The following is a 144,179-nucleotide window of genomic DNA, read 5'->3' as shown; positions in this document are numbered from 1 at the left end:
TCAATTAAAAAGTGGGCAAAAGAGTTGAATAGAAACTTCACCAAAGAAGATACATGAATAACTTAAAATATATTTAAAATATCACCAACATCACTAGTCACTAGGAAGGTGCCAATTAAAACCAAAATGAGATACATAACACCCCTCCCCCCACCCGTGACTATAATTAAAAAAACAGTAATGGCAAGAATGTGGAGAAACTGGAATTACTGGTGGAGATGTAAAATGGTGTGGCCACTTTGGAAAATAGGTGGCTTTTTAAAAAAGTTAAACATATGATACAACCCAGCAATTCCACTCTTAGGAATCTACCCAAGAGAAATAAAACACATGTCCATAAAAGACTTGTGTGCCAATTTCAAAGCAGTATTATTTATAATAGCCCCAAACTGCAAACAATCCAAATGCTTACCAAGTGTTGAATAGATAAATCAATAAGAAAGACACAAACTACTGATTAATCCTACGACATGGATGAACCTCAAAAGCAGTATGCTAATTGAGAGAAACCAGACCCAAAAGACTGCATGTTGCATAATTCCAATCATATGAAGCGTCCAGGAAACGCAAATCTGTAGAGGCAGAAGACAGATCAGTGTTTGCTTGGAACTGGGGGTGAAAGCCGAGTTAACTGTAAATGGACAGGAGAAAACTTTTGGGGCTGATAGAAATGTTTAAAACTGGTTTGTGAAGATGGTTACCCAGCTCTATAAATTTATTAAAAATCACAAAGACACACTATACACAGACATTGGGTGAACTTTATGGTATGTAAATTCTACCTCAAAATTGTTTATGGATGCCATACTCTAGGAACTTCTAGTCTTGTATTGGAGTGGAGGGATCTACATAAATTTCAGTGAAACCAGATAGAAAGAGCTAACTGCTCTAATTAGTTTTAGTTAAATTAACTTGAGACTTTAAAGGAAGATAATATTGACCAGAACTGGAGACATGAGTGAATGCTTTGTGGAGTTGAAATTTGAATAGTTTCCTTGAGGTATAAGTGGGATTGGACCTACTGAGGTGAATGGAAGAGAATTCCAGACCAAAAAAAACCAAAAAAATAGTGAAGTGAGAACAGTATTATGAGGAATCAATCATTAGGGTGATTTATGTTTTGTGTAGCATATGGACAGAGTTATTATTTTGATCAAGAATAAGGAGTGAAAAGGGTATGCCATTATGTTCAATATTCTTGGTGTATGAGCATTGTAATGTAGATACTGGACTAAAATGAATGGGAAAAAGTTTTAGAAGAATAGTGGGTAAGCTTAACTGTAGATTATGGATGTAAAATATGGAGAATACTAAATACCACTTGAAAAATATTAATAATAAAAATGCAATCAATTAACATGTTTTAGAAATTCTTACAATGATCTTGTCTTCGAGTCTTTATATGGAAATGTGTGCTTTAGAACTTCAGTGGCTTTTCATTGTTTTAAATGAAGAATATAGAATTAAGAATCTATCATGATGGAGTTCCTTCTACAGCCAATAGAAGTCCTGAAAGTAATAAGGTATTACTAAAACTACAAATAGGAGCAATGCACTTGCAGTAGACCTGTGATGGTTAATTATCCTGACATTATTATGGCCATTATTATAATTGCATATCAATTGTCACTAATCAACAGTCAATCTAATGGAGCAGAAATATAAGTAGGAAGTTGTCAATCAAAGGCTTTCTCTTGGGACTTGGATTCTTGGGAGGATCTGGAGAAGGTGAGGCCATAGTCAGCATCAGAAATGACGGTGCTTCAGTGGGAGAGCTGGAGGCTGAGTACCCCTCAAAGCTCTTATAGAAGGGAAGGGTGTTAGCTTGACCATCTCAGGATTCCCTGAACTTTAACACAACCCTTGACTCTCTACTGCTAAGACCTTCAGATACAGATTTTATTTTCTTACAACTCAGTATCATTTTAGTAAATTTAAAAATTGTTTTCTCAGTCCTCTAACATCCTGTAAGATCTCACTATTATCACTACTGTGACCTCTACTTGATAAGTAAGATAAAGCATTGAGACCTCTTATCAAAGTGCCTGGCACACAATAAACACTCAATACAAATCAACTGTTTCTATAACTACTATTAGCCACCATTTGCTGAGTGTCTACTATGTGCCAGGCACTTCACCTCCATTTTGTAAATGAGGAAACGGGGTCAGAGAGTCTAAGTAATTTACCAAAGCTCACAAAGCTAGAGAGATTAATGGTTCAAACTTTCTAATACACTATTTCTACTTCTTGGTTTTGTTTTGTTTTGTTTTTGGCCTCACAGCATGTGGGATCCTAGTTCCCCGACCAGGGATCAAACCCTGGCCACCCTGCATCAGAAGCACAGTCTCAACACCTGGACCACCAGGGAAGTCCCCACTATTTCTACTTCTGAATATTAAATGTCTAGTACTGCTTGTCATTGGATGCATCATTGCCCACATAAAAGGTACTTTTGTTTTTATTCACATACATGTTTACGTAAAGTTTTCATTAATTATCTAAACTATAAAAAGTGAACATGACAACTTACTCTCCATTTCAGAATTATTTTGAATGATTGTGTGTCTTTCAATTTTCTACATTTTTCTATTTTAGGAAGTATTTTTTCCTATTGAGTGTTTTGGATAAATCTTCCTTAACCTTATTTTGACTCAACATGATTATTATCTAAAAATTAAATTGGGTTTACAGATATCCCATTGTTCTTATGTTTACAGAATAATAGTAGAATATTGTGTGAGAGTTCCTTTTTTTCAAATAATAAATCCTAAATAAGCAGCTTATTTTAATAATCATCCTTTAACAGCATTTTTCTTTTACATCTGTGACTGCCACTTCTGTTTCCATATCAACTAAAATTCTGATGCTTCTATTACTACAATGAATAATTTCACTCCAAACTGCCACGTCACATTTTCTATGTGCCGTATGAGACCTCATAGGAGCTTCCTAAACCACATCTCCTCAAATCTGGAGGAATATGTCATGAAGACTCTATATGTCTTTTATGAAAGAACAATTCAGATCATGAATTCTTAGCAAGGGAAGATCTGTGGATGTTCTTGGTAGGAAAAAATATTCAAAAAGGAACTTGCATCAAAATATGCGAAATGAGGCTGTGATGACAGTAGCAGTAGATGATGCAGGCATTCTGGCTATCTTTCCTGTCTGCAAGTGGTCCACGGTGATTTTAAGACCTTATTTGGGCTTATGGGAGCATATCCACACACACATACACGCAGCTGTATCTCCATCACTGTTTGCTAATAGTTAAAATCTCTTCACAGAAACGCCCTTCCATCCACAATTGGACATAACATGTTTAAAATGTAGGGCTGTTGAGGGAACACTCAGGAGAGAATGAATTTATTAAAGGTCAATGCATCCACCTGTCTCCCAGCATGTGGCAGTCCTGACTAGAGGGAACCAGAGCCAGAGGGATCTTGAGCGGAGGGAGAGAAACTGGGACAAAAGACACAGTAGAAAAATTTGCAGAATTATTGCTAAGGTGTTGCCCAGTTTACTACAATAGGACTAGGAAAAATAGAAGCTATGGGCAGAGCAGAGAGGTGGGAATTTTTGACATCAACTATAATCACAGATAACTCCACTTCACATAATTTAGATTTTTCTTTTTCTGTTTTAATTTAACACACCTGACTTCTAACAACAGCATCCCTTTCCCAGGGGATTTGTTATTCAAGAGCTAACTATATAAGTAAAGGCTGCCATTTATCTGAGAATGTTAAGTATATGTAAGTGAAAGAGGTTTTTTACGGTTCACTGTTTATTTTTCTTAAGTTATCAGAATGCCAGTCTTAAGTGAATGGCATATCATATAAATTTTCATGCTGCCAATTATGTTTTTAATTTATTTTGAAATAATTGCAGGCTTTATAGAAAAGTTGCAAAAACAGTACAGAGAATTTCTGCATATTCACAAAATATCCTAAATGTTAACATTTGTTTCTCTTTCTCTCTCCCTTTCTCTATATATGTATGTTATATTAATATTAATATATTAATTGATATATATTATATATATACACACACACACCATTTTTCTGAATCATATTGTTGTCAAACCCAAGTTTGTGTGCCTGACGCACAGTGAGGCCAGACAAACCGAAACGTCAGAGTTTGGAGCAGAGAAAAGTTTATTGCAAGGGCCACGCAAAGAGAATAGGTGGCTCATGTTCAAAAGACTGCAACTCCCTGATGGTTTTCAGGGAGGGAAATGTTTTTATAGGCAAAATTTCAGGGGGAGGTGGGGATGGTCTGTAGGACGTGTGACCTTCCTCTGATTGGCCAGTGGTGAGGTAACAGGATGGTGTTGTTACCCAAAAACTGGGGTTGCCTCTTGGTGGGTGTTGAGCTTCAGTATGCATTTCCTAAAAGAACAAAGAAATGTTTTTTAAGAAAAAAGTTATTAACCTTAAATTTTGTCCATAAAAAATTAATCAGTCAATCTAAGAAAGAAATGGAAAATTGTATTCATGCCAAATTGCGGATTGTAACCCAGGAATAGCTTCTCAGAAAGCTCCAAGAACTATTCTGCCTGTTAGAGATCAAAGCATAGTTACATAGGTTTTTGAGACAGAGAGCTGTACATTAAGTGACATAGACAGTTTGCACAATCCAGATCTGTAAATACAAAGTGATGGGCCATCATGACCCCTTACAAAGTCAAGAAGGAATGTTGTCTTTTAAGGAGTTGTCTTGGTGCTAGTAGAATGTTGCTCCTTATGGTTAAGCAGATATTACTCCCAATAGGGGAGGTTTGGTTGGCGCATAATGCAGATATATAATACACAGTAGAGGGGAGAGAGGAGGCCCAAGGGTAAAGAAAATTGTTTATGTTTAAGTTTTTTTGTCTTGCCATAAAATATGAATTTTATTTCACAATTTCCAGGGTAAATCTAGTACACTATTCTATCCATTTTAAGTTGCTGACATCCAAGTGCCATTGGGCTCAGCTGTGAGAAAATGTTGACATCTATTCAAGACCATACATCCAAATATTAAGTAGAGCACAAACTTGTTTTAAAAAAATAAAATGCAAATGACCCATTGAGCTGAACTGCTAACATGACTCTTAAATATTTCTCTCTTCATGTGCACCAAAGAACAAGCATCCCAACAAAATTAAATTCATTTGACTAAAAGCCCAGAACCTTAAAATTAATTGATTGAATAAAATAATGTAAGCTATAAAAGAAGAAGATATCAAGGAGGCAAGGTCAGGATGGGAGTATGGGTCTAATATGCTATGGTAGAAATTATTGTTACACAGAACTTTCAAGCTATTTGCAGAGGCTAAGAGAGGTTTTCGTTTCTAATGTTTTTTAGTTACAATGAGCAGGAAAGCATAGGAGACTTGGAAAGCACACAGAATGTGACTTTCAGCTGTAGCACTAGCTATGTGGTCTTGAGTAAGCCATTCAAACCTTCCAAAACTTAATTTTCTCAACTGTAAGATGAGAGAGTCACGTGAAATTATTTCCAAGGTCTCCTTCAGCTTAAGCATTTTAAGATTTCAAGATCTAGAAGAAAAAAATAAATGGCACATTAGAAAAAAAACGAAGACAATAAGATATTAAAATGTGACTAGAAGAGTTGCTGAGCCAAAGGAAAGATAAAGTTTTGAGATATAAAGAATCACCATAATTTTTCACATTTAAAAATTCACTTAAGTTGAGGTAAAACTTTGATGGTATAGAAGAATGGAGAGAATATACAGTTGTGTTATATTTTGGAATGAAGAAAATAGATTCAAGAAGTAGTCAATAAACTAAATATAGGGCTTGCCTGGTGGCACAGTAGTTGAGAATCTGCCTGCTAATGCAGGGGACACGGGTTCGAGCCCTGGTCTGGGAGGATCCCACATGCCGTGGAGCAGCTAGGCCCGTGAGCCACAACTACTGAGCCTGAGCGTCTGGAGCCTGTGTTCCGCAGCGGAAGAGGCCGCAATAGTGAGAGGCCCGCACAACGCAATGAAGAGTGGTCCCCACTTGCCACAACTGGAGAAAGCCCTCGCACAGAAATGAAGACCCAACAGAGCAAAAATTAATTAATTAATTAATAAACTCCTACCCCCAACATCTTCTTTAAAAAAATAAACTAAATATAGCTGACAGTTACTTAATAAATATGTCTTGTGCTGTGATGTCCATGAGAGGCAATTACAGCTTTATACAAAGAAAATTCCTAAATTATAAAATAATGCATGACTCAAAAACCAACTTAAGTTTAAAACTTTTTATCTACTGAGAGCCTGTAAGTCATAGGAAAAAAATTTAAAAATATAACTAAACAAAGTCAGCAACTCTGGAACAAACTCAAGCAAAGAATAAGTTGCTTATTTTAAATTTAATAGAAAAAATATCAATATTAATTCACTGCTTTTAAAAAATATATAGAAAACACTACTAATCATTATTGCATTTATAACTGGCTTGAATTCAGGCAAACCAGGCTTGGGTCCCAGGCCAACCCAGAGACTGTGTGATCTGGCCAACCTCTTAAATGGAGCAATAATTCCTTCCTCTGTGGCTTCTTGTCAGGATTGATTGATATATACATATAAAATGTATATCTTAGCGAATGACACGAAGTAAGGGTTCAAAAAGATGTTAACTGTCATATCCACCTTTCCATCATTCATATTCGATCTTCCGCTTTGAGAAGGAAAAACAAGAGCTTGAGTAGCAGGGATAAAAGAGGATGGGGGTACCAGAGGTCTAGAGGAAGAGCAGAAAAGGTCTGACTGATGCTTTGGGAGTGCTGCTTGCCCACCTTCCTGGACCAGTTAAGAGGCCCCATTTCTTCAGTGCGATTCTTTGGAAGACCAGCTCAGTTTCTGGTAACTCCCTTTTGGATCTGTGTTAATAGCTCTTCTGATCTTATTTTCAAAAATAAGAGTTAATTTTTAAAAGAAACATTTACTTTTCTGTAGACTTTAATTTTTAGAGACTGAGAAAGAGTCTTAGGTAGGAGTGATGACTAGCTATTAGCCTAAACAGTACTTTGTCATGAATAACATATTCATTTGCCTTTTCTTTTGTTGGGTGAACAAATCTCTTTAAAAGGAAAATTGAAACAAGGGTTTACTACTTACTTTTTCAGGAGTTTATCTTAGGTCCTATAAAATATTCTTTAGTCAGTATCAGAAAAAGAGTCACCCTCACTGATTAAGGCTATCACTTATTGAACCTGTGCCATGTACTTTATTAATCAAAGTACATTTATCCTCCTAATGAGTCTATGAAGTAGGATTATTATCGCGTTTTACAGAAGCAAAATAAGTAGTATTAAGTTCACAGAGACAAAAAATGAGAGACTTGGAACCCAAACCTAAATCACCATGAATTAATCCACAGAGCTTCTGCTGCCCTAGGTAAAAGGGAGACCTGAACTGCAGGAGAGAAATAATATCATGACAAACTTAAACCCAGGCAATATTTCATTAACAGATTTTTACCTTGAATTTTCTTGAGAGTTATTTTCAGTGAACATAATCAAGGGAGTAAAAATAACGAAGGAAAATTCTTATTTTTCCATTGCCAGGTTTTATTTGGTCTTGGGAAAAGGCAACATGTTTGATTTTCAAGGTCCTGCTGAGAAACAATATAAATATTTTAACTATATTTTTTTAATGGAATGAGGGAAACATAGGACATGAATTGCCCATTGAATATTCTTGGGCTGTTAATCACATGTGATTGATTTAAGGTGAGTTTTTAGAGTGTTTTTGAAAAAAACATTATTTATTTTTATTTTTGGTAAAATACTGTAACCAACTGTTTTCTGTAAAACAACAGTCTCTATAGCAGTATTTTTCCTTTTGCTGTAAAAAAAAAAAAAGAAAACTCACAAAATAAAATATGCACATCAATTAGACATAGCAAATTGTGTAGCCTCTTAGGAAGGCTTGAGTTAGATTGGACCTTCTTTTGATTAATGGGCATTCTTTAAACGAATTAGCCCAGATTCTGCCTAGGAGCATAGTATGGGCATCCCAGGGGGATACAGTTGAACAAGTCTGAACATGGAATATCTGTCTTCATCATCAAATACTGTTCAAAAGCAATTGGTTTTGAAGTACCCTTAAGACAGGGTCACAAACTCCAGTGCCTTGAGGAGGTAGGCAGGTGATATAAATGAGTCAAGTGGGCGGGGTGGAAGACAGCATCTGAAATATCGTGGTGACAAATGGCACCTGACACTTGGCTATGGTGTCAGGGAGATGATCTGTAGCCATGGGATTATGGCAGACTGGCCATCAAAAGGGACAGCTGCTTTTCAGTTTTGGCTGACTGAGGCCATTTGGGAGTCAAGGGCCAATGCTCTCAGATCATCTGATTTTTAAAGAGAAATTAGAATTTCAAATTTTGATGTATCATCTTCTAATCTGTAATGTTGAAAATTAATTTTAAAAATGCTATTTGGGCCAACTTAAAAAATACCTATGGACCACATCTGGCCAGTAGGCTACCAGTTTGCAAGTTTGGATTTAAGGAAATAAGACAAACAGTAATAGAAATGATACCTGAAAATGTTATCATGGTTCTGAATTCTTATACCCGTATACTAGACTTTATATACATTAAAAATACACTTAAGTTGTACCTTCTCAAAACAAACGGGAACGATGGTATAGACCTAGGGTTCTATGTGAAACCATAAAGTGTATTTCTCAATATGTGAACTATACACCACCTACTTTACAATTCACTAAAGAACTTATTTAAAATGTGCATGCTGGGGCTTCCCTGGTGGCGCAGTGGTTGAGAGTCCGCCTGCCGATGCAGGGGATACGGGTTCGTGCCCCGGTACGGGAGGATCCCGCATGCCGCGGAGCGGCTGGGCCCGTGAGCCATGGCCGCTGAGCCTGCGCGTCCGGAGCCTGTGCCCCGCAACGGGAGAGGCCACAACAGTGAGAGGCCCGCGTAACACACACACACAAAAAAAAAAAAAAAAAAAAAAAAAATGTGCATGCTGGATTTGCATTAATTAGGTCTCAGGTGGCTTCTAGCAGTGTGACTTTGTACAAACACCCCGATTCCCAGATGATTCTAATAGTTATTAGTGGAGTTCCTCCCTTTGAGAATTTGCAGGCTACGTGGTCATATTACTGCCAGCCTTAACTTCTGTATCTTCTCTATTCTCCCAGGCAGAGCCAGCTGTGACTTAAAGAGGGTTACGTTTTGGATCCTTTGGATCCCTGCTTGGTTGGGTGATCCAGAGCACATCTGTGCTTTCAGGTCATTCGATCCCCTACTTACAGGTTGATACTTCATAATGACACATGTCTACCCCATTAGCTTGCAGTTTATGCTTGCTCAGTATATGTCTTCATTTAGCTAATATCTTAGTGGGTTATTTCCTCGTGGCTCCCTACTAAATATCAGTGTAATGTACCTGATCGGTGCCCAGTAAGTAATTTTTGATTGTTATTATAATGCATTAATTAGAACATCACCAACAAGGCCTACCAGATCAACTGTCTGTGACTGAACTGAATAATCATTTACTTTAACCCACTAGGCATTTTAGTTAAGCCAATAATTTGACTAATTTTTAGCTCTCAGAAAATTATTTGATGACATTTGACCAAATGAGCCCATCGCCAAATGATTAATGTAACTTCTGACCTTGCCTGCTTTTACATTCAGAGGGCAAACATATTATTAAGGGTATATAACTCATTATGCACTCTTACACAGGAGAAAAATAGTATCATGAAAGCGGTATCATCACACCATTTTAGACACTGAAACATTAGCTGTAGAAAATGCTGATAGACTGACATGTTCAGTGAACTACACCGTGCCTCGGGAAAACCACAATTGAAATGTAAATTGTCATTTTGCTTCAGTGAAAAGTGAACCAGAATGCAAATTTCCTTTTTAAAAACATTGAGATCAGGAAAAGGCATTAGACCTGTGTTTTCTATCTTGTGCTCACACCCTGTAAATAACAGCATCTTGGATATGGGGCACAGTTAAGAGTTTATTCATCCCTTAGCCTTGACTATCAGTAGGGATGTTTCTTTATTCCAAGCATTGTTAGACAAAAGAAATGTTTGACCTCTGAGATAACCTTCTCCAGAAGTTAAACTGATAATTCCTTGCACAGCTTGTCTTTTTTCATCATTTCCATTCCAGTCTAGCGAATGCAACCAGTTTTGCAGTTCAGAATATTCAAATATGCTACTTGGGTTCTGGACACAGTGATGGGTCTTAAATTCTCCCTTGCAGAGGTGAAGTAACATTAAATTTGTCACTGCCTTGTCTAAGTCAGCAAGGTGGCACTGTATAATATCTTTAGAAATACTAAGTTAAGAAGTCCATGGGGAAGAAGGTGAAAAGAAGGTCAGCTACTGACATAAAATCAAGCTTTAGATGTGATCACCCTGCGTCAGAGGCTTTGTAGCCGGCGAGTCAGCATAATGTTATTGAATCCACGTCCTAGCTGAAGCCAGACACGGTGACAAAGGTGGCCCCACCTGCCCGCTGAGAGATGGGCCGTCAGCATCACCTCACAAACCAGGCACCCAGTGCAGTTCTTTTTATAAAGAAATAAAGCTATAAATGGCCTCTTTTTTTTTTTTTTTTTTTTTGCGGTACTGTTGTGGCCTCTCCTGTGGCGGAGCACAGGCTCCGGACGCGCAGGCTCAGCGGCCATGGCTCACGGGCCCAGCCGCTCTGCAGCATGTGGGATCTTCCTGGACCGGGGCACGAACCCGTGTCCCCTGCATCGGCAGGCGGGCTCTCAACCACTGCACCACGAGGGAAGCCCTTGCCTCTTTTATTTTCTACCCGCTTCACCCTAAAGGGTTGACCTTTATTTTAATGTCTGAAGAACCCATGAATGTATTATAACTTAGAGAAAGATAAGAATTAGCCTTTGGTAGCCAGAGTCCTGAAAATTATACTTGAAGAATTCCTGGAAAACTCAGTCTTCCATTTGGTGAGCAACTGGAATAAAAAAAACAAACGAACAAACTTTAGTTTTGCTAGAGACAAATATAGTGACAACTCTTCAAATAACCCTTTTCCTCCATAGAACACACCAAAAGTAGCTTAAACTAGAATTCATGAAGTGGAATAGAAATTGCAATTACTAATTTTTACTTTTGCCTCCTGTTATGTAGGTAGAATTCATGGTCTTTAGAATCAGTCGACCTTGATATGCTTCAATTAATACAATATAAAAATTCCCCGAAGATTTCTATATTACCCAGAGGATTTAAGCAGTAAAATATTCAATGAATTTTTAAAAATTAATTTTTATTGGAGTATAGTTGCTTTACACTGTTGTGTTAATTTCTACTGTACAGCAAAGTGAATCAGCTATATGTATACATCTATCCCCTCTTTTTTGGATTTCCTTCCCATTTAGGTCACCACAGAGCACTGAGTAGAGTTCCCTGAGCTATACAGTAGGTTCTCATTAGTTATCCATTTTATACATAGTATCAATAGTGTATAATATGTCAATCCCAATCTCCAAATTCATCCCACACTACCACCCCCTGTCCCCCTTGGTATCCACATGTTTGTTCTCTATGATTGTGTCTCTATTTCTGCTTTGCAAATAAGATCATCTGTCATTTTTCTAGATCCCACAAATACGTGTTAATATAAGATATTTGTTTTTCTCTTTCTGACTTACTTCACTCTGTATGACAGTCTCTCGGTCCATCCACGTCTCTACAAATGATCCAGTTGTGTTCCTTTTTATGGCTGAGTAATATTCCATTGTATATATGTATCACATCTTCTCTATCCTATTCAATGCATTTTTAAAGCTTGGGTGAAATGTATAGTAACTGTATTATCTGGTGTGCTGATCCCTATGTTATTTTATTTATTTATTTTTTTCCTCAAGCAACTGTAGTCATGGTTTAATTTTTTTTAACGTCTTTATTGGAATATGATTGCTTTACAATGATGTGTTAGTTACTGCTTTATAACAAAGTGAATCAGCATATCTCCTCCCTCTTGCTTCTCCCTCGCACCCTCCCTATCCCACCCATCTAGGTGGTCACAGAGCACCGAGATGATCTCCCTGTGCTATGCGGCTGCTATCTGTTTTACACTTGGCACTGTATATATGTCCATGCCACTCTCTCACTTAGTCGCAGCTTACCCTTCCCCCTCTCCATGTCCTCAAGTCCATTCTCTACATCTGCGTCTTTATACCTGTCCTGCCTCTAGGTTCTTCAGAAACATTTTTTTTTTAGATTCCATATATACGTCTTAGCATACGGTATTTGTTTTTCTCTTTCTGACTTCACTCTGTATGACAGTTTCTAGGTCCATCCACCTCACTACAGATAACTCATGATCCCTATTTTAGAAACGAATCCCCAAACTAGATGAGAAGAGGATTCCAAAACACAGGCTCTAGGGAATTGTTTATGATGAAATATTATTTTAGAACTTAGAAAAATAATTTCAACTATTCTTATTGCAGAAATTAGCTTATATAATTACTGATGGGAAATTTCATGATGACAATCAATGTCAGTTACCAACAGATTTAATGAATAAGGATTAAGAGAAGAAAACTTTAAAAGGTTACGTTTGGGCAAAGAAAAGAAAACAACTTCAAGCTAGTTATACCTAAAATTGACCAGGAAGCAAGAACTACAATCCTGCAGCCTGTGAAGGAAAACCACATTCACAGAAAGGCAGACAAAATGAAAAGGCAAAGGATTATGTACCACATGAAGGAAAAAATAAAACCCCAGAAAAACAACTAAATGACATGGAGGTAGGCAACCTTCCAGAAAAAGAATTCAGAGTAATGATAGTGAAGATGATCCAGGACCTCAGAAAAAGAATGGAGGCAAAGATTGAGAAGATGCAAGAAGTGTTTAACAAAGACCCAGAAGAATTAAAGAACAAACACCTAGAAGAATTAAAAAACAAACAAGCAGAGATGAACAATACAATAACTGAAATGAAAAATGCACTACAAGGAATCAAAAGCAGAGTAACTGAGGCAGAAGAACGGATAAGTGACCAGGAAGACAGAATGGTGGAATTCACTGCTATGGAACAGAGTAAAGAAAAAAGAATGAAAAGAAATGAAGACAGCCTGAAAGACCTCTGGGACAACATTAAATGCAACAACGTTCACATTATGAGGGTCCCAAGAGGAGAAGACAGAGAGAAAGGGCCCGAGAAAATATTTGAAGTGATTATAGTCCAAAACTTCCCTAACATGGGAAAGGAAATAGCCACCCAAGTCCAGGAAACTCAGAGAGTCCCAGCCAGGATAAACCCAAGGAGAAACATGCTGAGACACATAGTAATCAAATTGACAAAAATTAAAGACTAAGAAAAATTATTAGAAGTAACAAGGGACAAATGACAAATAACATACAAGGGAACTCCCATAGGGTTAACCACTGGTTTCTCAGCAGAAATTCTACATGCCAAAAAGGGAGAGGCATGATATATTTAATGCGATGAAAGGGAAGAACCTACAACCAAGATTTTCTACTCAGCAAGGATCTCATTCAGACTTAAAGGAGAAATCAAAAGCTTTGCAGACAAGCAAAAGCTAAGAGAATTCAGCATCACCAAATCAGCTCTACAACAAATGCTAAAGGAACTTCTCTAAGTGAGAAACACAAGAGAAGAAAAAGACCTACAAAAACAAACCCATAACAATTAAGAAAATGGTAATACGAACATACATATCAATAATTACCTTAAATGTGAGTGGATTAAATGCTCCAGCCAAAAGACACAGGCTTGTTGAATGGACACAAAAACAAGACCCACCTATATGCTGTTTACAAGAGACCCACTTCAGACCTAGGGACACATACAGACTGAAAGTGAGGGGATGGAAAAAGATAGTCCATGCAAATGGAAATCAAAAGAAAGCTGGAGTAGCAATACTCATATCAGATAAAATTGACTTTAAAATAAAGAATGTTACAAGAGACAAGGAAGGACACTACATAATGATCAAGGGATTAATCCAAGAAGAAGATACAACAATTACAAATATATATGCATCCAACATAGGAGCACCTCAATACGTAAGGCAAGTGCTAACAGCTATAAAAGAGAAAATCGACAGTAACACAATAATAGTGGGAGACTTTAACACCTCACTTACACCAATGGACAGATCATCCAGACAGAAAATTAATAAGGAAACACAAGCTTTAAATGACACAATAGACCAGATAGATTTAACTGACATTTATAGGACATTCCATCTGAAAACAGCAGATTACACTTTCTTCTCAAGTGCACACGAAACATTCTCCAGGATAGATCACATCTTGGGTCACAAATCAAGCCTCGGTAAATTTAAGAAATTTGAAATCATATCAAGAATCTTTTCCGACCACAAAGCTATGAGATTAGAAATAAATTACAGGGAAAAAAACGTAAAAAACACAAACACATGAAGGCTAAACCATATGTTACTAAATAACCAAGAGATCACTGAAGAAATCAAAGAGGAAATAAAAAAATACCTAGAGACAAATGACAACCCAAAACCCAATGATCCAAAACCTATGGGATGCAGCAAAAGCAGTTCTAAGAGGGAAGTTTATAGCAATAAAATCCTACCTCAAGGAACAAGAAAAATCTCAGATAAAAACTCTAACCTTACACCTAAAGGAACCAGAGAAAGAAGAACAAACAAAACCCAAAGTTAGTAGAAGTAAAGAAATCATAAAAATCACAGCATAAATAAATGAAATAGAAACAAAGAAAACAATAGCAAAGATCAATAAAACTAAAAGCTGGTTCTTTGAGAAGATAAACTAAATTGATAAACCTTTAGCCAGACTCATCACAAAAAAGACGGAGAGGACTTAAATCAATAAAATTAGAAATGAAAAAGGAGAAGTTACAACAGACACTGCAGAAATACAAAGCATCATAAGAGACCACTACAAGCAACTCTATGCCACTAAAATGGACAACCTGGGAGAAATGGACAGATTCTTAGAAAGGTATAACCTTCCAAGCCTGAACCAGGAAGAAAGAGAAAACATGAACAGACCAATCACAAGTAATGAAATTGAAACTGATTAAAAATCTTCCAACAAACAAAAGTCCAGGACCAGATGGCTTCACAGGTGAATTCTACCAAACATTTATAGAAGAGCTAACACCCATGCTTCTCAAACTCTTCAAAAAAAATTGCAGAGGAAGAAACACTCCAAACTCCTTCTACGAGGCCACCATCACCCTGATACCAAAACCAGACAAAGATACTACAAAAAAAGAAAATTACAGACCAATATTACTGATGAATATAGATGCAAAAATCCTCAACAATATACTAGCAAACGGAATCCAACAACACATTAAAAGGATTATACACCATGATCAAGTGGGATTTATCCCAGAGATGCAAGGATTCTTCAGTATACACAAATCAATCACTGTGATACACCATATTAACAAACTGAAGAATAAAAACCATATGATCATCTCAGTAGATGCAGAAAAAGATTTTGACAAAATTCAACACCCATTTATGATTAAAACTCTCCAGAAAGTAGACATAGTGGGAACCTACCTCAACATAATAAAGGCCGTGTATGACAAACCCATGGCAAACATCATTCTCAATGGTGAAGAACTGAAAGCATTTCCTCTAAGATCAGGAAAAAGACAAGGATGTCCACTCTCACCACTATTATTCAACATAGTTTTGGAAGTCCTAGCCACAGCAATCAGAGAAGGAAAAGAAATAAAAGGAATACAAACTGGAAAAGCAGAAGTAAAACTGTCACTATTTGCAGCTGACATAATACTATAAACAGAAAATCCTAAAGATGCAACCAGAAAACTACTAGAGCTAATCAATGAATTTGGTAAAGTTGCAGGATACAAAATTAATGCACAGAAATCTCTTGCATTCCTATACACTAACAACGAAAGATCAGAAAGAGAAATTAAGGAAACAATCCCATTCACCATTGCAACAAAAAGAATAAAATACCTAGGAATAAACCTACCTAAGGAGGTAAAAGACCTGTACTCAGAAAACTATAATAAGACACTAATGAAAGAAATCAAAGATGACACAAACAGATGGAGGGATACACCATGTTCTTGGATTGGAAGAATCAATATTGTGAAAATGACTATACTACCCAAAGCAATCTACAGATTCAATGCAATCCCTATCAAATTACCAGTGGCATTTTTTACAGAGCTAGAACAAAAAATCTTCAAATTTCTGTGGAGACACAAAAGACCCCGAATAGCCCAAGCAGTACTGAGGGAAGAAAATAGAGCTGGAGGAATCAGACTCCCTGACTTCAGACTATACTACAAAGCTACAGTAATCAAGACAATATGGTACTGGCAGAAAAACAGAAATATAGATCAATGGAATGAAAAGCCCAGAGATAAACCCACGCACCTATGGTCAACTAATCTATGACAGAGGAAGCAAGAATATACAATGGAGAAAAGACAGTCTCTTCAATAAGTGGTGCTGGGAAAACTGGACAACTACATGTAAAAGAATGAAATTAAAACACTCCCTAACACTATACACAAAAATAAGCTGAAAATAGATTAAAGACCTAAATGTAAGACAGGACACTATAAAACTCTTGGTGGGAAACATAGGAAGAACACTCTTTGACATAAATCACAGCAAGATCTTTTTTGGCCTACCTCCTAGAGTAATGCAAATAAGAACAAAAATAAACAGTTGGGACCTAATGAAACTTAAAATCTTTTGCACAGCAAAGGAAACCATAAACAAGATGAAAAGACAGCCTTCAGAATGGGAGAAAATATTTGCAAATGAATCAATGGACAAAGGATTAATATCCAAAATATATAAACAGCTCATTAAGCTCAATATTTAAAAAAAAAAAACAATCCAATCAAAAAAATGGGCAGAAGACCTAAAGAGACATTTCTCCAAAGAAGACATACAGATGGCCAAGAGGCACATGAAAAGCTGCTCTACATCACTAATTATTAGAGGAATACAAATCAAAACTACAATGAAGTATCACCTCACACCAGTTAGAATGGGCATCATCAGAAAATGTGCAAACAACAAATGCTGGAGATGGTGTGGAGAAAAGGAAACCCTCTTGCACTGTTGGTGGGAATGCAAATTGATACAGCCATTATGGAGGTTCCTTAAAAAACTAAAAATAGAATTACCATATGACCCAGCAATTCCACTACTGTGCATATACCCAGAGAAAACCATAATTCAAAAAGACACATGCACCCCAATGTTAATTGCAGCACTGTTTACAATAGCCAGGTCATGGAAGCAACCTAAGTGCCTATTGACAGATGAATGGATAAAGAAAATGTGGTACATATATACAATGGAGTATTACCCAGCCATAAAAAGGAACGAAATTGGGTCATTTGTAGAGACGTGGATGGACTTAGAGACTGTCATACAGAGTGAAGTAAGTCAGAAAGAGAAAAACAAATATCCTATATTAATGCATATATGTGGAATCTAGAAAAATGGTACAGATGAGCCGATTTGCAAGGCAGAAATAGAGACACAGATGTAGAGCAAAAATGTATGGACACCAAGGGGGGAAAGCTGGGGGTGAGGTGGGTGGTGTGATGAATTGGGAGATTGGGATTGATATACATACACTAATATGTATAAAATAACTAATAAGAACCTGCTGTATAAAAAAATAAATAAAATACAATTCAAAAAAATAAAACTAAAATTGATCATATGCGTGCCCTTCAAAAAAATGGTGTTGGGAGGGGCGAGGACCTCAGTGGGTCCAAAGCAGTCTTGAAAATTCTTGCTGAGTGGCCAGCGTGTAGGTGGATCTGTCTCCTGAGGCAGAGCAGTTTCTGTAACTAGTCATATAGGCAACCAAATAGGTCAAGGTGCACACGGTGTGACTGCCGGTAACTGCCACGTCCTGGGAGACGGCAAGGATGGAGGGTGGCTTGTTTTGCTGCTTCTGAGGCCTGTGGCTGTGAACTCCTCTCCACTCTCTGTGCAGATTCGTATTGGCCAACTGTGTCACCCTGGTGGATTTAGGGGGATTGGAAACTGGCACAAACATGCTGACTTCTGACTACTATTTCTGTGCATAATATACTCTTTCATTTCTTAGAAAAAAAAAAAAAAAAGGTGGTCAGATGTCCCACCATCCTCCCAATTGCTCAGGATTAAAATCCCAGTCATCTTTGACTTCTCTCTTACGATTGTCCCAGTCAGTCTGTTTTCAAAGCCCATTGTCCCCACCTCTGAATTTTCTCTTACACATGTTCCTTCCTCCTCATTTCCACCACCACAAACCTAACCCAGACCCTCATTATCTCATTTGGTCTTTTGAAACAGGCTTCTAACTAGCCTGCCCTGCCCAAGATTTCCATTTTATTCTATTTTTCAGATCTGCTCATGTCACTTCTCCTGTTTATCATACCAAGTGCTCATTATTATTATTTGCCAAATAATTCCAAGCTCTTTGAGCTGCATTCAAAGTCATCTGTGTGGGCCCTCAAGGTTAATGTAATAATATTCAATTCTACAATGGAGTATTGAGTGCCTGCTATGAATGATTCTCAAATGAAGAGGACTCCTCAAAGAGTCTGTAGTCTCCAGTTCTTATAATGGAACCATGATGGTTACCAGGTGCCTAATCCCTTACATGCATGATCTCATTTATAGACAGGCCGTGTGTTCCTTTTCTTCCAGTCCACACAGGATGCCTGCTTTTCTTCATGACTTTCCCACCATTGTTCAGAGAGTCCCATATCTGGAGTGCTTCTTTCAGCCATCTTTATTTAACACATATCTGTCTGGTGATATATTTAACACATATAACTGGTGAAACTTAAGAAAAAATAAAGTAAGTTAAGGCGAGAGTCAACCTGGCAAACTCTTGCCACTTCTTTAACAGTAAGATTTCTGTGACCTCATCACTACATCGTAGGCCCTATTCTGCATGGGGTGAGGGATTGAAGGTGAGAGAGATAAGGAGTGGTGGGACTGATGCCATTCAAGACACGTGATTAAAGACAACAACAATAATCGTGATGACTAATATTTATTGAGCACTGATAACACAAGAACTGTTTAAAATCTCACAATGATCCAATGAGACACTATCACTATTTCCATGTTATTAATACTTGAGACATGAGGTGGGTTAGACAAGTCATCAACATTTACAGTGATGGTAAGCGGCAGAGCCCACTGAACCAAGACCATTCAGTTCTAAGGCCTAAATTAGTCATCTTCTGTGCATTAATCCACAGAGTATCAGGGTGCTCTGGGGAAAAGATGGAGAAGGTGAATGCTGGGTAGATGCCCAGTGAATTTCCATGTCGATTACCTCTCTGCCTCCAACCTTCTCTCTTCTAAATCCATCCTCAAAAACTCCAAGACTGATGTATCCAACATGAAAGGCCAAATTTGTCATTATCCTGATTAAACAATTTAATGGCTCTCACTGCTGGAGAGAGAAACTTTTTTTTTTTTTTTTTTTTGCGGTATGCGGGCCTCTCACTGCTGCGGCCTCCCCCGTTGCGGAGCACAGGCTCCGGACGCACAGGCTCAGCGGCCATGGCCCACGGGCTCAGTCGCTCCGCGGCATGTGGGATCCTCCCGGACCAGGGCACGAACCCGTGTCTCCTGCATCGGCAGGCGGACTCTCAACCACTGCGCCACCAGGGAAGCCCAAGAGAAACTATTATTATTCATTGCTTGCTAATGAAATTGACAAGGTGGTGTGTACCTTAACTGTCAGTTTAAGAAAACCGCTGCACCAAATCTAAGCACCTGGTACGGAAGGACAAGTTTGTTTTGTTTTGTTAGCTATTATGAAGAGAGTCCTTATGGGATGTCATTGACTGTCTGCAAGGAAATTTCGTTTTTATCCACAGAAATCTGTCCTTGGTGGTATCACAGCAAAGTCAGGAGCAACTCGTGGAGTCAAAAGGGTGGAATGGTTAAAGACAGAAGCTTTGGAGTCAGAGCTGGGAATTATGACACTGACTCTTTGAGCCTTATTTGCAGCAGCCTCAAGTGCAATTTGAGGATAACATCTTTCTCATAGTGTTGCTGTGAGGACTGAACGAGAAAATACTGGGTTAGGCAAAAAGGTTCTTCGTGAAAAGGAAAAATGTCTTATTTTTACTTAAAACCGAATGAACTTTTTGGCCAACCCAATATATAAAAGGGTTTAAAACAATGGCTACATAGAAATTCCTAAGCAAGTGATAACTATTACACATCATTAAAGGTTTCATTTTTCTGTACTTGGTATATATAATTATAGTAGTTCAACTCAAGTAGTAGTACAGGAATGTAGTTGAAAAAACAAACAAGCACTATAAGAGAATATGGGAAAAAAGAATCCCTTTCCCAGAGAAAACCATTGCTAAGATTTCTTATTTGCCCTTCTAGATTTTTTTCTATGTATTTAGAAATATACTTGTGCTTTTTAAAAAAAACATAAATGATAGCACTTTTAATACAGTTTTGGACTTTGCCTTCTTTTTTCCTGTAAGGATTGTTCCACAGTGACGCAAATAAGTTTACTAAATTATTTTTAATGACCATGCAGTATTTCAACAAGTAAATATGGAATAACTTGTTTAATAAGTTCTCTATTGATGGACATGTATGTTGCTTTCAGTCATTTTCTATTACAAAATAAATTTCAATGAATCCTTGTATGATGATCTCCATAAAATTCATTTCTATAAGTGGAATTGCTGGGTCAAATGGCATATGCATTTGAAATTTTTATAGCTCTTGTTCAACTGCCTTCTGAAGAGGCTGAAAGAATTTATATTCCTACTCAGTTGTAGTACAGAGAAGTTATTTAAATATATTCCTTATAAACCACTCCAATTTTCTTAAGCCAATTTTCTCACTGTCCCAGAAAACCCCAAGTTACACTCCTGCCTCCTTGTCTGTGATCTTGTTTTGCTGCTAGCTTAGAATTACCTTTCTTCTCATTTGTCTATCTAAATCCTACCTATCTGCATTAGTAGGACACACACAGTTGCAAGTAACAAAACTCAAATGAAACTAGCTTGAGTAAAATTAAAAGTCGAGGGGAGGAAAACTACTGAAAGGATTCTAGGTAGTTCACAGAACTAAAAGATGAGCTGCAAGTTCCCAGGGAAGTTCTAGAAACCTAGGACTGGAGCCCTCACACACTCCTCTAATTATCCGTTTCCAACTTCATTTATCTCTGAATGATTTCCATTCTCTTCTGTGGTAGACGGGTGGGTCTCATAACTGAAAAAATGTGAAAATTTACATAAAAGGTAGCACATCATAAACATGAAACTTCAAAAGACGTTTTGCACTGGCAGCTTCTAGCTCTGCCTACTTTTGGTGTCTTCTCATCTGTCATTAGATAGAATTCGATGAAGAAGTTTAGAAAACACTGATGGAACATTTTAATGTTCCAAAAAATAATTCCTCCCAAATATCAGAGAATCAGAATTCCACTGCTATTCTTTAAGTGAAGGTTGTCTAGCAACAATTCCAGGGTCATCTTTTCTCCCACCTGCATGACTAGAATATTTTGGAAGTGCCCCTTCCTCACGCTCTCCGTGGTCCTGAACCACCCGTTGGTGGTCCTGAACAGTGCTCCCTTTTAGAGTCAGCTGAAATGTGATAGGAGGGGAATTAGGGAGTAGAGACATTGAAGAAGCTGTTAGGGAGAAAGAAAATATTTCTGTTTTGTCAATTTTGTTACTATCAAAGAAACCACAATTGACCTTGGCCAAACTGAAAGAGAGTAAGCAAATTTGTGGGAAGTATTGTCATCTATGCAGATGTCCACATGCATAAGCAAGGCCACCTAGGGGAGCAGGTAGATCACCACTGAAAACACTAACACAAATATTTGAGAGGGAATAACTCTTCACACCTGTCAGAAAGATTTGACACTTGTGATTGAAAAGAGAGAAACCTCGATGCAGTAATGCCTCAGTTAACTTGACTGACAAACCCCCAATCCTCATCAAAGAATGCAAAAGAAAATGAAAATATAATAATTTTAAAAATCAAGAAAATTTTTAAAAAGAAAAAGTCTCTTAGATAAGTGTCAGTTATTAGGGACTAATCTTAAAAAGTCACCAATCAGTAAAATTTCTGGAATGGAAAAATTAAATAGTGGCATAGAGTTTTCACCTTCTCCCTGTCCTGCAGCCTTATCCATCTGTTTATTTCATGCTTTATTTAACCAAAACCAACAACTGTTTTGAAATCGTCTTTCAAAAGTATTAATGTCTTTCTGAAATCCTGTTCCCAAGGTATTTAATGAATTTTCCTGTGTGCCTAAACCAGTGATTCTTAAATTTTAGCGTAAATAACATTCTCTTGTAATACTTCTTAGAATGCATTTGGTGGGGGGTCCAGCGTTCTCTGAGAGATCCTGGTTCAATAGGATTTGGATATAGCCAGAACTCTGCATTTTTCATCACACTTTGGAAAACATTAACACAAATGTTTGAGAGAGAATAACTCTTCACACTTGTCAGAAAATTTAATACTTGTGATTGAAAAGAGAGAAACCTCAATGCCATAATGTCTCAGTTAAGTAGGGTTTTTATTGCTGTAGTTCTTGGTATGTATACAATCCTGAAATGTAAGTATCCCCCTTGCCTTTCACAGCACCATATTACTGTGCCTTTAAACTAATCATCAGTCACCTATAACTATGCTACTGAGAGGGTGGTGCCCACACCCACCCACCCAGCAGAATCAGTGTCCCCTGGAGCATGATAAAAATGCAGACCTCAGCCTGCCCTAGACCTTCTAAATCAGAACCTGCATTTTAACAAAATCCTTACGTTTGAGATGCATTGATCTAGCAGACTCTCCAGCTAAATGTGACTTTTCAGCTCACTATTTTAATTTCACTACTTCACATTTTCAATCCAAAAGGATGAAAGACTTTAATTACAAGAGAAAATATGGTTTTAAGGAGAGAGACACCTGGAGGGTCCCAAATTATGTCTGTGATTGATGACTTTTAAATCAGAAGGCAGTTGGTTTCTCTGGTATCTGAGATCCCAGTACCTTGTAATTGTATTCGTCTTTCATCTTCACTGTAAGCTTCCTGTGGGCAGGATAATGTCTGAGATATTTATATCTTCAGTGGCTAGCCTAATGCCTAACCCAAGGAGATGCTCCAAAACGCCTGGCGGGGAAAAAATTGCCAGTTGCTTATGAGTTATATCCACTCTTCAAGTTCAAGCTTAAGGCTCCTTTCCTCCAGAAGATTTGTTTGATTATTTCACCTACCATCCACCTGCTCTAAGTAAATACAACTTATTTGACATTTAACACACAGACGACTTTAGTTATCAATTATCTTTCTCTCTTATTACCCTACCAAAGGTGTATGAAGCTGCTTTGTATACCTTTCATACTGCCTTGCAGAGTAGGCATTCAAATATTGCTTACTATTGAGAGCTCTCTTAAAATTTTAAAAAACCACTAAAGTGAGAAAATCTACAAGTTTTGATTTTCTTTCAAGCATCATTCTAAATTGTCAAAATTAATTCTAGAGTTGACAATATTTAAACCGCTCCTCCAGTTTTGACCTATTTAACTTAAGTAAAACATGTACTTTGATATAAGAAATACTTTCTAATTTTCAAATGGTTGGTTGTCCTGTCAGCCAACTCAATTCTCATTTTTTATTTATGCCAGTAACTTATACTTCTCTATGTTGAGCATATATAAAATGTTTAATTTATAACAGATGAATTCATAACTAAGATAAATGTATAGCTAGAGATCACTTTAGGGAAATTATGTAATAATTTATAAAGTTTGTATGATGTCCCTGAGTGTCACACACAGACGATATTTCCATTTTAAAGCTAATTGTAGACATATTGCCCCATAATGCACCCATGGCATGTCAAGTTTTAACTCCTGGCATCATCACTGCATTTGTCAACATCAACATAGCTGTCCCAGTGTTTTGATGTATTATTATTTCCGCTCTTGTAGTTTTAAAACGCACTTTATTTAGCCTGTTACGTAAATCATCTCTAACTGTCCTACAGATGGCAGCATTGAGCAATATATTTGGTAAGATTGCTTTTTTAGTTTCTGTGAATTTTCAGTTAGGAGTGAATTTTTCATACAGCATATTTCATTACAGTACACCGCGAGACTAATTTAGCATACGGTGGCAAGGTAATACGTGTACCTGCTCAAAGTTACTTCAGTTAGTTTCCACAAAAGCATCTCTTTCTATTCTGTATGTGAACCAGATTTCCAGAGTTGTCTCAACCCATTAATAAAAAAGTAGAGAAAATATGAAATTACTATAGTATAATTATAATTAAATATTAACCACCTTTAACGTTGGTAGTAAAACATCAGCAAGTAGGAAGAAAGGACAAGAACATCCAATGATCAGTGATTATCTACCACGTGAAATCCATTGGTTTGGAACAAAATGTCACAGCAATCTGGCTTATTTCATGATTTCTAATGAATATATTAGCCACTGAAGTTGTGTTTTTAAAGCAGAAATCCTTTCCCGCTGAGATTTTTTTTTAAAGCTTTTATAATAACAGTTAGTTTTATATGATCACAATTCTAACCTTTCTGTGAAGATTATTCTAGAATAGTTGCAAATTAAGTTGATCTTCCAGACGACTCTTCTAGAAAAGAGTATTTTGTTTTCCATATAGGTGTATTTCTTTTATTTAGCTTTTTTTTGGGGGGGGGCATCATTTCAAAAGTAAATGGATTGGGATTGTTTTTCCTACAAAATTTGAAATATTCTTCACCCCCGCCCCGCGCTAAACATCCAACCTCTGAAAAGCCCTTTGGCCTTAGATTACATTGTTACTAGTAAACAACACTTTTACCTTTTATTTTTCTCCTCTCCAAGGGTAAAACCCCACAATTACTTTACTACTAACTTCAGACTTCCCTGCTTCGCATCTCCCTCCTCTGCTCCCTGTAAAGCGCGCTATTCCCCCAGAATCTCGGTCACTGTTATTGCCTCCTTGTTACCAGATTATATCTGCTATTTATAGCTTTGCTGTAGTGGGCACGTGTGCCCACATCACCAAGCTGTCAGAAGTGGAGAAGGGCGGGCTTGGGCTTTCAATTCAACAGCGCGTACACAAATTATAGATTAACCAGGTTGAGATGAGGCTGCACGATGGCACGGAATAAGAAGGTGAGGGAAGAAATGAGAAGCTCCCAGGCTTCGGTGGGGAGTAGCCGCCTTGCAGATACTGGCTCCCCCAATTCACGTAACACACGCTGCTGAATGGCGTCTTTGGTTGTTCTTCTTTTTAAACTACGCTTTGCAACCTACCTTGGTACCCTCACCCTCTCTCCCCACCTCCCTCCTGCAATGCAAGGCTTGAAAGACAGGCAGCCCCACCAATCAGCAGGCTTCCCCAAGAAACTCCCTCCCCCACCCCGCCCCTCAGCCCGGTATTAGGCCCAGGCGCGCTTCTCGGCTGCCCAGTGGGTCCCGTCACTGAGCATGCCCGGCGCCACCACTGCTGCGTTTCCCGGCGAGCGTCTTGCGGTGCTTGAGAGCTGGAGACCCCAAAACGGGCCAGCAATGGGGTGGGAACATAAGATAGCGTTAAAAAGAGTGACAAGCGTCATTTTATTAAGGGCCCTTAATGCCACCTGGACCAGCAGGGGACAAACTGCTTGTTTACAGGTCAGTTTAACAAACAAACAAAAACTTTGGGCAGCATTTGCTTGTGGTGACACTGAGACCTCAGGCTAACGTTGTAAGAGTCTCTGCAAGTAGACCCAAGCTGCTGACATGTTCTACTCATGAAGTGGAGCCTTTTCCTGTGCAGTTGAGCTGGCACCATCCTTGTTTTCTCCCGATTATCCTTGTGGTCAAGGGTAAAAATTTTATGGGGTGGTTCAATGGGTGTGGAAGCTGTTTGTGAAACAAACACTTCAGCCAATATTTACACAGTAGAGTTCTGGCCTTATGAACCCTCTGTAGCTCCCTAACATCTTTTTAAAATCACAAATAGATTTCAGAATATAAGAGGCGGGCATCTCATTTTCTCCCCAAGCCTTCATCCCAAGGTGTGAATCCCCGCCCTCTCTCTAGGATGGGGCAGGGGGAGAAGCAGTGGTATTGACATTTTCTCCCTCAGTTCCTCAGCAGCTAACCCCACCGCGCCAGACATACGACGCTTCCCAGAGATCCCTCTTCTTGTTTTGGAGTGACCATAACGCCCCCAATCACTGCCCTTGGGCGTCCCTCTGCTTTTTCGTGGTACTTCATTGCAGCAAATGCGGGGATTCCAAGGTGGAAGGCTGGCCCAGAAGTCCTTTAGAAAACCTCACACAAAATACAGATCTCACCATGGCCTATCACCCTGAAACTGAAATCCAGCCTTTATATTTCCAGGGAGAAAAAGCCTTGACTAGAAACCTCCCTCCGGAGGGGTTGATCTTACCTGTTAGGTAAGATCCAGCCCAGCTCTCGCGCCCCCTCCTCCCCGGGCCCTCCTACGCTGGGCTCTGAAGCCGCAGTGCCCCCCCGTCGCCCCCCACCCTCGCTCCTGCGTCTTCCCGAGTTCGCCCCCCCGCGTTTTCCCAGACTCCCCTCGTGCTTTCGGGTAGCCACCCAAACACCCCCGCTCGCGCCCGCGGCGGGGATTCCTGCGGGTCGGGGGCGCCCTGGGTGGCGCGCGAGGAGGAAGGCTCTGCGCCAGGGCGGGCGGCCGCGTAGGGGCGCTGCCCGAGCGCTGCGCAGAGGCCGGGCGCGGGTGCCGCTGCGGCACGGCCGCGGGGCGGAGAGGGGCGGGCGCGGGGCGGGCTCGGCCGGGAATGTAGAGACCCGGGCGGGAGCCTCCCGGCGGCGGCGGCGGCGGCGGCCAGGCTGCGGAGCGCAGAGGCTCCGTCACGTGTTTTTCTCCTCCGAGTGAGACGGCGGCGCGGTCGGAGGGGGCCGGCGCGCAGAGCCAGACGCCGCCGCTTGTTTTGGTTGGGGCTCTCGGCAACTCTCCGAGGAGGAGGGAGGAGGGGAGAAGTAACTGCAGCGGCAGCGCCTCCCGGGGAAGAGACGTCTTCCCCGACTCCTTCCCCAACCTCCCCCCGTTTCGTCTCCCGCCCTCGTCCTCCCCCCTCCTCCCCTGCCGACTGGAGCGAGGGGCAGGGATGAGCCTGTCCCTCTGGCGCGTCCCCAGCTCCCCAGGCTGCCTAGTAGCGTTTCGCGTGGAAAAGCCACTTTCTCTGCCTGCCGAGATGGGCCCGAACGGGGGCTGCAGAGGACGCGTCCGCGGGCGGCGGCAGCAGCAGCAGCAGCAACGGCCGCAGCGCCGCGGTCTCTGCGATTGAGCTGGTATTTGGGCGGCTGGTGGCGGCGCGGACGGTTGGGGTGGGGGGGGGAGGAGGCGGAGGAAGAGGCGAAGGAGGAGGAGGAGGGAGAACCCCGTGCAACGTTGGGACTTGGCAGCTCGCCTCCCCCTGCCCAAGGATATTTAATTTGCCTCGGGAATCGTTACTTCCAGAGGGGAACTCAGGAGGGAAGGCGCGCGCGTCTGGAGGGGCAACGCCAGGACCCCCGGCCGCCGCCTGCCTGCGCCGGACTCCGGCCCCGGCGGCGAGAGATGCTTCTTCCCGGCCGCGGCGGCTGAGAGGAGACTTGGCTCTCGGGGTATCCGGGCTGCACTCGCGCCGGACGCGCAACCTCCCCGCAGGGCATGAAACGCCCGTAAACTCCGGTCGGGGCTATCTCCTTGGCGCAGCTGCTGCGTTCTCCTCTACTGCCCCTCCCCGGCGCGGAGGGCGGCGTGGATTTCGGAATCAGCGTTTCTGCCGCCTCCAGCCCTGTTTGCATGTGCGGGGCCGCGGCGAGGAGCCTCCGCCCCCCGCCCGGTTGTTTTTCGGCGCCTCCCTCCGCGCGGTGGCGGCGGCAGCAGCATGGCGAGCCCTCCCGAGACCGACGGCTTCTCCGACGTGCGCAAGGTGGGCTACCTGCGCAAGCCCAAGAGCATGCACAAGCGATTCTTCGTGCTGCGGGCGGCCAGCGAGGCGGGGGGCCCGGCGCGCCTCGAGTACTACGAGAACGAGAAGAAGTGGCGGCACAAGTCGAGCGCCCCCAAACGCTCGATCCCCCTCGAGAGCTGCTTCAACATCAACAAGCGGGCCGACTCCAAGAACAAGCACCTGGTGGCCCTCTATACCCGGGACGAGCACTTTGCCATCGCGGCGGACAGCGAGGCCGAGCAGGACAGCTGGTACCAGGCCCTCCTGCAGCTGCACAACCGTGCCAAGGGCCACCACGATGGGGCCGCGGCCCCCGGGGCGGGAGGCGGCGGGGCCAGCTGCAGTGGCAGCTCCGGCCTTGGCGAGGCTGGGGAGGACTTGAGCTACGGGGACGCGCCCCCAGGACCCGCCTTCAAGGAAGTCTGGCAGGTGATCCTGAAACCCAAGGGCCTGGGTCAGACAAAGAACCTGATTGGCATCTACCGCCTCTGCCTGACCAGCAAGACCATCAGCTTCGTGAAGCTGAACTCGGAGGCTGCCGCGGTGGTGCTGCAGCTGATGAACATCAGGCGCTGTGGCCACTCAGAGAACTTCTTCTTCATCGAAGTGGGCCGTTCCGCAGTGACGGGACCCGGGGAGTTCTGGATGCAGGTGGATGACTCTGTGGTGGCCCAGAACATGCACGAGACGATCCTGGAAGCCATGCGGGCCATGAGCGATGAGTTCCGCCCTCGAAGCAAGAGCCAGTCCTCCTCCAACTGCTCCAACCCCATCAGTGTCCCTCTGCGCAGGCATCACCTCAACAACCCTCCACCCAGCCAGGTGGGGCTGACCCGCCGCTCGCGCACAGAGAGCATCACTGCCACCTCCCCGGCCAGCTTGGTGGGCGGGAAGCAGGGCTCCTTCCGGGTCCGTGCGTCTAGTGATGGCGAAGGCACCATGTCTCGCCCTGCCTCTGTGGACGGCAGTCCTGTGAGTCCCAGTACCAACAGGACCCATGCCCACCGGCATCGAGGCAGTTCCCGGCTGCACCCGCCTCTCAACCACAGCCGCTCCATCCCCATGCCTTCTTCTCGCTGCTCGCCTTCCGCCACCAGCCCGGTCAGTCTGTCGTCCAGTAGCACCAGTGGCCACGGCTCCACCTCGGACTGTCTCTTCCCGCGGCGGTCTAGTGCTTCCGTGTCTGGTTCCCCCAGTGATGGCGGTTTCATCTCCTCTGATGAGTATGGCTCCAGTCCCTGCGATTTCCGAAGTTCCTTCCGCAGTGTCACCCCGGATTCGCTGGGCCACACCCCGCCGGCCCGTGGTGAGGAGGAGCTGAGCAACTACATCTGCATGGGAGGCAAGGGGGCGTCCAGCCTCACGGCCCCCAATGGTCACTACATTTTGCCCCGGAGTGGCAACGGTCACCGCTACATCCCGGCAGCTGGCTTGGGCACGAGCCCAGCCCTGACAGGGGATGAAGCAGCCAGTGCTGCAGATCTGGACAATCGGTTCCGAAAGCGGACTCACTCTGCTGGCACGTCGCCTACCATTTCCCACCAGAAGACCCCATCCCAGTCCTCTGTGGCCTCCATTGAGGAGTATACTGAGATGATGCCTGCCTACCCACCAGGAGGTGGCACTGGAGGCCGAGTGCCCAGCTACCGCCACTCCGCCTTCGTGCCCACCCACTCCTACCCAGAGGAGGGTCTGGAAATGCACCCCTTGGAGCGGCGTGTGGGCCACCACCGCCCAGACACCTCCAACCTCCACACCGATGATGGCTACATGCCCATGTCCCCAGGGGTGGCCCCAGTGCCCGGGAGCCGAAAGGGCAGTGGGGACTACATGCCCATGAGCCCCAAGAGCGTGTCTGCCCCTCAGCAGATCATCAACCCCATCAGACGCCATCCCCAGAGAGTGGACCCCAATGGCTACATGATGATGTCCCCAAGCGGCAGCTGCTCTCCTGACATCGGAGGCGGGCCCAGCAGCGGCGGCAGCAGCAGCGGTGCCGCCCCTTCTGGGAGCAGCTATGGCAAGCTCTGGACAAATGGGGTAGGGGCCCACCACTCTCACGCCCTGCCACACCCCAAACTCCCTGTGGAGAGCAGTAGCGGCAAGCTGTTGTCTTGTACGGGTGACTACATGAACATGTCGCCAGTGGGGGACTCCAACACCAGCAGCCCTTCCGACTGCTACTATGGCCCCGAGGACCCCCAGCACAAGCCAGTCCTCTCCTACTACTCATTGCCAAGGTCCTTTAAGCACACCCAGCGCCCCGGGGAGCTGGAGGAGGGCGCCCGGCACCAGCACCTCCGCCTTTCCTCCAGCTCGGGTCGACTCCTCTATGCTGCGGCGGCGGAAGATTCCTCCTCGTCCACCAGCAGCGACAGCCTGGGCGGGGGATACTGCGCGGCTAGGCCCGAGCCCGGCCTCCCGCATCTCCACCATCAGGTCCTGCAGCCCCATCTGCCTCGAAAGGTGGACACAGCTGCCCAGACCAACAGCCGCCTGGCCCGGCCCACGAGGCTGTCCCTGGGGGATGCCAAGGCCAGCACCTTACCCCGGGCCCGAGAGCAGCAGCCGCCGCCGCCGCCGCCCCTGCTGCCCCCTCCGGAGCCCAAGAGCCCAGGGGAATATGTGAATATTGAATTTGGGAGCGATCAGCCGGGCTACTTATCAGGCCCGGGGGCGTCCCACAGCTCGCCTTCTGTCCGGTGTCCATCCCAGCTCCAGCCGGCTCCCAGAGAGGAGGAGACGGGCGCGGAAGAGTACATGAACATGGACCTGGGGCCGGGCCGGAGGGCCGCCTGGCGGGAGAGCCCTGGGGTCCAGCCGGGCAGCATGGGCCCGGCGCCCCCAGGAGCTGCTAGCGTGTGCAGGCCCACCCGGGCAGTGCCCAGCGGCAGGGGTGACTACATGACCATGCAGATGGGCTGTCCCCGGCAGAGCTACGTGGACACCTCGCCGGTCGCCCCCATCAGCTATGCGGACATGCGGGCCGGCGGCGTCGTCGTGGAGGAGGCCAGCCTGCTTGGGGACGCCGCGGCCGCGCCCTCCTCTTCCTCGACGGCCTCTGCTTCCCCCGCTGGGCCTCAAGGAGCAGAGGAACTGACGGCCCGCCCTTCCCTGCTGGGGGGCCCGCAGGGACCCGGGGGCCCGAGTGCCTTCACGCGGGTGAACCTCAGTCCCAACCGCAACCAGAGTGCCAAAGTGATCCGTGCCGACCCGCAAGGGTGCAGGAGGCGGCACAGCTCCGAGACCTTCTCCTCGACGCCCAGCGCCACCCGGGCAGGCAACACGGTGCCCTTCGGAGGGGGGGCTGCAGCCGGGGGCGGCGGCGGCGGCGGCGGCAGCAGCATGGAGAATGTGAAACGCCACAGCTCTGCTTCCTTTGAGAACGTGTGGCTGCGGCCTGGGGAGCTCGGGGGAGCCCCCAAGGAGCTGGCCCAAGTGTGCGGGGCTGCCGGGGGTCTGGAGAACGGGCTTAACTACATAGACCTGGATTTGGTCAAGGACTTCAACCAGAGCCCTCAAGAGCGCCCCGCTCAGCCGCAGCCTCCTCCTCCCCCGCCCCCTCATCAGTCTCTGGGACGCAGCGAGAGCGGCTCCACCAGCCGCTCCAGCGAGGATTTAAGCGCCTATGCCAGCATCAGTTTCCAGAAGCCGCCAGAGGACCTCCAGTAGCTCAACTGGACATCACAGCAGGTGCGTTTCATGGTGACCAAAGTCAGAAGACAAAATTGCTTTTAACCTTGTGCTCCAATTCTGTTTCCCTGCCCCTGCCCCTTCTTCCCTCTCTTCCCCACGGCTTCTTTAGGGAGTGCAGTCTTAGGAGGGAGGGGTCAGGGCACAGGAGATGACACCTGGCTGATGGCCCGATAAATCTGTAGGAGCAGCCACAGGAGGGCTTTTTCCTTTCTGGTTCCCAAGTGAAGCACTTTGGTATTTTCAAGACATATCCTACAATACCAGTTCTGAGGTTTGTGAAGTTCATATATAAGAACCTTGATCTCTTTAATGAAGTTTTCTTTTGACTATACAATTAGGTCAGTCTCTGGAAGGGACAGTTCTAAAAAAATACTTATTAGTACACGGGCTAAGCCCTTCATGTAAAGGTAATTTCTCAGAGCTCTTAAGGGTGATTTTATCAAGTTGCTCTGTGTACTTTGGTTCTGTGATTTCACAATACCTAGGCAACATAAATAGCAGTGGGAAGCATCAATTTTTATTCCTGTTGCCCTAAAAAGATTCAGAAGTAAGAGCTTGCATAGGCTTACGTATTTAAAGAAATACCTCTCTATGGCTCTCTTTAGAACGTAATTATTGGTGACATTTTTTTTTTGTTCCCTCTTGTATGAAGATTTATGAAATGTTACTCACACACCGACCCACAACCTCACAGGCGTGGCTGCTCTTATACAGTGAAGTCTGCATGCGTCTGGGACCCATTACTGAGTTAAGAGTTACGAAAACTCATCTCAGCTTGTGTGCCTTACAATTGTCTTTTCTGGCAAAGGCCTGCACAGAGACACCACACAGGTCATATTGGGGCTACTGTACATCTTCTGTAAAATTACTTAACATTTTTACACTGAAAAGAAGGAATATTAAGTCAGGGAAATGGAAGAGTTTGGTTTTCATCTGCACTGAATGTAAGGGCTAACCCTTGTACTCTTCGATTGTAGGATATTTATTGTTTGCCTTTTAAGTTCAAGAGTAGATGCCTCAGTAAATGTTGAAAGTTGGCTTCAGGTGGTCTGTGGCTAAGGCTGTATTGAAAACGAGAAACATTTTTAATAGGAAATTAGCCTGCCCTTGGTTCTGTTGAGACTGTTTTCTGGTGGTCATGATTGTGGGAGGAGGAGAGGAGTATAGTTTGCAAATAATGAGATGAGTTGGCAATGTAGAAATTTCCAGCATTTGGAAACACTTTATTCTGACAAACTGATTATCTTGTGATAGTCTTTTTATATATGCTTCACCGAATGAGCTTTTAAAAGCATTTTTTCTTCTTAATGTGTGTCCATTCATAAGAAATTCATGTGTGTATTGGGTTCCTATTGATAGGTATTTTTTAATTATGTGGTCACAGTCTCCGTGATTCTAACAGTTTCTAATATTTGACCCATATCATTTTCTGTTTCGTAGAACAAGGTACAGGTATACAGACATTCAAACTAAGATTTTAGGTGATATGATATATTACACAAAGCATTTATTTGGTTAGTATTCAAGATTTATTTTCATGATTCGTTCTCTAGAAGAGAGATTTGTGTACCTCAACAGTAAATATTTTGGTTATTTCAAATGATGTTTTTGGAAATGTGAATCTCTCTAACACTTTAACTGTTTGTGTTGCAAAGTGTCTCATTTATAAAGGAATGAGAATTTGAAGGGGAAAAAACCCAGCAGAACTAAGATTTTGCTTTTAAAGGAGATGAAAGATGAGGCTAACAATAAGTTTTTCTCAGCTGTCTTCTTAATTTGAACAGGTTTTTTTAAGAGTAAAATAAATAATATTTTGTTCTGAAGGAAATTGATGACCAAATAAAATTTTTGTTTTTCAGAGGGACTTTAAAATAAAATCCTCCTCATATGGAGGATACACTAAAAACGAACCAACCAAAACAAAACAATTTTCTATTCTTAGCTTTCTGAGGGAAAATAAAATATTCTGGAACAATCATATAAGCATATCCTTAATAATCCTGGAGTAGCAATATACCATGCCTTGATAGCACCATGCAATAAAAAGTCTAAAATGTGTATTTGTAAGATGTAAATGGAGAGAGATGAGGGTGTGGTGTGTGTGTGTGTGTGTGTGTGTGTGTTTTAAGTGAGGTACCAAATGCTACTTGGCACATTTACATCCTGAATTCTGCTTGTCTGCCTTTGCCCTGTTGAGTTTAAAGATGTGATGCGATAGGCAACTATCATCTGAAACAAAAAGAAATCAAACCTGTCTGTGGCAAACCACTTTGCCTGGGAATGAGTGTGTTAGTTTGTGAAAACCTTGTTTTCCTAACTTCCTCAGTAATTGCTATCTTTGCCTATCTTTCCTGTTTCTCAGGGAAAACCTGAAATAGGAAAGGAATGAGGGCCTCAGAGATGTGTGCTCTTTCTCCTAACCCCTCATTTTAAACAGCTCTGCTTGTTGAATATTTTTCACTGGAACATTTCTGAGGTATTTAGTGCAGGTGCCCAGGACTGCTGGTTGCCCTTGATTCACCTTCTGTCGTCTGACCACCTTTTGTGTTTCTCTTCTCTCTCTTGTCCATCCGTGTCTCCTCTGGGTTCTGACCTGCTGGATTGTTTTATCCCCCTCTCCTATGCCCCTTGTTTCCCACCTCTTATTTCATGTTCCTGCTATTGTCTTTTTTTTTCTTTTGGGCTCCATTTCATAATTTCGCAGTACTTGTGGCCTACTCTCCGCAGAGAGTACATTGAGAGCCCAAAAGGGAGGGCAGAAAGGGCACGGCAGCCCAGCTACCTTCAACCAGCATTTACCGCAAATTTGTGTGTTAGTTTTGTAACTGCAGCTGGGCAGATAGAGCAGGCTTTGGCAAAGACACAGACTCCAGCCATTGCTTTAAGATTCCTTTTTTTGGGGGGGGGTCATTTTGTTACGTCCCCTTGAAAAACAAAATGGTCCATTTTTCTTCCCTTCACTGCATTTCCCAGTTGTGATTTCCAGGATGCCTACCTCCACGACTGCCTACCTCCCATCTCTCCTTCCCTTTCCCTCCCTCCTGTCCCCTCGCTGTGTGGCCTTTTTCTCTGGCGCACACCCTCTGAGCTCTGGCACTTTCCCGTTTCCTCGGTCACCTCTGCTTCCTGCATTCCTCCCTATTTATTTGGGGCTTGGCTCCCCCTGCCTCCTGCAAGCCCCCTTTGGCCTGGGGTCGGGGGATCTGCAGCGAGGCTAAGGCCAACCTAAGAAGACTCCAGCCCGGCCCTCCTCTGGTCGCCTGGGGGCGCGGGGGTGGCCGGGGGGGGGGGGGGACGGACCGGAGCGTGGTGTGAGGTGGCGGTGGCTGACGGAGGTGGCCGGTGGCAGGCGGGCGGGCGAGCCACGGCCCCTGCAGAGCAGTACAGAGTCTGGCCCTGAGCGGGCGGGGCAGCCGGGCTCTGATTGGCCCCGCCGGAGCCAATCAGCGCGAGCGTAGGCCGAGCCTCAGCAGGGGTGGGGAGGGGCCTCAGGCGAGGGTTGATAGGGGTCCTTGGTCCGGAGTCCGGGGGTGGCGGCCGGCCGGGCATCCGTCGCCCACCCATCTCTCTCCACCCCTTCCCCCTGGAGCCCACAGAAGTGAGCCAAGTACACGCCCCCTCCACCCCCACACCCCACCACCCCCGCCTCCCAGAGGATGTTATGCACTCGGCCTTATTCTTGTCCATCTAGACCAGAATCCTAAGAATGAGAAAGTCCAACCAGCCCACTGACAGAGGCCGGAAACACACGCTTCCTCTTGTATTTAATTGAGAAAAATCCAGGCCGTGACCATGTGACGTGCCCCATTTTGTTTCCCTCCTCTCTTTACTACGGTTTACTACTACGCCACGTTCCTGTTCCTTCACCTTCCTGTCTTGAAATCTGCAAGCAGGAGGGAGCTCTACAGCACGTGGTTGTAGGATTGATTGGGTTGGCTCAAGATTTTTACATTTACTTCTCTTACTGTTGGGAGGGAGGAGAGAAAAAAACGGAGTAGGAAATACAAGTGCTGTGGCTGGCACCGTGTGGGGATTATTCGGAAAACACATTTGGCTTGAAATTACATTAGGGTCAACCCTTTATTGAGTGCTTGCAGGTTGCAAAGTACCAAGCTAGATAAGATCAACAAAAACTGACCATCCTGGGCCCATGGGAGCTCACTGAGAAATGAAAACGTCTGATGTAGCCTGCTTGCAAATCGTGAGAATCTAGAAATTCGTTACAAGGGCTTGGGTAGGGTTCCTTACTGAGCTTGGAGGTAATGCTGCTTGCTTCTCAAAAACAAAAACTGGTCTTTTGACCAGTGACAGTCCTAGTGACAGCTCATCAGGGCAGGCTGGGCGAACTGATTTTGAAAGCTTGCTAGATTTGTGTTGTGGTCCCTCACGTAACCAAAATTGTGTGAAATGTAGTACCAGATGAGATCGGAAATTTGTTCAGATTTGTCTGTTGTACAATAAAGAGGGGAAATAACAGAGAGATACCATGGAAGTATTTTTTTCTCCCCATCCCTCTCAAATAAGCATTTCTCACCAGCCAGCAATCCCTGTTGCAATCACTGAATCATAAGCCCCAAAGGCAGCATTTTTCCTTAGGTGTTGATTGAAACATCGCAGGTGAAAATGTAAGGAAGTAATTCTATGCCCCTGAATAATTCTGTGCCCCAATACTGCTTCTGAGCAGGTGGGAGTGAGCTTCTCTGCTGTTCCAGAAAACTTTGAGCATCTAACAATCCTCTTAATTTCTGCCATTGTTTGAGTAGCTTTTTGTGTTAAAAATAAATCCATAAAAAATTTTATATATTGGAGTCATTTATCTGACTGCCCCCCAGATAAACACACTATCTCCAAGATTGTCTAAAGAGTAAGAGACTGGGAATCCAAAAGGGCATACTTCCCTCCCCCCTCCTTTTTTTTTTTTTTTTTTGTTTGTTTATCAGAATTCCCGGAAAGTAGTTTAATGCTATCTTGAATGATACAATGGAAAAAACAGCTTCTGGGAGCCAGAGATCTTGGGTTGTAGAACAGCCTGTGCCCTTCACTAAGCTGAGCGACCTTGAGAAAGTCACTTAATTTCTCTGTACATATTTCCTCATCAGTAACTAGAGAATTTTGTTCTAAATTATTCTAACTTCCTTTGCAGCTCTAAACGTAGGGATATTTTGGAGAAAATGACTGATATTCTTTAATGGGTCAGTTGTAATGACGATTCTTTCTGAAGAAGCTATTGATGGGGTTGTAATGAAGTGCATTAGAATATACTGTTCTGTCCTGTTCTAACTTCTGGATCACTCTTTATGGTTTGATTCAGGACTGATTTTTAACCTTTCTTGTTTGGAGGGGGCATTTTCAGGTTTTAATAGACCTTAAGACAAACCTTCCTGACTATACCAGTCTAAATTTTTGGAACCTTCTCTAGACTGGATTCGGTTCCTCTCCCTCCTCCCTAAGGTCAGCTGTTGGAAGCATCCCTCCCCACCTGACAGTATAGGTCAGGCTTTAACCAATCCATGTCTATGACATTATTCTGTTTATTCTGTTGGAAATCACCCCTTCTTGAGCTGGTGGTCTGTTTATGGACAATGTTTCTCATTTGTTCCATCAGAATCCTTCAGTGAGGTATCCACTTGAGTGAATGGAGGGAAAATCTGAGAGGGCAGTTGGGAACTATAGGAATTTGTGCACAATTTTTTGTTTAGTTTTATTTTGATCTGTTAGATGTGTGAAAAAGTTCTTGCTGGAAGAAATCAGTGTGGTCCGACTTTGTGCTTCAGGATTTTTGATTCGTCGTTTGAACTGTACAGTGCTTTGCTGACCCAGTGTAATCCTGACTGTCCAGTTGCCAATTTATTCAGAGGTTCCTACCCTTTGGGCAACTCCATGTGAATTTCATAAATCGTTAGAATAGTTTATTGACTCTTTCAATCAAAACTTTATTGACCTAATGCTTTTCCAATCCTTCTGCTATAATCATATATATTTCTTAGCTGTATAGTATATGAATGGTTCCTTTTATTTTGGTGGGTTGGTAGTTTTAGTATAATGGAACATTTCACAATTTTAAGGTTTTGTTTTGCTTTGTTTTAAAGAAATCCATTTCCTCAATTATTTCCTCATGTTACGGAGTTACTGGAAATTGTATTCAAGGAAAATAGCTTCTTGTGGATTAGTTTGAAGTCAGTTTCACACTAAAGATTCTGTAACTTTTCTTCATACTAATACTTTTTTTTTTCTTTTGGTTGCGTTGGGTCTTCGTTGCTGTGCATGGGCTTTCTCTAGTTGCAGTGAGCGGGGACTACTCTTTGTTGCGGTGCGCGGGCTTCTCATTGCAGTGGCTTCTCTTGTTGCGGAGCAGAGCTCTAGGCTCACGGGCTTCAGTAGTTGTGGCTCGTGGGCTCTAGGTGCGCGCAGGCTCAGTAGCTGTGGCGCACAGGTTTAGCCGCTCCGCAGCATGTGGGATCTTCCCGGACTAGGGATCGAACCCGTTTCCCCTGCATCGGCAGGCGGATTCTTAACCCCTGCGCCACCAGGGAAGCCCCCTAATACTTTTCTTGTGTTTAAAATGATAGATACTCTACCACATTTATAATGATGTAATTGACTTATTATTTCATTACCTTGTGAGTCCATAGCTATATGGCAAACTTTAAAAGTTCTTTTAAAAATGTTATTGAAACAGGCTCAGAAGTTGTAATCACATTGAATTTTAACTTAACAGAATTAAATTTTGATGTTGGTATGGTATAATTGTATACTCATTTCAAACTATTGTGAAATGTTGCAAGAAGAGTTGTTGTAAAGCTTTTTAAAATGATAGACTAGTAAATATCATCTTTTTGGTTCTATTCTTATCTTCTAGTATAGAAATGGTAGTATTTTCTCCCATTCTTAATTTATGGGAATAGGCGGAAGATAGATCAGATAAATATAAGATACTGTCACCTATGGGAAGAGGAAAGTTTTCCATTTTAATAATCTTGCTGCAGGCTCTACTATAATCTATTTGTTAAAACAAATTTGGTTGGATAAATGTTATTTGTGCTTCTTCAATGAGTCAGTGATCTTTGAATAACAGAGCTTTTACAAATGATGTGTTTATGTTGAAAAGGCTGCTTTTCTTTTCCAACCCCCTTTCTGCATTTTCATGAATGATAGCGGTGGAATTAAATACGTGGATCAGACTATAATTTTAACTGTATTTATCTTCAAGCAGAGAGGAGATTTCTGTGGTTTTATTGCCCTACCTTGAATATTTTATTAAGCTGTGTTGCCCTCATTGTCTTCCTTTGCTGTTCCCTGTTTTTGTTGTTGCTGTTTTCCATTCTGTGTCACACTGTCCACCATTACCCTTGGCCCTTTTGGAGCCAAACTCATATACACTGGTTGCTAATTGGTCAGGCTGAAGAAGACGCCAGTATAACCCAAGTTGTAGTAAAGAAAAAAGACGTTGATAAACTTCCCTCCCCACTTACTTTTCTGTTGACCAAAAAATACTTTGATGTGAGTTCTCTGATCCTCCCTGACATATTTAGGTCATGGTACTGAACAGTATCAGTTAATCTTGAGAAATCGATCGTTGTGTTATGTTTGTTGGAATGATCAAAGAGGCATTCTTTTGGTTGTTGTTGTTTTCCTTCATATACATCTAGTGTGGCAAACAAGTTATATTTTACAAAGAAAGTCGTGATTCTTTTAGGAAGGTTATGATCTAAATGAGACAGGCAAATTTTTTTTTAAAAAAAGACATTTGCTAAAAATAGAGCAGTTGAAGGTCTCTGAAATATTCAGTAATTACTATGTATTTAACTACTATTCAATATTCTCCAATGATGATTTCCCTGTTCTTTCAAAGATTATTAAAAGGGCTCTGTGGGATATGAAACATAATCATACTTACCCTTGAATTTTAGGGATTGTGGGAATAATCAGAAGAACTTTCCATCTCCATTATTACAATAATGGAGGCCACCCACCTCCCAACCCCAAAATAACTGATCTGCCTTTGGCCAGACAGGCCCTAAACTAGGATTCCCCTCCCCCACTTTGCCTCAATAAACACCACTGAGCACCTGTGGTATTCCAAATAGCACGTATTTTGTTAAGAGGATGGGGACAAGACATGAAAACGGGGACAAAAATGGGAGGGAGGAGGATGCATCCAAGGAATTACCAAGTTTCTTACGGCACAGCTTACTTGGGGGAAAAAATTGAGATTCAGAAGGTGCAGTCCATGAAAATCTGCATTTTTCCTATATTTACAGGGCTAAAGTGCCCATCTGTCTTAAAGTTTTGCAGCCATCTAACCATGGCTTCCTGCCTCACCATAACACAAGCATACTTAAAATAGATTATAAGGCTGTTGAAAGTCTCCTTTGGGAGAATGGTGCATTTTCGGCCATTCTGCTAGCAAACATAATATTTACAAGAAGCAAGAAAAAGATATCTTTGGTCTAAGTGAAGCAGCCAGGAGAGGGGTCCAGGTGTTAAATGTGCAGGAGTTTTGTGAGTGCTTGTCACAGGTTGGTCATTGTTAGGAAACATGGGGTGAAGATGAAGGCTGCAAAAGAAATCGTAAAATCTTTTCTTTTGGTCTTAGAAACTCTATTATTCAAGGACTTTTTCTCCCCCTTTGGGTAGGTGGTTTTTATTTTTAGTAGTGAAAACCTCTAAGCCTCTAACCTCTGGTTCCTGTGCCTGCTTCTGGCGGGAAGTATAATCTTTGAGATTTCATCATTTCTCTTTTTTAAGCTTTCTCTCTCTCTCTCTCTCTCTCTCTATTTGTTTTGATGGTGTGCAGTCATACTTGTTTTTAAAAGCTTATAGTAGTTTCTTCCAGAAACATTAAAAAGCATTTTTTAAGACCATCAAGTTTTATGATAGTTTGCTGTATCTATTCACACTATTTTTTTCTTTAATATTTCGGTATAGGCAGTGCATGCATGTGCTATAAGTTTCAAGTGGTCTAAACATTTTTTAAAAGGTATAGAGTGAAAATTAAGCCTTCCTCCCACTCCAGTTCCCCAGCTTCTCTTCTCAGAAGCCACCACCAATGCTCGTTTTTTGTTTATCTTTCCAGAGATGAGCTGCTCATAAAATTTGGAGCTTAGTAATAGAAAGTTGGGTAAATGCCCAACAGCTCAGAGTCTTGCCTGGAAGAACACGCTCAGACCCCACATTTCTGCACGAAAGGATCACAGCAGACAATATACCTCTTACAATAGACTCACTGCTTTGTTTTTGTTAAAGGGAAAAAGAAAAGTACTCTTTTATTTTCCATGCCTCTTTTGAATACTCAGGTTAAAAGAAGTCCATAACCCACGAAGGAGGAAAAGCATTAGTTAAGAAATGGTCACCTTTTCTAACTTTGAGGTGTTTGTGCTAATTGATGGAGAAGGGGAAGGTGTCTGAATTTTCAAATTTTCATGGTATTACTCAAGCATTCGGCACCCAACTTTCTGGACACTAGGGTCTCATAGTTTTGAGAGTTCAAATGAATTAATGCCTCTTGCTGGATGACTGAGAGCTAGAAGTTCACCTCTGAGAAAAACGTAAAAAGTGACTGCTTGGAGCTTCTAGTACCAGAGGCTGTTGTCTATATTTTTAATGCTATTGGTGGTTGGTGAAAATATTCATGCTATTTTCCTAGAGTAGAGAATTATACTTTCTAAGAGGCCTCAGGCGGCTCACACAGGACCGGAAGTGAAATGTTGTCCTGGAAAGGCACCCAGAGCCCGAGGACATGAGGCATCTTGAAGGATCCTCCCTCTCTGCCTCTTCACCAAGACTGCCCTTTTCCCATGGACACAGGAAGCTGCACCGGATGAGAACTTAAACCTGAGTGGGGAGAGATGGGGAGCAATGACTGAAATGGAGTCAAAAACTTTTAAATGGGTTGAAAGAGGTTTTCCCACCTGAGCACAAGCCCAGATCTGGGTAATGCAGAGTTGCTAATCATTGGAAAGCAAACCCAAAGGGTTGGCGACATCCCATTCAAAGCCAAAGCAGGACTTTTAACTCTTTGCCCCAGACCTTCTACCAGGCCGTATTTACTTTTTTTCCTTTTACCAGAATCCTCAATGTCTTAAATGTTCCTGAGGTTACAGAACAAAACAAGATGGGGCTACTGTATAAAGTATGTCATGGTAGAGGGAGGGGCGGGAGATTCCCTAAAGTGTTTTGAGGGGCTGGCTGAGTGAGGGTATTTATAGCCTAGTCTTGGCAACTCCTACCTACCCTGCTCAACTCCTCCCTTGACTGCTGTTTTTGCCCCCTTTCCCAATTCCAGTGCATGCCTTAAACCACAGCTAAACAATGATTTTCTTTCAAAGTTGATCCCATCCCTCTGGTTAGATTAAGGAATATAAATATTACATTTTTTTTTAAAGAATGGGTAATGACTTAAATTTCTGAAAATATTTTACTTCCGCTAGTAGGGTACCCTGGACGTCATTGGGATTATAGTTAAAACTTTCCCTTTTGCCTAAACTTTACTGCGTGTGGGGGGGGGGAGGGGGAGAAGTGGGGAGGTGGGGCAGAGGGTTAGGATATGGAAACTACCGTCCAGTAAAAAGGGTTCTGTTCCTAAAACTAGGTCTTTAAAGGTATTTTGCAGCCTGAACCTTGGTCCCTCGCAAGTCCCTGCAAGGGACGACCTTCAGAAAGTGTGCCGGCTTGTTGTTTCTCGGGCCTTTGAACCGGGTGAGGAATGTGTCTCGAGACGGAAAAATGAATGGTTGGTGCTTTTAGCCTCCAGCTTGAAACTCGCTGGAGGAATGTTATTGTCCCTTCAGAGCCTGCTTCCCAACCACCAGGGCTCTTGGAAAGCATCTCTGCAGGATGAAGTCCTCAACAAAAACCCATGCCACATACTGGACTGAATGTTAATATTATGACATAGCATGAGTGTGTTTCGTGTTTGGTAATTGCAATCATTGTTGCTTTTGTTGTGGTCACCCATTTACAATGCTTGGTGTCAGTTTATTTATCTCTTGTAAAAATAAAATACAGTGTGTGTGTGTGTGTGTGTGTGTGTGTGTGTGAAAACAAAAACAAGAACCAAAAAAACCCCCATGCCACCCAATTCGATCTAATTCACTAGCTACTTTTTGGTGGATTTTAAATGAATGTCTCTTCTCTAAGAATAGAACCCCACTCTATGGCTTCCTCACCACCCCAACTGAGATGATTTATGGTTACTCATGAGATAAAGAAACTTCAGGCTTTTTTTTTTTTTGGCTTGGGGAATATTATTTTAAAAAATAGTGGCAGGAGGTATTTTGGGACATAAATAAAGAGTTCTTAGCTCTGATGAGTTTAGAATGGATTTTACCATCTGTAAAATTGCATTTGCAATGTAAAATCAATAAATTTAAATGATCAAAGAAAACATTTAGAGTATTCAATTTGCTGGGTTCCAGTGTACCAAGCACCCAGTCTCTCCTTTCTTTTCGAAAGCTTACGCCTTCCTGAGAGATGCTGGAAACCCCTGTCCTGGCTCTAATTACGGGTTTAATGCTACTCCTTCCTACTAAAAATTGTAAGCTGTTTGAGAGTAGTGTCACTAATTGTTTCATGACTTCAGTATCTGTGGGGGTGCACACAAAATGCTTGCTGAGTTAAAAGTTTGTATATCAACAAACCGTCCTGGAGAGAGTTGTTGAACCAAGGAGAAGACGGCTTTAGAAAAATCCCAAACAAAAACAATACTGTGGATATATTTTGATTACTTCAAGCCATTTCATTTGCCAGATATTTAAAAAATCATATTCAGATTTAACAATATATTAAAAAAATAGTCAAACAAAATTACAGGAGTCTTTGCAATCTGATATGACCGGATATGAAAACTTGGGGAAAATTAATTACAGCTGCCTCATTGCTGTGTCTGAAATCCTTGGAAACTTCCTCTGTTCCCCCAAACCATTCTTTTAAAGATTGACAGAAACTTTGCTTTGTTTTGACAAGATTTATTTCTTTGCTTCCAACAGTAGTTCATCAACTTTTATTTTGCTAATAGAGTTCTTCTGATGTTAATTGTAGCCTACTGATCTAGGTCAGAGCATAGCATTTTCACTGAGGCTTAAGATATCAAAGGCAACGAGAAAAGTATTTGAAAAATAATTATTGTAGCATAGTTACCTCTATTTTTAAAAAGAGGCCAGTTGTTAAGTATTTGATTCATAGAGTAGCCTTCTGATTTTTCCCTATGCTCGTTCTTTTTCTTCCTCTCGAGTATATTGTTGCTAATTAGCCCTTCTACTAAAATATAGGTAAGGTCTGGGAAAAGGAATTAAATTCAAACGAGTCCATTTTGCAAGTGTGGTACTTCTTACTACTCGGCTAAAAAGTTACCTTGGTCTCAGCAGTTGACCCTAATTGCCAAGATATGAGACTTTTCCCCTGTTTCCGCTCTTGATTAAGGCTGGGCTAGTTTGATGACCAAAGGAGTAGAATGTATGTTCTAAACTAGCTATTTAGCTATCACAGCAATTCTTTTTAAACATTGCTTGAAATTTTAAGTATTACACTAACAATTAGCATCCAAGCAATTTTACATATAGCAAAACATTTGTCATCCTTTCTTATAAAACTCCACAAGCCCCCAGGATCTGTAACATAAATGTGTTCTATTTTATTTTAAATAGGACTCCAGTTTTCTTGGTCCTGCACAGTCACATTGGAATTCAGACTACTTTCGAAAATTTGAAAGTGTTTCCAGCGGGTATGTGTCGGGTATTGAGCTAGGCTATTTTTCTCTCTGCCAAGGTGGTTGACTGGGTTTACATGCTTAGTGCAATGTGTCTGGCATTTGGTTGACACTATTTGTTGTAGATACTGAATGAATGAATGTGGGACCATATGTTTTTAGACCACAGTATAGGAAAGGTGCCAACACCTCATTTATCTGGAGAGCAGAATCCTATTCTATTCAGGACAGAGAGTTTTTCTTAGCTACGTTACCACTGTCTGACACTTGGTGGTACTTCTTGTCTTACATGTTTCCGTTCATTCCATAATTAAACTGTTGTAATTACTGAACCTGGAAGTTTGAAGAAATCATAACTGGTCTTGAAGATAGTTTTGGGGATTCACCAAAGACTCAAATATTTGTAGTTCTGGTTAATTAATGCAACACGGAGTTAGTGAGAGACTACTGAGTGTCAGGCATATCCCTAAGTTTTTGAGTTACAACTGTAAAGAAAACACATGAAAATTCAGACCCTCATAGAGCTTTTTTTCGTGAGGACTGGTTGAGGGAGAGGCTAGAAAGGATCAGCCTTCTCGGGGGACAAATAACATCCACTCAGAGAAGGAATAGGGACTACTGGCCCTTTTTCTGGACTTGAGGGCTTGACATTGATTTGTTCATGTACTTTTACTTTAAAACTCATCACGTCCTTTTGCCTGGATCTAAGTACGTCATTTGTACTCCTTGTGGTTTTTCAGTCATGATCAAGGTTGTCTTGTGACTCACAAATGAAGCAAAGTCAGATTTTCCTGATGTCAAAGGGCAGGATTTGAAGGAGGGAAGTAAGACTTGAAATTGGTGTGTGTCTGCTTGAGAGAAGATTGTCTTATGTGAAAGGCAAGATCTAGAACAGATGACACCATGGGAAGGGTGTGCAGGGTGTGTGATGTCTCCAGGAGGCCCTGGAAAAGCCCTGGCCACAGCTGTGGCCACCACTGTGTGTTGGACCACGTGTGTGTGCTCGTGTCATGAACCACAACTTATGTCATAGTTTTGGATGGTAGTATTGATAGTTTTCACTGCGTTTTAAGAGGTTTCTTTTGAAGACTATTACGCAAAACTGGTATTTTGTCATACCAATTCTTTCCTGAAGTTTTGGTTGAAAATTTTGTTGGACAATTATTTCATATGTTTGCTTTTCTCTACGTTTATTCCTTATACAAAATGTGAGGAAAGACCAATATCTTGAAACTACCCTTTAAAAAAATGCTTTTATTTTGCTTTTACTGTGTAATTTATTAATAAGGATCTTCAGGTATGTTCCTGTTACATCCATACATCACGAGAGTAAATTTCACCATTTTGAGGTAACTTTTCTAGTGGTTACAGGCTTTTATGGTGACGAAATTGGAGATTATTTCCCTCATTCTGATTTTAGTAGTGGTGACAAGTGATGACCCTTGTTCTTTTTTTTTTGTAAATTGAATATATAAATTATATTTTTATCAGGACATTTAAATTTATGTAGTAAAGAAAAACCTTTTGTAATGTACAATATGGTTCTGAAAACAAATTAAAGATCAAACAATGAATACATTTAAACATGTAGAAGATAAAACAAGAAATCATAACAACATTGGTACTGTTATTAATCAGCTTGCTAAAAGAGGAAATAAGACTGGAAATGAATTTAAACAGAAATTTGTAGAAGAAAATAGACCATAAACATAAAATATTTCATAAGTGATTGGACAATGCTCATGAAACTGAATATGACTTTCTGGGTTTCAAATATAATATATATCAATATTTAATTGCTGAAATTTAATTGTAGAGCCAGTTGCCTCTGAAAGAAATTTTGCATCATCCAACTTTTCTATTAAAAAAAAATCAATAATTATATCAAATACAGTTTACAATTTGGGGTTCTTTAAAGTGGCCAGGAAATTTAAAGGTGTTTGAAAACCATTTAGAGAGCAGAATACATGAATATTTTTATAATTAACTAAACTTGTTTTATTGCTCATTTTTAACTCAGTAGTATTTTTTTTAAGCATTTCCTTACTTTCTGTTACTATAAGATACTCGATGATCATCTTATTTGTTACCTGCCCCAGTCCTAGAATCATCGGTTTCTCCAAGGAGCCCTGATTCCTTTTATTGGAGAATTGTATTAGAAACCAAGATCTTGGCAATAGATGTGTTTGTTCCTACTGGGATGTTATTTCTTTTTTGCCCTCTCAGCTGTCAGAGTAAGGAAATGTATGTGTGTATACTAACCCATATATATACACACATATCTATAAAAAATTTCTGCATGTAACCATCTGTAACTATACTAAGCTAAGCATGAGTTCCTACTAATGTATAAACTCTAATAAATTTCTGTATGGACTATTCTAACCTCCTTCCCTTGCTTATCTGCACCTCCCACCCCAAAAGTGAGAAACCTGGCTGTCACAATCCTTCATCCATTTACTTATTTGTTCAATTCCACTACATATATGTACATAGAAGTGTCAGAATTGTCAACCCATGCCCTATAGGAAATGACTTTATCAACTAGAGTGCAGTTTCTTTTGCCTTTAGTTTTGTAGATTTGCCTCGTTTCCAGTTACCTAGGTCAGCACCTGATAATCTCCACATGCTTCAGTGAGGTTGCTTCATGCATCTGTAATACATCTAGATGCTTCGGTCACATTCTACATTCCACCCATAATCACTGATCTCTCAAATTAAAAAAAAAAAAATTTGCATACACTTAAGGCTTACTCTTTTTGCTATCAAGTTCTGAGTTTTGACGAATGCTTAATGTCATGTGTTCACCATTACAGTATCATGCAGAATAGTTTCACTGTCCTAAAAATTACCTGTGCTTCCCTGTTTAAACCTCCTCCCTCTCCCCAACCTCTGGGGATAAACCACTGATCTGCTTATCATCTCTAGTTTTGCCTTTTCCAGAATGTTATATAATTGGAATCACACAGTATGTACATTTACCAGACTGGCTTCTTATATGTAGCAGTATGCTCTTAAGATTCATCCATGTCCTTTTTTTATGGCTTGACAGTTTCATTTCTTTTTATTGGGGAATAATATTCCATTGTATGGATGTACCACAGTTTGTTTATCCAGACCATTGACCTTTTATGGGATGTTTTCCTACATGTGTTTGAAGACCTTTGTGAAGTCATCTCTCAGTTTTCCCTTCATATTCACCATTATTAAGTTTTAGTTGGCATTCTGATTTCTCAAACCTTCAGTCAGTTTTATGGTTCTTTCCAAAACCTATAAAATATTCTGCATCTTTTTCCTGCCCAGAATTGGCCAACATTCTGGAGTAGAGTGTTTCAGACCAACCCAGGGTACAGTTGGAGATTTGCTTTCTGATTTCTCCAGTTCTCCCTATTTTTTTTTTTTTTTTTTTTTTTTTTTTCCCCCGGTACGCGGGCCTCTCACTGTTGTGGCCTCTCCGGTTGTGGAGCACAGGCTCCGGACGTGCAGGCCCAGCGGCCATGGCTCACGGGCCCAGCCGCTCCGCGGCATGTGGGATCTTCCCGGACCGGGGCACGAACCCGCGTCCCCCACATCAGCAGGCAGACTCCCAACCACTGCGCCACCAGGGAAACCCTCTCCCCCATTTTAATCTGCTTGTGTCAGTGTTTATTTGTTCAGTGGCAGCAGAACGTTTTTGGATCACGTGGAGCCACTGTTATCACCTTCTTAAGCTCTCTTGCTTCAAGGACCTAGCTAGTTGGATTTTTTAAAACAGTTACATGAATCCTTCTACTAGTAGTCTTTTAAAAAATATTTTATAATATTGCCTCACTATAGATATTTACAAAATCCATTTTTCTCTTACAGTAATTGTTTCCCAGGTCTCAGGGGATCAAGTTAATCCACTTCACGTGAGCTTGGTAATTATCGATTCTGGACATCCAGTAGGAATCTGGAACTGGCCAGGCATTCCCGTCTGATCTGGGTTCTGGGTGGTTCACACAAGGCAGACACAAGGTTCATCGCTGTCTGGACTTGTAGTCTGGGGACAGGGCTTTCTTTCCTGGACTGCAGAATTGTTCCTGGCTCATAAAGGGGCCACTCTGTGAGCATCTGCGCTTATCACCCTAGTGTGAAAAAAGGCAGCTACTTAGCAATTGGCTAAAAGGGGCATGAAGAGCCTATTTATAGAATCTTTCAACACTTAACAGAAATTTTTGAGCATTTACTATAATTCAAGGTGAAGTCAACCTTAAGGCTACTCTCCTAGGGTGACTTCCATTGACCAAGGTAAAACCCCTTCTTACCCAGCTCCGGTGGATGTGCTCTGGGGCAGGTAACTAGGGGAGGGAGTGCTAAGAGGGCCATAAAGGCACAGATGTTTTGTTCAAATACCATAAAATCCCAGGCCGTTTATCCTTCATGTTCTGTGCCGTACTCTCATTCCACAGTCTTTTTTTTTTTTTCTTTAAAAACACAGACGTTGATTTTTTTTTTCTCTCTCTGAAATGGTCTCAGCTTGTTGTGTGATTCTGGCAATAGAATTCCTGACATACTAGATCATAAAGATTATAGCTAGGTGTCTTTTATACCTGTGTGCATGTGTGTGTCTCCATGTATTTTATCCTTGGGTTACATGAGTAATTTTTCAAACACATTCCCGTATAATCAGTTTTGTTGTCTGTACTTGTTGACTATGAAAGCCCCTGGAAGAGTTGTTTAAAAGACCTGGGGGTTTCTTGAAACACATCCTTTTCACCAAAATGACTCTCTGAACAAAAGCTATTTTTAAGACTTTAAAAATTAACTGACCTGAAATAAATCTTATGTTCTTTTGTGAACTATATATTAAAAATAGGGATCTATATCCACTAATGGCTTTTGTTTCAGAATTTCCAGAAATATCCAAATAGAGTGCTATAGGTCATTGACGAGGGACATTCATGGGATCCTCCATAGAATTCCTGGGGCTGCTGGATTTTGCATGTTCTCGATTGCCACCAAAGCCTAAGAGGAATTGGTGTGACTGGACTATATTTGCATTTAGAGTGTTAGCAAGCCTCCAGAGTACATATGCTGGGCTATTTATGAAACAACTTCAGCTGACAGCTGAAGATCAGAAGATTCTATTTTGGGACGTGTCCTAAATGTGAGGTTCTGTGGTGAAAAAAAATGTAGTGTCCTACAGATAAGAATACTTAAAACAGGAAGCAATGGTAATTTACTGCATCCTGTATAAGTATCCTTATCAGTCTGATAAGCTTTTGGTTTCAGTTCTGCTTTCCTGATTTCTTTTCCTGTAATCAGCTTCTATAAGAGGATTAAAAGGGGGAGTGGCACGGGGGGGAGGGGGGAGGGTTGTTCAGGGGTCCGGAGAGAATTTACCAGCATCATTTTTCCTGTCTTGATAAGACTCTTTCATTTCCGACCACTCAATGGTATTTACTCTGCTAAGGGAAGAACCCTGTACTATGGTTCACTCATCCCATTGGCTCATCTACTGTGTTTATGCCCATAGGATTGCTTCTGTATATATTGTAATGCAAGGCTAGGTTGCCTATCATACATGAAAGGTTGAATGATATGACAAAACCAGTGTGGGCAGGAAAAGAGGAGATGTAAATTTTATTCCTGATTCAGCCACTTCCTGGGATCCAGCATTCTTTGACCTAATTTTCTGGTCCATAAAATTGGATGAGGTGATAATTTCCCCAATCTATCTTACAGTTTTGTTTGGAGCAAGTAAAAGTGCAGTTGTAAACTATGAATTGCCTTTCGAGCCTAAGGTTTGCAGTGGTTTGAATTTAAATCCCGCCACTCCGCTTTCGCCCTTAGAACACAAGGGTGCTTTTGGTTTATGTTCTTTCCTTATTAAAAATATTTTTCAAATTCAGTGAGCTTCTTAGACATCTTGGCTGGACGGGTATATTGTGATTGAGTGCCTGAAAAGATGCATCGACTCTGACTCTCTAGTTCAGATATTTGTTTCATGAAGCTTGAGTGTGTTGTACAGTGAAATTCTAGGAAGCTGGGTTGCGTTTATTAGCTGGGCATAGAAAAAAAAAGTTCTACACGTGGGCTAAATTATTTTATAAGCTGAAAGTATAAATCAGGATTAAAGACTGAAATGTATTTATTAAATTTTAAAAGGAGGTATGTGCATGCATTTTATAGTTCCTGTGGATTTAATTATATACTAAATATGGAAAATAAAAGTATTACTGGGTGGTGATGAATGTTTTCTTCCACAAAATTCTTGTTGATAAATATCTCTACTCTGGAGTCTCAGCACCCTTTGCCAGAGAGACCTGGTGTTCCTTGCTGTGCTGGGCAGAAGGGTGACCATCTTGAAGTAATAGGGAAAGGAAAGAATGACTCACCCACTTAGTGAAGGAACTAGATTAGCTCTTTAAGGTTGGTCCTAGAATCTCAATGGTACAGTTTACCAGTGCTAAAGAAAGGAAGCTTTGGAGAGTGAAAGCTCCAATAGCTGAAAGAGTGCTATTTTACTCTTGATGGGATAAAATGGCTTTGGTGGTGTTGGCTGTGTTGTGATTTTGAAAGTACCCCCTTCCCCCAACCCCTGCTACAGGGGAGAGTGAGTATTCAGGTGTGAGCTCATTCTTGGTCCTGACTTGCGTTTTGTGGAAGGATAATGGCGATAGGGTACACATAGCTGTAGAGGAGTTTCCAGCAGGATGCCCTTTCCATTGCTTAAGTGCAAAGCATTAGTTAGCTATCCAGAACGATAATTTCAGGGGCTCAGTAGGCGCATTTGTAGTCCAAAATTCAGAGCATGTGGCTCCATTAGTCAAGGAAAAAGGAAATAGAGAAAAAAATGAGAACAAAGGGGTAAGTTGGAGGAGATGTAAAATCGTTTGACACTTTTGGAGCTAGTCATTGGCCATAGTTAATGATTTATAACTAACCAGGGTTCAGGAGTTAGAATTTTAGTTATTTTGCTCTTTTGTTTTCCATGTAGAGTGGATTATGTAAACTGTTGTATGAGTCTCTAGAATTTATTAAGAAAAATATTAGGGCTGTAAGTGTCCTTAAAGATGATGAAGCTGAAAATGTTCATTTTATAGATAAACTCAGGCCCAGAAAAGTTGAGTAACTTGCTCAAGATGACACAGCTGTTTTGTGGTAGCATCAGCCAAGAACTCCAATGTATCATCTCCAGCTTGATGATTTTCCCCATGCTATACTACATACAGATGTGCGTGTGTATAATGCTTTGTCTATTTTAATTTACATACATATAAAATATATTATGCATATGTTACATATTCACCTTTATATGTGGGCTGTGTGTGTGTGTGTGTGTGTGTGTGTGTGTGTGTGTGTTACAGATTTAATTGTTCGTTCATTTGTTCCTCACATATTTTTAATGCCAGGCACTGTTTTGGGTTCTGGGAATATTGCTGGGGAATAAGATGTAGTTTCTGTCCTCATGGAGTTTATATTCTAGTGGGACAAACAGACAATAAACACATAAAGTTATTTCAAGTAGTGGTAAGTACTCTTAGGAAAAAACCAAGCAGAGTAGAGGAATTGGTGGGCAAAGTATATGATCATGAATTTATCAAAGAAGCTAAGTGGACCACACTCAGATTTAGTTTTAATTTATTATTTTTGAGGGTTGTTTTGAAAAATTCTATTGGGCAGGAAGCATTCAAAGTTTCAAAGATATGTTGGGAAAAAAATTGTAATTTATGAGAATAATTAAAGGATTTAAAAGATTGCTCGTTAAATGAAGTTTCCTCTTTTATATGTAGAGTGTTTGATTATTAACCCTGCTTGAAAATGATTTATGAACACGGGTAATTAACTGCCTGTATCTATGATTTAGTCAACCGTTACCATAAAGTTTTAAAAATGCATTGATGACTGCTGGGGTTTTATTAGTGCTCTGGTTTCAGCCTCCTGTTTCCTTTCTGGGAGAGGAGTATGTTTCCTAGTGTCTATGCTTCTCATGTAGAAGAGCAGTGAAACTGTGATGCTATATTTTACACAACTTGAAAGGGTATATCTTATGTAATAGTAAGGCAATCAATGGATGATATGTCTTAACTAAGATAAGTGTACGCTTGTTATCAGCGTAACCCGGAGTTCATTCAGAAAAGTTGGAAGACTATTTCATTGGCTTATGACTTTTTTTATGCACCTGTTTTCGCAGAGTCATAGATGCAAAGTTTTCTAGAGAGAATAACCAGGGATCCCTCCCTATTACCTCCCTCTTTTCCAATAAAAGGATAACTTTATTAAAGTACTTTGATGCTATAATGATGGGTTGATAAGTTGTTGGTTTTCAAATGGAAGGTAAGTCTCTAGCCTCCTGTGAAACTCTTAGGAAGCCTGAAATGACACGTCCTGCGTGTCTAGGTCTTCCGTGCATTGACTGGTTGGCTGGATGGCCAGGCCCAGAAGTGGCTCTGTGGTTCCATGAGGTGCTGGAGGCCTGCAGTGCTTTGGTCTAATGTTTGAACTTCCTGAAGACACCCTGGACAGTCTTGACTGAGCTTCCTTTTCCTTGTTAGTCACTGATCATATGAACCTGAACTGGCCCGATTTTAATGTCCATGTTCTGCATTGCCGGTGTCCGTCCCTGGCTGGGCAAGGGCTGGTGTCCTTAGTTGTCTTCAGTTTCATTGTTTGTTCATAACTCTTTTCTGACTCTGTACAGTTTACTGCAATCTTCAGCACATCTTCAGTGCTTTTAAGAGCATTCTTGCGGTCATAGAGTGATTTGGCAGCCTTGGATTAGGAGAATTCTAGTACCAATTTCTAGGTTCTGATCATCTCTTCAGTTGCATAAACAGTATTGAAATATATAGAATAGAGTTTCATAAAATACGTAGAATATGACTGGTCCTGTTATGCAAACAACTATTACAACGCTGTTGGAGAATGGGTCACAGAAGGTACCAGCTATCCTGCCTCCGTCAGCTCTGATGACTTTCAAGAAGAACCAAGATCTTACTGAACTTCTGAGGGCATCAAAAATGGTAATAGCCAAATAACAAGGCCCTACTGTATAGCACAGGGAACTATATTCAGTATCCTGGGATAAACCATAATGGAAAAGAATGTAAAAAAAAAAGAATGTCTGTACGTGTGTAACTGAGTCACTTTGCTGCACAGCAGAGATTGGTACAAGATTGTAAATCAACAATACTTGAATTTTAAAAAAATTAAAAATAAATAAACAAATTGGTCATAGCCAGGGTCTAGTTTCCAGTGGATTTTAAGGTCAGCAAATACAGAAGAGTGCTCAAGACAGTTTTGCCAATCAAGTCTTCGCATAGTATGTAGTGCACAAACACGTATGCCTTTGATTAGCCCTTTGGCTGTGGTTAGGTTTGTTTTCATCTTATCAATGATTATTTGCTTTTTTCCTCCAGTTTTTAAAAAAAATTTAACTTTATTTATTTTTTATACAGCAGGTTCTTGTTAGTTATCTATTTTATACATATTAGTGTACATATGTCAATCCCTGTCTCCCAATTCATCCCACCAGCACCACCACTTCCCCCAGCTTTGCCCCTTGGTGTCTATGTGTTTGTTCTCTGCATCTGTGTCTCTATTCCTGCCTTGCAGATTGGCTCATCTGTACCATTTTTCTACATCCCACATATATGCATTAGTATAGAATATTTGTTTTTCTCTTTCTGACTTACTTCACACTGTATGACAATCTCTAGGTCCATCCACGTGTCTACAAATGACCCAATTTTGTTCCTTTTTGTGGCTAATACTCCATGGTATATATGTACCACATCTTCTTTATCCACTTGTCTGTTGATGGGCATTTAGGTTGCTTCCATGACCTGGCTATTATAAATAGTGCTGCAATGAACATTGGTGTCCATGTGTCTTTTTTTTTTTTTTTTTTGCGGTACGCGGGCCTCTTGCTGTTGTGGCCTCTCCCGTCGCGGAGCACAGGCTCCGGATGCTCAAGCTCAGCGGCCATGGCTCACGGACCCAGCCGCTCCACGGCATGTGGGATATTCCCAGACCGGGGCACGAACCCGCGTCCCCTGCATCAGCAGGCGCACTCTCAACCACTGCGCCACCAGGGAAGCCCCCATGTGTCTTTTTGAATTATGGTTTTCTCTGGGTATACACCCAGTAGTGAGATTGCTGGGTCATATGGTAATTCTATTTTTAGTTTTTTAAGAAACCTCCATACTGTTCTCCATAGTGGCTGTATCAATTTACATTCCCACCAACAGTGCAAGAGGGTTCCCTTTTCTCCACACCCCCTTCAGCATTTGTTGTTTGTAGATTTTCTGATGATGCCCATTCTAACCAGTGCGAGGTGATGCCTCATTGTAGTTTTGATTTGCATTTCTCTAATAATTAGTGATGTAGAGCAGCTTTTCAAGTGCCTCTTGGCCATCTGTATGTCTTCTTTGGAGAGATGTCTATTTAGGTCTTATGCCCATTTTTGGATTGGGTTGTTTGTTTTTTTAATATTGAACTGCATGAGCTGTTTATATATTTTGGAGATTAATCCTTTGTCCATTGATTCGTTTGCAAATATTTTCTCCCATTCTGAGGGTTGTCTTTTCGTCTTGTTTGTAGTTTCCTTTGCTGTGCAAAAGCTTTGAAGTTTCATTAGGTCCCATTTGTTTACAAAAATAAATAATTTTTATTGGAAATTTTTATTTTTATTTTTATTAATATAATGGAAATTTGGGCTTCCCTGGTGGCGCAGTGGTTGAGAATCCGCCTGCCGATGCAGGGGACGCGGGTTTGTGCCCCGGTCCGGGGAGATCCCACATGCCGCGGAGCGGCTGGGCCCGTGAGCCATGGCCGCTGAGCCTGCGCGTCCGGAGCCTGTGCTCCACAACGAGAGAGGCCACAACAGTGAGAGGCCCGCGTACCACAGAAAAAAAAAAAAAAAAAAAAAAAAAAAATATATATATATATAAAATGGAAATTTTAATTTCCATTACTCTAAGGGATGGGTTAAAAAAGATCTTGCTGTGATTTATGTCAAAGAGTGTTCTTCCTATGTTTTCTTCTAAGAGTTTTATAGTGTCCTGTCTTACATTTAGGTCTTTAATCTATTTTCAGCTTATTTTTGTGTATAGTGTTAGGGAGTGTTTTAATTTCATTCTTTTACATGTAGTTGTCCAGTTTTCCCAGCACCACTTACTGAAGAGACTGTCTTTTCTCCATTGTGTATTCTTGCCTCCTCTGTCATAGATTAGTTGACCATAGGTACGTGGGTTTATCTCTGGGCTTTCTATCCTGTTCCATTGATCTATATTTCTGTTTTTCTGCCAGTACCATACTGTCTTGATTACTGAAGCTTTGTAGTAGAGTCTGAAGTCAGGGAGCCTGATTCCTCCAACTCCATTTTTCTTTCTCAAGATTTGACTGTTCAGGGTCTTTTGTGTTTCCATACAAATTGTGAAATTTTTGTTCTAGTTCTGTGAAAAATGCCAGTGGTAGTTTGATAGAGATTGCATTGAATCTGTAGATTGCTTTGGATAGTATAGTCATTTTCACAGTATTGATTCTTCCAATCCAAAAACATGGTATATCTCTCCATTGTGTCATCTTTGATTTCTTTCATCAGTGTCTTATAGTTTTCTGAGTACAGGTCTTTTACCTCCTTAGGTAGGTTTATTCCTAGGTATTTTTTTGTTACAGTGGTGAATGGGACTGTTTCCTTAATTTCTCTTTCTGATCTTTCGTTGTTAGTGTATAGGAATGCAAGAGATTTCTGTGCATTACTTTTGTTATCCTGCAACTTTACCAAATTCATTGATTAGCTCTAGTAGTTTTCTGGTGGCATCTTTAGGATTTTCTATGTATAATATGTCATCTGCAAACCATGACAGTTTTATGTCTTCTTTTCCAATTTGTATTCCTCTTCTTTCTTTTCCTTCTCTGACTGCTATGACTAGGACTTCCAAAACTGTGTTGAATAATAGTGGTGAGAGTGGACATCCTTGTTTTGTTCCTGATCTTAGAGGAAATGATTTCACTTCCTCACCATTGAGAATGATGTTTGCCATGGGTTTGTCATACACGGCTTTTATTATGTTGAGGTAGGTTCCCTCTATGCCCACTTTCTGGAGAGTTTTTATCATAAATTGATGTTGAATTTTGTCAAAAGCTTTTTCTGCATCTATTGAGATGATCCTACGGTTTTTATTCTTCAGTTTGTTAATATGGTGTATCACATTGATTGATTTGTATATACTGAAGAACCCTTGTATCCCTGGGATAAATCCGACTTGATCACAGTGTATGATCCTTTTAATGTGTTGTTGGATTCTGTTTGCTAGTATTTTGTTGAGGATTTTTTCATCTATATTCATCAGTGATATTGGTCTGTAATTTTCTTGTTTTGTAGTATCTTTGTCTGGTTTTGGTATTGGGGTGATGGTGGCCTTGTAGAATGAGTTTGGGAATGTTTCTTCCTCTGCAATTTCTTGGAAGAGTTTGAGAAGCATGGGTGTTAGCTCTTCTCTAAATGATTGATAGAATTCACCTGTGAAGCCATCTGGTCCCAGACTTTTGTTTGTTGGAAGACTTAATCACAGTTTCAATTTCATTACTTGTGATTGCTCTGTTCATATTTTCTATTTCTTCCTGGTTCAGGCTTGGAAGGTTATACCTTTCCAGGAATTTGTCCATTTCTCCCAGGTTGTCCATTTTATTGGCATAGAGTTGCTTGTAGTAGTCTCTTATGATGCTTTGTATTTCTGCAGTATCTGTTGTAACTTCTCCTTTTGCATTTCTAATTTTGAAATGAATCCTCTCCCTCTTTTCCTTGATGAGTCTCGCTAAAAATTTATCAATTTTGTTTCTCTTCTCAAAGAACCAGCTTTTAGTTTTATTGATCTTTGCTATTGTTTTGTTTCTATTTCATTTATTTCTGCTTTGATCTTTTTTATTTCTTTCTTTCTACTAATTTCAGGTTTTGTTTGTTCTTCTTTCTCTGATTCCTTTAGATGTAAGGTTAGAGTTTTTATCTGAGATTTTTCTTGTTCCTTGAGGTAGGATTTTATTGCTATAAACTTCCCTCTTAGAACTGCTTTTGCTGCATCCCATAGGTTTTGGATCATTGGGTTTTGGGTTGTCATTTGTCTCTAGGTATTTTTTTATTTCCTCTTTGATTTCTTCAGTGATCTCTTGGTTATTTAGTAACATATGGTTTAGCCTCCATGTGTTTGTGTTTTTTTCCCTGTAATTTATTTCTAATCTCATAGCTTTGTGGTCGGAAAAGATACTTGATATGATTTCAATTTTCTTAAATTTACCGAGGCTTGATTTGTGAGCCAAGATGTGATCTATCCTGGAGAATGTTTCGTGTGCACTTGAGAAGAAAGTGTAATCTGCTGTTTTCAGATGGAATGTCCTATAAATGTCAGTTAAATCTATCTGGTCTATTGTGTCATTTAAAGCTTGTGTTTCCTTATTAATTTTCTGTCTGGATGATCTGTCCATTGGTGTAAGCGAGGTGTTAAAGTCCCCCACTATTACTGTGTTACTGTTGATTTCCTCTTATAGCTGTTAGCATTTGCCTTATGTATTGAGGTGCTCCTATGTTGGATGCATATATATTTATAATTGTTATATCTTCTTCTTGGATTGATCCCTTGATCATTATGTAGTGTCCTTCCTTGTCTCTTATAACATTCTTTATTTTAGAGTTGATTTTCTCTTTATGAATTTTGCTACTCCAGCTTTCTTTTGATTTCCATTTGCATGGAATATCTTTTTCCATCCCCTCACTTTCAGCCTGTATGTGTCTCTAGGTCTGAAGTGGGTCTCTTGTAGATGGCATATAGATGGGTCTTGTTTTTATATCCATTCAGCGAGCCTGTGTCTTTTGGTTGGAACATTTAATCCATTCACATTTAAGGTACTTATTGATATGTATGTTCTTGTTGCCATTTTCTTTATTGTTATGGGTTTGTTTCTGTAGGCCCTTATCTTCTCTTGTGTTTCTCACTTAGAAAAGTTCCTTTAGTATTTCTTGTAGAGCTGGTTTGGTGTTGCTGAATTCCCTTAACTTTTGATTATTCATTGAATGTGAATGAGATCCTTGCTAGGTCGAGTAATCTTGGTCGTAGGTTCTTCCCTTTCATCAGTTTAAATATATTGTGCCACTCTCTCTGGCTTATAGAGTTTCTGCTGAGAAATCAGCTGTTAACCTTATGGGAGTTCCCTTGTATGTTATTTGGCTTTTTTCCCGTGTTGCTTTCAATAATTCTTCTGTGTCTTTAATTTTTGTCAATTTGATTACTATGTGTCTTGGTGTGTTTCTCCTTGGGTTTATCCTGCCTGGGATTCTCTGCACTTCCTGGACTTGGATGGCTATTTCCTTTCCCATGTTAGGGAAGTTTTCATCTGTGATCTCTTCAAATATTTTCTTGGGTCCTTTCTCTCTCTCTTCTCATTCTGGGACCCTTATAATGCGAATGTTGTTGCGTTTAATGTTGTCCCAGAGGTCTTGTAGGCTGTCTTCATTTCTTTTCACTTTTTTTTCTTTATTCTGTTCCACTGCAGTGAATTCCACGATTCTGTCTTCCAGGTCACTTATCTGTTTTTCTGCCTCAGTTACTCTGCTATTGATTCCTTGTAGTGCATTTTTCATTTCAGTTATTGTATTGTTCATCTCTGTGGTTTGTTCTTTAATTCTTCTAGGTGTCTGTTCTTTAATTCTTCTGGGTCTTTGTTAAACATTTCTTGCATCTTCTCAATCTTTTCCTCCATTCCTTTTCCGAGGTCCTGGATCATCTTCGCTATCATTATTCTGAATTCTTTTTCTGGAAGGTTGCCTATCTACACTTCATTTAGTTGTGTTTCTGGGGTTTTATCTTGTTCCTTCATCTGGTACACAGTCCTCTGCCTTTTCATTTTGTCTGTCTTTCTGTGAATCTGGTTTTCGTTCCACAGGCTGCAAAATTTTAGTTCTTCTTGCTTCTGCTGTCTGCCCTCTGGTTGATTATTTGCTTATTTTCATTATTATTTCATAAAATGTATTTATATCAGTGCAACAAGTATATGTCCAATTACTTGTTTAGTCTTTACTCTGTGCCCAGACATGTTTTTGGAAAATGGAGATTCTCTAGTGACTCAGGCAGAGTAATCGGTTTTTGTCCTCATGGAGTATATATTATTGCAGTGGAAAGGACAAAAGATAAGCAAGCAAACAAAAGTAATATAATTTCAGGGAGTAAGCATTACAGAGACTATCAAGTAGTGTAAAGTGATAGAGATGAAAGGTAGCGTGAGCTAATTTTGATAAGGGTGGTCAGAAAAGTAGGCAATGTTTGAGCAAACACCCAAATGAGGTGAAGGAGAAAGTTATGGCAAGTGTGTGCTGGTGAAGACTGTTCTCAGGAAAGGCAGCAGCAGATGGAGTCCTGCACTGGGAACAATTCCAGCATGTTCCCACACATCCGTAGAAGCAGAGAGAGGGACGGGGGATGCGACTGGAATAGTAGGTTAGGGCCAGATCCTGGAGGGCTCGATAGACTGTGATGAGTCATTTGGATTCATTCTAAGTGTGATGGGAAGCCCATGAAGAAGGTTAGCATATGTGCCAGGACCACCCAACATGCCTACCAATTTCCTATTGGAGAGACATGGAGTTCTGCTGTATGGAGTTCTTTTGATTAAGCCAATCAGCTGGGACCACTTAGATATGAACTAAAGCCACCTGTGACCTAGATTTTCCTCAATGTGTTCCCAGCATCACCCAGGGGTGCATTCAGGAGATTTCCTCTTTAGTCTTGCCACAGCAGCCTACTGCTCAGGCCCCTGGGATGCCCATTGGCCAAACTGGGCCCTTTGAATATTATGACTACAGTGTGGTCCTAGTTCCAGGCCTGTCTGGATGCTTGGCCACCTACCTGGTGATCGTTGACACATTCCTTGCAAGACACACCTAATCTGGTTTCTTTAAAGCCAGATTCCAGTTCTTCGTAAAGAATGGTTTGCAAAGGCCCTTCCTGTTGGGGTAGGAGCATTGATTTAAGCTTATTAACTGTAAATAATTTAACCCTGTTTTTATATACCTTGATGCGGTCATTTTTGTTTTGGAATTCATGTCACCTGACATGACCTGTTCACATATTGGCCCTATTACTACTTGTACGTATTTCAGTGCGCTTTGTATCTTAACTGGTTTTTAGGTTATGAGATCCAAATTTAAACTTGCTGATATCACTTGGCTGCCAGTTGACTGAGTGGAAGTCTGTATGTTTTAGGAAGTACAGTATTAGTTCACTTTAATCTTCTGTATGCTAGATGCTAGTCTGCTCCAACACCTACATTTCAGAGCATTCTTTCTGTGACATTTAAAACCCATCATGGAAACATATGGCATCAGTCAGGTAGAGTGAGTTAGCTTGGACTTTTATTGCTTTTTTTAAACTGGATTTTACCTACTTCCTGGAAAATGTTGCCCGAGTTAACTTTCATGATGTTTGGATATGCCATGTGCTTTAAGGTGTTAATTCTGTGACCATTCTTTTTTCGGACAGCCAGCTCTAGTGGTTTCATGGGGCCATGCTAGTGGGTTGATGAAACCCTAAATAGGGTGGTGGCTGGGGTGGCTGGTGGTGGGAGAGTGATCTTCATGATCCGAGTTCCTGCAATTAGAAGGGTTTAGTTGGGAAGTAGAAGCTGTAAAAATACTCAGTAATGAATGAACCACTTTATTTATTTATTTTTAAAATTTATTTATTTATTTTTAACATCTTTATTGGAGTATAATTGTTTTACAATAGTGTGTTACTTTTTCCTTTACTTACAACAAAGTGAATCAGTTATACATATACATATGTTCCCATATCTCTTCCCTCTTGCGTCACCCTCTCTCCCACCCTCCCTATCCCACCCCTCTAGGTGGTCACAAAGCACAGAGGTGATCTCCCTGTGCTATGCGGCTGCTTCCCACTAGCTATCTAATTTACATTTGGTAGTGTATGTATGTCCCTGCCACTCTCTCACTTCGTCCCAGCTTACCCTTTCCCCTCCCCATATCCTCAAGTCCATGCTCTAGTAGGTCTGTGTTTTATTCCCATCCTACCACTAATCTCTTCATGACATTTTTTTTTTCCTTAGAGTCCATATATATGTGTTAGCATATGGTATTTGTTTTTCTCCTTCTGACTTACTTCACTCTGTATGACAGACTCCAGGTCTATCCACCTCATTACAAATAACTCAGTTTCATTTCTTTTTATGGCTGAGTAATATTCCATTGTATATATGTGCCACGTCGTCTTTATCCATTCATCTGTTGATGGACACTTAGGTTTCTTCCATGTCCTGGCTATCATAAATAGAGCTGCAATGAACATTGTGGTACATGACTCTTTTTGAATTATGGTTTTCTCAGGGTATATGCCCAGTAGTGGGATTGCTGGGTCGTATGGTATGAACCACTTTAAAACTCTCTCCTTGCTTGTTATCGTACTATCCTTAATACCAAGGACTGTGGCTCCATCGGTTTAATTCGACATTGAAAATATGCATTTTGCAAAAGATGCAGGATTTCATGAAGTCAATGAAAGTGATGTCAAAGAAGGTCTGGGATTCACAAGTAGTCAATGACAGGTAAAGGTGTAGCAGAATTAGAGGAGTCACCTGTTGAAGAAACAACTCAAAGACAATGACCGTCTTATTACTTCTAATGCACATGGTAAAAATATAGGATTAAGAGAGGCCCTTGGAGAAATTGGTAAAGCCTTTGAATATTTCTATAGAAATGATCCTTTATGTGATTGTTCTATAAAAACCAAACAAGAAGTCAAAGATGAAACATGATGGAAAAATAATCCAAGAAATGAACACTCATTCACACTCTGTTCATTCTGAGACTTTGCCAGTAGATGCAACTGAGACCTTTTTGTTAAAATAGGGTGAAAGAGCTTTTCCCCATAAATTTTAGTTTCAATATGTCCAACATTTTAGTTTTCCAGTATAAAATTCCATTCAAACTGCCCCCCCTTTATTTTTTTCACTATGAAAATCAGGTGCCGGTGTTAAATAGACTTTACTTTTTATTTTTGTATTTTTCTATTTTTTCCTGTTTTTTTTTTTGGCTGCTCTGTGTGGCATGCAGATCTTAGTTCCCCGACTGGGCATTGAACCTGCGCCCCCCTGCAGTGGAAGCGCGGAGTCCTAACCACTGGACTGCCAGGGAAGTCCCTAGACTTTACTTTTTAAAATGACCTTTTTCTGCTACCAGTTATGTTCAGCTGATAAAGGCATCCTGCATATTTCTTTTAGGGATGTGGCAGAAGACAGTCATGGGAAGCACTTTTCTTTTGCTCCCCAAATTTTGCTAAGTAGAAATTGGAGTTTCTCATTGTTCCAGAGCTGTGAGGCCAGTTGTCAAACAGGCAGGTGGCAAAACTCCAGGGATATTTCACTCCTGTGAACCCAAGAAAGACCATTAGTGCTCATGGGTTGTTTTCAAGAGCTCACTGGAAGAGAGTGATGCTAGCCAACTTTGTAGTAAACACAAGTAAGATATCGATTACTCAGAGGACCCCCATAAAAATTCTTCCTGGCCCTTAGAACTGGATATGGACCAGTTCTGAAGCCAGCTGCATCAAGAGGACCCTCCAAAGAAGTTTGTCTGACCACAAATAGCTATTCATAAAGGGCTTGCTACTTGCTAGTCAATAACATCTTAGATCTTAAGGGTATTATCTTGTGTCTAATTCCCATGTCAGCTCCACTGTGTTTCCTGAAGGAGGTGAGTTTGAGCAGATTTTTTTTCTAAGAAAGAAATAAGAATTGATGAAGTGCTAGTGCAAGATTGGGATAGATAGGGATATAATCCAAGAGGAAGGAAATGGAAATCGAAGCAGATTTTCTTGGCTTTGAAGAGAATTACCAAGAAACAAAGTTTGGGCAATAGAGTTCTGAGTACTATATTGATGGCATTTCTGTAACCACCATATCAGTGTGATTGTGCACTGTTAGGTCTTTATTTTTTTTAATTAATTATTTTTGTTGAAGTCTAGTTGCTATATAATATTATATTTTACAGATGTACAATATAGTGACTCATAACTTTTATATTAAAAAAATTTTTTAAATATTTCCTTATTTTTTATTTTTGGCTGTGTCAAGGTCTTAGTTGCGGCGTATGGGATGTTTCGTTGCGGTGCTCAGGCTTCTCTGTAGTTGTGGTGCGTGGGCTTAGTTGCCCCTCGGCATGTGGGATCTTAGTTCCCAGACCAGGGATTGAACCCCCGTCCTATGCATTAGAAGGCAGATTCTTAACCACTGGACCACCAGGGAAGTCCTGTGACTCATAACTTTTAAAGGTTATACTCCATTTATAGTTATTATAAAATATTGGCTATATTCTCCATGTGGTATAATATATCCTTGTAGCTTATTTTCTACCTAATAGTTTGTACCTCTTACTCCCCTACCCCTGTATTGTCCCTCCCCCTTCCCCACTGGTAACCACTAGTTTGTTCTCTAGATCTGTGAGTCAGCTTCGTTTTTGTTATATTCACTAGTTTGTTGTATTTTTTAGATTTTTAGGGAGCATTTCATTAGTGGCGTGTGGGATGTAATCTTGTAAGAAAACCAGTTAGGCAGTTGACCTGGTTCTGATCTGCTCACATATAGATGAGCATAAGACCTTGACAACTCCAACACCAAAGTTAGACTGTAGATCATTCTTTTTTTTTTTTTTGTGATACGCGGGCCTCTCACTGTTGTGGCCTCTCCCGTTGCAGAGCACAGGCTCCGGACGCAAAGGCTCAGTGGCCATGGCTCACAGGCCCAGCCGCTCCGCGGCATGTGGGATCTTCCCGGACCAGGGCACGAACCCGTGTCCCCTGCATCGGCAGGCGGATTCTCAACCACTGCGCCACCAGAGAAGCCCTGTAGATCATTCTTGTACAGAGATGATGCTGTGATGCCACCACCGTGATCTGCCTCAACATCTTTCTAGATTCATAACATTATCCTCATTCATTCTCTTTTTTCCTGGTCTTCGTGTGTCAGGTTTATGGAGTACTTTCCATAGCAATTTAAAAACTCCGTATTTTAAAATCTGATTATTTTGTCACATTCCTTTAGTGATCCCTTGTTATTGCCAAAGGAGCACACACTTTTATTAGTGCAGTAAAAGGGAAAGCAAATATTATTTAGAAAATCTGGTATGGGGAGAAATCATAAAACTCATTTTCAAATGGAGTGGAAATGATACTGGAATGTGTGCTGTTAAAGGTTACCCATGCTCCCTCTACAGAGTTATGTCTAGGGATTTTCATTTTAGTATTAGTATTTGGAGTTCATTTACTGTACAACATTGATACAAATGAGTTCTGAAGCCCTGACTACTAAGTGACTGGCCCAAAGATGATCATATTAAGTAGGATATAAGTAGGATATGTTAATACCCTGAGGTTCATTGTTGGTATTGCTAATGAAGAAAACAGTAGCTTGGGTATCGCTAAAGAGAAATTCAATCCTGAAGTCAAAGTTTTTTGTGAATGTGGGATTTATGTAGGGTCTTTTTTTTTGATGGCATTTAAAGTTGATTTGGACTTATTGTGAGAATAATGAATAATTCCAGATGAGATAAAACTTATAGAAACCAAGAAAGACCACAAAAATGTTGATACCTTGGCCATTGGAAATCAAATGCACTATGATCTAATGTTTTGGCTTGCTGGTGCTAGAGAAGGAGAGAACTATTTCTACTGCTGTTTTGCCTTTGGAAAGCAGATGGCATCTTTTGAAAGTCATGCTCTCTGAATGGCTCATTTCATTGTCCAGTTGGCATTCAAAGCGGGGGAACCACCAGGATGTGAGATGTGGCATCTATGGCACTTTTTGTGGATTTTGTTTGTAATATTTTTGTCATAAATGTGCATAGTAGCCTTCCCAGAGAGTCTTAATACAGAACCTTGCATCATTTGAGGACTGAAGAAACCACGATATGATATAAAAGGAAAAACCCCCAAAATGTAGTAATTTGAATAAAAAGAAGCCAAAAATAGGACGGTGTGGGGAATGCTTAGGGAAGGGTGAATTTAAAACTAACAAGACCCTCCAGTGTAAGCCCCTGAGCAATGCAGTCTCTGCAGGTCCTTTATTCCTTATGCTAATTATCTTCTTCCCTTGCCTTTCAGAGTATTGTCTCTTTTCTCCTTTTATCTTTCCATTCAGAAAATTTCTGTGTCTTCTTTACTACAAAAGCATTTAAAGGAAGATTAAGACACAGAATGTTCTAAAAGTAGTCTTGTTCTCTTCTGGGTGATCAAAATAGTATTACAGTATCTTGTAAGAATAACAAATACCTATTTATACTTGGGCAGGCCTCTTTTTAGCTATTTTCCTTACCTGATTCCTTGCATTAGAAAGGTGTTTTCTGTTTGTAAGGTTGTTACTCCTAGCTGATTTGTTTTTCTTTTTAAATTTATTTTATTGAAGAATAGTTGATTGACAAGGCTGTGTTAATTTCTACTGTATAGCAAGTGATTCAGTGTATATATGCATATATATACATTCTTTTTTATATTCTTTTCCATTACGGTTTATCACAGGATATTGAATATAGTTCCCATGCTATACAGCAGGACCTTGTTGTTTATCCATTCTGTGTATAATAGTTTACATCTACTGGTCCCAAACTCCCACTGCATCCCTCCCCCATCACCCCATCCCTGATTTGGTTTCTATGTGCAGTCCCTTTGTATTCTTACTACTTAAAAACATTTTTTTTTCTTTAATTTTTAATTTTTTTAATTTTTTGGTTACACCCCACGGCATGTGGGATCTGCCCTGACCAGGGACCAAATCTATAGCCGCTGCAGTGGAAGAATGGAGTCTTAACCACTGGATCACCAGGGTCCCTGTATTCTTATTCCTGATTTACAGTGGAATATGTGGTTTTGCTGACTTTACACTAGATCAGGAGTCAACAAATTAGCCTTATTGGCCAAAAATCTGGCCATCACCTGTTTCTGTAGTTTTGGGAGGGGCACAGCTATACCCCTTTCCTTATGTATTATCTGTGGCTGCTTTCCGGCTATAACAGCAGAGTTGAGTTCTTGCCATAGAAATTGTAGGTAGATACGGTAGGTAAAACTTATATTGTGATTTTTTTGCTCCTTCTCTCTTTTTTACATTTCTATGGTCTCATGGCATTTTGGATGGTTATATCACAGCAGGCATGAGTGTGTGTCTTTAATTGTTAGTGCAATATGACATATGTAATGGCTTCCCAAAGAATTCATGGTTTATGAGTCAGTATGCCACATTCAGATGGTGATCGTGCATTTTTATACTGACAAAGAGCAAGGGTTTTAAAACCTTCACTAAATTAACGAATCAAACCAAAGTCAAATCTGTGTTGTTCTGGAAAGTAATGATTACCAGTTGCTGGAAGAAAGCGAGCCTTAGGTGAGCCTTCTGATAGGTGTTGAGGGTGCTTCTACAGTAAGCAAGGATTGTATTGATGTAGCGCTACAGATCAGCCCTTTGTATAGATTAATGATTTTCGCCCTGCCTTACGTGCTCTTTGGATAATCAGAGTGAAGTGCCTGTACAAGCCAGTAACTAGGGGTCTTTGCTAAAAATAATGAGAAACTTTAATATTTCTTTAGTTTACGAAGGAAAGCAACGTCACTTGGCAATCTCTGTTCTTCGTGACCATGCTTATGGCTGTGTCGTGATTTCCAAATGACGTTAACGAAACAGTCATTTAAGTTTTGAGGCTGACAGTTTGGAGCATCACTGGGTCAAACACCTCTTCCTTGGGCAGATTCCTTGGCTTTGGAGAATTTCAGATTTATTGAAGGACCTATAAAATCTTAGTTCTGTTCAAATTTTAGAACCTGTATCATCTGCAAGTTAGGATTCTCTGTGGAAAGAAGGAAGCTCTTTGAAACCTCAACCATTCTTTATGCAGTGTAAATTTCGATAAGAAGCGAAACTTTGTCACTGTGAATTACGGTTGACCAGCATGGAGCAAGTCACATAAGATGTACGTGTATTACATAAGAAGTATCAGAGATAAAATGGATAATTTCCCACTCTTTCTGGTCTAGCTCTTGGTAGACGTAATAAAACTTACAACCTCCTGAGCACAGCTCAGCGCTGTTTCCTACCGATGATGGTGTAAATAGCACCCCCCGTGGTTACAATGTCAAAACCTCAGTTTCAACAAAAGCCAAATTTAATACCAAAAGCATTCCAAAGCAATTATGCTGTTGTTGTAGTTCAGTTATCTGGAGAGTTGGGTTTGAGTGCCCTTCGCTCATTAAAACCAATAGTTTATTTAGGATTGGAATTGTCTGTATGTTCACATTCCTGCCCACAGCTAGTGAGGTGATGTAGCTTGATATAGAGCCCAGCTTTATTTCTAAGTTTAGCTTCACATCACGAGCCAGCAGTGAAACCTAGAAGTGTTGGTTTTCATGGAAGTGGCATGGAAAACCTCAGCAATTCCCGAATCTCCACTGCAATGCACATACGTGAGCCTGCCACTGGGACGGGGGCAGAGGTGCAGGGTTAGATTTCACAATAGTACTTTCACAAGACCGGCCTCAGCCTTGTGCGCATTTGCTTCCAAGGCTTCTAGTGACGGTAAAAGACAGCACCTTGGACTTCAGACAGCTTTGATGGTGAGTTTTCAAGCTCTGTGCTTGCAATACCTTTTCAACAAGGAATTGTTTGGTGTCTGATAATAGTTCAGAATTCAGTGATAAAAACACTCATTTCCTCGCTAGCTTCATCCGAAAGTGGAAAGAAGAAGGTGCAGGAGGGATTAACCGTTGAGCCATGTGGATATACGCACTTCAGTGGGTTCCTTCCTACGTGCCCAGATCTCTGCCAGCTGTGTACTTGTTCATCTTCCACAGAGGGGTGAGGGTTTTCCTCTGACGTAGGGACATTCCAGACGGACAAGAGTGTAAATGCCAGGTTACATTTTTAGGGGCTTACTAATGGAGCCGCAGCAGATTAAGAGGGCAAAGAAAAAGGATGACTGCTTATCTTAGTAGGGAAGTGTGGACCGGACACCATTAGATTTACTGTTCATGAGATCCCCTTCTATTGACATTTTATAAACTAACTGGGTATTTCAACTCGCTCCAAGGAATAGAGAGGAGATTGTGAATGCTACCTTTTGTTGAATTAATATGTCAGATAACCTTTTAGTAAAGCCACTTATCAAATCTTGGTTTTAAAGTTAACTTTTAATCTTGTCTTAGGGCAAAAGACAACAAAACAAACAATGCAAAAAAAACCACCACCCAAACAAAACCAACCCCGAATTTAATTTATGCACATAAATTAAAAGACTTTTTGTTTGGAGGGTGGGCTTATTCTGCAAGTGACTTTTCTCTCATCTAAGCCTGTGTACATGTTCTAACAGAGTTCTAGGAGACAAAACATTTCAATGTGTTTTCCTGATTTGTGGCATATTTACATTTCATTGTGACATTTGATTCTCTCAAGTTTTCACTAGTGTAGAGAAAGTGGCATGTTTTAAATTATATTAAGAAAATGATTTTTTATTTGCCTTTGCATGAATTTTGAAAATAATAAGTTGCTGTGTTGTTTTTCATTCACTTTTTAAGTACATTTGAAAATTTCTGTCTGCTTTGATCATAATGAGCTCTTCTCTGCTCACATGATCTTCATTCAGCCTTAGTGAAGGAAATAAATTTCCCTGCACATCGACGTTTTGTTACATTATAGGAAATGCTGCTGAGTTTTGGAATGTGACTTTGCTTCAGCTGCTGTTTGGTGGTTAATGGTTCAGGATGTTTGCCAGCTGCCATGGTTTGCTGGCGATGTCAAAACGTTTGTAACTTCAGACTCAAGAACCCAGTACTTATTTTCCCTTTTATTAAATGCAGGTACCATGTTTATAAGTTCATTTGTTCCAGACCTCCGTAACAGTTTGCTCTGGGCAAGGTGTTTTGCTTTGTGGAAAGAACTTTTCCATTTACCAACATTGCATTGTAAAAATACAGCAATTATTTATCTCACGTTTATGAATAAGCATTTGGATTTGGCTTTCAAAACCACATGGATGCCTAATGAATATTACTTGCTAGTTGTGACTTTTATTTGTGCCTTGAGCGTTGTGTAATATTTTTTTCCCCTGATGAAACAGGCAGTTTTGGATATTAGGGCTTATTTTTTTCATGATCCTCCATTGGGACTCTATGAGTCATCTTCTGGGCACAAACAGAAGCAAATATATAATCGCACAGCCTCTCTTATTCCACATTTATTGGACACAATAATTTGTAATATGCACTGAGCATTTTTGCTAAAGGAATTTACAAAAACTTCTTCAAGATAATCCCTGTGTCTATCTGAAGAGTTTCAAAAATTCCACTTCCTTGGACATTTTAGGCATCTTAGATTGGACTGTGTCCTATCTGGCTAATTGTGGGGTTGTTACATTTGCATATGGTAATTTAACTCTCCCTCCCCTGCCACCATTTCCTCTTTGCTTTACTCCTGTAAAATACTTTGCTCCACAGGGAGATCTGCTCCATGCTCTGTGAGGACCTAGAGGGGAGGGATAGGGAGGGTGGGGGGGAGGGAGACACAAGAGGGAGGGGATATGGGGATAAATGTATACATATGGCTGATTCACTTTGTTATACAGCAGAAACTGACACAGCATTGTAAAGCAATTATACTCCAATAAAGAGGAAAAATAAATAAATAAATAAAATGTAAAACAAAAACACTATGCTCTTTCTGTTTCATTTCCATATTTCTGGGAGTATATCATTTGTACACATAAAATATCTTAGAAAATATGCATATCATCACAGCCCTTTGGAAGCCAAGAAAGGGATCAAAGTAATCGTCTGATTCATTGTAATTATTGGTATATTAATCAAAATTTAACCCCATAAAGTATAATTTCTGCCCGTCTAAATATTCACAGACATTCAAACTTCACATTTTTCCAATATATACAACTTTACACTGAGAAAATATTTAGGCTAAAATAATACAATATTCTGTTTACTATTTTGAAAAAAGGTATGGTGTTTTTCATTTATGATGTTTTTTATGAAAGTACTCATCATGCGTGTTTGGTCATAGTGGTAGACTAATGGTAGAATTGGTTTTTCTAGCAATATAAAATATTTTTACTTTTGTCTGTATTTCTTCAAGTGTTATTTAAAATTATTTGTGCAGTAATAAACCATTTCATTTATATGACATTCATCCAGCAATGCCATGAAGGTAAATATAAAGCACCTTTCATACATGAGCCATGAAAACTGAAGGATGGTTTTCTGAAGTCAAATCAAGCCTATGAATAATTAGGGAAGGAACTTTGCTCTCTCCACTCTTCAATTCATTTTATCTCTCTATATATATTTTCTTTCAAAATCAAAGCAGCAAATAATACTTTCGACATATGGTATGCCAAATTATAAAGGATGGATGCATTATTGACCGCAAATCATATTAGAACTTTAGGAATATAAAACAAATACAGTATTTGCAAAGTATATTTTTTGTGTTCAGTGAATTTTGATCAACTTTTCCATCCAAAAATATGTTTCTTTTGTTTATGCCTATATATTATTTTGTCTAATATTTTATCAGAATACTTTTTGAATAGCGGAGTTCAGGGGAAAGTGCTTTTTGGGGGGAAAATTTTTAACACAGTCTTTTCCAAAGTGTGTTTCACAGGTTGTTAAGAGTCGTTAGTATGAAATAAAATCTACATATTTTCTGATCAGAAGTTTAGGAAACACATGGTTAAACAAAATGTGACGGCTCTAATGTCAAGAGGGAGGTATTGTCTAAATGTCATTGGCCACAGAACCTTCTTTCTCGTGGAGCTCCTCTTCTGTAGAACACATCTTGGAACTGCAGGCTTAATGCATGCCCAAGACTGGGTCTGCAGAAGTGGCTCCAGCCATCCTGTACTACTGCTTCTTACTCTGTAATTATAGGTCCCCCAAATATCATGTGACTTGGAGTCATTGTCATGACCCGTTAATTGCAGCACTTTATAAATAATCAAATTTGTACTTCTTTTCTGTTTTGTTTTTTTGTTTGTTTGTTTTGTTTTTGCGGTACGTGGGCCTCTCACTGTTGTGGCCTCTCCTGTTGCGGAGCACAGGCTCCGGACGCGCAGACTCAGCGGCCATGGCTCACGGGCCCAGCCGCTCCGCGGCATGTGGGATCTTCCCGGACTGGGGCATGAACCCGTGTCCCCTGCATCGGCAGGCGGCCTCTCAGCCACTGCGCCACTAGGGAAGTCCCCCAAATTTGTACTTCTTACACCTGCCTTTCATCATTGAAAGCAAGCACACAAGCATCTAGACCTCTCTTTGGCTACTTGGGGCTGCCTTCTCTGAAGGCGATTAGGAGAGGAACCATTATATCTTTTTTTTTTTTTTTTTAATGATAAATCTTTTATTAGAAGAATTTCATTCCAGGGCATTGCATGGTTCTGCAGGTGTTTTCGCTTCCCTCCCTAGCAAACTTACACACGTAAACCAACCCTTTTAATAATGAACTTGGGCAGCAAAGATGAATAAAAAGCCTTCTTGGAACCATCATATCTTAAAGGAGACAATTCAGTGCTTGCCTATAATTCTATCTGAGTTGTGGTTTGGACCATTGAGTCTGAATTCACATTGCTATTGTGATGCATCGATAAGGATATAATTGATCAGTGAGTCATCTGATTTCAAAACTACCTTTCCTATTAATATTCTAAAGGTAGAATATATTGTTTCATCATTAAACCTTTGGGTGTGAAACACTCAGTGCCACCTCTTTGGATGTCAAGACATTGACCTGTTGTAGGGTTAATGTTTACAAACAGTCCTTGGAAACTTTTGGGCAACAGTGATTCACCACAGGGATGCCAGTGGTGAATGACAGGAATATCCAGGGCTGTTTCACCACCTTCCATGGAGCATATGTTTTGATTTCAGCGAGGTCATCGATGCCAGATTTTAACATCAGCACTTTCTCAGAAGGATGAAGCTGGTGATTCACCTTGGCTTGCACCTCAGACACGTGGGTGTAGGATAAATGATTTCTTCATGATAGTTCAGGGCGGCCAAATCTTGCATCTCCCCGAGTTTACTGGCTCTCTTACCATTGATGTTAATTGGCTGCTTCTGATGGAAGGGGGCTTATGTTAAGTTAAAACCAGAACGTGAAGTCTCTCTTGATAGGGACAACTGAAAGTAAATGCCATGAGGTCTGTGAACGGACGTCGTGTTGTAAAGCCGTTTTGCCCACTGCTGATGTCTTGAAATGTAACTAACTAGAATTTTAGAGATTCGACTCCTCTCCTGGGTACATACGTGATGATGGGTGGGGGAGATCCACGCTCTTAAGGCTCCTTTATTTTATTTTTTATTTTTTTTATTTTTTTTTTTTTTTGCGGTATGCGGGCCTCTCACTGTTGTGGCCTCTCCCGTTGCGGAGCACAGGCTCCGGACGCGCAGGCTCAGCGGCCATGGCTCACGGGCCCAGCCGCTCCGCGGCACGTGGGATCTTCCCGGACCGGGGCACGAACCCACGTCCCCTGCATCGGCAGGCGGACTCTCATCCACTGCGCCACCAGGGAAGCCCAAGGCTCCTTTATTGATGCATTAGTGTTGGAATGCTCGAAGGCAAGAATTTAAACAATGGTTATTGGTATGGGGCAATAGTATCAACAGCGATGAGCTGTATCAATAGCAATGCTGACAAGTGTTTATGGGTGGCACTGAGTGATAGGGAGAAGGTGTTGGGGGAAAGGAGAAAAAAAAAATGTTGGGAGGAGGAGGGAGGGAAGTGTAGAGGATGAAGGGACGGAGTGCCCCCAATAACTGCATCCAGTGTCATCCAGGCCTTGCGCCATCCAAGTTCAACTTGAAAAAGCTTTTTGGATTATTTTGATTAGTGAAACCAGTAGAATCCTATACCGTACAATGGGGAACATACACTCCAGCTAGATAGCATTTTAAAGGTCATGTATATATCTCAGAGTTTTCTGTAGACAGGTAATTAACACAATGATAGCTCTCCCTTTGAGCCCTTCAGATCTGTTCTCTCCAACCAGAATCATGCGCACAAACTCAGGTCTGTTTATATGTAAACTGTGTAATATCTTAAAGCTAACGTCATTGTTTGCCCCTTCTCAAAGTACAGGCTGTTTTGATCTACATAGGGAATATTTTTTAAAAGTGGATGTCTAAGAATGTAAACAATTGGGAGGGGAGATGCAGCTGTTTATGATTTCCTTTTTAATATGTTCCCTTGTGGCTCCTAATGTCAAAGGACCTCTCTTTACCTATTCTAGTGTATGGCTTATGGCTCTGGAAGTGTACTTTTTCTGGTTTTTATTTTGGCTTTCTAAATAAAGGACGGAAGGACTGAAGGAAAAGTTGTCAGGTAAACATAGCCCTGCGTCTACTAGAACTTGAGCTACAAGCATTGGGCCAGAAGAGCTACAGTCCTAGAGAGTAAAAAGCGTTTCTATTTTATGGGGACAATAAATGTCAGGCCTTGCTCTTTACCTTAGGGCTCTGTTTGTGTTGTTTATCAGAATCTATTAGTCATACCCAGTTGCTTGTGTCTACCACTGTCTAGAGTCTTCCAGGAATGAGAGGTTTCATATTTAGTGTTTTTACAGGAGGGCTCGAATTAAAGGACAAAAAGGTGCTTTTGTGAGGGCAATCTCTTTTGCAAACTATTTTCCCGAAGTGAGAATGCATTTCTGATATCCAGGTGCCGATTATGTGAAATGTTTTAGCTGATTTCGTTTAGATTTATCAGAATGGCATTTACTGTGTAATTTCTCATTACCCTTTGTAAACACGAAGCTTACCCCCCATTTCCTTTCATAAAAACAACTTTGTATATTCCAGTGGACTCTACTTAGATGAGAGGTTTGACAACACTTCCACCCATGCTTTTTATAGCAGTCTGTACATCTGTGGTCAAGAGCATGGCTTTAAATCCCAACTGCCCCACTTACTAGCTTTGAAATCTGGAGGAATTTGCTCATCCTTTCGTTTGAACCTCGATTTCCTCGTTTTTAAACAGGGATAGTAATACAATCTCAGGATGGTCGTGAGGACTAAATGAAATAATGCATAATTAAAACCCCTAATACAGTGCCTGACGTGGAACAAATGTTGGCTGTGTTGTTGGTGGAGATGCTAAGTGACTGTGATGTGTTAGTGGGTTTGGTAAGTTTATACACCACACCGTCACCCCAGGAATGGTTTACTGAAATATTTAGGGAGGGAGGAGAATACAAGAGTTTGTATTGCTTATATTGTTTGAAAACAGTTATAATCAATAGTAAAATTTCTGTATTTTCTTAGTCATACTTGTAGCATTAAAAAATTGGTTGTTTTTTTTTTTTTTTTTTTTTTTAGCAAAAGGGGATAACACTTTTAAGGGTTAACAAACCCCTGCTTTACTCACTGCCAAATGTGAGGGAAACCTCACAAAAACTTAAGAGCCCAGTTTTTCTGTGGCTGAAATTACCCTTAATTAAGTCTTACGGACCTTAGAATATGTGTGAGTACATGTGATTTTTCTGTAGATACTTTTTTAGACAGTACAGTTATTGAGAGCCAATTATGTACCAAACACTGATAAATCAAGTAGAGAGTTGCAGAGAAGAAACCTCAAGAACTATTGAGGAAAGGATATTAATGAAATGGAACTTTTCACAGTCTCAGAAAATTAAACTTCATGGCATACATGGAGTATGCTATGATTCTACCGTGCCTAGATATCGTTTTTCCTTTCAGCTAGTGAAGTATAAACATTCAGATTATAAGAGTTAGGGGTGCTTTATACTTGCTAAGGACAATCCATTTTAATAATGGATCAACTTTTAAAATTGTAAGTTCAAAGCAAAATAGGAAGCGCCTTCATACCCAGTGTTAAAACAGTTGTAACTCGGGCAATATTCCTTATTTGAGACCAGTGGTATCATACGGTGAGTGTAATTGCTGGTGTTTCCTTGACAACATTTTTTTTTTAACATCTTTATTGGAGTATAATTGCTTTACAATGGTGTGTTAGTTTCTGCTTTATAACAAAGTGAATCAATTGTACATATACATATGTCCCCATATCTCTTCCCTCTTGCGTGTCCCTCCCTCCCACCCTCCCTATCCCAGCCCTCTAGGGGGTCCTTGACAACACTCTTTGAGGTACTCCCCTCTGCAAACGTGTCCACGGCATGACTGAGAGCAGAGAGCTTCAATGTCAAGTACCTTCCTTCCCCTTTCATTCCTCTCTATCCCCCTCCCATTATGGTTTCTGGTGGCTTCTAGCTGCTGGGTAGAATGAATGAATTGTTCTGCGTTGGCTCGGTTGTCAGGGTCTGTGCCATGTGTTTTACAGTCACCATCTCTTTGAATCCTTGATACAGGCCAACGAGTTAGGCACTTTTAATGCCATTTTACCAGGAACTGCAGCTCATGGCGGTTGATCCAGTGCCTGAGTCCCAGTTAGTGGCACGGGGGGAGCTAAGGTCTTACCACTGTGCAGTGCCCACATGGGTCCAACAGCGAGGGTCCTGCAGGCAGTTTCACTTCCTGTTGTATCCCAGAGACCTTGGTGAAATGTGTTCTCACTCTGTCCCAACTGAGTAGGGTAACAACCCATGTGAATGCCACGGCGTGTGAATTGCACCGCCCAGCCAGTGATTTCGGAATTAGCTCTTGGGAGTATCTCTGGCCACCTCATCATCTCCCTGCTGTTTCCTAAAGCCATTAGAAATGTATGCTTGTCTTGCCTGGGCTTTTGTTCCAGACCCAGAAACTTGTACCTCCTGGTCAGAGCACAGGGTCCTGCCCAGTGAATGAAACTACCATCTAATAATGAGGGCCTTTGCACTCCTGTGAAACTTGATTGATGGGGAAAAGGAATCTTGTAAACTGACTTCCTGATAAATCAGACTGCTGGACATGCTCTTGACTTGGGGCTGTTTGCCTTCCTTTAGAGATTGGGACCAGTTTGCTACCGCCTGTTGACCTGAATGGAAATTATTAGCACCCACAGACTCTCTTTTTGTGCTTATTTTTCAGTCTTTTCCGAATTTTGATGCCTTTAAGTCATGATGGCTTTGCCGCCTCCCCTGTTCCTACCCGATGTGCTGCTTCTAGATCTTCCTCTGCACACATTGATGGTTCTGGGGTGAGATATCTGCATGTGGAATCATCCTTGTTCTTAAGAAAGAGTTTAGCGGATGAATGAATACTCATGGGAAGCTTTTTTTTTTTTTTTTTTTTTTTTGCGGTACGCGGGCCTCTCACCGCTGTGGTCTCTCCCGTTGCGGAGCACAGGCTCCGGACGCGCAGGCTCAGCGGCCACGGCTCACGGGCCCAGCCGCTCCGCGGCACGTGGGATCTTCCCGGACCGGGACACGAACCCGCGTCCCCTGCATCGGCAGGCGGACTCCCAACCACTGCGCCACCAGGGAAGCCCGGGAAGCATATTTTGATATCAGTACTTTTGATATTTCAAAATTAAAGGTGCCTATAGTCATTGAATTGTTATGTTGATTCTGCTCATTTATTTGAGATAAAATCTGAGTAGGCAATTTGGTGGCTTTTACCACCTGCGGGTCCCCTCAAATAATAAAGATGCAATGTTGGGAATTAACGTCTGATTTATGCCTTGTGGTTTATTTGATAGAAGACAGCAGAGGGCAGGATGCATACATTTCATGGAGCTGGGGGAATGCCCGTTTATTTTGGTTCTGTCGTCTGTGAGCTAACACACATGGCCCTTCTCAGTTCCTCTTGACCCAAACTGCCAGACATCAAAGTAATCAGCATTCATTTTTGAAAGAGATAGGAATGTATTGGGTCACAGTTTCCTTCTCCTTTTCCCAATCCAACAGTCTCAGTCTCTGATGGCCTGAACACTAGACAGGGTATGAACCCATCAATGTGGAGTCTCTTAAGGACGCCTACAGTAACTCTTGTTATCTTCTCCAGTGTCCACTCTGCAATCATCCAGATCCTCTGTGTTGTTCCAGGGCCCTGGAGGCGGAGCTTTCTTATTCTTCTCCAGTTAACTCTTCTAGAACCTTCTCCACCTGGAAATTTTCCTTCGTGTTTCAATTCAAAGCTGTTTTTGCAATTGGAGCCCATTTACCCTATGGAGGTGGAGAACAGATGGCCTACAGGGTATAACTCCCCAGCTAAGCCCTCTTATTATTCTTTTCTATCAATTAAATGATATGTTTTCTCTTTTAGGTTCTTTACTCCTTTGCTACTCAGAGTGTGCTCTCAGATCAGCAGCCCTGGCGTTACCTGGGAGCTGGTTAGAAATGCAGAATCTTGAGTCCCACCCTAAACCTAGAGAATCAAAATCTGCATTTTAACCAAATCTTCAGGAGACCCTAAGCACATCAAAGTGCGACAAGCACCACTTTATTTTATCTCTTCGTAATTTGGTTATTATTTTCTCTGTGCTTTTCTCTAGTGCGCCTTAACAGTGGAGGCCAAAGTCTGACATGGTATCAGTACTACAAGAGTGGACATATTTTTAGCAAGTGTTTGTCTATCTCAATTCCTGTGACTATTTTGAACTGATGATGTTAAAATAGTTAAATATTTTGGACTAGATGTTAAAATATTTTGAACTAAATTGGTGTGTAATCTTCATTTACAATAAATGTGCAGTCTTCAGAGACTTTGGGGGAGGTCCTTTTCTGCTGTGTCTTGACGTCCGTCACCTAAAGAAACCACTCACTGTAGTTGAGTGACTTGGCAGCCAGGAATCTTGCTTTGCACTTACACTGAATACCACCCTGTCTTCTTCTATTGGGATCGTTTTGTTTTTCTAAAGAGTTGGGCTCTTGAGATTTTAATGACTCATGGTTAGAAAGAGTGCTACTTTGGGGGTGGGGAAACTCCATGTCTCACCCCCATGCTGCCACTAACCAGTTTCATGAGCTTGGGCAACTCATTTAATGAGGATTTTAACTCTTATCTAACCACGCGATCAAGAAAGTCCTGATAATAGTAGGCCTGGGGCTGCTTTGATTGTTCTGTTCCTATTAATCCATGAACCCTTTATACAGTGACTTGGTCTTGGAGTGGAAGTTGCCTATAGAAATAGGAATGGGGCATGTAAAAGAAAAATTGGGATAATTGTCATCCAGATATGTATTTCGGTTAGTCATTGTATGAACCTCCGTACCACTTTGATAGAAGTCTCAGGTGGGAAAAACTTGCTAAAGTTTATTTTTTTTTTAATTGAAGTATAGTTGATTTATAATATTGTTTTAGTTTCTGGTGTACAGCAAAGTGATTCAAATACATACATACATATATATATATATATATATATATATATATATATATATATATATTCTTTTCCATTATGGTTTATTACAGGATATTGAATATAGTTCCCTATGCTATACAGTAAGACCTTGTTTATTTTATATATAGTAGTATCTGCTAATCCCAAACTCCTAATTTATCCCCCCTTTTCCCTTTGGTAACCATAAATTTGTTTTCTATGTCTGTGAGTCTGTTTCTGTTTTGTAAATAAGTTCATTTGTATCATATTTTAGATTCCACATATAAGTGATATATTAGTTGAATTTTTGTTGAGTTTTCCTTCTGTTTCTTGGCTCTATCCCTGGAAGAAGTGGTACTAAACTACTAAATGGTCAAAGGCAGGGGCAGAAGGCCACCATGGGGAAGGGTCCCAGCTTATTTACTCATGTCCAATGGTTCTCAAGTCACCTTCCTATTGCCTTTCTCTAGCTGTGCATTAGAATGGGAAATTAGGAAGGATCTGGTTGCTCTCAAGGCTTGCACCTCTGTTGAAAGACTCTGGGAGAGCCTTTATTTCTATTGGAAGTTCTCTGGGGAGGCTCCAAGAAGAAATGGTGTGTGATAGGTCAGTGGCTGTGTTTAGAGGCCCTGTTAGGAGCTGTGATGGTTGGGAGTGAGTAGAGCTGAGAGTGGGAAGACAGGAAGAAAGGAGCATCTCTGAAGACTCTGTCTTGGCCTGGACCTTGACCTAGTCACGTTCTTCCTTAACTTGTTAAGGAAAAAAAAGCATGGAGAAACCGAGCAAACAGGTAGGCCATTGTCCATTGGTGACACGGTTTACAGAAAAAACGTAAGGCAGTTTTTGAGCAGAATTAAGCAAAGTTCATCATAGAGCTGTTAATTAAGTGTTAATTATAGCCTGTCGCTGGTGGGTAGTAATATTGAAATTGTGTGGTTCGGTTTTATTTTGAAGGCATTTTTTCAGCGGCTCAGGCTACAGTCTAGAAAGAAGAGAAACTGTTGTTTTCTTTGTGTCCCTTAGGACCACAGCAGCTTCTGTGGCCTATATTGAAAGAGGATCTGTTCTTATCACCATTACCTTAGGATTCATTCAGAAAAACTTCATATCTAACTACCTGGAAATCAACTTGTTCTCTCTGTTCATTGTCTAGATTTTAGGCTTTCGAACACTGTATCCTCTCATCGATGATGGTACAAGTGCAGTGCCCTGCACCACAACCCCCTACCCCGACCCTGCTATTTTTCTTCAAGTTTAAGTTTAGGGAAAACAGACCTAAAAGTGTCTTCCTGGGAACACATCTTATATTTAGAAATTCCAGTCGCTGTTTCTATCTCAGTCTTGTACTTTGACCATTTTTTTTGTAATAAATCATCTTCCAAGGTGGGTATTTATTTCATCAAGTGAAAAACAAAACCAAAAACATGTGGGAAACAGTTCTGTGACTTAGGAGTAGCCTCTTAACAAACAAAGTCAGTGGATTTATTTTAAAAAGTCATCTAACTCTGGGGCTTCCCTGGTGGCGCAGTGGTTGAGAGTACGCCTGCCGATGCAGGGGACACGGGTTCTTGCCCTGGTCCGGGAGGATCCCACATGCCACAGAGCGGCTGGGCCCGTGAGCCATGGCCGCTGAGCCTGCGCGTCCGGAGCCTGTGCTCTGTAACAGGAGAGGCCACAAAAGTGAGAGGCCCGCGTACTGCAAAAAAAAAAAAAAAAAGTCAACTACCTCTGGAACCGAGGGGACCTAGTCCTTAATTTGTTTGTTTGTTTGTTTGTTTGTTTGAACTCCCAGACATTTGCAGGGCAATGAGTGGGACTAATAGTGACAAGTAACATAAGGAAGCTGTCTTCTGGTTCATAGTGTCCTTCTCTTGTTATCGCATTGAGTTTTGCAAATGATCGTGAGGACAAGGTATTTTCTTCACTTTATTACATTGTGGAGGCAAAATGAGGTCCAATGCCTGGTCCAAGACCATACAGAAGGTCCTGGCTAAGCTGGTCAGAGATACAGAGCTGGGGGTGATCAGATGTATTCGCTTGTGGGGTTGATCTCTTTTCCGTGGTCAGAATAGGGGGAGCAGCATCACACCCTCCTAGTCTTCCCCGAATTCTGGTGCTTTGGCCTCAGTAATCCTGATATTCGCCCCGCTTCAGTCAGTGTTTTGCATTGCATCCAGAAGGTTCCTGTTTTCTTTTGGAGCAGGGACATATGAAGACATGGGGCAGGACTGGTTAATCAGATTAACCAGCTATCTTCTAGTAAACAGGTCACAAGGGTGGGGGATGCAGTAGAGGTAACTTTCCATCAGTGGTAAATTGGGAGGCACCCACTGGGACTCTGAGGTCATGGTGTGGCAGTCAGCAATAAAGCAAGCCTCGGAACAGGAACACTTCTTCCTCCTCCTCTTCCCTAGAACTGACGTGAACTCCGGAAACAGCGGACGAGCGTGTGCATGGCTTCCTCCATTTTCTCAGCTACAGGCAATAGTTCTGGAACATGGTCTCTCAGCCTCCGCACCACTGACATTTTGGGCCCGGTAATTCTTTGTTGTAGGCGGCCACCCTGCGCACTGCAGGATATTTGGCAGTATTCCTAGCCTCTACCTACTGAATGCCAATAGCATCTCTCTCACCTTACCCCAACCCCAGATGTGACAACCAAAAGTGTTTCCAGGCGCTGCCAAGTGCCCATCGAAAGGAGAAATTATTCCCACCCCCTCCAGTTGAGAACTATCGCTCGAGACTTTGTGGGATGCTTGGAGGCCAGAGGGTCTCTCTTATGAGAAGTGGGTCTAGCCCCACGAGCACACTTTGGCTGAAGTCCCGATGACTCCGGCCTGGCACTCCAGCGGGCCTGGGGGTCTCCTTCACAGACCCCATTCACCTTGCTTAGGACTGTGACCCCTTCACAGTCACTGATCAGGATTCTTCATAAGGGTTCCTTCATTAAGAGTTGTCACCACCTCTTCATTAGGATTTTGGCCCAGCTGTCCTCCGACTGCTTCTGGTTTATCCAGGCAGCTAGCTCAGTACTGCACTAACACGATGCGCTTAATTCAGCATGCAGGTAGGGAACTTTTTAGCAAATGCCATTTTCCAAGTCAAAGAGGACAAGGTTGAGATGTCAGATAATGGAGAAAAGAGGGAGGAACCAGGGCACAGTGGAAGTGAGACTTGAAAGGTGAAAGCAAAGGACCAGGAGCTCGGGGTCGGTGGGTGAAACGTCGGCCCCTGTTCATCAACTGGAAGAATTTGCCTCCTTATCTGAGAGAAAGAAGAAGTGTTTGCAGTTAGTTAGAAATCTGCACCATTGTCTGCTTCAAAGACGTTAGAGATGCGAGAGATGTATACATTATCAATTATTTCAGATTATCTTTCCGATTTCTTCCCCTCCTTTTCCAGCTGCCAACGATTAGACGTGTGCATCTGGCAGCAATTTCAGTTTTTCGTCAAGTTACTCAGGCAGCATTGGCTGGCTGTGCCACTCTCCTGTTCGGTTCCTTCAGATGAGAGACTGGGGAAAAGAATGTGGAAACAAAAGCCGCCCAGTTCCTTCCCCGACAATTAGAAACATGCTTTGGCACCTGGAAATCGTGCATAAGAACCTCATTGCACATCCATTTAAGCCTATTCATGAGAATTCTTTGTAAATTCTTTCCTGTAGCATTCTAAGTCTTTCATTAGCCGACTTAGAAAGGGTGGGGGGACTTCAAGCTTCTAATTTCTTCCGGGAAGGCAACAGAAGAAGTGGCCTTTCCATGACATTTCTGTGGATGGCATTCACCAAGGAACTGCTCAAAGATCTGCTGACGCTCTCCGTCCCGATATTTAACTGGAGCTGTGCCCTTTGCAGGTAAGCAGGTCTTTGTCTAAAATCGTGTCACAGGGTCATATTTTTAGCTTTACTACTACTACTTTTTCGTTTTGTTCTGGCCTTGTCCCTGTACCCACCTCCTTTCTGAAATAACTTTGTCTCTCTTCCCAAGATACATCCTAACCTTGGCTCTACCTTTGGTCCTTGGCTGCCATCTGGTCTGTGGATTCATTGTTGCTTGCTCTTCCCTGACCAGGGCATTTTTGGCTGGTGTGTATTCAGGTACCCGCAGAGGATAGGAGATCCAAGGATTTCTAGTTCTTCATGACAGTGGTTCCAGTAAGATTTAATGATTGAGGGCTTATTATTTGTGAAACACAGTGATGAGACCTTTTTTTTTTTTTTTTTTTTTTTTTTTTTTTTTTTGCGGTACGCGGGCCTCTCACTGTTGTGGCCTCTCCCGTTGCGGAGCACAGGCTCCAGACGCGCAGGCTCAGCGGCCATGGCTCACGGGCTTAGTTGCTCCGCGGCATGTGGGATCTTCCCGGACCGGGGCACGAACCCGTGTCTCCTGCATCGGCAGGCGGATTCTCAACCACTGAGTCACCAGGGAAGCCCGATGAGACCTTTTCATGTATTATCTCATTGAACCTCAGTGAATAACCGTATGGAATGGGCACCGTTAGCCCCATGTTACAGGTGAAAATATTGCGATTTAGGAGGATTGGTAACTTTCCCAAAATTACAGCGAGAAGGGTAATGAGAGTAGAGATAATGTACATTGTCAGTCTTTTTTAAAATTTTAACTTGGAAATAAGTCCTGAGTTAAAATTGATCAGTCTTTAAAAAGCATTAACAGCCATGTAATGGCTCTGTCTTCATTCTCAAAATAACCTGCCCGGAAGGGGTTTCCTAAATTACATTTTAGAATTCAGAATTGCTTACAGCTTACTCTCGTTGTCACTCAGGTAGTGGCAACCCAAGGGAAACACATTTATTCTGTTACTTTATTGTAAGCAACATGATGCTCATTTTTAAAGTAACCCAATTATTTTAGAACCTCTGGCCTTCTGTAGTCTAAGGTGGATGGTACAGTTTTCCATCCTCCCTCACATTGACTTTTGTTTAATTATTGCTCTCATAGCCCAGAGATCTTTATGCCTTGCATGTCTTTAACAAGAATTCTTGAGGTAAAATGAATGAGAATTGTGGGTTGAAGACATTTGAAATACGCTGCCATATACTTGTATATTTATGATCTGTTTCAATTGGTTTCAGAGAGCGTTTTTCATTATTTAGACTGCTTAAGAAAAAAAGGGGAAAAAGGGGGCGGGGACAGCTCACTTAACTTCAAAGAATCCCAGATGAAATTCTTCCCAACATTCCCCTTGGTATACTCAAAGCAAGAAGGAAGACAAAGGCTAAAACTTTTTTGTTTGTGATTTATGCTGATGCGTTTAAGGAGATGTTAATTAGTGGCGTGTAGTAGGGAAAGTTTTCTTCTGAGCTTGACCTTCTTACGAACAGCCGGGAAGGGCCCTGTCCTGTGATAGGCCAGTTTAATGACCACAACACCTACCGGAAGGAGATCAGGGCCACATGGCTGAGGTACCTCGTGGTTCCTTTGAAAGATGCTTGTTCAGTTCAGTACATTTTTCTTGCACTACCAAGGTCTTCCATAAAGTCAACCACAACCTGTATTATTAGGGACTCCGACTAAAACTTGCAGTAAAGTAGGAAATAGATCAAACACGAGTTTTCCCTTTTCTCTGGCTGCTGAAAGTGATGCCAGTGGCGTTAATGATCCTTGCCTCTGCCCTCTGCAGACGTAGGGCTGTCTGTGAGAACACTTATTCTGTCCTCTGGTTCCTGGGCTCTTACACAAAAGCTGATGATGGTAGATGAGAAACAATTGAACAGCCGGACAACTCCTCGAAGGTAAAGTCAGGCACTCGCTTCCTTCAATTGATGAGATGACTCCGGGGAGTGGGCAAAGAATGCAACCTCTATGAAGTATTTGATAGAAAAAGTAAAGGCAAGGGAACTAGGTCTGCTTGCTTTTCCTTTTGCCTAGTTACGGAAACGGTATTGCAAATACCGTGTTGTAAACGAAGCTGTGATTTTCATTTAAGTCTACTAGTTTGCTTTCAGAGCCAGACAAACAAAACCTATGTCCTGTATTTCTGATCATCATCCAAAAAAAACCAAACAAAAACAAACCAGTGTGAAATTACAATATAAACCACAGAGCCGGGATGATACTTCCTGGGAGGCATGAATAAACTGCAGAATTAGCTCCCACGAAGGCAGGAGAAAGAGCGACTTTTATGACTTGTCTCCTCAGCTAGGGAAGATGATGTCCTGTTATTTTCATGTCTTCAAGCAACAGGTTTATTTTGGTTGAGCTCTGTTAAAATGAAAGCTTCCTGTCTCCCAGCACATGTGGTCTGACATGAAATGTTAGAGGGATTGTTTTTCTGAGTTCCTCTACCTTGACGATCATGTATGTGGGGACTTGCTAGAATGTTGGCAGAAGAGAGATCTGAGACATTTCGATTTACATGTTGGCGGGAGACCGTTATGGTATTGACCCCCACTTGCTTTATCTTTTCATTACCTTTTGCTTTATCAGCGTGCTCTGTCTTTACTATAAAGAATGGGCACTAACTGAAGTGTATATTCTTTGGCTTAAAAGATTTCTGAATGTTTATTCAGATTTCCTTACTCGATCGTTGACGGAATACTTTGCATTGTTGAGAACCATATGATGTTGTTGTTGTTTAAATCTACGTTCTCCGTAAATCCCTAACTCTCTGCAAGAGTTTCCAGACCCTCCCCCGCCTGCCCTGTGTTGTTGGGGAAGGAGAAATCCACGGCGCTGACAGCCTTCCCCACGCTGGACCACATCGGGAGCCCACAGGCGTGACGGTGGGCTCCTCGGGCCCTCCCTCTCTTCTTTCCTTTGCGTAACATGTGTGCCTGTCTTCGTTGGTGGTCTCCTGAAGTCACCAGCCCTGCCAGAAGGTCTTTCCCCGGGACAAAAGGGGAACTGGAGCGAGATGGCCTCTCACATGTTGGCACCTCTCCCCGAATATCCTTCCTTGGCAGCTCTGTGCTCTGGAAGGGCTGGCCAGCAACCTTGTCATTTTCACCAGCCCTCCCCCATGTGACTCGCACCAGGCAAAACTGCTATTTAAGCAGCTCCATTAAAAAGCCCTGGCTTGGCCGGTCGGTTACCCTTTGCCATTTAAGACCATGAAACCAAGTCTTTTCCAGCTCAATTCTGGCCTAAGATGTTGGTTTCCTTCCTTTAGCGAAAACGGCTTTCTCCTTTCAACATAAAGTAGCAAACATCTTGGGTCTTACCTCTAACTTGACTTCTGAGTTCAATCCTAACTTGATTTTTTTCTTTTTTTTTTTTTTGGTGATTATGGTCTGAAGGCTTTAAAACAGAAGGCTTTTTCACTACTTAGATCTGTCCTTTCCCAGAGTCTCAGCTTGCCCCCATACCTCCCAGCTGTACCTTGTGAAGAGCAGAGAAATGTTCCCCTTGGCCCAAACTTCAAGCTCTCTGGATTTAACTTTCTTTTCTTTGGGTGATTACCGTAGCTAACAGAGCTGGGCTGGTAATGCTGCTTCCTCCCTAGATGCTACCATCAAACCCACATGGTAGAACCCAAGCTCTAAGTCAGGAAATCCCTTTCATAAGGCGTTTCACGTTTTGTCGGATGGATCCATGCTTTCGTTTATCTATCGGAGATTACATGGTGAATGGTAAAATAAGGAACACCTTCACACTACCAGGACTATAAATGTATTTGATACTGATGATTTTTTTAAAAATTACTGGGCCTGCTTTTCAGATTTCAGGTACGCTTAAAAACAGAGTACTTTTGCAGTGTGTTATAAGGTGTTATAGGTAAGCATTCTGGAAGACTTGATCAGCTCTAAATTAGAGGTACAATGAATTAACTACATTAGCATCAATGAGGTAGCTGAGGAAATGAACTGTGGTCATGGTTAGTGGTACGCAGTTGAATATAATTGTGTGAAATAAGAAATCAACAGACCTGGGAAGACAGGATATAGGAAGATGTCACAGGTGCTGTGTTCAGCATCCTGCAAGGTACAGAGCTCCCTACCGACCTCTCTGCTCTCACATCCCTTCCACCTTTTTTCTCCCTCTGATCCCAGCCAAAGGTAACCTTTTTCTCCTCTGAGAGTAGTCTCCCCCCACCCTCCTCCTGGTTCTTCGGATAACTTTGCCTGTGCCGTTCCCTTAAGGACTTAGGCTTTTGGAAACCAAACCCAGGAAGCCAGAGGGGTTTTTTCCTGCATTCAAATTGTCATACTTCTCCCCCATACACAATGAATTGGGAGGATGGGAAAGGGTAGAATACCAAGAAGGTTTAAAATGTTGGTTAACATTTTATCTTCTCATCACAGATTTTTCAGAATGGGAAGGATCTAAATGTGATTAAAACATTATTTCCTCGCTGCTTAAAATATTTTTGACATTAAATATGGAATATTAAAAGTGCAAATCCTTTAAGTAAATAATAAAATCAGAACCATAGCTGAATAGTGGTTTTCCTTGGGTGACAGGAATTATAATGTTTATAATGAATTATATGTTTATTCCCTCTTTACATTCACTGTCTCATAAATTTTCTGTATTACGCTCAAGATTTTTTTTTTTTTTTAAGTCACAGCTGTTTATGTTAAGGGAAAGAGAAATGTGCTGTTTTGACACATTTCTTCAAGTGGAGGAATTTATTTATATGAAATTTTCTAGTTTGAATCTACAGTATAAGATCTCAAACAATGATCTCCATTGAAGAGAAGTCATTACTATAGTTACTTTTTTTTTCAAGCATAGTTGGATAAGGGAGAGTTTCTCTCTGGCTACATTTTAGTACATGACAACAGCCAAGCAACTTACAATATTATACTCCCATCTCCTTAGTAAGAGCAGAAACCGCTAGTAATGTTCTAACCAGGTAGTTTAACTATGTTGTGCTTAACTCAACAAATTGACAGGAAGTTTCAAGGCATTTAAATACAAGATAAAAACTTTTAGCCGATGGGTTTGACTAGAAATGCATTGCTGAAAGGGTGTGGATCCTTCTCTTGTACTTATATCATAACCTTATGCTGTTCTCAGCTGCTTACTCAGTGGAGACTAATCAGTAGGCTGAGATAGTGTGAAAGGAAGCGGAAGCTTTATTTGTTTTTCAGCTCTTGCCGGCATAGTTTAAGTGGGTCGAATCCAGAAGATGTAAATTCCTACTGGATACAATAATGCAATAATCCATAGGTCTCAAGCAGCATTGCCCAAGTGTTGACTTATTTGATAATGCTTTAAAAATTACATTTTTCATTACTGGCAACAGGATTAGATGGGTTTTATCCTGTGAGAAGACACATGCGGACCGTAGATGCTGATGTGGTGATGAAATTTTGTCAAAATGTAATTTCCTGCTACTAAATCTTGTGACAGGTGCATCGTATTTCTGGGTTCAGAAGTTATTCCCCAGTGATGTAACTAGAGAGAATGTATAACAGGAACATCACCATTTGATATTTGCACAGCTCTTCTCCAAGGATATGTTTTGCTTTCTCCGTTTCCAGTTTATGAGAGCTACAAATGAGTTTTTGTAAAACATCGTAGCAATATTTGCCTCATATGGTTGGTTGTGAGTCGATTGGAGTTGTATATATAAAGTGCATGAAACACACATTCTCCATGTCTTCTTTTTCAGCACATGTGTTATAGCCTTTATCATTGTATTTTTTTATTTTGTCATTCAACAGATGTTTATCGCATTAAATGACTGTGGGAGGCTAGTATTGCTTTTTTTTTTTTTACATATTCCCAAGTTACAAAGATGTATGAATATAAATTATATTGCATGCAAACAAATATACACGGTTGCCCTTCTTCAAGTAAGTTGCTTTATTCAAGCGCAGCCCTTCTTGATTGCAAGTGTGTAGAGGCAGGCATATAGACAGAGGAACCGAAGTCCCATGAGGCGTCTACTAAGGTCTGTGTGTAATGTTAGGAGAGTTCCTTTCCGACAAAACTCATTACAGCGATGGTAAACAGCTATGGTTTTGGAACTTTAGTTTTTGGAGTTCTTTGGCTTTCGATAATACCTCGCTGGGAACCATTATCCAGCTTAATCAGCTCTTTTACTCACCATATTTGGCTCTCAAAGCTTTTTGGCTGTCTCCAAAGATCAAATGTGCCCCCAGACGGCCAAACTGGCTGCTATAGAGACCATTCAAAAGAATATGCCCAAGGTTGCGAAGGCAGTTGCAAGAAAGAAATGGGACTTGAAGAAGGCATTCCAAAAATGCTTCGAACGATGGCTGCATGATTGGAATAAGTATGCAGACCCCAGGGTGGCTGCAGCAAGGAAGAGTCCTCACTGAGGATGTCTGTTAAAAATCTTTGTTGTTTACTCAGTAGCTAAACTTTTATGTACAGACACACACACACACACACACACGCACACCCTTGCACAAAGATAAACAGTTGTGAACTTCAGACTCTCTCTTTAAATTTTTCCAGGCCTCTCGTCTGTTTATAGCTTCTGTTCCCATTTCCTCTATGTCAACCTTGCCTACCACTTTCCCACTTTAACTTTTGGCTAGACTCCTAAGTTGATGGTGCTGGTAGGTAGCATTAGTGGCTGAGACATATGTTTGTTGATCAGGATTTACGATAAAGGCTTTGAAAAGTAGTATGCCGAGATTTTGGAGTGGAAGGTATATGAAGGAATTGTTATATCCTTTTATTTCCTACTCTTTGCACATACTACCTGTGGGAAATTACAAGGATGGTTTCCCAGTGGCCCAAAGCAATAGATTTCAGCATCTGGCGAAGCCATATTTTTTTTTCTCTCTCCTCGAAGGGCCCCCAATTTCTGTCCTTCTGCATCCATGCAGGTTGGCACATGTGATGACACGACTGGATATAGTTTGTTCCTGTGCTAAGCTGTTCATTCAGCTGTTCTGGATGAGAGCCAGATGTAAAATGAAAAGCACATTGTGCATCCTTAACTTTTCCCCCATTTTACATAAATTGGCAATTTGTTTGTCTCAAGCCTTTGTAATAAAGTATGGCCTTCCTACTTAATTTTAGGCCCGGATGTATGAAGCTCTGTTAAGCTGTATGTAGATATCCTGGTAAGAACATTTTGGTAGATTGCAGTATGAATTCAGGAGAAACTTGAAAGTAAGTAAGATCTCTGGGGGTTTTGAAAGGCCAGGTTTTCTTTCACTTGTAGCTTTCACAGTAAATCCTGTTTCTCTGGCAATTAAAGAGATAAGCCTGGAGTGCTTTTTTGGTTTGTTTTTTTTTTTTTTTTTTTTTTTTTTTAACCTTGGTGTCTCCATGTCAAGGCTTTATTTGTAAGTAGAAAAATAGACTTTCTCTGTCATTTAGGGGCGGAGTTAAGACTGTGAAATGAACAGAAATCTCCTGGTAAAACTGAGTCCTCATCTGGTAAATTTCAACTTCCCTGAAAGCCATTCTGTACGAATGGCTGAATGCTGGCTGGTGCCAGCTCTCCTTCAAAGAGGAGAGGCAGAGAAAAGAAAAAGTTACCTTGGTCAACATTTACCTCGTGTGGATTTTCTAGTCTCCCGCTGTCCTCGTGGCTGACCTGGATCATTACTGCTTGCGTGTTGATCATATCACAAAGCATGTCCTTGTGGTCCCTTCACTTATTTAAAGACGTCTTGGCCTGTCCTGCAGGGTTCCTCACCACCCACCCCAACCTGCATTTGTAGACGTCACTCCTCCTACCCCTTTGCAGATATCTGGTGCTCCGACAAAGCCACATTCCTCACTTGGCCTGCCCAGGGCTGGGCTCTCATTGCACTGGGCCTCGTTTTGTCCTGTGCCCCCAGTGGGAAGCGTGCCTTGTCCCTTTCATTCGTTCTGTTCATATTTAGTGAGTTCCTGCTATGTACCAGCCCTTGTGCTGGGCTCTGGAGATGCAACACTGAAACACCATCCCTGTTTCCACATCCGCAGACTATCCCGTTTCTGCCAAACCAAGCCAGGTGTGTCAACGAGGTGCTTCCTTTGCTCTCCTAGCTAGAAGTGTTCTTCCCACCTCATACCTCCAGAGCTTTTTGCTTATGTGCAACTGTCATGGTATTCACCCCGTTTCTACTTTGCATTTCGTCTGTCTGTGAGTGAAGCTTACCTTCCTTGCTAGAATTTCTAGAAAGCAGAGCCTATAGCAGAATTCACCTTTGTATTCTCCATGGTACTTAATGCAACCATTTACTCATTCAACGGGTATATTGATTAGCTACTCTGTGCCATCTACCGCTCAGAACATTCTATAAATATTGATGTTTATGGATACCTTTCGGATGTACGAAAAATAGGGACCTCAGAAGGATTATCTAATGTTAAGACTTGAGAGCAAAAGAGGCTTTATGAGGTTGAAAAGGTGTCTCCTCTCTGGAGGGGAATGGGTAACACCCCTTGAGGTCTGACTTTTTAAAATGCAGAGAAGAAATGTTGTATTTCTGCCAGGATAACTTATTTCTGTTAGACCTAAATTGGAGCCCCTTTCTTTAGTTACTGATTAACTAGGTCTCTTTTGCTTGGATCTCCTTTTGCATCTAAAATTCTCCTGTCAACCAATGTCAGGTTAAAAACCGATTTCAGATTTTGTAATGTTAAGCCCTGCAACTTCAAATTCTAAAATCTGTAGTTGACTTTTAACCAAAAGAAGATGAAGCCTAGCCTGACTGTAACCTGCTTACCATATTTTGCAGCATCTTTTACACAAAAGCTGCAGTGGACATTTTTGTTTTGATCATAAGAACATCAAAGTGTTTTGTATTTTTGTATTGCTAAACATCTGAAACCTCCAGATCACATCGATTGGTTTACTGACTTAATATTGACTATTTTGAGTTTGTGATTGCTTTAGACTCTTCCCTTTTGAAAGAAAGAAGTTATGTACAGTTTGTTGATTGTACTGAAGTACTCAGTACTGCTTGTGCCTGTAGCTTCAGTGTATCTGATGCTGCCTCTTTTAAAAGAAGAACCCTAAAAAGCTATCAAACGTGCGTTTTGAGATGCCCGTGGTGACGAATTCTTTCGTTTTCCTTTTCAGAATGAAGACCTAAATGACCTCAGCAAATCCTCCTCTAACTCATGGGTACCCAGACTCTAAATATTTCATGATTCACAACCAGGACCTCACATCTTCCTCCTCAGTAGATGGTACGATGCACCCATTTCAGTTTGTTTACTTTACACAATCCTCAGGAGTTTGTTGACTGAACTGCACGTTCTATATCGTGCCAAGAAAAAAAGCACTGTGACACCAGAACAATGAGTCTGCATAAACTTCATCTTCAACCTTAAGGACTTAGCTGGCCACATGAGCTGATGTGCCCCCCACCGTGCCACAAGAGAATGGGTTTACGCTCATTGCATTTACAAGACACATTTCATCTGCTGCTGAAACCGTGTACGACAGAGCATCATTGTAAATTATTTCATACGGACCTGTTTGCTTTGGGTGGAGAGAGTATTAAATATTTAACATAGGTTTTTGATTTATAAGTGTAATTTTTTTAATTAAAATGTAACTTTTCTTACAGCACATCTCTTTTGGGGATGTGGAACTGAGGTATACAATGTTCTGTTGTAAAGAGTGGAGCAAATGCTTAAAACAAGGCTAACAAGAGTAGAATAGGGTACGATCCTTGTTTTAAGATTGTAATTCAGAAAAGTAATATAATAAGAATCATAGTACCATAGATGGTTCTCAATTGTATAGTTCTATTTGCTGATACTATCTCTTGTAATATAGCCCTGATGAGCTGAGATCCTTACAAGAATTGATCTTAATTTTGTATTTTTTTTTTTCTGTAAGGCAATAGGCCATATTAATTAAACTGAAGAAGGATATATTCTACTGGGTATTTTCAAGTGTCAGCTTAAAATTGGCAATTGAATGGAAGCAAAATTACAAGAAAAGGCAATCAGTGTCTTCCATTGTATATACTGTAAAGAGGAGGCGACATGGGTGATCCCTTCGAATCAAAAGCTCTCTTTGGAATGAACAATGTGGGTGTTTGTAAATTCTGGAAATTTCTTTCTATTCATAATAAACTAGAGACTGTTGATCTTTTCTTCTCCCCTCCCCCACTTCTGTAAGCTTCCTGTTCCATTGCCACCATTTTTTTTTTTCTGTTGCACACGTTAGGATCTTTCATTTCCTGCACTGTCTCTAGAAAGATGTAAGACAAGTGAATACTTGTCTTTCATTTCTAACCAGAAATTAAAATTCCAGAACGTGTTTTTTTTTATCATGACCAGGGCTACATGTCACTTTCCTTAAGACTCTTATCTCATGTTTTCTGAGAATGTCCAGTGTTACATTATTTAACTGAATGTAATTTGGTCCATTTGCCCTGGTGGCTACTGGCCTATGCGTGATTAGTTCATAAAACCCAGGGCACAGAGAGCACATCAAAGCATAATGACCTGCTATGGAAACATCTAGCCAGCAGTGAAAATGTTAATCCTTTTCTTGTTTGGAAAGTACACACATCCTGGAATTTTTCCTTGTGAAAAAGAAATGGCAATGGATGTACTTCAAGAAATTGCCTACAGAGTTTTGAGTCTTTGACCAGGAAACTTCCTAACGGTTCAGTGAATTAAGGCTGGTGTCAGACTCCCCCGGAGTCCATGTAAACTCTCCATCAGGAAGTCCCAGCCCTGCTATTTGGAGGAGCAACATTTTCTTTCACTGAGGGTTGATCTCCCTGGGTGGCAGAGGGGCTGACAGGGAGGGGCCAGGCTGGGGGGGCCATTGCAGTGGCTGCTCATCAGTGGGTCAGGTACCCCCTGCTCTACTCAAAAGGGAGTGGAGATCAATGGAACCCCTCACCCTGCTGAGGCCTGCGTTACTATTAACTCAGCCGCATGGCGTGTACCTCACAGACTCGTGTACAATGTTCATTGTTGCAGATTCTGATCGTTTGCATGCTCATCAATTTCTAAGATTAAATAGGTCCGTAGTCATAAGAATCCATTGTTTTCAAGGAACTTACTGAATGACATCATTTCCTATTAGGAGAGAACGCTACCGATTTTCAAAATTTGATATGAAACATTTTTTTTTTTTTTTTTTTTTTTTTTACTCTTTCTGAAAAAGACTTTCTTAGTCAAACTTTCATTTTTCAAGTATTTTGACTCATACTCTTGCTTGTGTAGGAAGGAGACAAGCTGTCCACTCTCTTCTGTTGAAGACAAATAATTAAAGAGAAATCAATGAACAAAGTCAGCTCCACCCATTTTCCTGTAAAGGTAGTTATTATTTCTCAAGGAACCTAAACTTTGAATATGTATTACCAAGATACCTCTGCATGTGGGGTTATCAACATATTCTGGGTGAGAACAAGAAATGAACCAGACTGGAAAAAGCCATCTCTTGGTTTCTGTTTCACTGACGTTTTGTTGAGTCAAACAGTATCAAGGTAGGCATTCTTATGTACGCTGCTTCTAGTGGTCCCCGAGCTGGGTTTTCTGGTGGTATCAAACTTCACTCATTTAAAACTGGAAGTTGCTGGTATTTAAGGCAGAAACTCTTGCTCTGTCCACATGAGGAGTTGACCTTTAGCTGCTAAGTCCTTGTGTTCTGTTCCTATTCAGGAGACTTGGCTTTTATCCATTTCAAAGTATTTGTAGGCCAGCCAAAGGCTTACATTAATGGGACTTCTAGTGGCCTCTGGTTAACCTGTAAGTTAGTGGCTTTTCTTCATGAGACCGACCTTTTACAGTGCTCTTTCTTAGAGACTTAGGCAGAGTTTTTAAATTCTCCTTTGTGGAAAGAACAAATATGTTCCATGAGTTTGATGATATCTCTTCTGAGCAAAAGAAAATAAAAGTCCTAGAACCAGCTAAAAGTGAAGAGACTCCATTAATGATCAACCACCTGAGTCAATAATGACAATTCAGTACTGATGTTACATTTGTGGCTGTTTCTTGCTAACTTTCAAAGGTCAGGGACTCTCTTGACTCATCTACGTTGACTGCAAAAATGGATTTTCTAAAAATCATCTAGCCAGAAGTAGAGATTTTTAACTTTTCTTTCGCTGACGCTTGCCTCCTAGCTGTCTTAAATCTGAGACGTTTAAAGTATTAAACAGATTTACTAAACTATAAGAAACAGTATTTGACAATACTGAGGCCCTGTTTTGTTCAATCTTGCATCCTGAATGCAATACACCATGTAGTTGAAAACTTTCATTTTTACTCACTGCAGATGGTTTCAAAATGGGGGAGGGGAGCTCATCATCCACTGATAACAGAGCCACGAAAAATCAGATTAATGTGCAATGTTCCAACTGCTTTGTCAGGGCTCTGTAGGTCAGTCCGTCACACGAGGAGGCATGGAAACCGGAAACACTGCAGGAATTAAGACCTTGACTGGGGAGAGACAGGACCCTCTGGAAGGCATGGGAAGGAGAATGGATAGAGACCAGATAGAAACTTGCTCCGTTGCAAGGACTTGACAGGGGAGTAAGTGTTCCTAGGACCTCACGTATGTTAGTTGCAGTATGAATGCTGCGTTTATATAGGCTGCTGAGAAATTCGAGAGGAAGAAGCATACACTTCTAGGGATGTGAGGAAATAGGACCCTGCCTGATGTAAGAGAACGACCTCCACTCTGTGAGCTTAGTCCTGGAGGGCAAATAGAGCCTTGCGGTCAGTAGACCATCAAGGGGTTAACACTTGGTGCCGTTGGTCATTTCCAAAGCCAAGTCAGAGCAGATCATGAGGGTCCTCTATAGCTCTGTAAATCGGTCTCCTAAGGATGGATAGAGAAAGTGTGGGTCAGATGGCATACTGGATTCCTTCCCTACTTGTAAGCAGAGCATCAAATTAGGTGCCGGGAAGTGGTGGGATGATGTTGGAGGTGTTTGACCCTACTCTTAATGAAATTTATCAGTAATCAAGGGCTTAGAATGAGCTAATACGATTCGAAAAACATAGGGCACAGCTGGAGGGTTGTCTTCCTTTCCTAGTTCATTGACGATGGCATCTGTGATGTATATACCAAGAGATCTGGTATTATAGACTTTGGCTATTCACCTGGCATTTAAATCTCTCTCTTTGTTTTTGTTGTTAATTTCCCCAGTGTTAACCGATACGCCACATGATAGGACAAATTCAGTAAACAGGAAAACTTGTCTGTAGTTGTGTAGACATCTTTGGTCCTTTTTTTTTTTTTCTTTTTAGAACTTTGTTATTGGCTTAAGAATGTAGCTCCCGGAACCATTTTTCTTACAAAGTTCTTTCCTTACACGTCTTGGCTACAAGGTGGGCCAAATTAAATACATATATATTTTTGCATTTAATGTATGTGCAGTTGGGTTTATCATCTTAAGATGGTGGTGCTGCTTATGGTGCTACTTCATCTGTGTTCAAAAGGACCAATGCATGGTCTGTATTGCTACCAAAACATTTATTGTATATATGTGTATAACATATGTATTATGTATATATGTAATGGATACCGGGCCAGGTATATATTTTTATTTAGATTCACTTTTTTCAAGTTTTCTTTATAGTGTTATGCTTATTTTCAGTCCCCCCCGCCCCCCGATTCTGTCTGGTACTTAGAACTGTAGTGTCTTCATCGTTAATTAAAGAAAACTATGTCTAAATGAATTCACAGATGTGAATGCTAGTGATCCTTCATGTTTTTGATTATGGGACATGAAACAGAATCTGCCAATTAAAGTTTTCTGGGGCATTTGATTGGGTAAGAGCAGTGACGCTGTTTAACATACTTTAATAAATGATTTTGGAATGCATAGGTTTACCTCACCCTGTCCCTCTTCACTTGGCTTTCAATGGCCAAGAACGTAAAGAAAAAGACCTCTGAAAAGATTGTGAGTTGCTTTTGTTGGTGGTGGTGTGTTGGGAAGAGAGAGAGGGGAGCAAAAATCTATCCTCCCTGGGGTGAAAAGGTATGTGTTCTGTTGAGAGGCACTAGAAGAGCCTTGTCAGCCTTCAACGAAGCTCTTGTTCTGATGCAGGTTGCCTTGGAGGGGACCTCTGGATGGGGTCTGAGATGGTTAACATCATCTGGGTAGCATTTGAAAAATTTTCATCAGTGGCCAGGCCAACTCCAGAGATGCTGATTTACTTTGTCGGGGATGGGGGCTAGGCATCAGTTGCTGCTGCGGCTGCTTTTGATCTTCTCCAGGAGACTCCAGTACAGGTCAGGGCTGAGAACCACTGCAGGGAAGTGTCGCCCAAACTTGTCTGATGACTAGAGCCACCTACTCGACATGCTGAGTGAGTCCCTGGAGCTGTCTGGGAAAGTATGTCGAAACAGGTGACTCTTGTGGGTGGCACGTTTGGAAAATCCTGATTTCTGTAAAAAAACAAAAACAAAAAAACTGATTTTTTTCCCTGCCAGTGGTATTGCAAAGCAAACATCACTCTAACTTCTATTGAAATTACAAGTAAACATCACTAATTAGTATTAATTTGAGGGAAGTTCAGTTGGAGTGAATTAATGGTGCAATTTATAGCATAATTGTCTTACTACCTTTGCACATATACAGAAACAAACTATGGCAAGTTAAATGTCAATTAAATGCCTGCAAGAATGAACAGGCAAGGAGAATTTGTAATTACCTCACTGATTCTATTATAAACAATAGCAGCATTTATTCTGCATTTATTCTAGATGAGCCACCAGGATGTACAGCGGTTATGTCATTTTATCCTTTCAGCAACCCAGAGGTAGATACTATCATCTGTCATCTCTGTATTCCCCAGACAGGCAAGCAGAAGAGAGAAGGGACATGACTATGGTCAAGGGATACTATGGGATGGAGCAGCCTCTCAACCGTGGACTGCTTGATGGCAAAGCTTGTGTTCTCATCAATGCCACTGCAAGTCTCTGGTTTCCAAATTCTTTTAAAAATTAAATTCTCTACATTAAAAACACTATCACTACAGCTTCCTTGTATTACTAACTTACTGAGCAAATATGATCTCACATGAGCCAGAGAGGAAACTTCTCTCCAACTTATAATTTTTACCCTACAAAGTAACAGACCCTTATTACACTTATTTCCAATCCTTATCTGTGTGTCTAGCTTAGTTCATTCCCGTCTGAAGTCTTTTTGTGATTCCCCATTTGTTCCCTCAAGAAGTTCACCCCTCTTCAGCAACACAATAGAGATAACTTTATTTTAGGAACATAGCAGGACAGTAGGTGAGATGTGAAAGCCACAAAAAAATCCAAGCACCTGTATTTTTAGGCATCAGCTTTTACAAATTGCCTCCTGTAAACTCATTAAATCAGAACTCCTTACCTTCCCTGGTGTGGATACTGATGATTAGATAAATGACCAAGTCGGGCAAGAGGAAAAAAAAGGGGGGTCATCTGAGCTAGAGAGAGTCCTGACCTAAAGTGATAGAATGGTCAAAGCTTCCTCAATATAGGAATCCACTCTCTCCTATACCCTGCAGGGGAGGGAAAGGTTTTCCTTGACTCTGTTAAGGTCCCTGGCTGGGTCTGAAAATTAAACTGACAAAGACAAATTAACAAGAGAAAAACATATACATTTATACCTACACGCATCTTTACATGACATGGAGCCTTCCTAAGGACCTGAAGAAACAGCTGGCTGAGTATTTTTGTGCTGGGTTTGATGGAGCACGGACCCTCGTGGAGGCATCTGATAGGTTAAGGAGTGTGAGGTTAGCATACTGAACTGGGGGAAAATTAGCAAGGCCTGTCTGTTTGCATTCTTCTTGGCGTCTCTTTGTCTTTGGAGATAAGGATGCTCCTTTCCTGAGTGTAGGGAGGGCACTTCTCACATGAGGGTTTTATGACCTGTCTCAGGGGCGGATGGTGAGAGAAGGTCAGAGTGACCTTCCTGCTGCTGCTGTTTTCTCAAACTCCTTCAGCTTAAAATATTCACTGTGCCAAAGGGCTGTATTTGGGGGTGGCATGTCCTGAACCCTGTGAACCCACAGTGCTTCTCAAAGCTTGGACTGTACACTGCCTATACAGAATTTCCTGACAGGCTTATTATAACATAGAGATTTTAACAGGGGCCTCAGGAAACTATATTAGTAACAAGTTGTTTCCCCAACACACGCACATGCCCGCGTGTGCACACACAAGCACACACACACACACACACACACACACACACACACACACACACACACACACACTCCTTTTCTCCGGGGCTGTTCTACACCCTGACCTTACTGGGATGTATTATTGGCAGTCACTAGGCAGTATCCTTTCCACTCCCTTCTCTGTGTAAGTTGCTCCAAATCTCAAGCACCAAAACCTCTAACTGTAAATGTGAGAGAAGTGATATCGCTAGAGTTTCCCATGGCTCCTGAAAAAATAATCTATAAAGTAGAAATTAGTAAAATTAGTCTAAACTTCTGTAGGAATTAGCATAAAAATGCGAGAATTAGGTGAATTTGCACTTACTGTAAATACAGCATTATCTTGATTCTACCAAACAAAATCCCAAACAAAACAAAATATCTCAAAATATTAAAAAGTGATATGTTTGATGGATGATTTTTTTAAAACATCTTTATTGGAATGTAACTGCTTTACAATGGTGCGTTAGTTTCTGCTGTGTAACAAAGTGAATCAGCTATACATATACATCCATCCCCATATCTCCTCCCTCTTGCATCATTTTTATTTTATCTTTTCTATTTTTCTGTAAGTTTTTACAATGATCATGTCTCATTTTCATAATGAGAAAGAAAACAAAATCTTGTTTTAAAAAAACAGGGTCTGGGACTTCCCTGGCAGTCCAGTGGTTAGGAGCCAGCACTCTCAATGCAGGGGGCACAGTTTTGACCCCTGGTTGGGGAGCTAAGATCCCACATGCTGCACGGAGCAGCCAAAGAAAAGAAGGGTGGGGAGAGGTTGGGTGACAATCTTAGTGAATCCTCACATGCTGGTATTACCATACATCTCAACACTCGGTGATCAGTCAGTCAGGGGTCAGCCAGCTGTGGCCTGTGAGCCAAATCCAGCCTGGCTGCCTGTTTTTGTAAATAAAGTGTTTTTGGAACATAGCTCTGCTCATTCATTTATGTATTGCCTATGGCACTACAACAGCAGAGCTGAGTAATTGTGACAAAAACCAAATGGCCCCCAAAGTAATACACTTCCGATCTGATCCTTCATAAAAATGTTTGCCCAGCCCTATAATAGATGTTTTTTAAGGGAGAGAATTAGGATGAGGCAAAGACCCTTGCCCTGGGCTTCTGAAATTCTCCTGGATCTGTTCAAGGGGCTTTCTGGAGTGCTCCTGCCACAATTACAGTGCTGTTGGACAGAGTTTATTACTGTCTCTTAATCCCTACGGAGCTGATCCTTGAAGTGCTAAAAGGACTTCTTTAACACTAAACTATTTTTACCGTTAGGCACCCAGAGCTGAAGCAGAGTAAATCTCAGATGATACTTTTTCCTTTTGTTGCCTCAGTTTTTCTAGATTAACAGCCAAAAAAGAAAGGAGAAATCATTAGTTTAAAGTTATCATTTTCAAAGAAGTTGGGTTTCCCTAAGAGACTCCAAAAGAAGTTCAAAGTAGACTGTGGTCAGTCTCTAGAACAGCAGGCAGGACCTCGACCAGTAGGAGAGACAGTAAACAGGCATCCTCTTCCAGTCTCTTTCTCCAACTCGTCATCAGCTGCAGTGCTAAGAATGAAAACAGTGCCAAGAGCATGAATTCAGGTCAGGAAGATAAATACCTGATAACCTATGAGACGAAGATAACAGATTTGAGGATTATTGGATTAAAAAAAAAAACATTGTTATAAATTGTCATTAGATAGGAACACACAATTCCTTGGTATTTTTATATTATAAAAGCCTACTACTTATTCATTCACCACACCTGTGATATTATTTGAGAACTATTATATGCTGTGATGTGGCACAAGGACCCAGTTCTTGGCACTCCCGTATTAGTTCTGGAAGTGATCTCAGATCTCAGTGTGTCTGGACCACTTGTTTTATGGGTAAGAAAACTGGATTTCCATTCCACCCGCGTTTAATGTGACTTTATTTTAAAACTGTATCTATACCAGATTGATTAAAACAGATTCTAGGGCTTCCCTGGTGGCGCAGTGGTTGAGAGTCCACCTGCCAATTGCAGGGGACACGGGTTCGCGCCCGGGTCCGAGAAGATCCCACATGCCGTGGAGCGGCTGGGCCCGTGAGCCGTGGCCGCTGAGCCTGCGCGTCTGGAGCCTGTGCTCCGCAACGGGAGAGGCCACAACAGTGAGAGGCCCGTGTACCGCAAAAAAAAAAAAAAAAATTAAAATTAAATAGCGAACTTGTTTTTATACGTCAGCAGCATGTTTCTGGTTTAAATTCAAATTGTTCATTTAATTTTACATCCCCCTTTCATCACTACCACACACCAACTATTGCAGTTAGCAGGGTCCCATGCCCCATATGTAAAAAAAAAAAAAGTAGAGTTCTGAATCTGGTTTACTTCATCTGTTGAAAAAGAAAATAAGTTTGGCTGAGCTAAACAAACTTCTTCCTGAATAGAGTAACCTTACTATTTGTGTTTGCTGAAATGTTTGACAGATGGGAATCTGATGGGGATGTTTCTTTCAGTGGCTGTGGAATACTTCAGCTCTCATCTTTGCTTTGCCACTAACTGAGTGACTTTGAGCAAAGCACTTCTCTCTGGCTCGCTCCTTCTTTGTTTATAAAATAGGAGAATTATCTGATCTTACCCTGGGGTTCAGAAATTTGTCAACACTCTAAAATTGAATGTACTGTTTTTCCAGTGTACAGCTGGGTGTATTTTTTATTCCTGGGGAGGGGAGACTGTGACTTCCAGTGGATTCTTTAAAGATTCAAAACAGAGAGATGGTTTCTTAGAATCACAGAATTTCATAATGTTTATGATGCCCTAGCAAATGTCATAGAATTAGGGACGGGCCTAGGGCAAAATAGTAGGTCAGTAAAGTTTGTCCCTACTTCTTTCTCCCCTCAGCTCTACACGTGGGTTGAGGTTGGGTATTCCCCCTTTGCCAAATGTTTTCTTGGGACCCAGGGTCTCTCTGGAGTGGAAACAACACTAATTGCTAATAGTGGGGTTTTAGGTATCCATATGGAGAGAAGTTTAGTAGGAGATGTTTAGTGTACTTGGAGCAGATTTAGTGCTTTATAGGCACTGAGTCTTGAAAACGAAAATGGTGAACTGGTCCCTTGTCCTTTCATGTAATTAAAATAAAACTTTACTTTGACAGTGACATGAAACTTGCATGTTTGCAATGAAGAAAGCTTATTTCTAGATTTTCTGAAAAATTTTAATTCTGGATACATTCATCAAAGCTAAACTTTTTCTCCTTTGTTTTTGGGAGATGGGGTTCCTGGTTAGCTGTTGCTCTCAAGACTTGCCTGAGATTAACACCCCTGTCCTCACATCTCTGAAGTCATCTCTTGTAGGTAACCACCTACTCTACCCGTACATGAAGTTGGCTCTGACCCACTCTCTGATGAGCATGACTTAGTTGTTGGCAGAAAAAGAACGAAAGCAGGAAAAGCATGAAAGAATTTCCTTCGGGCTGACAAACAACTCCTACTTGTTGTTTCTAATGGGAAATCTATTTTTACTCTTCTGTGCCCTAGCAGTGGAGTTGATCTTCATGACACAAAGAAACCCTCAGCCAAAAATTTCAAAAGAGCATTTCTCTTTGGAAATTATAAACTCAAACTATCTTCTCTAGGAAACTACACTACAGTATTTTTCAGGGAAGAAGGCTATGCCCACTGAGTGTGTCCCATTAAAATGTTGAGCCTCCAATGAAAACATAATCGATTATCAATGATTTTCACCAAAGATAACCATGCAGTTGAAATCTGCCATTTAATTTTTTCTATGTGGTTGTGGAGTGATGAGTTTTTGTTCTAGAAAAGGGCTGTAGTGTTGGAACCAGACAGTCCTAGGCCAACCTGGAAATCCCATTGACTAGCTAGGAGACCGTGAGAAAATTGTCAACTTCTAGGAGCCGTAGTTTTACCATCTGTAACGTAAGCATGATGACATTTAGTTTGCAGAGGTTTGGAGAGCATTCAAGGCATCCTCACCATATGCAGAGCACTTGAAATAGCGCTTCACCCATAACTGGTACCCCATACATTATAAACCTTGTAGAGTAATTTTAATTCTAAACATTTTTACAACTTTTGGACAAGATCCCTTCCTTCATGCCAAAACAGTTGGGTCTACCTTTTTATAACTGTGAAGTTTAAAACACCTTAGACACAAGGAGTCTTCCTTGCTTGAAGTCTGCAGCCTACCTTTCTGGTGAAAAAGGCCTGTGGTGCAAGGAGGATTAGGATGAAGCCATAGATGGAATATTGCAATCATGGCGCCCCTTTTCGGAAATGCACTCATGCAGCTTTCTGAGCACAAAACTGGCACCAGTGAGGAAACTGGACATGATGAATGATGAACCTATTAGCTAGTTCTGCCTTTAATTCCAACTATTGCATTCCTTTCTTTAAGATCTGAGCTGAGGTTAGAAACAGCCATCCCATCCAGGTGTGCTCACCTTTAAGTTGGATTCAAATATGGTCCCTGAGTCTCCCACTCTCACACTTCTTGTTCATCCAAACACTGCCATTTTGTTCTGATGCATAAGCCTTCTTTTGGAGATGTTTGTCTCGTAGCAAATACCCCCTGCACCGCTTGGCCCCTGGGGTTGAGTTCACTTCTTTTTATATTGAAGACCAAAATTAATGAAGAAAAATATTTAAGATAAGACTGGTGTTTCTGCTTCACTTATAGTCTAGATTCTCCTCACCGCAGTGTTCTTACAGAGGAGGGTGTCCAGGGGGACCTGTCACTGAGGCTGTGAAAGGGGCACTCTCTGGAAGACGAAAGGGCCGGGCTCGGGCCCCCTCCCCCTGTCTCGCTTCTAGCCTTCACCTACTACCTATCATTTCTCTTTCCCTTCACTTCTGGCCTGGGCCAACCTCTCACGGCATTATTTTTAGTTCTCCTACCAAAACACTGACTTGTTTCTCCCATGGTTTCTTTTTCCCTTGACCAGGGATGTGAGATGATTTTTCTCCTTGTACGTTCAAGGGCGTCGCGAACATTGTGTGCTGATGTTTAACCCCTTGCATTTCCCCGAGGTCCTTTGTTCAGTTGCTCATGAACTTTTAATTTTTTCCGGGCTTGTGTGTTTTGTCCAGACTGCGGTTTTCTGGAGCTTGGCCGGCCACTTTGTTTCGGGGAAGCTTATTGCTTCACAGGGAGACCGTCTGACAGTTGTTATCTGTCACCTGAGAGACAGAACTGCCTGTATGGCGAGCCAGAGGCAGCGATGAGCTGTGCTTCTCATCGACCTCCCACCTCCCCAGCTCCCGCCATCCTCTGGGACGGCCCGAGGAAGGGGACCAGTGTGACACCAAATGTTCACGGGAAGATGAAGATTTCTCCACCCACCAAGGCCGGCCTCGGTCTCTCCTTGAGCCCCCGACGAAAGGGAGAACCATCAGAGTCTTCTGTATGGAAGTCTGTACTCTGATCTCCTTCCCTCCTTCCAGCTCCCTCCTCTTTCTCCCCTCCCATCATCCTTCCCTCCCTTTATGTCTGCCACAACAGTCTGCGGGCTGACTGTGGGCTAACGTCTCTGCAGGAGGCAAACACAATGGCAGATATAACACCGAGCACAAGCCAGTGGTCCATGCCTTCAAGGAGGCGCCCATCCACAATGAGAATAAAATCCATGCTCTTTCCCACCAACAGCATAGGAGGGTTTCCTTCTCTCTACACCCTCTCCAGCATTTATTGTTTGTAGATTTTTTGATGATGGCCGTTCTGATGGGTATGAGGTGATACCTCATTGTAGTTTTGATTTGCGTTGCTCTAATAAATAGTGAGTGGACCTCCCTGGTGGCACAGTGGTTGAGAGTCCGCCTGCCGATGCGGGGGACACGGGTTCGTGCCCCGGTCCGGGAGGATCCCACATGCCGTGGAGCGGCTGGGCCCATGAGCTGTGGCTGCTGAACCTGTGCGTCCGGAGCCTGTGCTCCGTAACGGGAGAGGCCACAAGAGTGAGAGGCCCACGTACCGCAAAAAAAAAAAAAAAAAAAAGAGTTGCAATAATTAGTGATGTTGAGCATCTTTTCATGTGCTTTGTAATATGGAAAAAGAAGCTTAAAAAGAGTGAATAAATATAGATGTATAACAGATTCACGTTGCTGTACACCTGAAACTGACACAACATTGTAATACATCAACTATACCCCCCAAATTTTTTTTTTAATTCACAAAGTGTATCAATAGTGCAAAAATAAAAATGGATATAATGAAGAAAAATAAAAATCCGTGCTCTTCATCAGAGCCAGCAAGACCCTAGGGGACTGACCCCTGCCATCTCTTCCCCTTCACCCCCCACCATGCCTTCCTTGGGTCACCCTGCTGTCAGCTCATTCTCACCCAGAGCCTCCACACCGATCCGTCCCCTCCTCCTGAAATGCTCTGGCTTTAGCACTTCTCATAGGTGCTTCCCTCTTATCCTGGTTTTAGCCCAAACGCTCCCTTCCCAGAGAAGCCTTTGTCTCCCAAAGCCTCTATCGCTCTCTTGCATTTTTTTTTTAGTTTTTTCACAGAACTAATCTTCATCTGAAACTGTCTCTGTGTTTATTTGTTTGCTTGTTTACTTTCTGCCTTTACCCACTCCCAAACTCTCTATCTTTTTCTTCATGTGGCCCTCAGTGCCTGACATGTTAGTCTGTTTTCAATAAATATCTGTTGAATGAATGGATAAATAGATACTCTAGTACGGGACATAAGAAATACAAAAGGAACATCATAAATAATGAAAATAATGAAAGAATCATTGACCTTTTTGGTATTTTACCAAGCACTGTTTTATGTATACTATCTCCAATCTTCAAAACAATTATGAGAGAGAGAGCATTACTTTTATATTTTGCCAAAAAAAAGGAGGCTCCCCGAGAGTTGGTATTTTCCCAAGGCCACCCACCTTGTGAGCAAAGGACCTGGTATCCATCCTCAGACAGGTCTGACTCTCAAGCCAGCAGTGGTCCTTTCCTCTTGACCACGATGTCTCATACACGTAAACAACTATAATACAAGCCAGAAAGAGATAAGCTCCATGAGAGGTACAGATAAACTATCACGGGAATTCAGAGAAGGAAGACGTGGCCTTTGGATGAGGGCAACAGGAAAGGATTGTAACAAGGTGGTTTTGCTTTTCAGGACCTCGGCCCCTGAAGACTCAAGGGAGGGAGGGAGGAGGATTTGGACAGTTGGAGGTGGAACGTGAAATCCTGGAGTGTGCTGAAGGAAAATACCAGAAGGCTACTGTGTGTGTGTGTGTGTGTGTGTGTCTGTGTGTGTCTGTGTGTGTGTGTGTGTGTGTGTGTGTGTGTGTGTGTGTGTGTGTTACAGCAGAGAGTAAAAAGGTGAGAATGACAATATGAGTTTAAATTCTATTCTGAGACAGCTTGTAAGTAGCTGTAGGAGGGCATATTTCCTTCTTTTATCCAGTTCTAACTTTGATTCTTCTTTCAAGGCAAAAGTACACATCTGTATCTATTAGAGTAAGAGCTTCATATAAACATCTATGATCCCCCATTTCTGTTTAAGGAGACCTTGCTATTTATCTACCAAAAAAATGTATTTTCCTACTGAGTCACATTTCAATGTCAGATGTAGACTAAATGTTCCCAGGCTCATCTAGCCTCGGAGGGTCACATGTGACCACTTTACCACTTAAATCCAAACTTTTGTGATCCAGTGTCTCCGTCTATTCTAGTAGGATTTATGTCCCCTGCAAAGTCTCTGTCCAGATTTTCCTTGAGTCCTCAGGAAGGCACATCAGCTGTGTTCACACAAGTCCTCCTTGCTGGCACCACTTTGCCTTCTCTCTGTTGCTGGATGCTGAAGTCTCCACAGGCTCTTGGACTCTGTGTTTTGGACCAAGTTTCCTGCTTAGGACTCCAAACCCAGAGTCCCTAGTTTCCAAATGGGCTGCATTCCTTTCAGTCCTCCTGGCAGTGGAACCTCACAGGACAGGGACAAAGGCCTCCTCTCTTCTGAGGGCTAAGACCTGTGGGGGAGGGCTGGGAATCAGAATCGAAAGCACAGTGAAAGGACTGGCATCATAATAGATTCCATTTAGATTGATACCAACATGGTGTTATGGAACTGAATGTGAAAGTTATCAATCCTGATGATGTCAAGGTGATAGTGATAGTATAATGAAATGGAGGTCATGTATATCACTGATTTCCTGATCTTTCAGGTGAAGAAACAAAATTTATAATTTATAGCTGATAAAGCAAATGGTGGAAGTAAAAGTATATTTAAAGTAAAAGTATAAAGATAAACATAAAATTGAATAATGGGGAGGAAGCAACTATAATAATTGTGATCTAAACATAAAATTGAATAATGGGGAGGAAGCAACTATAATAATTGTGATCTACTGGTTGCCTTTATAACTGCAACCATATCACAGTTTAACATAACAAAGAGTGCAATTAGGAATGAGGATCTAATTGTTTTGAGTCTACATAAGCCTAAGAACAGAGCATCAACATGCACAAAGAAAAATATTTCAATATAATATGTAGGCAGAGATACTTTATAGGAAGAGACTTTTCTGCATTCTTTTAGTCCATGGCACATCAAGTGAATAAAAAGTAATAAAAGCAGTAGAAGATATAAATAACAAAATTAACAAGAGAAAGTCAATTGATATATATTATACACTGTCCCATGAATACAAAGCATACATTTTCCCCCAAGTGGCCATGGAATGTTCACCAGAAAATAACTATATATTAGGACACAGAGAAAACTAAGTGAAGTCTGAAAAGTAGCATCTGTACAAAAATCATGTCCCTGATTGTAATGGAAAAAAAAAATTAGAAGAAAAAAAACAAACAATAAAAGGACTACTCACCTGGAAAAATTTTTTTTAAAGTTTCTTAGGTAACACTTGAGTCAAAGAGGAATACAAAACCAAAACTGCAGAATATTTTACCCTGCCTTGACCTCTCTATGTGGCCCTGTGAGGTCTGCTGTGTACTCCCTCCAGTACCTATGAGTAATAAACATCTCTATTTCAATTTCTCCTGGTCTTTTGTTGAATTGTGGCTCACCATCCAGCACCCTGGGACTCTAGTTAACAAACGTTAATTTAACAGTCATAACACATGATTACAGAGGCTGGCATATCCAAACTCTGCAGGGCAAGCTGGTAAGCTAGAGATCACAGAGCTTCCTGTGCTGTAGTTTAAGCCTGAAGACTATTTGCTGCAGAATTCCCTCTCACTCAGCAGAGGTCCACCTTTAGTTCTACTTGAGCCTTCACCTGATTGGATGAGGCCCACCCACAAGATGGAGGGTAGTCTGCTTTCCTCAAATCCACCAATTTAAATGTAAATCTCGTGCCAAAACACCGTCACAAAAATATCCAGAATAATGTCTGACCACATATCTGAGCATCATGGCCAGCCAAACTGAAACATAAAGTTAACCCTCACCACTACACATCCAGTTAAGGTGTTTTTAGAAAATCTTGGAGAAAAATACATGTAGATCCATCCCAGGCATCTCAAATAAAGGTGAATATTAAATGGATTTAATTAGATCATTAAATTTCAAAGAAAAATTTAATAGACAATAATACAGAAGAATATTTTTGTTACCTAAAACAGAGAAAGATTTTTAAAATTATATATCAAAAGTGAGAGCATAAACTAAAAATCTGAGATATTTAATTACATCAGAATTAAGGATTTCTGTTTAACAAACATCATCATGACTAAAGTGATGATGTTTGACTAAACATGATGTTTGTCACGACAAAATCAATGACAGAACGAGAGGAGGTATTTGCAATGGCTAAGCCAAGGACTAATATTTAGATTAATCAAGAAACTTTTGAAAACCAAAAAGAAAGATACAGCAAGTCCAATTAGAAAGCGAGCAAAGGATATGAACAGGCAGGATGCTGATAAGGATACCTCAAAAGCTAACCAGTATTTGAAGAGAAAGAAAAAATCGAAGTTAAAATAACAACGGTATATGGTATACACCTACTGGACTGACAACAGTTAGAAAAATAATCAGTGGGGTTCAGGGCATAGAAATCCTTATACACATAGAGTGTAGGTTGATCAGCCATTTTGGTTAGATTAAATAGACATTTACCCCATGATTAGGAAGTCCACCAGATGAATTCTCACATAGGTTCCTAAGGGGCTAGGTACCAGGATATTAATTGCTGAGCCTCTTGTGGCGGCAGGGGTCCTGGGTGCCCAGCACTGGAAGAGTAGAGATGTACAATTAAGTGGGTACACACCTTGGAGTTTATTGCACCAGTTAGAAGCAGGGGGTTCCATGTTTGCACAGTGACAAGGATGGGTCTTAAACACAGTGCTTGAGAAAAAAGGTAACAGATGGAGTGAAACACAGAAGTCAGTCCTCTGTATCCATGGGTTTTGAATCTGTGGGTGTGCAGGGCCAACTGTACTGTGCCATTTTATGCAAAGGACTTGAGTGTCATTGGATCTTGGTATCCATGGGGGTTCTGAAACCAATACCCTGTGGATCTGGTGGGATGACTGTAGCACAATAGCCTTTATGTAAATCAAAGAATGCATGCACACAGAAAAACAATGCACAGTTTGCAAGGATATATTTTCTTATAAAGAAATACATAAGAGATTGTCATACTAAGTGAAGTCAGACAGAGAAAGACAAATATCATATGATATTGCTTATAGGTGGAATCTAAAAAAATAGAACTTATTTACAAAACAGAAACAGACTCACAGACTTAGACAATGAATTTATGCTTGCGGTGGGGGGGAAGGGTTAGGGGAGAGGGATAGATTGGGAGTTTGGGATTGACACGTACACACTGCTGTATTTAAAATAGATAACCAACAAGGACCTAATGTAAAAAAAAAAGCTACATAAATAGATAAAAATAAGAGTACTAAAAAAAAAAAAGGTAAAAGAAAAATGTGTGTCTTAAGATAAAAGAGCAACAATTCTGAGTATAATATAATAATATATATGATGTGGTAAAAAGGTTGAAATATATAAAATCGAATACTTTGATAAACAGTATTCTAGTAAAAAAAAAGAAATACATAAAACATGTTAGAATGGTCTCCTATGAGGGGGAAGGGAGGGGAGGGAATGTGGGGACGAAAAGGAAGAGATACTTTGAAAGAATAAATAAGAGGGGCCTTGTGAAACCAGTGCTAATAAGGTGCCATGAATTGAAGAGTCTGATAAAATCTAACTTTCTGTTCCTGAGGCTTAAAAAGCAAAACAAAACTGAAATATAAACTAGACCATATAATACAAACAAACTAGAGGAGTCTGTGAAAGCAAAACCTTGGAAAGCCCCAGGCCCAGATGGTTTCTCAGAAAGGTTCTACCAAATCGCTCAAGAACAGATAACTCCAATGGCTGTTTCAGAGCAGAAAACGGGAGAAAGCTTCAAAAGGAGTTTTGTGAAGCCAGGATAGTATTGTCCTCACAACGCAACAAAGATAGCACGAAAAGAAAGCCATGAAGAGTATGACACGGCTGTCAAGACAAAAAGCCTGAATAAAATATTGGCAGACAGACTCCAACAACGCATTAAAAAATAACTCATCCCGATGAAGTGTTTACTTTAGGGACAAAAGGATGATTTTCAGATAGGAAGTTTAACATAATTTAGCAAATCAGTAGCTGAAACTATGAAGGTCATTTGTCCCAATATATGTGGAAAAGGCATTTGATAACATTTAACACTCATTCTTTTTTGATTGAAAAAATGTTCCTTAACAAAATAGAAAGGACTGGAAAACTGTAGTCATCAGTGGGACTAGTAACATAAATTATGATGCATATATACACGGTGAAATGTTCAGTGCCTGTAAAAGAGAGTATTATGTATTATTGGTATGTAGAAGAGGAGAAAAAAACATGTGTGTGTTGCCTTGCATATATAAATTTATAAACAATATCCAGAAGCATAATAAGAAAGTGAAATCATTGTTAATGGTGTGTGTGCACATGTGTGTGTGTTGGAGGGGAAGGATTGGAACCAAATAGGTAAGGAAGGCTTTTTTTCTTTTTTTTTTTGCGGTACGCGGGCCTCTCACCGTTGTGGCCTCTCCCATTGCGGAGCACAGGCTCCGGACGCGCAGGCGCAGCGGCCATGGCTCACGGGCCCAGCCGCTCCGCGGCATGTGGGCTCTTCCCAGACCGGGGCACGAACCCGTGTACCCCGCATCGGCAGGCGGACTCTCAACTGCTGCGCCACCAGGGAAGCCTAGGAAAGCTTTTTATAGTATACCTTTTTGCACTTTTTGTTGTCTGATTAAATGAATCTATTACCTATTCAAAATATTAGATAACTTGAAAAAGAAATGAAAAATTTGTGTTACTATGATTATATATGCTCTCACTATAAGAGTGAATCCCTCCCATGATGCTTTCTGACACAGTCTTGGATTAAACTGAAAATAAATGAATGGTCACAACTATTTTGGAAGTGTAACCATTGGATTGTTTAATCTGGAGTGAACTTTAACAATCATCAGATAAAATCCAAAACCTTATTTGCCAAGTGAGAAAAGTGAAACCCAGAGAAGTTAAGTGGTCTGTTTTACCCACTGTCAGAGTTAAGCTAGAACTAAGGCACCTTGTGTTTTCATATTGATTCTCTGGCAACTTTAGTTATCATTTATAGGATTCATTTTAGGCTGTTTTGTCTCCCCTGTTCTTACTTAGGTGGCCTTTCCTCATATTTATTGTGTAATAACTACTTCATGTTCTTTCCAAGCTTGTTTTCTCCCAGTGGGGAATTAGTTTCCTCAAATTCATGGCCAAAGACTAAAGGACAACTAAACTCACCTGTATACAGAAATGTTTTGCTTGGGGTTCTATTCTGAAGTTATGTATCATATGGCAACTCCAAAGAAAAGGAATTTAATTCTGGAAGCCAAGAATTTTCAGAAATTTGGGGACCTGTACAAAATTTTTTAAAACAAAACCAATAATGAATAATAAAACTAACATTTATTGGGTTCTCTCTATAAACAAGGATCTGAGTTTAAGTGCCTTACCTGCATTCACTAATTCAATCTTCATAGCAATCCTACGAGACAGATACTGTCATGAAACCCATTTTACAGAGGAAGAAACTGAGGCTTTACGAAGGTTAACTCACTAAAGTTCACACAACTGGTCAGTAGTGGAACTGAGTTGCAGACATAGGAAGTCTAATGCCAAAATTACATCCTTTATTGTTTTTTGGGTGCCTCTGTCATAAGGTTTTTCTTAAAAAAATATGGCTGTCTCTAGTTTCCTTCCCCATTCTCCTCTCACATCCACTGAATTAGACGTGTATTCTCTTATGTTTTCATAAATTTCTGAATGCTGTGAGTTCCAATGGCAGTCTACCAACAGTTCTATTTGTTACCATTTCATCTTATCCAAGACTTCATTTAAGAAGAAATCAGAATGTTACAAGGTTATTTCTCTTTGTCAGGCACCTACACTTTGGCAAGAACAATTTTGAGTGATAATATTTTGTTAACGTGCGCTTAAGGTATTGATCGGTTATAGCCATAAGAGTAATATGTTAATTTGTAATGATTTTTTCCTTAAAGAAGTTAGTTATTGAGTGTTAGAATAACTCAAATGCATTAAAAGGTATGCATTATGACTTTTAAAGAAATGCTGCTTGCATTGCTTTTAAGTACAAATAGCAAGTCAAATAAAGTCAATAATCTGTTGCCTAATAAGGACCTTAGGGGATCTCTTTTAATACATAAGGATGATTTATAATGTACACACCAATAACTACTTTAATTTTTATAACACATAAATATTTTAAAGTGCTTAAAATATTTTTCTTTAATGGCTTAGATGTTTTTAGCCACCTCTATTTACAAAAATATAATTGATTTACTTATGTAACAGGATGCTGAGTTGGAGGTTTTAATTTAGTGTCAAGATACAACAAATGCTCACACCATATAAAAAAATTAATATAAAATGGACCAAATTAATGTAACAGATAAAATAACAAAACTCTTAAGAGAAAACATAGGTGTAAATCTTCCTTGGATTAGGCAATGACTTCTTAGCTATGACACCTAAAGCACAAGTCAACAACAGAAAAAAATAGATAAATTGGACCACGTCAAAATTAAAAACCTTTATGCCTCAAAGAACACTAATAAGAAAGTGAAAAGACAGCCCACTGAATAGGAGAAAATATTTGCAAATCATATATCTGATAAGAGTCTGATATTGAGAGTAAAGAACTCTTACAAGTCAACAATAAAAAGACAAATTACCCAATTAAAAAATAGGCAAAGGATTTGAATAGACATTTCACCAAAGAAGATATACAAATGGCCAATAAGCATATGAAAAGATGGTCAACATCATTAGTCATTGGAGATATGCAAATCAAAATCACAATGAGATAACCATTTCACAGCCTCTAGTGTGGCTATAATAAAAAAGATGGACAACCACAAATATTGACAAGAATGCAGAGAAATCAGGCCCTCAGACATTTAGGATTGCTAAATGGTGTAGCAATTTGAAAAATAGGCTGGCAGTTTCTCAAAAGGTTCAACATGGGATTACCATGTCACCCAGCAATTCCACTCTTAAGTATAAACCCAAGAGAACTGAAAACATGTCCACACAAAAACTTGTACATATCAGTCATAATAGCCAACAAATGAAAACAACCTAAATGTCCATCAGTTGATGAATGGATAGACAAAATATGGTATATCTAAGCAATGCTATTTTTTAGCCATAAGAAGCCATGAAATAGTGATGTGTGCTACAATACGGATGAAGCTTAAAAACATTATGCTAAGTGAAAGAAGCCACATATTGTTTAATTCTATGTATATGAAATATCCAGAATAGGCAAATTTATGGAGATAGAAAGTAGATTAGTAGTTGCCAGGACTGTGGGAAGTGGAGAATGGGGCATAACTGCTACTGGGTATGAGGCTTCTCTTGGTGGGTGATGGTAATGTTCTGGAATTAGATAGTGGTGGTGTTTGCACAACCTCATGAATATGCTAAAATCCACTGAATTATAGTCTTTAAATGAGTGAATTTTATGGTTTGTGAATTAATCTTAATTTTTTTTAAAGATGCAATAAATGTCAGATACCAAATTTACCTATCATCCATCCATATGCATGTTTCAAAAGGTATCTTCTAGAACCAGTTATCGCTCTTATCCAAGTGACTCACCTAGATGAAGGATATAAAAGGGTCAGGAACATGAGAATTAGGAGATCATTTGTCAGAGGAGTTTCATGGCGAGAGCTTTGCTGGAATACCTAACCCTCCAGGGGATGGGGAGTGGGGTACCTTCCCCTTTGAGCCAAATCAAACCTCACTCAGAGACCCATGTCGCAGCCTGACTGGGCATAGTGGTCAGGTATCTGGCACAAACCTAAGCAAACAAAAGTGGCTGTGCCTGCAGATCAAGGACTACATCTGGGAACTACCAGCCCTGCCCCCTGGTGACTCCAGAGCCCAACTGTGGAATCCCAGGCTGGAATACAGTCCTGAAGATCCTAGATGTGGAAAGTCCTTCTGGGAACAGAAGCTGACAAGGACTGAGCCCAGCTTGATGAAGAAGGCACTTTTCCTCACAAATTTATAGCCAGAGTATCCCAGGAATGGGTCTCCAGAGAACCCATAAAAACACCCACCCATGAGAAAAAGTGTCAGCTTGAAATATCTCGTAGTCCCAGAGGGCATGAAACCATTTTACGACAGCGCTAAGCAGGTCACAACTTTTCACCTGTTTATTGCTCCTCCCTCCCTGCTTAGATCTTAGTGAGGCCAAGAAACAGCAGTTGGTAAGTCAGGAAGGAAGTAGGGGGTGGAGAGAGAATGAGGATTACCCCACTTCCCCTTAGTGGTCCTGTTATCAAATGCCAGTTCATGTGCCTGATGTACAGTAAGGCCAAGCAAACTGAAATGTTAGAGTTTGGAGCAGAGAAAGGTTTATGGCAGGGCCAAGCAAGGAGAATGGGTGGCTCATGCTCAAAAAACCCAAACTCCCTGATGGTTTTTGGGGAAAAGTTTTTATAGGCAAAATTTGGGGTGCGGGCTGCAGGGTGTGTGACTTTCTTCTGATTGGTCAGTGGGGGGGGGGGGGAAAGGTGGTGCTCCAGGACTCTCAATCATCAGCTTTCTGGTTTTAGTCAGTCTGAGGTCTCAGCTTGTAGTTACCATCTTCCACTTGGGTAGTGGCTTTAGTTCCTGTAGAAGAACTCAAAGATATATCACTTGAGGAGGAACCAGGATCCTGCTTTAATTGCTGCACTGTCGTTTCTTGATTTCTCCTCCTTTGTTCCTGCATTCCTTTACTTCCTTGATTAGCAACTGTTTGAATCTGGCCTTTAGAACTCAGGGAAAGTCTTAGGAGACTGTATGAAGCCTATTTCCTACAAACCAGAAATGGGATTTCCCTGGTGGCACAGTGGTTAGTAATCCACCTGCCAATGCAGGGGACACAGTTTCAAGCCCTGGTCCAGGAAGGTCCCACATGCCCTGGAGCAATTAAGCCTGTGCACCACATCTACTGATCCTGCACTCTAGAGCCTGAGAGCCACAACTACTGAAGCCCATGTGCCTAGAGCCTGTGCTCCAGAACAAGAGAAGCCACTGCAATGAGAAGCCATGAACCACAATGAAGAGTAGCTCCCGCTCCCTGCACCTAGAGAGAACCCTCGTACAGCAACGAAGACCCAACGCAGCCACAAATAAATAAATAAATTTATTTATTTGTTAAAAAAGAAAGAAACAGGGGACATGAAAAGGATTTGTACCTAGGAGATCCCCTTAGGGTCCTACTTGGTTTCAGTCTCAGCCAAGACTCATGGAGGTTGAGGACACACCACTGGTTTCTGGTAGAGCTGGGATCCTTTTTTGAAGCCCATAGCCATGCTGCTGTGCTAGGAGAGAAGATGAACATCTCTCTACAATGGACATCGACACTTTGATTCCTAGTAGTTAATTTAGAGCAGTCAAGGCAGGGCAGTGATGTAATACGGAAGAAAGAGCAATCGTGTGAATGGAGCAGGCAGGAAGTGCCACCTTGGGCAGACCTACAGAATCCCTCTAATCTCCACGTCTTCCAGGAAATGCTCATCTGTGCGGAGGGTCTTTCCAACCTTCCAGCTCTGCCTTCCAGCAAGATAAACACTTTCCTGTACAAAAGTGAAAGAAAAAGAGGAAGCCCTTGCACAGTAAAGAACACAGAGCTAACAGCCTGATGAACTGCAAATGCATTTCCTTAAGTTTGTGACTGTGGAAAATATTCACCGATAAGTACTTTCTCACCTACGGCATCTATAGTACCGTATATGTTAATTTCTTTTACAAGTAATGATCAGCACTTTCTACAGAGTGTCTTGATGTTAGAGACTTCATAGATTTATTTCAGAAGGCGCTTAAAGTGTATGTCGTGATAGCTTCTACAAGTTTATATCATGCATTAAAGTTTGGCAAAGCAGCTAGCAATTCAGACACATGTTTATATCTAGGGTTGAATTAGGGGCTTTGAAATGTGTGATATTCAGTTAAATACTTGGTTAGTTAGCATAGGACTTCACTATCACAAATAAGATAGTTATAGTTCTAGCTGGCATTATTTTGATTGCTCTCTCGAAGTATTCCCTTCAAAAAACAGTCATCTCTACTGAGAATTTAAAAAGAATGCTGCTCATTCTACATAGTTTTATCTGTAAAAGGAAAAATAATTTTCATTGCATATAGATTCTAAAAAAGACTATCTCTCAGCTACACATTGAGCAATGATATTTAAACTATTTTGACAACGCAGACCAATGAAATCAGTAGATAAGAGATTCTGGCGTGCAAACCCTGATCTAATCCAATCCTAGCATTTTACAAATGAGAACACTGAGGCCCAGATGTGAAGTGTCAAAGGTGAGTTTGTCTAATTCTAAGAGCAGTCTACTGTCTACCACCCAATGCTGCCAGAAGATTGGAAGTGCCTGGAATGTGGCCAAAACTGTCTATCAAATGTCTTGAACAATTTCCTCAAAGCTCTTATTCAAAACGTCAACTTGGCCCAAGCAATAGGAATTGGGTTACAGAGGCTAAGTCCATTTTGTCCCCTAGCTTTGTTCCTTCCTATTGAGGAAAAGAGGGAAGAACTTTATACCTTGCCCTTGATCTGCAGGCACCATGATCACACTGTGATTTCAGCCTCTCTACACCTATGTGGGATGGAGTTGCAGGGAAGCAGTTGACTGGGGCTGTGGCACCATGCTGATAGCTGGGAATTTGCAGTGTTTTACCTTGGTACTTGTTGAGAAACAGCAGATGATCTTAATGGACTTTGGGACACATGGATCCTATTGAAGCCTGCCCCATACTTACCCTTCCTCCAAATCAGAAGAAATGAGAAGCCAGTCTGCTAGCAGTTAGCAGCGGCATTTGCTAGACCAGCTGTTGCCATTCTTTGTTCACAAAGCATCTGATGATTATGTTTGCTACTTCTTTAGTAACAAGGAAAATGGAGAGACTAAATGAATGCAAAGTAACCTGATTATTCACTCATAGGCGTGAGTCTGTGTACTAGTTTCCTGTGGCTGCTTTAACAAATGACCACAAATTTCGTTGCTTAACACAACACAAATTTACTCTGTTACGGTTATGGAGGAAAGAAGGCTGGAATGAGTTTCACTGGACCAAACTCAAGATGTCAGCAGGGCTGTGTTCCACTGGATTTTTTACTGAGCGGTCGCATTCAGAGCCCACCTGGATAATTCAGGGTAATCTCCTCATCTCGAGATCCTTAATTTAATGACACAAGCAAAGTCTCTTTTGCCATATAAGGTAACATCCACAGGTTCCAAGGATTACATCCTCGGTATCTCTGGTGGGGCCGTTATTCAGCTGACCCCAGACTGCAAGGTCACTGGGCTTCCTCGTGGGTTTACGTGAACTCCCATTTTTTTAAGCATAAGTAATTCTAGAGGGCCGCTGGGTACAACCACTGCTTCAATATGCTGTGGGATCCTAGAGGCCGAAAGTTTATCTACTTCCCAAAAGGCTTAATCTCTACCCAAGATGGGGCGTGGGAACCAGAGTAGATTATTACGCATAACGGCTATTGCCAAGATTCGTACTCAGTCTGCACTGCTCTCTGGAGGAGGCCATGTTCGCCTGAGTTTATGCAGAGAAGGATTACTCCTTTCTCCTCCTGTGCTCTTCAGCCTTCCAAATGCAAGTCTCATCACTGCACAGGAGCACTGACGGGAAGCCCTATTGGCTGAGATCCCTCTGGACCTCAGTGGGGCCTGGAAGGATCCTGTGTGAGCCTCTGGGCTTGGCTGCTTTCCACTCCACAGTTGGGAGCCCCACCTATGACACTGGCCAGTGAATTCCCTCTCTGTCTTCTTGGCATAGCCTTTAGATTTAACTTGTGAGTGCCTGTAACGTCTGGTGCTAGGGAGGCTATCAATGGAGAAGGGGTGAATGAGTCTTATGGCCAGACCGAATGACCCATATAATGTCAGAGGAAGAAGCTGGCTTAAGATTGAAGGGCCCAGGGACTTCCCTGGTGGTCCAGTGGTTAAGAACCCGCTTTCCAATGCAGGGGGTGCGGGTTCGACCCCTGGTTGGGGAGCTAAGATCCCACGTGCCTTGTGACCAAAAAAACCCAAAACATAAAACAGAAGCAATATTGTAACAAATTCAATAAAGCCGTTAAAAATGGTCCACATCAAAAAAAAAATCTCAAAAAAAAAAAGATTGAAGGGCCCAGGATCTGAAGTTACATTTCCTAAGCCCAAATCTAGTCTGTGTGATCCTGGGTGAGTTGAGAAACCTTTGGGAGCCTTGGTTTCTTTGCCTGTAAAATGGGGGCCAATGGCAGTTCTTAGTTTCCAGGGTTCTGCAAAGATTGAATGATATAAGCTTGAGTCAAACTCTTAGCAGAGTGCCTGGCATCTGGAAGCACTCAATCCATGGGTGCACTTGTGAATGATGTGTGCTGCCATTGGGCCTCTTAGAACATGGATTTGCTGGTTGACGCAGCAAGGTTAGGCTGAATATGCGTGTGTGTGTGGGGAACGTGCATGGCAACGTGAGTGCCATCTTTAGTCATATTTATGGAGACCCTTGACTGGCTTCAGTGCTGTGGAAGACAGGGATGTATAAAATATAGAACTCAGCATCTGAAAGAGGAAAATAGATATAAAAGCCCTCGTAAATGCCACAGGACTAAGGCAGCTAGGTCATACTGTAGGAATCCAGAGCAAGATAGAGGGATTTGGGGCTGTGGGAAGGAGGACCAGTTTCCTAGAGAATGCGGTGCTCCACTAACTTGCAAATCTCTGCATGCCAGGCTCTTAATTCTCTGAATTTGCTCCCATTTACGATGATTTGGTTTCCATTTATAGTTAAGAGGGTGGCACGGAAATATGACTGGAAGCTGTTTCTGCACGGGCAGAGCTGGGTGACTTGCGGGTCTCACAGAAGAGGATTCCAGTGGGGCACCAGCCAGGGCAGTTGGCTTCTCCAGAGAAATCTCTTCCCGTCTCCTGCCTGTGCTGGGAACAGCTGGGTCCGTAAACCTGGAAACTGAGCTCTGGAGCTGAGTGGGGTAAGGGGGGTGGGTTGACTGGCAGGTTGGGACTGACATATATACGCTGCCATACGTAAAGCAGAGAGCTAGTGGGAACCTGCTGTAGAGCACAGGGAGCTCAGCTCGGTGCTCTGTGGTGACCTAGAAGGGTGGGGTGGGGGGGACCGGAGGGAGGTTCGAGAGGGAGGGGATATAGGTATACACGTAGCTGATTCACTTCTTTGTACATCAGAAACGAACAAAACATTGTAAAGAAATTATACTCCAATTAAAAAAAAAAAAAAAAAAAAAAGGAGGCTCATGGAAGTGCCCGACCTTTCAACATGCACTTTTCACTTTACCTTCCTATAGACAGGAAGTTGCATTTCTATCTCGACCCCCCGATGGCCTCTCCAAATCAGGGTGACAGTATTACTTGCCTAGGGCTGTTTGTCACAAAGTACCACAAACCAGGTGGCTTAAAACAACAGAAATTTACTTTCTCACAGTTCTGGAGGCCAGAAGTCCTAAATCAAGATGTTGGCAGGGTGGGTTCCTTTTGGAGGCGCTGAGGGAGAAGCCATCCACTCCTCTCTCCTCACTTCTGATGGCTCTTGGCAGTTCTTGACGTTTCTTGGCTTGTGGCAGCGTGATCTCCATTTCCTGCCTCAGTTGTCACGTGACTTTCTCCCCTGTGTCTCTGTCTTCCCCTTTCTGTCTCATACAGGGCTCTCCTCATTGTATTAAGGGCCACCCTAATTTGGGATGGTCTCACTTTGAGATCCTTACCTTTGTTACATCTGCAAACATCATTCCAAATAAGGTCACATCTGAGATTGCAAGTGGATATCTTTTGGGTGACACAATTCAGTCCAGTACAGTGACCACATAGTTTTTGTTCAGACCGAGACACTTTGGGATTGATAATGCTAAGATGGACAGAACCCAGTTAAGCATCTTTGCCTGGGCACTTGCTCGGACACAGGGACTGGTTCTATGTCCACCTCTGGGTAACCACCCACCTTCTCCCCTAGGAGAAGCAGCTCTCAGGCTGTGGGCTTAGAAGAGGGAATGTGAAGACTGAACTCTTCTTAATACCAACTTCTGAGTGTTTCCGCTATCCTCTGGCAAATATTCACTGGCTCCTTGATGAATCCTCTCCTTCAGGGACACCGAAGTCAAAACATAAGCCACTTCCCTCTTCCAAACTTTTTGACACTCTCTTTTGCTATTCTCCCCTCTCTTCTTTTTATTAACCATTTTACTGACACTTAGGTGGGGAAAATGATAGTGAGGAAAATAGTACCGCAGGTGCTGGGAACGAGTGGAGGTAAGTGTCTCCATCTCCTTTTGTGTAAAAGAATGTGTGCAAGAGACAATTGCATTTCCGTTTTACTTTTATGTTAAAACACAAGATGTGAATAAGTACGAGGGAAAGCTCACCAATACTTTTAAAAATTGCAGTTGAAACTACAGTATAGCACTTACATTTCAATATAAACCCAACAGATTCTTTTCACTATAATATTGCGATATTTAACGTGACTGAGGATGCAGGGAGAACGGGCGCACTCATATGCTGCTGCTGAAGTATCGAGCAGCAGACTTTTCTGGAGGACAATTCGACATCAAATACCAAGTGCCTGAAAAAGATTCATCGCCATTCACCCCATTTCACCTCAAGAAAGATATCTAGAAGAAAAACAAAAAAGAGGTTTTTAACAGCCCTATGTATGATGATGTATATCACACGCTATGTGTAGGTCAGAATCAGTTGAAAGTGTGGTCATAGTCGGCTAAATGAGAGGGTATCCACATGACAGCATTGCATGCCGCCACTAAAAACCACGTTTTAGGAGAATATTTAATGATATTGCCAAATGATCAAGATATTATTTAAAATTTAAGAGGCACGTTACAATGCGGTGTATTCACAATGATTCCCAATTTTAAAAAAACAGAGAACTTTATATACATTGGAAAAAAATGACAGCTGGATGGATGTAAGTCAGAATGTTCAAGATGAGTATCTCTGAGGGATGAGATTACAGGTGGTATTTACTTCTATTTTTGTGTTAGTCTGCCTCTATGTATTTTCCACAATAAACATATATTAATCTGTATTGCCATTATATTAAGAAATATAATAAAACAAATAGGAAAGGGCTTCCCTGGTGGCGCAGTGGTTAAGAATCCACCTGCCAGTGTAGGGTATATGGGTTCGAGCCCTCATCTGGGAAGATCCCACATGCCGCGGGGCAACTAAGCCCGTGCGCCACAACTACTGAGTCCTCGTGCCACAACTACCGAAGCCCGTGTGCCTAGAGCCTGTGCTCTGCAACAGGAGAAGCCACCGCAATGAGGAACCCACGCACTGCAATGAAGAGTAGCCGCCGTTTGCTGCAACTAAAGAAAGCCCGGGGCTTCCCTGGTGGCACAGTGGTTGAGAGTCCACCTGCCGATGCGGGGGACACGGGTTCGTGCCCCGGTCCGGGAAGATCCCACGTGCCGCGGAGCGGCTGGGCCCGTGAGCCATGGCCGCTGAGCCTGCGCGTGCTCCGCAGCAGGGAGAGACCCGTGTACCGCAAAAAAAAAAAAAAAAAAAAAAAAAAAGAAAGCCCGTGTAGCAACGAAGACCCAACACAGCCATAAAGAAAGAAAGAAAGAAAAATAAAATTCCCTTAAAAAAAAAAAAACAAACAAAAAACAAATACGAAAGATGAACATAACAGGAAAAAATAATCTGAGTCCCTGTCCCCTGTCCTTCCTCTTCTCACTGTGCTCCTTGCATGGTACAAGGTCAAGTTATTTAGGGACTGGAATCTATATACACTCCCAGGGACTGCTGCTCCCCCTCCTACCACCTGTGTCCTCGGAATCAAGCCCTCGGTGGCACTGCTTTACAGACTCTCTGACCCTTACAATTTTTCTCTAAGCCTGCCTTGTTCACGTGTCATAGTTGGGAAACTCTTTGGACTTACAGGATGAAAGCTATTGCTTTTCTTTTAGCTACCGATTTGGAACAAAACTTGAACAGTCTTTTGTGTTACTTTCCTATCCTCCCACAGTGACCCCTTTCTGCAAGCCACCTTGTTTAGAGGGCAGCGTACATTATTACTACTCATTGAACAACAGCTATCATACTTGGGCCGACTGCAATAAGTCGAACGTGCCATTCTTTTGCATCATCACGAGCTTTACCCTGGAAGTGAATCTTTTGGTTAGACAGATAATCTTGAACTTGTTCTGCTTTGGGCATTAATCAAGTATTTGAGGCTTTTTTCTTTTTTCTTTCAAAGGTGTTAACTGACCAGTTCCATATACTTCAGAAAGATCCAACACCCACTCTCCCTGTATCCTGTACCTACTTCCTTACCCACTCACCAGAGCTGAGATGCTACAATTTCTGATCCTTTATATTGTTGTCCCTATTACTCACTTTCATCTAACTTCTTATGCCTTCAAGTCACCTTCCTCCTGCTTAACTTAGTTTCTCAACTTCATTTGTGTGTGTGTGTGTGTGTGTGTGTGTGTGTGTGTGTGTGTATTTAAGCTGAGCAGATATACAGGAAAATGACAGTAGAGAAATTGGCTATGTGTGCACACATTTGACAATCTATTTGGGATAATAAATGTGAGACTCCTATTTATGTTACTCCATGAATATTTATATGTTGCTCCTTTGTTTAGGTAACGTTAGATTCTAAAACAAAAATTACAACACGTGGTCTGATAAAGTATTTTTTTTCCTAGTGTTTAAATATCTATTTGGTCAAAGTCTCACAAAAGGGTGAAAATGAAACAACGTTTAGTTTAAATGTTAACTGTATCTATAATAAGAACATTCAATGACATTAGGACTGTTTTAGAAAATCGTCAGCACCTGTCTATCATAGTTTTGTAACACTTTAGGGTGTGTGTGTGTGTGTGTGTGTGTGTGTGTGTGTGTGTGTGTGTGTATCATGCTCACAGATGCTCGATCTACTTTGTATACAAGTAGCATTATATAAATAATTCCATGGGTATTAGAATATGTAATATCTCAAAATGCAGCTTACATTGACCCATCAACTAGGTAACTTATCAGCCCCAAACACATTTAGCACTGAACATGGCTGGTTATTGCTTGCTCTTCTCAGCTGCCAGATAAAGGAATGATGAGAAGGGCTTTGTAGATTGGGAAACTTATATTTTACAAAAGTGATATTACTTATAAGGAACACAGAGTAGGAGTTTTTAGAACAAGAGTTCCAGATTCCTGTGGCTCAGATGGCTGTGTTACTCACTGTTCTATCTGATCCATTATTTATCTGACTATAAAAGTTGCTTACTGAAAATAATTTTTAATATATGAAAATATAGAAAAGCATAAAGAAAAATAATAGTAACTTACAATTTCAACACTCAGAGACAACTTCTATAAGATTTTGACTTTTAAAATAGTTACCTGTGGATATAGGGAATATATAAAGATCTCGTTGAATATATAATTTTGTATCTTCTTTTTTTTTTTTTTTTTTTTTTTTTACTTAGTATCATGTTAAGCATGTCTCTGCAACTAAAAGCTCTCAAGACCATAATTTTTTAATGATTCAAACTCCATTGTGGCAGAGATCTTTGTTTTGCTAATCAATGTCAATCAGGCACCAAGGATAGTGCCTGGACATGGTAGGCACTTAATAGATAGTCATTGAATGGTTCTATTTATTATGAACGTACTCTAATTTACTTCACCGTTTAGTCAGGGACAACTTTTTTCTTTTATAAATTATACTGCTTTGAACACTTTGGGGTACATTTATACATCACCTACCTTGGGAGTTATTTCCTAAAATTTGATTTCTTAAAGTATAACTATCAAGTCAAACAGCACAGTTTTATAGCCCTTGATGTAAATTGTTTTTCGGTTATGGTGCCCAACTTCAAGAAGACTAGTAGAGATTATAGGTGATAATAATCTCTATGGAAAGAACATAGATAACCAGCTAATAGGATAAACAAACCATGACTTTCTTGAAATAATTTAACCCAGGTAGCTTACTAATTAGAGGTGACAGGGCACAGTTAAGTCAATATGTGTAAGTGTTGACCACCTTACAGGTAACACTAGGAGGATGTATTAACTATTCAATAACTGCATATTGAGTGCTAATAATGAATCATGTTCTAAATCCTAGGAAAACCATTACTTATCCGGACCATCTCTGCCTTTATGGGGCTTACAGTTGATTGGGGGAGACTGAGGCCAATGTACGTACTGCACCATCTGGGAATGTTGAGTCAGAGGGAGACCTCAGAGTTCATTTCTTTGAGTAAATTGGGGAAAACTATATGTAATGTACTTATTTCTTAACTCACGGTGTCTCTTCGCTTATGGAAGGGATATTCAACATCATTAGATAGAGTTTAGAGAGAGATGAGACTTCAACCGTGTATAAACTCAAAGCATTAGGGACAGAGTTCTGAACAGACTCAGTGAAAAGCTCCAGCAGAGGGTATTAGGTTCACTATTTAACTTCCCAAGGCCTTGGTTTTTCACCTGTAAGATAAAGAACGATAATTTCAAACCCAGTTCCAGCCTTCTTTGAAATCTATGCTTCAGGGATCTCTGCCTACTAGTTTAGAGGGGACCTCTAGGCTACCCCATAATATTCACTGCACCCTAAAGGCAGAACTTTTTGTTCACAGACACACAGAAGACTTAGGATGCTTCCTGAGGTAGTTCATGATTAGCTTTTTCAAAAAAAAAAATTCTTTATAATAAAAATTGGCAAAATCAAGTCTCCATTCACCTTTTGCCCACTCATCTAGACACCACATCTTTTTCTTGCTGATGTGTTGGCCATATGCAGAGCCCAGAGCATCTAGGAGCATCATGTTGATTCCCTTTATGCTATTTCTAGGGTAAAAGTGTGCCTTAAGATCATAGACTGTCAGATTTATATTGCTGCATAGGGATTGAATACATTCCTTTTATTTCCTTTGTTTTATATTAACTTTTTGACGTGTGGTCACGTATGATAGCCCATCCGCATCCTCTCCTAGATGAGCAGGAGCTTGGGACAATTGTGGTGTGGTACTGAAAAGACTAGCAATGGCCTTGGGTGCTAATGCCCAGTCACTGAAAGAACAACCTCAGGGGCAGCAACTGGGGCAGAAACTAAAAAAAAAAAAAAAAAAAATCAGATAAAACCATCCAGGTAGTTTGTCAATATGAAGGATGCATGCAGAGAAAGAGAGTCTGATTAATGGGAGAGAAATCAGATGAGTCAAGAGGGTTAGAAGTGGAAGGGAGACAGAGCCTGAGCTCTGAGAGTGGCTATAGCAGCTTTTTATAGGCACACTGTTACCTCTGGGGATGGCAGAGAGTTACCATTAAGAGCAACAGCTGGAGCTGGCCAAAAATTCACGCTAGAACAGTAGCAGTAAATAGGCTCTTGGCTGGCCAGAGCCAGCAGCAGATTTCACTGGAAACTGCCACACCAGCCCAGGGCCAAGGAGCATATGGCAGGACCTCTGAGTCATCTGTGTTCTCTCTAAGCACTTTGAGAGATGCAGTGGAATGCTCACATGTGTGTATTGAGTGATACCAAATGACTTTGTTTGGCCTGTTGTATCAACTAGAATTATAATAGATTTTATGTGCTTGGAGTAAACTTCCTCATGATGCTTTGTTGCTAGGGAGCTCATCCACAGGAGAGTGATGTCAGCCTTCAGGGCTACTCAATAGACAGCCTTTCCCAGGTAAAGAGCCCTTTTGGACAGATGGCTAGGTGACAGAGTGCTGGATTTCTCTGCCTTGAGGGCTCTAACACTCAGTAAGAGGAGGAACGGAAAATGAGTTAAAAGGGAAAGAAAACTTCTCCTCCATGAGGTGTAGATCATGGTGAAGAAGAAACTGGCTTTCCTCATATTCCCTCCCCCAACTTAAAAGCAGGCAAGAATGTTACATCTCTACACAACCATGATTACGCCAAGGAAACTGTATAGTCAGCTCATTTGCCCTTGAGTGTTTGGAAGACTTGAACTTTACTCTTTCCTCATGTTAATATCTCTAGGGGCAAATTAGTACTGTGTGTGCTAGTTTAAAATTTTCTTTTGGGAACCTGCACCATCTCTTCTTGTACTGGCTGTTCCTCCTTTATTGAACAGTAGCAAATGTGCTAACCTCTTGTAAATCTATATTTGGCAAGTTCTCCACCAGACAGAAGTGCCAAAAGAGGTGATGGGATCAGCTTTGTTTGACTTTTTTTTTTTTTTTTTTTTTTTTTTTGCTGCACGCGGGCCTCTCACCGCTGTGGCCTCTCCCGTTGCGGAGCACAGGCTCCGGACGCGCAGGCTCAGCGGCCATGGCTCACGGGCCCAGCCGCTCCGCGGCATGTGGGATCTTCCCGGACCGGGGCACGAACCCGTGTCCCCTGCATCGGCAGGCGGACTCTCAACCACTGCGCCACCAGGGAAGCCCCTATTTGACTTTTTATAAGAGATTTAATTCTTCATTTCAAAAGAAGTTTGTCAAGTGTTTACAGTAAAAACAAATATATCCACAAAAACATCATTTGACTCAAATTAGGATAGGCTATGCTTTGAATTTAGATGAGATGAATTGCTTAGCTGAATGAAGATTTATTCAGTATTCAACAAACATTTATTGATTTCTCACAGTTGGCCAGGAATTGTGTTAAATGCTATGAAGTTTGTATTGATAAATGAGATAATCCTTGTCTTCAAATCACTCATAGTCTCTTGAGGGAGACATTTAGTGAAAGATTAATGGCACATTGCGATAAATATTTAGGTGTAAGTAAGCACAGAAGGCTATGAAACTATCTGGGGGGCTCCAGACAGGGAATATCAGGCTCAGAAGATCATCCACTGAAATGCCAAGACTTCTACAGCTACCAATATGGATCCTTATTTCTTTGAATATCCCAAGTGCTCTCTACATGTTACAAGGTTTGGTATCACATACTCTTCGGGTCTTTCCTCAAATATCACCTTCCTACTGAAGTCTTCCCTGATCATCCTATTTTAGATTGTACCTTCTGCTGGCATACCCCCAGTATTCCCTACTCTTTCTTCATGCTTTATTTCTTTTTCTCCAGCAACGGTCGCCATCTGATATAATATATATTAGTTTTTATTTGTTACTATTATTATTAATCAACTATCTCCCTCTTCCCTCACTGGAAATGTGAGCTCTATTCTTACACAGTTGTAGACTCAACACTTATGTTTGTGGCTTTCATATAGGAGGTGCTTAGTACATACGTGTTGACGAAAAGCAAGGATGAGGAGTTTTATCATTTGCACAAAGTTAAGGATATATCTAATGGCCTATGCATTTTACTTTTATGCTTTACATAGTCAAAAACATTTAAGGAGAAAATATTAGATAAAGGTGGGATGGAAAAAGAGTCATCCTGCAATTACCTAATTAATATTTATTGAGCACCTATGACATACTAGGCATAGTATTGGGTGATATGGCAAATACAGTGAAGCTCAAGAGAGATCTTTGCCTTCAGATAGCTTATAATTTAATTGGTGAGGTAGATACGAAACCATGTATGAAAAGATAACAACACGTAGGAAAATGAGATATCTCAAGCAGAAAAAGAGAAAAATAACTAAAGGGATGTCTAAGCAATCTTGGCTGAGTTGACTGAGGGTAAGCTGGTTGGTCAGGAAAAGTTTCCTGGAAAATATAGGACTTGACCTTGGGTATGGGTTTTAAGAAGAAAGAAATGAAACTTATGGGGCAGGGGTGATGGTGGTAGAGAAATGTACTCTGCGGGGCACATCACTTATGGGGAAGACTCTTCAAAGGCATGACGCTGGGAGGTAACTACAACATGAAACAGCCTTTAGATGTTTACATGATAACTTTAGATAAGTTATCTTGGGAAACAGTAAACTTATTCCAATAACAATACTTTTCCTCCAACCATTGTGGAATGCCCCTTTGGAAATGATCTTCAGAGACTGTGACTTGTGCTTTTGAACTCACCGGGGGCATCCTTTCCATTATTGGAAAACATATATAATATTTCGAGACAAGCCAACAGTAGTTCATGGTCAAGCTGGGTGCTATAGACTGAATGTTTGTCCTTTCCCTCCCCCTGCATTTATATGTGAAATCCTAATGCCCAAGGTGACAGTATTAGGAGGTGGGGCCTTTGGGAGGTGATTAGGTCATGAGGGCTTTCATGGGGTTAATAATGGGATTAGTGTCCTTATAAAAGAGACTTCAGAGAGCTCTGTCACTCCTTCCACCACGTGAAGACAGTGAAAAGATGGCAGACTAAGACTTAGGAAGTAGATTCCTGCTACATACGCAGTCTGCTGGTGCCTTGGACTTCCCAGCCTCCAGAACTGTAAGAAATACATGTTTGTTGTTTATAAACCACCCAGTCTCTGGTATTTTGTTATAATAAACAGCCTGAATGAACTGAGACACCAGGTTCACAAAGTGAATGATCAAATCAGGCAATATCGTTTGGGCCTCAACTGAAGTGTGATTTTAAAGTAATGGGCTGGATTTTCAGAGATGTCTCATACATTGGAGCTGAAGGTAGCTCCAAAGTCAGGGTTCAGAAGTATGTAGAAGAGAATCGTGTCTTTGGCGTAAATCACCTTCTAAGCTGATTGTTTCGAAAGCCATTGTCCATTTGGACAACCAACTCCCTCAAAAAGCAGTGTTACACCTTAATAAGTTACTCTTCACAGTTGTGAATATGGATTTCTTTCTAATTTCGGAATTCTTTCCTCTGGCCCTTTACATATGGAAACTTGTCCTCTGCTTCTATATGTTTTGGAATTGAACCAATTAGCTGTGATGGTGAGAAATGACAGTTTGACTCAAGAACAACACAGGGAAAAGAGCAAAAAGTTAACTCTTATTTTATTGTTAGATGAACATTACTGGTGTGGTCAAAGAGGTAATTAACTTTGACATTGTGCTTAATAAAGGAGAGAAGTCAGGCGGTAGCTACGTCACTTGCCCGAGAGATCTGGGGACGCAAAGTAACCCATTCTACTTCTATTCCTTTATGCTCGGCCATACCCAGCTATCCTCCTCAAAGTCTTTGGCCTCAGGCCCGAGTTCTGAAATACTCAGACCAGACAACGGCTAGCTATAGTCATGTTAATCTCGGCTTCTCTGGGTAGATGTCATTTCCATGTTCTGCAAGGTTGGATTTTTTCGGGTGGGAGTAGTAATCCCCAAACCATTTCTATTTTACATATAAATGGGAAGACCAATAATCATATTTACTGTCTGGAATCCATATAATTGATTCATTTAGAAGAGCTTACAGAAGACTGTGACAGGACCAAGTGCTAATAGATAACATTAAAAAGGCAGATTTGGTTACCATGGCTTTGAAAGTCATTCACCTCCATTCATCTACCCCAGTGGGGACCATCAGAGAGGAGAGAGGTGAGTGTAGATATCAGCTGGCTAGAGTTTCACTAGCTGCTGACAAACCGATCCTAAGTGTGAGGGATCACTTGGTAAGAACCAGCCTTGTTAAAAGTGACAAGGTCAAGTTTCAGGAATGGCAGTTCAATTGTCACCTCAGGTCTTAACATCTACAAGACTTACAGCCTGTAAGGCATAATGGAGCATTCTGGTTATACTGGCCTAGAATTCCTATGCCATTAAAGTAGTAAGGCAATGAGATATCATCTCACACCGGTCAGAGTGGCCATCATCAAAAACTCTAGAAACAATAAATGCTGGAGAGGGTGTGGTGGGAATGTAAATTGATACAGCCGCTATGGAGAACAGTATGGAGGTTCCTTAAAAAACTACAAATAGGACTACCATACGACCCAGCAATCCCACTACTGGGCATAAACCCTGAGAAAACCATAATTCAGAAAGACTCATGTACCAAAATGTTCATTGCAGCTTTATTTACGATAACCAGGACATGGAAGCAACCTAAGTGTCCATCAACAGATGAATGGATAAAGAAGATGTGGCACATATATACAATGGAATATTACTCAGCCATAAAAAGAAATGAAACTGAGTTATTTATAATGAGGTGGATGGACCTGGAGTCTGTCATACAGAGTGAAGTAAGTCAGAAGGAGAAAAACAAATACCGTATGCTAACACATATATATGGACTCTAAGGGGAAAAAATATCATGAAGAGATTAGTGGTAGGACGGGAATAAAACACAGACTTACTCGAGCATGGACTTGAGGATATGGGGAGGGGGAAGGGTGGGCTGAGACGAAGTGAGAGAGTGGCAGGGACATATACACACTATCAAATGTAAATTAGATAGCTAGTGGGAAGCTGCTGCATAGCACAGGGAGATCACCTCTGTGCTTTGTGACCACCTAGAGGGGTGGGATAGGGAGGGTGGGAGAGAGGGTGACGCAAGAGGGAAGAGATATGGGAACATATGTATATGTATAGCTGATTCGGTTTGTTGTAAAGGAAAAACTAGCACACTATTGTAAAACAATTATACTCCAATAAAGATGTTATAAAAAAAAATTAAAAAAAATAAAGAATACCGTTAAAAGCTGAAAAAAAAAAAAAAAAAGTAGTAAGGGACCAGAAAAGATAATTTATTTTCCCAAATTCACATTTAATTAACCTGTACAGTAATTTGTCATTGTTTCTTAATAGGGATTAGACTTATCTCCAAGACTCGATTGTGTATTCCTTGGATACAGTACAGAATATTTGCACTTACATTGTTCCATTTTGATTACCAAGCATTGGACTAATTGGAAACACACAGTGAAATATCTGTTGACTTACTGTAGGGACTAATTGTTTGTAATTATTATTGGGTCTCACAATATCTGTAGAAATATACAGAGCTCAAAAATGAAGGGAGTGGGGGAGAATAACGTGCCCACAGCTGCAAAATGACTAGAGACAAATTATTTTACAGCAGATTTTTCTACCCCTCTGTAGCTCTCATAGCTGTATAAGCCATTTAGCTATGTGGTTTTAGAGCTTTGTTTGTCACTGCTGTCAGATCTGTAATTTTAAAGGAAATGTACTAACTCGTGTTTAAGCAGGAAGAGAGAGACTGTGGTATTTGCAATGAAATGCAGAGAGAGCAGGAAAACGTGAGCAAGTTGGCACTTTGTAGATCATTATTGCCCTTGCTTAATAAAGCAATAGATGCTTCACCATTGCTTTGAAGCGGTCGCCAACTTCCTCACAGCGCTGTGAAACCTGATACTTCTGCCTTTAAACTGTGTGTGAAAGTGCAAACAGTAGTACTTGTGAATTCATTCAGCCACTTCCAAACTGTAGTCTAAGCAGGGAACGGGAATCCAAGACTGAGAGAGGAGGGGGAGAGATGGCCTCTGCAGGTTTCAATATCTGGATGTCAGATTTGGCTGACTTTTAGTTATGCAGACTTGAACTTTACAGAGATAAACATTGGTTTCCTCAAAGGATCTAAAGGAATTAAAAGAAGGAACTTTGATCTTCTTAGCAGGTTATTTTCATTAAATAAGCTCATGGTAGAGTTAAGTCAAAGCCAACTCAACCCACATTATTAAAATGCTTACTGGGCTACCAAATTTAATAGGTACATTTTAGAAGGTGGAGATTAGTGTCCAAGTAATCGAGGGGTCGGGGGCGGGGGGTTGCGTAGGTCAGGAGAATATTTTCTGTGCCTGAACTGAGATGCAGAAGACTTGCTCCATCCTAAAGCTGAAATAGTTTTGTTATCTGCCTTCCCTTCCTGAGCAGGTGGTGCATGTGCTGGGGTTCCTGAAAATGTCAAGAGTCATTTTCATATGTGTAGTCAGTGCCACCCAGGAAACGAAGGAAGCTTTATTTCCAGAACTGTATTATGACCTTGGCTATGTACTCACAATCTCTGTTGCATTTGGGGAGAACATGATAACTAGGTTGTTGTCCTTGCCTCAGTTTGCTTGCTAACAAAGTGGTTTAGAACAAAGGTTGACTCCTTGGTAGCCCATGGCCTGCTGACTTGTGTAAGAGGGTCAGAGGTCTGAATGTGCAACGTTAGCTATTTCTGAGGCAACAAGCCACTACGTCAGAAGAGCAGAGTGGTGACTCTTTTCTGCTACCCACTGGGAAGCAGCAAATGGTCGTGTGGTAAAATAGAGAAGTCTTTATTCGGACACTGGTCCAGAGCAGCAAAAGTCCTCTCCAAAAATTCATCGTCTGGGTGTAGTGTAGATCTCCACGTTCTTCCAAGAAAAATACAGATTTTTCTTCCATGAAAAATCTGTATTCTGCCGCAGCATTGTTCAGAGAAACTTTCTCCAGTGAAGGAAATGCTCTATATCTGCACTGTCCAATTTGGTAGCTACAAACCACATGTGACTACCAAGGCCAAGGAACTGGAGTTTCATTTTACTTATCGTCAATTCATTTTACTTGAAGCAGTCACGTGTCTAACGGATTTTATATTGCACAGCACAGCTCTAGAGGGACCGCAGTAGGGATGTGCGTGAGCCCCTGCTCCATGTGTGATCTAAAACTGATGGAGACAGTGTCTGCTGCGTGTGTTTAATGTTCGGGAAATTCCATTTGGTTTTCCCATGAAGCCGTGATGCTGATCATAAAAACAAAACACATTCCTGCAATGCGATAAGTCCCTCATTAAAAACCAGAATGGGGGCTTCCCTGGTGGCGCAGTGGTTGAGAGCCCGCCTGCCGATGCAGGGGACACGGGTTCGTGCCCCGGTCCGGGAAGATTCCACATGCCGCGGAGCGGCTGGGCCCGTGAGCCATGGCCGCTGAGCCTGCGCGTCCGGAGCCTGTGCTCCGCAACGGGAGAGGCCACAACGGTGAGAGGCCCTCGTACCACAAAAAAAAAAAAAAAAAAAAAAAAAAACCAGAATGAGAAGAAATGAAAAGGAAAAAAAAAAAAACCCGAGGTTACAGGTGTTCCTAGAAGAGGACTGATGATTATTTCTTGGCCAAACATTTGCTGGAATGAAAAGTGGTAATGTCTCAGCAAGTAGATCTCTCTCCTGCTGTGATTCATTTTCGGATGCTGGGTTCCTGCACTTTTATCTGTGTTGGAGAGCTGTCTAACTCCTTTCCAAGCCACATCTTAGAAAAACAAAACAAAACAAAACAAAGCAATAAAACAGAGAAAGGATGATGTGCTAGGTGTGGGAAAATGCTTAATGACACAGGTTTCAACTTGCTACCAAGTCATTCCATACGTAGCTGTAACTCACTTATTTGGAATTTGGAACATGTTGTCTATGGAAGCACTTTTATAATTTACTTGTTTCCAAGACTAAACTCTAATAGTCTATTTTACCCATCATAGAACCGATGATGGTATATTTGCAGTAAAAAATACTAGAAAATACCGTGGAATATTTGTTGTTAATGGAAGCCTGGATTAAAACTCAGCAATGTTAATTATTTGATACTACTCTCCAAAAATATGTTTGAAGTTTGGAAAATCGAATAAGAACCAACTTTTTGTTTTGTTTTGTTCTGAACTGTTGACTGCTCAAAGAAAAACAGATTAAACTGAGAAGTAGTGGAGACTTCTGGGGACATTCTGAAGAAGTAATTTTTTTTTTTTTTTTTTTTTTTGCAGTACGTGGGCCTCTCACTGCTGTGGCCTCTCCCATTGCGGAGCACAGGCTCTGGACGCACAGGCTCAGCGGCCACGGCTCACGGGCCCAGCTGCTCCGCGGCATGTGGGATCCTCCCGGACCGGGGCACGAACCCGCGTCCCCTGCATCGGCAGGCGGACTCTCAACCACTGTGCCACCAGGGAAGCCCTGGAGTTATTTTTAAGGCTGTTTGCACTTATTAACCCTAGTCCTATATTTCACTTCAAATATTTTATTTCCAAGTTGATGGCTTCCCTTTTCTTGTCTGTGGTTATATCAATAGTGCTGCTCTTAGAATCACTAATAGCTTTGTTTTGATTTGTGAGAAGGGCAAAGAGCAGGAAAGAAAGAAAAACTGAGAGGGGAAAAAGAGACTAATGCATAATGTACAGAAGTTGAAAGAGAGTGAAGGAAGAAGTCAAGGTTCAGGAGGATGGCTGGAAGTGAAATTCACAGACTTGTGAATAACAATGGTCCCCACTTACAAGAGCGTTTCCTTCCAGCACCAGGAACTGAACTAGATTATTTACATTAATTATTTCATGTGATTTTCACGAAGTAGGCTTTTCCCTCTATGCCTCAGATGGAGAGATCAAAGTGTAGAGTTGAAGCGACTCGCTCAAGGCCCTCCCTCACCTACTTCCAGGTAAAAGTAGATGAGTATGGATTTAAACGAAAGCCCGCTGAGTGCCAAGCCCCCGCCTTCACGTTACAATATACCCTAGACTTCAGTGAGTAGTGAAAACCGGAGGGTGTGGGTCGTCATGAAGTGTATGAGGCCTTTGAGAAGGATGAAAGCGGTGCGGAAGACTGTGGTGCATGGCTTCCTGGTCCTCATCACCAGGCCCCCAAGAGAACTCAGGAAATGAGTTACGAGCTGGTGAGGAGTGAGATAGGATTGATCATGGAGCAACCGGCTGACAGCGGGTATCAGAATTGTCACGAGCCAGGAGCTCCAAACACAGCAGTGCCTCTCCTTGTGTCTGTGTGAGTGAAAGCTCATTACCACCTAGGAAGCAGCTGAGATAGCCTGCAAACTGATGGCTGGACCCATTGCTGGGAATGTGTTGGTGTGTGGGTTTGCGGTGCTTACCTCTCCAAGGAATTCTTTTCAGAGAATGTTCTTTCTGATCTTAAAGGGTAAACTATGCAAAATGATATATTCATTCAAGCAATTAGCCTTTTCAGAATACCTGCTACACAGGGCCATCCGTCCACATTCCATAAATATTGGATGAACGCCTACTATGTCTCAGATACTCTTCAAGGCCACATGGTGTGAACAACTCCCCGTACTGGACAACACCTTTAAAAGGTTAAATTTTAATGTACTTAATCTCTTATTTTCATACAGGCTCCTCTCTACCCTTTATACCACAATACTGCAGGGCACTAAAATGCTACTTAAAGGAAAGGAGAGCCCTTTCCTTGTAGTGAATTTATGACTTCCTCTCAATTTAGGGTTTGACACGGCTGAGGAGAAAACTAAATATAACCGGTGTTTGTATTTTCCCTCATAAGCCTATCGGGCATTGAAAAGGAAGGTCAGAGCACAAGCTTTGTGAAAAAGCCTCCCAGTGCTAATGGGCAGCTGTATGTATCTCAGGGAAACAGTTTGTAACTAAAAATAGAGTCTCTCTAACTATAGCAACTCAGAGCATTTAATACCCAGATTCTACACGGGCAGAAATAAAGCCCCAAAGGGTGTATGATATAGGAGGGGTAGAGTGTCAAGGCTGAAGGAGTAGGAAGAACCGTGCCCTCCAGATCGGAGGTTGTGTTAATCCGCTGGTGAGTTTCAATCAGATATGTTACTGCATTCACACCGAGATTTTTCCCAGTCTCAAAGACAATTAGAAATCAGTTTGTAACAATGAAGCTAAAAGGAAAAACAGTGCACACAGGCTATTTTTAGCACACTAAGCCAAATTGTTAAAAAAAAGACCCGAGGGTAAGTATAAAGGAAGGAAATATAAATACTAAAAGGAAAAGGTAATATAAACTTCTTGGTGTGTAGCCATAGTTTACTAAAGATAAGAAATTTGTCTGGAATATTGAAGACATTCATTTTAGAATGGCCATCTTTGGTATTTTATTAGTTAAATGCAGGTATCTAGAAAGCCACTTTCTAAGATGAATTTTAAGATTTTTAAGATTGCTTTTAAGATTGTTTGGGTGCTGTTAACTAGCGCTATGGACTGAATTGTCCTCCCCAGCCCAAACACACCAAGTTCATACATTGAAGCCTGAACCTTCCAAGTGGGGCATTTGGAGGTGGGGCCTTTTGGAGGTAATTAGATTCAGATGCGGTCAGGAGGGTAGGGGCCTCATGATGGCGTTAGTGCCCTTATAAGAAGAGGAAGACACACCAGGAGCCCCCCACCTCTCTCTCTTTTTCTCTCTCTCTTTCTCCATCATGTGAGGACATAAGAGGGAAGCTATCTGCAAGCCAGGAAGAGATCCCTCAATAAGAACTGAATCAGGTGGCACCTTGATCTTGGACTTTCCAGTCTCCAGAACTGTGTCTCCAGAAATAAATGTCTGCTGTTTAAGCCACCCAGTCTGGAGTATTTTGTTATAGCAGCCAAGCAAACTCATACAACCAACACCACCACTATTGTGTTGAAAGGATAAACTGCATGGTTACGGTTCAGTAATCAAGGAATTAAGCATATTTTTTCCTCCCCATATTTTTTTTCCTTCCTTCCAGAGGACTGAAATCCTTTGGAAACATCAACAGGTAAAGATATCTCCTAATACATGTTCTGATCCTCATTGGTCTTCACGTGAGAAAATGTTTAAGGTATTTCCACAATGTGTAGGTTTTAATTTTTAACTAAAAGACAAGACCTGAGGAGCTGAGCAATTCTATGTCTATGGAAGTTTAGTATTAAAAAGAGGAAGACAGAGGCTGCCAGTGTTTAAACTACTTACCGTCACATGTTTGTTTGGAAATAGCAATTGTTAGGATCTTGGCAATGGAGGATGACCTCATTCCATATATACAGGTAAATACAGTAAGGAAATAAAACTTCCCACACTGAAGGATTTTGAGCATGGTAATGCTTATTTATAATGTATTTGATGAATACCCTCCTTGTAACAACAACCATCAGATTAACTTGAGAAATGAAAACATGACGAAAATAGGAAAAGAATAGAATCATTCTTCTAAACCCTTCATACACATTATCTCATTTTTCTTTGTATTTTGGGGTCAAAATTACAGTGGCAGCTATAATAGTACCCTATACTGATGGAGAAACTCAGTCAGAAAAGTTCAAGTGAGGGGATCATTTATTCCTCTCTGTTAGATGCTTCCTCAGAAACTTTAAAATAATAGCTTTCCATTTTGCGAGGACTTAGTCCAACCATTCTTAAATTCTGTTGATGCATTTTTTTTTAACAGTGATGAAGTGTCCAGAGCTGAGGAAGAAATTCCATTGCTATTCTCAGATGTATATACCCAAACATGGGTAAAGACAAGGAAACATTTATAGAACTGTGTATTGTTGAAGTCCTCTAGGTTAAAAATGGAACAAAACAAAACAGAACAAAAACATTGTGGGAAGCCTCCTTCTCCTGATGCAGACCTATCGGGTAGGATTGGATGATTTTTGTTGGTCTCTTCCCTAGGTTGTTTTAATGCAATGTGAGTAATATTAAATTGAACCATATGAAATTGCTGCTTTTGTGGGTCAGAAATGGTCAAATATTGGCAATTTCTTATGGTCATACTTAGAATGGATATTTCTAGGTTTATATTTTGCAGGTTGATTGTAAAATTGATCAACAGTAGCTCAGGCATTTTAAACTTTCTCCTCCCTCTATGTCTTACTCTACTTCTATGATTAGATGACATTTCCATGTGCTACAGACTCCCTGGATGTACTCAGCTTTTATTGGAACGCCAGAAAGGGAGGAGGGTGGAGTGAGGAATTATCGACAATAAGTTTTTATCATCACAAGAATTAAGAGCCTGGGGCATAGATAAAATAGGCCTTAGGCTATATTTTATTCCCAGTGCTGACATGTACAGCTCGCTCTCCCACAGAAGAAAGGGTGAGTAGAATTGTCATTGTTAGGGAATAACTTGGAATTGGCTCTTATTAAGCAAGTCAATCATTTTCCAATGTCAGCAATACATTATTTCCAATACACCTTATACCTAAAGTACATGGTGTCCTGACCCTGTGGATGAGAACCCCGGGTGTTGACGGAGAATCTGTGGGACCAAAGGGGTTAAACTCTAAAGCCTTGAGCCTGGGCTCCTGGGAGCCTGTATAATGGGCCTACGGGGGATGATCAAGAATTCCGTCTCGGGCTTCCCTGGTGGCACAGTGGTTGAGAATCCGCCTGCCGATGCAGGGGACATGGGTTCGTGCCCCGGTCCGGGAAGATCCCACATGCCGCGGAGCGGCTGGGCCTGTGAGCCATGGCCGCTGAGTCTGCGCGTCAAGAGCCTATGCTTCGCAACGGGAGAGGCCACAACAGTGAGAGGCCCGCATATCACAAAAAAAAAAAAAAGAATTCCGTCTGTCTGGAAATCTCTTTCAGTTTGGATCCATAGGCCAGGGACAGGCCCCTTAGCCCTACCTGGGTACGAGTTTTCACTAGTTGCTTAGTGAGAAAGGCTTAGAAGCGAACACCAGAACTTTACAGAACAGTATCTGTCGTTTTCTGTTTGTTTTCTGGGTGTGGTGGCAGTCGCTGTGGTCCTGCTGCTGTGTGTGCACACATGCTTATATTAATTAGTTAGTCATCTCTAGCTTCTTATTTCATAGTGTGGGTTTCATCACTTTCAATGGACTCTTTATAAAGTCTTGAGGTAAAGAGTCTGTTCAGACTTTTTACGGACATATCTGTACCAGGTGGAATCAACTAAGTTCTTAGGAGGTTCAAATCCTCCCAGGAGGCTGACCAGACAGAGAGCGATCGTTCCAGAGTTTGCCTGGGCTAGGCTTGGTGCAGTCTGGGCGTGTCCCACGATAGGCTAGGACAACAGCTCGCTTGCTTTTGGTCACTTACTCACTGCTTATATTTGGCAGAGATAGGGAAGGAAACCCATTTACATATTCTGTTTTTCTCAAAGCTTTGGGAGAGAGATAATCAAATTCTAAAGTCTTTCAAAATGCTATATAAATGATTTAGATGTCATTGGATATCATGATATGATTTGGTTGATTTGGAATTGGATGTCATGATATGATTGAGAAAGGGACAAAGGCTTGAATCTTAGGAGCAAATATTTGGGCCGTTACTTACATCAAAAAAAGGAAAATGAGGGCTTCCCCGGTGGCGCAGTGGTTGAGAATCCGCCTGCCGATGCAGGAGACACGGGTTCGTGCCCTGGTCCGGGAAGATCCCGCATGCCGCAGAGCGGCTGGGCCCGTGAGCCATGGCCGCTGAGCCTGCGCGTCCGGAGCCTGTGCTCCGCAATGGGAGAGGCCACAACAGTGAGGGGCCCGCATACCGCAAAAAAAAAAAAAAAAAAAAAAAAAAAAAGGAAAATGAAATTTCCAAAAAGAGGCTAGTAGAAGCCCAATCAAATACAGGTAAAGACTTTAAGACGAGGTCAGCATTAAATCATCAATTAGTTTCTCTCTCTCTTAATCTCAGCGTGCTAGTTGGACATGAGAAATTAGGGTGATAGGAACAAAGTGGGAACTCTGCTCGGTCACGGACTCTCGGGGTAAAGCTGAGTCTGATCCCACCAAGACTTCTACAACGAGGTAGGCCATATGTGGGGTGAGACACTAATTCTGAGCTTGTGGGGAATGAACTTTACTTATATAAATATGCAGTTCAAATAAAAGTGGCATCTGGAACAAGAATTTCTAAATCTATGTTTTGTCCAGTGGAGGTGAAGCATCTCCTCATTGCTGGTGCCTGCCAACTGTTGCTCAGGGAAGAACTTGCACTTGTACCTGTACTGAAAGCAGCACTTGAACGGAAGGTCTAGGGCAAGGCTGCTGGGAGCTGCAGAATTGCCAATCACTGTAATTAGTAAGATTGCCTCGATGATCCTAAAAGACGTGCATTCTAATAATCCCTAAAAATATTTCTGGAGCAAGGCAGGGCACAAATACATAAACTGAAAATAAAAAGATGCATGTAACACTTTTGCACAGTTTAAGCAATTTGTGATTAGAGAAAGACAGGCTAGAAAGAAAAAAAGTCTCCAACCTATTCGTCTAGTCTCAGAGACTTCTGGTATACAGCCTTGATTTTTGAAGGTTCTGGTGGAGAGATGTGACCGGATTCCTGGAAAGGAAGGAGACATCAAACCTAGAGAAACAAGATTATTTACTTATTTATGGTTTATTAACATCTCTTAGGATGGCAGCTCCTTTTCCATTGCCTCAAATTTCTACATGGAGGGACTTCAATCAGAGCAGAGATTCTTGTATTTTGGGGGGGTCTCTTTGGAAGTCTGACAAAGCCTATGGACCCCTTTAAAAATAATGTCTTTAAACCTATACAATACAGTATTTAGGAGTATAGAGGAAATTAATTACAGCTAAAGGCCATTTTCAAAATACCAAAAAAAAAAAGGAAAGTTGTGGTATAAATGTATAAGAGTTTCTTAATGCACTAAGTAACAAGATCGAGCAGCAGGTCTGAACTTTCGTGAGTCTCACGTACCGATGACCACGAGTGAGATTCCAGATCTCTCCACAGTAGTAACGAGCTATGAAAGCATTTGACAGGGTCACACATGCTGCTCATATGAGTCTGGCTTATTGCTTCCTTTCATAACAGAAGGAAATGCTAAATTTCAGCTAGAGGCTAGTAGGTCAGAGAGAGGTCGATGACAATAAAGAAGTAGTTTTTCCCCTTTCCAATTTCATAGTCTCCCGGAATTCTCCCCAGGCTCCCCTTGTTCAGAGCCCCTGGCCACAGCCCTGCCCAGGAGGAGGTGGGTTTCTCTGCCTGGCGACTTTGGAAGAGGAACTTAGCCTGCTCAGCTCAGCCTCTCTTGGGCCTCTTTCTTCTCCTTCCAGCCTGTCCGCACAATTCGTATCTTCCTCTCTGTCCTGTAGAGCTGTAAGGGAGACCTGCAGTTTTGATCTGCGCCAGGCACTGAGTGGGCAAATTTATCTCTTTCAGGGGTTGGTGTTCACAGTCCTTTGCAGTGGTACTAAATAAACCACATGCTCCAGTCCAGCTTTGATCGGCCATAAGGCTGCCATTTTGGTCTCCAGATGTCTCTGTGGTACTCTGTCACCTCAAGGCAGCTTGAGTATGAGACTGAGATGCATAGACTCTGGAGGCAGATGGGTTGAGGGCACAGGCCGCCTCGGCTACTCTCCACCTGGAACTTTGGAAAAGTGATTGATTTCTCCATCTCAGTTTCTGCATTTGCAAAATGAGGATGACGATAGAACCCAGCCCCTAGGGTTACGTGAGAATTAAAGGAGTTTATTCACATTAAGGTCTTAGGATGACATAGGGGACGGGGTGTAAGCTCAATAAATGCTAGTTTTCATGGTTCTGAATGGGGTGTGGGGAAAGATATGCTGCTGATGGAACCCCCAGCCTTAGCAGCTCTACTTGGGATTTAAAATATCTAGTTGCCCGGATGGATGAAGTTAACTAGACACCTGTCAGAGCATATCTACTTGTGCTGGGTAAACACAACCAAAGTGTCAAACTTTGCCTGTTTGGAGGGAGACAGAATCCCTGTATATGCACTGATACGGCTGTGTGCCAGTTATAGTGAGGCATTAGGCTGCACTCCGTGAAATCGCCAGTTTTGCAGTTTCCAAATGGTTAAATACCAGTAGTTTCTCATGATTTAACCTGATATTTCCATACTGGTTGTTAAATACTGCCTCCCAGTCCCCAAAGGACCCACAAAGATTCCCTAGAGCTCTCCAGCCACAGGGGTTTCCAGGATCTGGCTGTGGTGCCCGGCTGACATCCATTTTCCCTGTCTGGTGCCCACCTAGTTATTAAGGGAAAGGTTTTTAAGAGTCTTTTATTTACTGAGCATCTGATGACTTAAGACTGTGTAAGGCCCTCAACTTCCGGTTTGGACTTCAATTTTCCTAAACAATCACTTAAAAAACAAAAAGGATTCAAGACCTCTGATTGTTCACTTTGAAACATCAAGGCATCTGAGACAGTTTTTGAACCTCTATGTTATGTCCCTTTAAGTCTAATGATCTCAGATCTCAGACACCTAAGATTTAGTGTCTAGTTTTCTCAGGAGAAGCATAGTGTGAGGACTGACTAAGCTGAGGTTCCTCAAAGGATCATCAGCCGGTGCGGTCAGAGGATAGGCTCCTGGGGTCCACGTGGTGGGGGAGGGTAAAGTCCCTGTGCCTGGCAGGGAGAAACAGACTGAACCTGGCAATGGGGTTATAGTGTTATTTCCTGGCACGTGTAAATCATCTCACACAACCCATCCGACATCTGAGCTAACCTGGGGGAGCAGACCACAAAAGAATGATTTTTTTGGCTTTTCAGAACCTTTGGAGTCATCCCATGTGATTTTTTTTCACGTCTGCGTGTTTCCCCTCCTGAAATAACCATTCGCTGCCGAGGTGTGCAGCCCAGCCCAAATGGCGCTTCCTTCTCAAAGCCTCACAAGGCAGATTCTACACCCTGATGACTCCTGGGTCACATCAAGGCTGCACACAGGCTGTGTTCAACAGGGATTATGCAGATCAGAACTTCCTTCTTCTCAAGATTGCAAAGGTAGGAGGAAGAGGCTTGATGGAGAGACACACTAACTGAGCTCCTGTTATGAATCAAATGGTTCTGAGAAAAATTGTTTGATCATCCCTAGGCAAATATTTATGTTCCAGGCATGTTCTAGGCACGGGAGATAGAATGATAAGGAGGACACAGTCTCTCCTCTCAAAGAGACTCTGTTCCTAAGCTACCCTTCAAATCTAGATCTTTCTTTCCATTCACGAGGCACGGCTTTTAGTGAGGTTGTTTGCTAATCTCTCTCTCTTTTTGTAAGATCACATGAAAACACAAATACATATGGAATGAGAACTAGATATATTTGCTTCACTGTCAAATCCTTTCCTTCTCCAAATAAAGAATTGTAATCACTACTCCTCCACCTCGACCCCTAGATAGTCTAGTATAAAGTAGAAGGGCCATAGAAATAAACCGAAAGAAAAGAGCCTGGGGTAAATGTGCCTCTTTTCCCTTGTGACTGAAAACTGATGGACTTCTCCCATGTCTCTGTGGATTTTGGTGTGTAACACCCACAATAACACCAAGCGTTTGTCACCGGGCTACAAAGGCGGTGCATATACAAGCCAGGCCACCTGCGTGGAGAAGCCTGCTTAATTTACCAGCCAGCATGTGCAGATACTGAGAGGCCAGACTAAACTCAGCGGCGAGCTCACGCTCAGATAAGCAAGGTCAGACATCCCCAGGGCAGAGGCAATTACGGAAAAGGCAGCTCATTGCAGCCCAACAAATAGGTTGTCATTTGCTTCTTGCTTTCCTTTGGGCTCAGGGCCAATGTTTTTCAGGGAGAATTACATTGTAATATTCATTTGCCAAGAAAAAGAGCCGGTGCTTGTTTTTTTGTAAGTACAACAAATAGTCTTATTAATCAAAACATTTTGAATTTTATGGTTCTGGGGCCTAATTTTTCACTTTTAAGGTAAGTGGGTTTTAAAAAACTTGTTTGCATTTTGCTTATTTTTGCAACCATTTTGTGAAGTCTATTTTTTATTCGTGATTCACTGTTGCATATTGAACAGTTCTTTTTAATTTTTATTTTATAAATTAACTCTTATTGGAGTATAGTTGCTTTACAATGTTGTGTTAGTTTCTGTTGTACAGCAAGGTGAATCAGTTATATGTATACATATATCCCCCATTTTTTGGATTTACTTCCCATTTAGGTCACCACAGAGCATTGAGTAGAGTTCCCTGTGCTATACAATAGGTTCTCATTAGTTACCTATTTCATACGTAGTAGTGTATAGATGTCAATCCCAATCTCCCAATTCATCCTCCCCCCCACCGCTCCCGGTATCCATATGTCCGTTCTTTATGTCTGTGTCTCTATTTCAGTGAGCAGTTCTTTTTTAAATGAGAGTAATGTAACTGCTATATGTGACCAGGTGAAGCTACTACAAATGAAGTATTCTGTACATTTTTGTGTCCAAATATATTTCTGATTGGGGAAGTTCCTCTGAGATGCTAGTGTGAAGTTCATCTTTGGATGAGAATTTTTACAAAGAGTTGTGCCTATCAAATGTAGTATTTTCTAATTAGCAAAATGACTTTGAAACAATCTAGCTGTGCGTTTAAGGAGCAACGTGTTTAATTGCCCTGTGATAAACTATCAGTGAAACACACAGCTGGATTGAACAGATAGCAATAAAACC

General features: G+C 41.3%; 1 protein-coding gene across 3 annotated transcripts; it reads left to right on the top strand.

Moving 5' to 3' along the window:
• Nucleotides 1-26,831: 26,831 nt before the first annotated feature.
• IRS1 (insulin receptor substrate 1) lies at nucleotides 26,832-92,654 on the top strand. Of its 3 annotated transcripts, XR_010839231.1 has the most exons (3): nucleotides 26,832-31,683; nucleotides 44,331-44,407; nucleotides 91,628-92,654. XR_010839231.1 is itself a non-coding variant. In XM_067027011.1 (2 exons), exon 1 carries the CDS (start codon nucleotides 27,925-27,927, stop codon nucleotides 31,660-31,662), a length of 3,738 nt encoding a protein of 1,245 aa, XP_066883112.1. In that variant the 5' UTR covers nucleotides 26,832-27,924; the 3' UTR covers nucleotides 31,663-31,683; nucleotides 82,070-82,520. The 3 variants fall into 3 exon arrangements, 2 of the variants coding, with proteins under 2 accessions (XP_066883112.1, XP_058911385.1); XM_067027011.1 differs by lacking the exons at nucleotides 44,331-44,407; nucleotides 91,628-92,654 and adding an exon at nucleotides 82,070-82,520; XM_059055402.2 differs by lacking the exon at nucleotides 44,331-44,407 and having other exon boundaries at nucleotides 26,833-31,683.
• The last annotated feature ends 51,525 nt before the right edge of the window (nucleotides 92,655-144,179 follow it).

The sequence above is a fragment of the Kogia breviceps genome, chromosome 2, assembly GCF_026419965.1.
Source record: "Kogia breviceps isolate mKogBre1 chromosome 2, mKogBre1 haplotype 1, whole genome shotgun sequence".
In the NCBI taxonomy this organism is placed as follows: Eukaryota; Metazoa; Chordata; class Mammalia; order Artiodactyla; family Physeteridae; genus Kogia; species Kogia breviceps.
The sequence above is the reverse complement of the archived record's forward strand: the minus strand, read 5'-3'. Positions and strand labels throughout refer to the sequence as shown.

Bases quoted from the DNA above. Each gene is read 5' to 3' on its own strand.
- IRS1 (XM_059055402.2), top strand. From the start codon at position 27,925: ATGGCGAGCCCTCCCGAGACCGACGGCTTCTCCGACGTGCGCAAGGTG.